At 47.2% G+C, this 129616-nt stretch overlaps 2 protein-coding genes across 5 annotated transcripts; both read right to left on the bottom strand.

Annotated features, from left to right (window-relative positions):
* Positions 1-592: 592 nt before the first annotated feature.
* On the bottom strand, positions 593-35406 carry GIPC3 (GIPC PDZ domain containing family member 3). The gene is made up of 6 exons (XM_069216901.1): positions 34951-35406; positions 17624-17809; positions 14084-14264; positions 5838-5950; positions 2665-2746; positions 593-1695 (listed from the first exon to the last, which is right to left on the bottom strand). The coding sequence occupies exons 1-6, from the start codon at positions 35242-35244 to the stop codon at positions 1547-1549; spliced, it is 1005 nt and encodes a 334-aa protein (XP_069073002.1). The 5' UTR covers positions 35245-35406; the 3' UTR covers positions 593-1546.
* Positions 35407-44765: 9359 nt separating this feature from the next.
* Positions 44766-82187, bottom strand: HMG20B (high mobility group 20B). 4 transcript variants are annotated; one of them, XM_069216721.1, is made up of 10 exons: positions 82058-82187; positions 75570-75632; positions 74651-74753; positions 69587-69790; positions 69032-69152; positions 61908-61960; positions 58606-58684; positions 57255-57470; positions 47396-47528; positions 44766-46497 (listed from the first exon to the last, which is right to left on the bottom strand). In XM_069216721.1, exons 2-10 carry the CDS (start codon positions 75605-75607, stop codon positions 46485-46487), a joined length of 960 nt encoding a protein of 319 aa, XP_069072822.1. In that variant the 5' UTR covers positions 75608-75632; positions 82058-82187; the 3' UTR covers positions 44766-46484. The 4 variants fall into 4 exon arrangements, with proteins under 4 accessions (XP_069072822.1, XP_069072820.1, XP_069072821.1 ...); XM_069216719.1 differs by having other exon boundaries at positions 61872-61960; XM_069216720.1 differs by having other exon boundaries at positions 69587-69798; positions 74650-74753.
* Positions 82188-129616: the final 47429 nt, after the last annotated feature.

Here is a 129616-nt window from a genome sequence, read left to right on the forward strand (position 1 = left end):
AGGAGGACGCCCAAGGATGGAGGGACCCATCCCAGGGAACCTACGGTAAGTTCAGGTAAGTATTTTTTTGTTTTTTTGTTTTTGTGGCATAGGGGGGCCTGATTTGTGCCCCCCTACATGACACTATGCCCAATGACCATGCCCAGGGGACAGAAGTCCCCTGGGCATGGCCATTGGGCAAGGGGGCATGACTCCTGTCTTTGCTAAGACAGGAGTCATTTAAATGGGGGTTGGGAGTAAAAAAAAATGGTGCAAATCGGGTTGAGGCGAAAATTTTGCCTCAGCCTGACTTGCCCCATTTTTTGACGCCCAAGCTCCATTTTCCCCTACGCTGGCGCTGCCTGGTGTAAGTCATTTTTTTTGACGCACACCAGGCAGCTCCGCCGGCTAACGTAATTCCATAAATAAGGCGCCCGCATGGCGCTTTGGAATGGCGTTAGCCGGCGTTAGATTTTTTGACGCACAACTGCGTTGGCGCAGTTGTGCGCCAAAAAGTATAAATACGGCCCTAAGTTGGGGCCCCTACTGGGCCTTGCAGTAGCTAATGTGCGCACACTGTAAGACTATGAATGACACGACAGGCAAGGCCAAGTAGGCAGATACCTGATGCAGATTTATTTCTGTTAATAGGAAACATTTAAGTAACTATTAAATCCATGTCCAAACACAGTCAGCAAGATCTACCCAGGGAAATGGTTGGTGTTTGTGCTATAGGTGTTATCTACCCTTAATAGTTGGCATAACACGCCTAAATCTTAAAATTTAAATTAAGAGAGGGAGCTATTAAAATACGAAAAGGGGGCCTAAGTTTAAAAAGAGCAGAGTGTTTGATTGTGGGATGGGGTCAAATGGCCACCATCAAACAAAAGCAACACGCTGAAGTGCTGGATTCTTCTGTGTAACCAATTGGGCATGACCAGCACCACAAACACCTGCAGAATTCTGTTTACTCTGTGATGTCTGAATCTCTTTACCAACTTCTGCATCATCAACGAACAACAGGAATTCTAGATTATCCCTTTATCTCAGGGCGTGTAAAACTCGCACCCGCAGCATTACATTGGATTTCAGACTGTACCCTCGTTTTATAATACCAGTTACTCTTTAAATCACCATCACCAACAATCTTCAAGAACAAGGATTCTGGGGTGTGGGTTCGTGTGGTTCTGTCCAGTTTTCCTTCCCCTGTTCTGCGCGCCCAACAGTTACAATCACAAATGCTTTGGATTTCATTCTGTTCATTTGATGAAGGAGCCTGATTCTCTTCACCCAAACTTCCTTCATCAACAATGCACAACAATCAAGATTCTTGAATGTCCCTTTCCTTGAGGACTTCTGATTGGGCAATGAGACCCACAGAGACATCATTCGGTTATGGCTCGGGGTCTTGGAGATAAGGCAGAGGTGGCTAGAGGGCGGGACGATGTTTAGGAGTGAGGGGGGTGGGTTCAATAGGATTTTGGGGACAGAACATGGTGGGGAACAGGATGGATGGTCGGCTCGACTATCTGAAAGTGGAAGCAGGAGGCCCCACTTCATCCATTTCTCATCGCCCGCTCTTTGCCTCACGAATCGCCCTCCAGACTTCAACCACAAACTCTTCAGGGAACGCAAACTCTCCAAAGATGGAGTCCAGACCTTGGACAAAGTCCTCGGGGCACTGCTTGTCCTTTGCTGTCTCCACCATAGTTGAGGCTGCAAGCAAATCAAAACAGTGGATAACATTAGATGACTGGGAAGACTTTTTGATTCCACAAATTCCTATTTGTACCTTGCTTCACATCTTCCAGGTCAATGTCTCTCTCTTTCTCTAGATCCAACTATCTTTTTTAATCTATCATCTCTGTATGTCCATTCCTCACTCTCCATGGCTGCCTGTCTCTATCAGTCTCTCTCTTATCCACCTCCTTCTCCCACACTCTCACAAGCTGACATTTGTATTTATCACATCATATTAATGATACACTTTACAGCTCACCAGATACACTCCACGCCTTCTATCCAATGTTTGCTTTCCATACAAGCTTTCCTTTCCATGCTTACAGCCCATCTAGCGCCTTCTTTGCAACCTATTGTATGCACGCCTACAGCCTGTCACATGCAACCTTACAGGCGACCTATCCTAGGCAAGTTTACAGCCGATCAAATGAAGCCTTAAAACCAATACACTGCCTATTTTACAACCTGTACTAGGCATGCTTGCAACCCATTATATGCAGCCTCACAATACATCCACTGCATACTCAACATCCTTACCTGTGCATGCTACAGCCCATCAGATGTTACAACTCACCCTGTGCATGTTTCCAGACTACCCAATGCATGAATCACAGCTGATGCCATATTTTTCACAACTCATCCAATACATGCTTTCTGGACCATCTATTACACAGGTTAATCTGGGCTTCACAGCTAAACAAATTCATGCTATCCATTCCATGTATTTATTAAAGCCCATCAAACACGTGCTTAGCAGCTCATTCAGTGTGTGCATCAGGTCCATTCAAGAGCTATACATGCTTCAGATCCCAGAACCTAGAGGACCTGTGCTTCACAGCCTGTGCAATGTTTGCTTCCCAGCTCAGGCTATACAAGGCCTTTGCTTGTCTCATGTTGTACCGCGGATGATGCTAGATCCCTGCCCACGCCCTCCATAGGCCTCACCCAGCTCCACGTCCCGAATGCCCATATAACTCTCCAGCAGATCATCCACCTTCTTCGAGGCTTCCTCCTCAAAGTCGCTGGGCTGCAAGGGAAAGTCATTGGGTTATGAATGAAATGAAATGGAAATGGAAGAAGCACTCCTTGCAATTAAATGACGGCTTTCGCTCTCCAGTCGGCCATTTTGGAACGGCAAAGTAAGAAGTATTTTCACAGAGGGAGTAATGAACTAATAAGTTTAACCAGAAAAAAATAAAAACACCCATAAGGATGGGAGGGCTGTGAGCCCCCACTGCCCACATCACCATCAGGGACCAGCTGCACTGTCTTGAATTATACAAGAACGATTATCTCTGATGTCCTTACAGCCTCCTTTACTTTCAGTCAGCAGAACAGTGCTTAGTTTGTGCTGGTGGGTTTAGGTGATGGACACAGAAGCTTATTTTTATGGACCGGGAATTATTGTTAATCATCAGACTTTGACAATGAGTAAGAGAGAGGGAAAGAAAAAAGGGAGATATAATGAGGAAGGAACGGAGACTTAAAGAGTGATAAAGCTTAAAAGCAGGAATGAAAAAAAACCAACAAGAGATAAAGAGATGGGAAGTGTAAGGGGTGGAAGAATGAGGCATGAGGTGGAATCAATAACAGGCAGCCTCGGTATTCATGAGATAAAGAGACAGGAAGTGTGAGGGGTGGAAAAAAGGCATGAGATGGAATCAAGACCAGGCAGCCTCGGTATTCATGAGATAAAGAGACAGGAAGTGTGGGGGGTGGAAAAAAGGCATGAGATGGAATCAAGACCAGGCAGCCTCAGTATTCATGAGATAAAGAGACAGGAAGTGTGGGGGGTGGAAGACAGAGGCATGAGATGGAATCAAGACCAGGCAGCCTCGGTATTCATGAGATAAAGAGACAGGAAGTGTGGGGGGTGGAAGAAATGTATGAGATGGAATCAAGACAAGGAAGCCTCAGTATTCATGAGATAAAGAGACAGGAAGTGCATGGGGTGGAAGAAAGGCATAAGATGGAATCAAGGCCAGGCAGCCTTGGTATACAACACCCCAAGCATTTGGTAAACCTGACTGCAGGATTCCAAGTAAAACTTTGTGATATTACACTTGTTTGTTTTTTACATTGTGCTGTAGATTTGTCTGAATATTAATAACAACGATTTAACTTGCTACTGCTGTGGCCAGAAAGGGAAATAAACGAAGACCCAGGTTGTGAAAAGAGAATAAAATTGATTCTGAGTCTTAAGAGGGAGGTTTTCAAACACAGCTGGTACAATCAGAATGGAAAACATCCTGAACCACGACACCGGAAGAACGTAGTCGTGAACAATGAAAGCAGAACAGCGCTTTCGTTAACCATGACTTAGTTCTTCTGTGCCTTAACCACGCATGTGCTGAACAACGCACATGCGTGGTTAAGGCATAGAAGAAGGGAGTCGGCTTCTGAGGAGGACGCAGTCAGGTAAATGGGTCTGGGGCTGTTTTAGGGGCAGGGGTGGGATTATTTTTAGTTTTTAGGGGCGGGGATCAGGGTAGTTTAGGCTTTAGGGGGTGGCAGTAGTTTTAGGGGCAGGGGTGGGGGGTTGGGGTATTTTTAGTTTTTAGGGGCTGGGTGTCAGGGTATTTTTAATTTTTAGGGGCAGGGTGGGAGGTCGGGCTATTTAAGTTTTAGAGGGGGGTTCGCGGTAGTCAAGTAAGTGGGGCTGGGGCCGTTTTGGGGCGGGGTGGGAGGGTTGGGATATTTTTTGTTTTTAGAGGCGGGTCGGACTAGTTTTAGGGGTGGGGGTCGGGGTAGTTTAGGTTTTAGGGGGGTGGGGGTCGCTGTAGTTTTAGGGGCGAGGTAGTTGACGTTTTAGGGGTTGTGGGGTATGGGCAGAATTGTTTTTAGGGGCAGGGAGGGGGTTTGGGGTGTGATTGTTTTAGGGGTGGGGGGGTCACATGCTAGACCACACATGCCATTCCACGCATGCCTTTACAACAAAAAATCATTGTTAAGGCATTTGTGGTAAAGGCACTCGTGGTAACAACGCCGTTGTTGTTCCGCCCGCGTTGTTTAGGCATGCATGATTCCAGCATTTGTTGTTCCGACTTATATTCAATCAGAATAAAAGAGGTGCAGTTTTTATTGCTCAGTTGGTCTAGATGTAGGTGAGTGTTCTGTTGAGCGCAATTCTATGTACATTTCAATAACATCTTGTTCTACACCCTGATAAGTCAAAATAATTATTTTTAAAATATCTGATGAATATGTGGAGCGGTCTTTCTTAAGAAACTGTGGCCCTCATTACAACCCTGGCGGTCAAAGACCGCCAGGGCTGTTCTGGAGTTTGTACCGCCAGCATGCTGGCGGTACAAACTCGGGCATTACGACCGTGGCGGAAGCGCTGCGGTCGCACCGCCGGGACCGGCGGTTTCCCACCACTTTTGTTCGCCCGATTTAATCCAGGGGATTACGAGTCCCCATCCCGCCAGCCTTTTCATGGCGGTATGAACTGCCATAAAAAAGGCTGGCGGAAAGGGGAGTCGCGGGGCCCCTGGGGGCCCACACCACTGGCATAGGCAGTGCAGGGGCCCCCTGCCACGGCCCCATGGAGCTTTTCACTGTCTGCATAGCAGACAGTGAAAAGCCCGATGGGTGCAACTGAACCCGCCGCACCGCCGCCGGCTCCATTTGGTGCCGGCTCCTGTGTTGCGTCCGAGATCCCCGCTGGGCCGGCGGGCGGAAACCATGTTTCCGCCCGCCGGCCCAGCGGGGATCTCCAAATAGACACTGTGATTGTGCGGCCGCATTGGCGGCTGCGCAGCGGTTTCAACTTGGCGGGCGGCGCTTGCCGCCCGCCATAGTTGAAATGAGGGGCTCTATTTCCTGGATCATTATAAACTATTTTGCTTCCAGGCCTCAGTGTATTAAAATGGCACGCTTACCAGAGAAAAGGCCACTGAATATGCTGCATAATTCATCATGTAATATGTAGCATAACTTGCCATTTCTCCCAGACAATTTGGTCTTTCATTGCTAAATAATTCCAGTATTGCTACCTGAAAATAAGTTATCTTCAAGCTGACATCTCTCTTTATCAATCAATCAACCAATAAGTATTTGTACAGTGCTACTATTCACCCGTGAGAGTATCCAGGCGCGAGGTCTAAAACATAACTTACCGCCTCCTCCACGGTGGCCGTGCCCTTCGTCCGCAGGCGCAGTGTTTCTCGGCCACTCACTACCTTCCCTTCACTTGGGCTCTTATTGGCTTTGCTCCTCTGACCAATCATGTCTACAACACAGACAGAGGAGGGGTTAGTAGTTGTGGTGGCGGTAAGCAGTACAAGAAAGTAGCCTTCCAGAATGTATCCTTTTAGCCCAACTTTCCTCAGAGTGATTAACGGGCATCTCCTTCCAAAAAAATATATATATAAACTGAGGCTAAATGGTGCATTTTACAGTATGTGTTTTTTTACAAATAAGTTCTGTAAAACAGACACTATTGAAAATTCGAGACAAGTCTGACTGTTCTCAGGGTTGTTGAGATTTGCTTACCAAAAAAGAAAAATGCAAAAAACGGTGTGCATTTTGCGGGACAGTTTCCCTGCAAGTTAGTAAAAAGGTCAAAGTTTTACAGGCAGGCCCAATAATCTCTGTGTGCAATCTGAAATTACCTCCCATCATTTTTCAAGGTGAAATGAGCATCTTCCTTCATTTCTATCTTCCACTTCTTTTCATCTGTACACCCTGCAACTTCTTGTGGATTCTAAGTTTCTTATTATGGCTGAAAAGCTATTTTTAGGATGTTGTAGATTTGTTAAAAGACAAGCTATATATATATATATATATATATATATATATATATATATATATATATATATATATTCTTGTTCGCTGTGATACAAGTGCATTGTATACGTCGTGACAGGAAACCACTTTTGATAAACTCCAAATCAGGCCCTCAGATCTTAGAGCCACCCCTGAGGTTACAGAGACTTTAGAAGTTCAGAGAGCAATCATCTCTCTCATTACACTATTGTTAAAGGCTCAGGCCTCAGACATCAGTAGTAATTGCAAAACCATAAAGAGATGTATCAATATGGATGATGAAATGAAACACCATGGCAGCAGGTATGCTCTAGCATCAAGGAAACAGTATCAGCAGTGAAGGCCTCCCACTCAGCAACACCAGACACATATCAATGCTTCTTATATGACTTAAAACCAGTTTACAGAGTTTGGCCCTTGCAGCTTTTCATTCTGGCTATTACTCCTTTTCTTCACACACCAACATGCCATTTTTTTAAAATACACATGTTTTGCTCTCAAATACCAGTTTTTCATTTGGCGTAAATAAGCTCAATTCTTCAACTCAAAAGATTGTCATTGTTTGTAAATAACTCTTTATCAACAAACATAATCTTACAGTTGTAGGTACATGACGGAGTTTGATCCTCTCATACATCAGTTTACCAGGTTGATCGCTCCCAGGAACCAATGATTCACATGAAGAGTCCACTACATGTGTGCAGTAATCCCGATCATACGCCGGGCATCGATACCATGCACCAGGGATATCCACCACAAGTTAGGACTGCTGCCTTTATGGTAAGCATGCTCATGTCTAGTCCAGGATTGCAACCACATGCCAAAGGTGGCCACATTGTGTCAGAGCGATCAGTTTGCCTGGGAAAGCCACTATTATGCCTGGTAAGGCTTCCATTATGATAAGAATACCCTTGACATGCCAAGGTCACCATTATAGCCATGAATGCAATTATTATGCAAAGGATAACCACCACTATGCCTCAGATGACCCCCATTTTGTCAAGGATAAGCACAATATGACGTGCAGGTCCAAAGGATGCCAGTGTGCAGCGACAGACACAGCTATGTCTGGGATAATCAAGCCTGTTCCTGTGATGGCTTCCATTACTGCAGCTTAACTCCGTGCAAGGAATCATGCCAAGTACAACCACCTTAGGCCATTACCAGACACGGCTACTACGGCCCAAGGATCACAATATGCCACAAATGTCCACCTTGTTCTAGGACTATCATTATTCCAGAGATGAGCATTATTCTAGCTGCGAGAAGCACCATGCAGATTTACAACAGTAAGACCATCAGGTTCCAGGAAAGCATCCTCAACAGACGAAGAGACACTCAGACGCTTACTTATGAATTCACACAAACGTGTTCAGATTCAACCAGGACACCCGGAGTCATGGAAACAATGCTAGGCAGAGGGTCAGTGCTATCCACCCTTCTCCACTCTCTCGCTCTCAAACACACACATCTGGGTGGAAATGAGGATGCCCCACTCTCACACATGCATGTGCACATGTGGAGCAGGAAGCAGGGACCTTGAGGGCTGGACTTTCCATGCCTCTCCTCTGGATTATTTGATAGCCTCCTTTAGACTAAAGTTTTTCGCCTCAGCGGACTGTACGCTGCATTCATTTCAGGTGCAATATACTGCCAGCATAGGGCAAGTTCCACCCTGGATGAGTCAAATGCTTGATTCTGCATGCTGAAAAGAAAAAGGTCTTCAATTTTGGCAGCCCTGCATGATGGACTGCTGACCGGTGGCCTGATATTTTAGGCCGTCTTCCTGCACCAGCTCAATGGGCATAAAAATTAAGGTGGACATTTTTGACACTTGGCTATTTTTTGGGATTCACGCAAACACCTTGAACTCTATTTGAGCATCATCAGAAGAGTCTTGCCATATCTGCCCTCTTCCTCCAGGACATCTTGTTTGCAGGTTCTGATAAACTCTAGACGACATTCCTGCAACTCTCTGGGTACCGGCTCCCTCGCTATCTGAATCAAAGACTTCAGCTGGTTCAAAATACGACTGCGGTTTGGTTTTGGGCTTGATTAGGTGGTCTTCCATTACTTCCAACAGCTTAAAACCTGGCTTTTTCATGTTAACTTTCTTATTAGGCCTTCTGGGATGTTTTTTTATGTCAGACGCTAGCGCCAAGACACCTTTGGGCATAAACGTGCTTTACAAGTTTTTTACTTACTTACTTTACTTATGACTCAGCTTCACTGGCTAATGTTCTCTAAGCACAACCTTTTATGGCTTTGTGTCTTTGTCACAAAGCTATTTTTGTCCCCATTCTAGCAATTACAATTCTGCATTTTTCTATCTATACAAACCAACGCGTGCTCTTGATTCTGGCTCTCTTTATTTCGTGTCTCCACCTTGATACAGAAAGGTCAGTCGTTCTTTTGCCGTGGAGGCAGCTAAAGCTTGGAGTGCTCTGGCACTTAAGGTTCATGCAGAAAATAACTTAATCAATTTCACGAGCAGTTGAAAACATATCTTGTTTAAATCTCTGTATAGGACCGTCCTTCCGCTTTCTGCTCCAGTCAGCACCAGGACACCCCTTTTTGGGGTCCGCGTGAGCACCACAAATCTCAAATGAATCAATCACTGGATGAGTTCCTCGGAAGATGGGTCATTTGATAGGTCGCATAGAGCAACGGCACTGGCTACTTTGTAAGAATAATTAAGACCATGGAAAAGCTGTTGGAAAGGTACCACTTGGGCTGAGTTGTAAGTGAGCCATGTATAGGGGAGGAGTTTATATGGACATGAGGATTGCATGAGTTGAGCTCTACACAAGCTCCACACAGGATGAGTTGATGCAGAAGCACAGTGGCCAAATATCTTACTTGAAAGCTCCCTTTCGTGCCTGGGCCTCACCATCACCATTTTAAATTAGTTCACCTCCAACCTCTCTGGCTGAAAAATCAGTGTCTATAGATGAAAACCTCCAGATCTCTACCGCTTCCTGTCTCTTTGGAGTGTCACATAGCTCTGTTCTCACTCCTTTGATACTGAGTCACTGGGATCCGTAGTCAATCAAAAAGACATTGCTATCCAGTAATACGCTGGCGACATCCAACTTGCCTGCTAACAACAATCTTAGGGCCTGATTTGGAGTTCCGCGGACGGGTTACTCTATCACAAACGTGAAGGATATCCCATCTGTCGTAATACGAGCTCCATAGGCTATAATGGGATGCTAATATGGCGGACGGGACACCCATCACATTTGTGATGCAGTAACCCCCTCTGCCAAACGCTAAATCAGGCCCTTATTGTTTGATAACATTCAGATCTGGATGTCTGCATTTTATTTGAAACCTAACCCAACAAAGGCTATGTTCATCCTCGTAAACGGAGGAACCTTCAAGTCCTTCAGCCAGAAAGGGCTCAGCAAGATCTAGTTAGATGGCTTTTCCCCACAACCTTCATACTCTGCTGAATCTTTAGGTTTTAATATTGACCCTTCTAGGCACTACATGGACCATGTTAAGAAAAAGCACGAACTGTATGGTTCATCTTACATTGTAAAACAGAATTAACTTCAGTCCACTGTCAGGGCGTTAAACTTATCAGAGGTTGACAACCCCAATGCACTGCTAACCGGTCTCCTGTCCGTCAGTGACACCAGTCAAAGCTGTCCTTTCACCAAGCATCTCTACTAATCACCAATCACAAAAGGTCAAATGCATTTACCCTACATTGTAAGGACTGTTTTAGATGCCTCTCCTCATCAGAATCTTCTTCCAAGTCTGTGACGTGATCACGGAGGGCATCAACCACAGTAACATAAATTACCACCTACAGAATCGCAAAACGTCAGGACGTAGCTTTCCCATTAGCATCATTTCCCTGAGCAGACCAGATATAACAACATACTCACAAAGAATATGCATGTGAACAGGCTTTCTCTGCATGTGGGGCGAGACCTTGGAACAATCCCCCTTCCAGCTTTGGCCTGTTCTGTCACGGGTGGTCTACAAGCCCACTTCTTCACAGTCTTAATCCCAACCTTGACGGTGTCCCACATCAGGCCACTCAGATACAGTGTTTGTGAACTCACCCTGGGGTGTAGCTGCCATTGGTGCAGCAGGTGCAGTGGCGCCTGGGCCCAGAGGGACCCATTAAACCCTGATATTTGCTGTATGTTACTACTACAACAGCAGTCAAAGGGGCTCTTGTGCTTGCTTGAACCAGGACCCATGGCATCCTTGCTACACCACTGAACCTGCCGTATTCGTGCTCACTTATGGTTCCCAATTCTCTTTGTAAACAAACTCACAGGTGTCTGTAGCCCTCACAAGTTCACAGTGTCGCACATCACCATGCTGACATTTGCAATAATGTTTCGCTTTATAAAAACCAAATGAAATAAAAGGAAAAGAAATATAAAAAGTATGATAATGTATGAGTTAAAAAAATGAGCATGCTGTTCGAAGGCTTCTCCAAGAAGCACGTCATGGGCCGTGGCATAATACAGCATTGTATTCATTCTCTGTTTATGGTGAAATGCAATGATACAGACGGTAGGGGTTAGAGCAAACTTTATGGTAGAAACGTGATCTAAAAATCTATGCTGTGCATATAAACCACGAAATTGCACTCCGACTTGTAGTCCTAATTTAACTGCAAAAATAACTGGACCAGAAAACCCAGAATGCAAAGGGAAAAAACAGAACTGATGAGCTACTCAAGAGTTGTCCCTCAAAACATTGGAGTTTTGCTAAACTCACCGTCACAGTATTTTAGTTTAGCATTCAGTATTTTCCATAGAACAATGCATGACGTGTTCCATACTGTGTTGCATTGTACGCTGTGGTTCTGGTACTCCATTTGGGAGGGTCCCCCCTCCTTCCTGGCTCTGCCCGTGCCAACAGCTGTGCCCGGGCCTCTGGGAGCTAGACCGGGGCCCGGGGCGTTGACACGTCTGTTTACCTGACGTCCCGAGCTCTGCCCATGTTTCCGAGAGAGTTACAGTGTTCCCCCGGGGGGCAGCGCAGTCACGTCAGGCTCGGAAGTGGAGTGCAAAGCAGAAATGCACAGTGCACGAGGCGTCATCAGCCCACGTGCGAAGAGAGGAAGGATGGAGGGGTCGAAGGGCATCGCTGACGATTGGAATGGCGTCCTATCCGAACTGTCCACACCATATCCAAGGACACCTAGGCATGTGATGCTTTATGGCACATTTATATAGGGTTACCAGATGACGCCATGCCACAGGGACACCAGTTATTAGGCCCTGAGCTTTCTTTTTCCACACTACTAAATATTACTTTCAGATGTGTTTATGTAATATGGGGTGAATAATGGTCTCAAACCAATTCTTTCCTACATAGAAAGCTGAGATATACATACAAACTCAGCTTTAAATATTTTAACATTGCTTTGCAGTGAAAGGTGCTTACACAAATCAATGTGTGTGTAGTAAGGTGCTTCTTTGTATCATCTCCTGGTACATGACGCCGCTGTGGTAGTGCAACACAAGGGGGTCCAGGATACATACAGCTAGTGCACAGGTCCCGCAGCCCCATATCCTGCAGCCCAGAGACGCGACTGGATAGAGAATAAAGATGTGTGGTGAGGGGACAAGGCCAAGCCTACAGCGGGAGAGGATGGAGCTCTGGAGATGGGGCATAGAGGTGTGTGGGGGGCTTTAATCCAGAATCCAGGGATCACGTACCGCTGGGAGGCGGGGCAGTGGTATTGAGGGGTGATGTGAGTGGTGGAAGCAGGAGCAGATCGCATGCCCATGTAGACTGGTGCTAGGAGGTCCTGCCCTCCAGGCCACCCCCGAAGTCAACCAAGGCCTATGAATATCTGTAAGATATGAAGGTCTATGGGGCTCCTCACCACATTCTGCAGGGGGCCTCATCAATTTATTATTACTTATACTCACTCTCTCATATTAGTAACCCTTTACCACCCACCCACTCTTCCACTCTGTCAATTACTCTCTACCTGATAGCCGACCACATTCTCCACCTTAGCCCCTCACAACTGCTCCAACCACGTCACATTCTCACCCATCCTACGTCTCCGGGACGTGAAAGACCCAAACTCAATACAACACATCATCACTTGTGCACACCCTCTAGGATTAATCAGCAAAGCCAGAGCTCACCTTCCCCACAATCCAGTTACAAAACCTACAGTCCATCTATCCCCAACACATGCAGCAGACACAAGAGGCCACTCCCTAAATTGTGCAAAATACCGAGGTGTCCTCCTTTCATTTCTGCATCCTCACGGCCCACATTCCAAGAATACAAACAGATGGAAGCCCCCGACATCCTGTAAGGACGGGGATGAACCCCCGGGAAACAAACTCTGTAATACAAACACCAAGTCTGCCAACTTCCTTCTCTACATAGGCAGGACCCAAGCCGTCTGTGACGCTCCACTGACACCAGTGCCAGCTGTCACCCCGACCTGGCATAGAAAATATAATGCACTACCACCAAAAAATCCCTCCTACTGATTGAATAGTGACAGCAGCAAGACAAGGGCCAGGCCTATGGCTCAAAAGCAAGTCGCCCGACACCTCATCCGCTCATCATGAAGCATTGAGACATCCAAAATAAATCAGTTTTCATCAAGCCACCCTCCCGCCCAGCATGACACTGAAGAAAATCAAAGGCCCTTATATTCTACCAACAACACAAGCTTGCCAATGGATGCACTTCTCAACCATCATTTCATGATATAATGGGATACAAGAATGGAATGTATCCAGAAATATTACAACGGTAAATGCAAAAACCACCCTTACTCACCGTACTCTATCAATCTCCCATTTAAAACCCAAGACCAAAAATGCATGTCCTTCAACGCAAGATCTAATTGCAAAATTAGACATTATGTTCCTGACCTCTTCGTGGACATGCAACTAGACTAGCTAATCATAATCAAAACCTGGCTACCTAATGATACAGCCCCATTGTGCACAAAGGAATACCACCCGGACGACCCCGATATTGCTCTGGACAGCTAGAGTATCACGATGTCACACTAGTGGCTGTTGTGACTTGTATGAATACTGATAACTTAACATACGTATTCCAGCAATATAGGGTTTACGCAGCTCTTCCAGTGGTCAATAATCTTCACATTCATTTTAAAAGCCAAGATTATCAACAAGAGAGGTAGATAGTCATCTTTTTCTCATTCATTTAGGTGAAATAATGCCCTAATAGCCAACCTTTTGGATTACAACTAGTGCATTGAGGTCATTGGATTTCACTACTACAGCTGGTGACAATATCAGCTTGCAGGTTACGCCCCAAATAAGATAGAGACTACTGAATGCTGTATTTTGCCAGAGACCCTGAATCACTAGGAACTCCATGGGCTGAAGGCTTGTAAGAACTTTGCACGTTGGCTCAGTGGAGCCTCCCAATTCCTGCTGTCCTCAGAGCCGAAGAATGAGGGTAAGTTCCTGTCCCTCCATACTCAACCTGTCCCCTTTTTTGTACAATATCATGTTTTGGTTTTACTTGTGTTTCGGATGACCATCACTTCAATGCTTCATGGGTTGGTTTGCCTGTATATAAGTTTCAAAGTATACATGCATCATTTATAACTCACCAAAGGCCCTCTTGGGTTGCACCAAGCGCAAGGTGAAGGTTTCAGACTTGGGCAGTTCTCTCAGCATCCTGGCCACCTCGTAGTGCCGGCAGCCCACGATGGTCTGGTCGTTTATGGCCTCAATGTTGTCTCCCACGCTCACGGTCGAGAGATGGTCAACGATGCTCCCCTCCTTGATTCTCTGGTGGGGGGGTGAAATAAGAGGCATCACTGACAGAGGGATACTCATAACCTTCAAAGCGCTAGCCGTAGCGCCGTAGCTGCAGAGCCAGGTGAATGATGGACAGCAAGGCATCAAGAACAGCAAGGAGTTAAACAGACAAGCGACACAAAATTCACCCAACACTACTATCTCAAAGCCCCAGCCTAAAATATAGCAATGGATAAGGAAACATGCTGAGGATCATCCCACGATGTCTGAGCTACAGATTGTAAGGATGGGAGTTTTTGTGACACAGAGGCACAACTCATTACGTTCTGTTTATCTAAAGTATCGTTATAACATTGGTCTATGATTTAAACTGTTTATGTAAATTGATACCGTTCCTCTGAAATCTAATGCTAACAATATTTGAAACTATCTTATTACATTCCTAAACTATACAACCACACTCCTAAACTCTACTACCACACTCCTAAACTATACAACCACACTCCTAAACTATACAACCACACTCCTAAACTATACTGCTGTACTCCAGAAGCACTCTGACAACCTTTTTAGACTGAGTTTGCACTACACGAGAATAACAAAATAATTCATTAAATACAAAATAAGGACCCCAAAGGATGGGTTACACAAAACCTCCTCCATTTCTAACTCTCATGCCATGGCCTCCAGAAAAAAGATAGAGCAAAAGACACTGAAACAAAGTTGGTAGGTGAAGAGAGTTACCTAGAAATTCCTTAGTTCTAATGTTAAATTCAGTATCCTTACCCAAGTAGCAAGAGAATGAGATGCTAAAAAAGGGAAGTCTTGTACATGGATGGGCCACAAAGGCCTCTACATGGCACCCATCATCGCAGTGTTCTGGACCAAGTGGAGGTAGATGAGGTGAAGACAAGGAGATGCACATACTGAGCTAAAACATCCAGAGGGCCACAGACTCTCAAGTAACTGCAGCCAAAGAAGAACAAGATGGGAGCAAGACTTGAAGCGCAGACATGAACATCCACCATGGCTACCAAACATAGGTGAAAACCTCAAGAGAAACTGCATGTCCCTTCATACTGTCCTGATCAAAGAGGGAGAGCAAGAGATAGAAAATATAGGGTGCTGGAAGAAAGAAGCATGAGCTGGAATCAAGATCATGCTGCCTCGGTATTCATGAGATAAAGAGACAGGAAGTGCAGGGCTGTGGAAGAAAGAGGCACGAGGTGGAGTCAAGACTAGACAGTGTCAGTGTTCATGAGATAAAAAGACATGAAGTGTAGTCTGGTGGAAGAAAGAGGCATGAGATGGAACCAGACCAGGCAGCCTTAGTATTCATGAGATAAAGTGACAGGAAGTGTATGGGGTGGAAGAAAGAGGCATGAGGTGGAGTCAAGACCAGGCACCCGTGGAATTCATGAGATAAAGAGACAGGAAGTGCAGGGTTGTGGACGAAAGAGGCATGAGGTGGAGTCAAGACCAGGCACCTGTGGAATTCATGAGATAAAGAGACAGGAAGTGCAGGGCTGTGGAAGAAAGAGGCATGAGATGGAACCAGACCAGGCAGCCTTAGTATTCATGAGCTAGTGAGGCAGAAAGTGTAGGGCAGTGGGAGAAAGCGGCATGAGGTGTAGTCAGGAGAAAGCAGCCTTGGTATTCATGAGATAAAGTGACAGGAAGTGTAGCGTGGTGAGAGAAAGGGGCATGAGTTGGGATTAAGAATAAGGTACCAACCTCAGCAAATTGCAGCAGTGGGCTACTGAGAAAAGCTTTCGCCACTTAATCACTACCCACCCTTAAAACCTAACCATCTTCCAAGAACCCCTAGCACAATTTGGGCAGACTTGATGGAAATACAAATGACAGCAAACAGTCTAAAAAGGACAACTAAAGCATGGCTCCACCAGTTCCAACACCCTCACCTCCTCATGTCCAGTGGCGCCATTTGTGAGGTGCTGGAGCCCCACTGTGAGTCTAGCTGTACAGGAAGGGAAGTTGGCACCAGCCCCATTGATATACCCATCTCTCCACCTACTTCGAAAGAGGCTTATCCTAGAGGGTCTCCTTCCCTCCCCAGCTTTACCATAACTTTCTCCAAAGTGCTTATCATTCAGCATCCCAGCCTTGTCTTTGTAGCCAAGTCCTCCATGATGCAGGAATGTAGGATGGCAGTGGCTGTCCACAGAACAGGGACGTAAGGGAGTGGATGTGGCCCTCCACACGACAGAACTGTAAGGAAATAGATGTGGCCCTTCCAGGACACAAATGTAAGGGAAGGGATAGAATCCTGCACAGGGCAGAAATGTAAGGGAATGGTTGTGTAACCATCGCAGCTTTAAAAATATATAGGAATGCATCAGAAGAGCAAGTAGCGGTTCACTGGACCATTGATTTTTCCTGCGAGGTCACTTGAACCGATTCCCAAAAAGAAAACTATCCAACATTTCCCCTTTCCAAATCGCTTACACCACCTTTGAGGAATCTGCAACTTTTCAATGGGTCATTGAAACATAGCATTCTGATCTGCAAATGAGTGAAGATACTCATTCCATCCCCTTCCTACTTGCAATTCGGAATGGGTTTAGTTCATAGCAAAGTAAGTAATTTAGCGGTTGCAAATCCCGTAATTTAAAGAACTGAAGAATTTGCAAACACAAGATAGCTTTGTACATCTGGCCCTAGGAGCTGGAAAGTAGGACTAGAGGGAAGGCAAATGTTCTGCTCCCAATGCTTAGAGCCACCCTGGACTTCCAGATCATGGGGATAGGCTGCAAATTTAGAAAAGGTGAGGAGATGGCTATGTTGCCCACAATAGAAGCACCGTAGGTAGGCACAAACCAGTGCTTAATTTGAGCCAGTGTTTTCAGGTGCTCGGCACCAGCAATTAGTTGTCAGCACCACCTCTAGTGACACTCCACCACATGGTGGCACTGTCGGTCTGATTTTGAGATAGGCACAACAACCATGTTCATTAAGTCAATACATAAAAATCAATAATATTTGAACTTAGGTAACCTGGAATTGTCTGAATTGTTATACTCGCAGAGTGCGATGGTTAGTAGTTGTGTTGGCACTGTCATTGGCAGCCCTGGCAGCGGCGATGGGTGGTACAGCCTGCAGTGGCCTTCCAAGAAGGGCCCTGATAAGCACTGTATAGCAGATAAAGGCACCCAGAATTAGGGAACCTAGCAGAGAGAAGCTAAAGAGAAAAGAGATGGGCCAGCCTTACTATACTTCCACAGCACCCGCTCGCAGGATGTGTCCTGCACTAGAGGTTGGTGCTCGTAGCCATGCGGGGGGGCCTGACGTTGGTGGCAGCGCTAGGGAGCAGGATAGGGGTCAGTAGCAAGAGCAGGATCAGCGCCCGAGAGGCCTCCACATGTCTCTACCTTGATGAAGGCGTACCCTGCCCCATTGTCTGTGATGGTCAACCCCAGCGCGTCCTCGGTCTTGGTAATTTCCACCTCCTTGGTCTCTCCTCGGACGTGGGCGAAGATGAAGTCCTCCAGCCCGATCTGGCCGCCCAGCAGCTTCTGCATGTCCACCTTGTGGGTATTCAGGGTGCAGAACAGGATCTGTGCAGAGGAGAGAGACAGGCTTGGTTCAGGTGGACACCTCGCTGGCACCAACCATCTACTAGTGTCTCAAGACAGAGCCCTGCACATCTCAGCACTGCCCTACAGCGCCTTCTGTGACCTCAGTACTGAAAGAATACAGCGCTTTACAAATATATGTTAACATAACACAACACAACATAACATGTCCACACGAAAATCAAACAGTGTGTCCCAACCAGTGGAGTAACACTAAGTATGGGGCCACATGCAGAAAGAGATAATGTACAGAAAGTTATAGGCCTTAGGCTGAAGGGGTGCCCCATGAAGAGTAAGGGAGCTGGTGGGACCAACGTTACGCCCCATAAAACAACGATCTGCAGCACTTTCTGCAATCCAAGTGCTGGAACATTGGGAAAGCAGACAATGCACCACAAGAGTTCTAGAAGCACCCCCTTCAGCCCAGTACTGGAACCCCAGTAGTATCCGAGATGCACTAAACACTTACCCATAGCATCCCCTGCAAACTCAATACAGGGACCACTGGTGTAGTGGGAAATGCACCCACGCCCACCAACAGCACTCATTGCAAAGGGGCACTGCATGGAAGTACCAGAGTATGTGACAGTGCATCAAGTCCTACCAACAGCACTCATTGCAAAGGGGTGCTGCATGAAAGTACCAGAGTATGTGACAGTGCATCAAGTCCTACCAACAGCACTCATTGCAAAGGGGTGCTGCATGAAGGTACCAGAGTATGTGACAGTGCACCAAATTCTACCAGCAGCACTCATTGCAAAGGGGCACTGCATGGAAGTACCAGAGTATGTGACAGTGCACCAAGCCCACCAACAGCACTCATTGCAAAGGGGCACTGCATGAAAGTACCAGAGTATGTGACAGTGCACCAAATTCTACCAGCAGCACTCATTGCAAAGGGGCACTGCATGGAAGTACCAGAGTATGTGACAGTGCACCAAGCCCACCAGCAGCACTCATTGCAAAGGGGCACTGCATGGAAGTACCAGAGTATGTGACAGTGCACCAAGTCCTACCAGCACCACTCATTGCAAAGGGGCACTGCATGGAAGTACAAGAGTATGTGACAGTGCATCAAGTCCTACCAACAGCACTCATTGCAAAGGGGCACTGCATGGAAGTACCAGAGTATGTGACAGTGCACCAAGTCCTACCAGCAGCCTCAGTGCAAAGAGGCGCTGCATGAAAGTACTAGAGTATGTGACAGTGCACCAAGTCCTACCAGCAGCACTCAGTGCAAACAGGTATTGTATGGAAGTTCCAGGGTATGTGTCAGTGCACCAAATCCTACCAGCAGCCTCAGTGCAGAGAGATACTGCGTGGATGTACCAGAGTATGTGTCAGTGCACCCAAGCCTACCAGCACCACTCATTGCAAAGAGGCATTGCATAGAAGTACCACAGTATGTGTCAATGCACCAAATCCTACCAACAGCACGCAGATGAATGTGGTACTGTGCGGAACTACCAGGGTGTGTGACAGTGCACCAAATTCTACCAGCAGCACTCACTATAAAGAGGCACTGCATGGAAGACCCCAAGTATGTGTCAGTGAACCAAATCCTCTCAGCAGTACCCACTATAAGGAGGTACTGCATGGAAATACCAGATTATAGGTCAGCGCACCAAACTCTACTAGCAGCCTCAGTGCCCAGAGGTTCTGTGTGAAAGTATTGGATTATGTGTCAGTGCATCAAATCTTACCAGCAGCACTCAGTGCAAAGAAGTAGCTGTATTTAAGTACCAGAGTATGTGTCAGTCAATCAAATCCAACCAGCAGCAATCAGTGCAAAGAGGTACTGTATGGAGAGTATGTGTCAGAGCATCAAATCCTACCAGCAGCGCCCACTATAAAGAGGTACTGCGCTGAAATACTTGAGTATGTAGCAGTGCACCAAATACTACCAGCAGCCTCAGTGCAACGAGGTACTGTGTGGAAGTACCAGAGTATGTGTCAGTGCACTAAATCCTACCAGCAGCCTCAGTGCAAAGAGGTAATGTGTGGAAGTACCAGCGTATGTGTCACTGCACCAAATCATACCAGCAGAATTCAGTGCAAAGATGCACTGTGTGGAGGTACCAGAGTATATGTTAGTTCACCAAATCCTACCAGCAGCACTCACTGCAAAGCGGTACAGTGTGGAAATACCAGAGTATGTGTCAGTGCACCAAATGCTACCAGCAGCACTCAGTGCAAAGAGGTACAGTATGAAAGTACCGGAGTATGTTATTGCACCAAATCCTACCAGCAGCACTCAGTGCAAAGAGGAACAGTATGGACGTACCGGAGTATGTGTCAGTGCACCAAATCCTACCATCAGCACTCAGTGCAAAGAGGAAGAGTATGGACGTACCGGAGTATGTGTCAGTGCACCAAATCCTACCAGCAGCACCCCCCACAGTCCAGTACTGTACCTGACATTGCACTAAATAAGCACAGCAATTACTGAAATCTCCTTTCAGTACGCCTAACAAAGCACCAAGTCCATGCCTACAGTGTCCCTTGCAATATTAATACTCAAACCTCATTCGGTATTTGGCAATTCGCTCCAGTTCTATCAGCAGCGCCCTCTGCACCCATTAGTGGAGCCATAAAAGAATATGGCAATGCACCCACTCCTGCCAGCTGCAGCCCAGCACAGGAAGGAAATACTGGTCCCTGCAAACTCAGTGCCAGAACCCGGGGTATCTGCCAATGCACCAGGGCCGTAACTATCACTATTAGAGCAGGTGCAGTGGCACCGGGTGCGGTGTAGTGAGGGACCCACTGAACCCCAACACTGTCTTTTACTACCAAACAAAGAGGGTCCATTGTTTTAGATTGTTTAGGGGCCCTGGAGAGGCTGCCATTGCAATGCACACAAACCTTAGCTGCAGTGCACCCTGAAATCCTTCACTGCAACCCCAAGAGTTTTTACAATGCACCCCTAGATTTCCTGCAGCACTCCCTGCAAACTCAGTGCTGCAACCCCAACAAGACGTGTCACTGAAACTGCCCGATCCTAACATGCAGGGCAGTCTGACAACGCACCCCAATCCATACTTTTAGTAACTCACTGCTGCAAACCTAAGAGTATCAGTCACTGACTGTGTTTTTCCTTACCTGCTGGTATAGCTGGGAACGCACTGCAGTGCACCCCAGTCTGTACCATCAGTAACTCAGGGCTGCAACCCTAAGGGTCTCTGTCACTGAATGCACCCATCCTTACCTGCAGGTCTATCAGATAATGCACCCCAGTCTGTACCATCAGTAACTCAGTGCTGCAACCCTAAGGGTCTCTGACACTGAATGCACCCTTCCTTACCTGCAGATCTATCAGATAATGCACCCCCAATGCACCCTAATCCGTACCTTCAGTAACTCAGTGCTGCAGCCCTAAGGGTCTCTGTCACTGAATGCACCCATCCTTACCTGCAGGTCTATCAGATAATGCACCCCCAATGCACCCTAATACGTACTTTCAGTAACTCAGTGCTGCAGCCCTAAGGGTATCAGTCACTGAATGCACCCATCCTTACCTGCAGGTCTATCAGATAATGCACCCCCAGTGCACCCTAATCCGTACTTTCAGTAACTCAGTGCTGCACCCCTAAGGGTATCAGTCACTGAATGCGCCTGAGTCTTACCGGCAGGTTCTGACAATGCACCACAATCCATACTATCATTAACTCAGTGCTGTTGCCCTAAGGGTCTCTGTCACTGAATGCACCCATCCTTGCCTGCAGGTCTTTCTGATCACGCACCCCAATCCGTACTTTCAGTAACTCAGTGTTGCACCCTTAAGAGTATCAATCACTGACTGCACCCATTCTTACCTGCAGGTCTATCTGATAATGCACCCCAATGCACCTCAATCCATACTATTAGTAACTCAGTGCTGCAACCCTAATACTCTCTGTCACTGAATGCACCCGTCCTAACCTGCATGTCTATCTGGCAGTGCACCGAAATCCACACCTTCAGTAACTCAGTGCCGCAACCCTAAGGTATCAGTCACTGAATGCACCCGATCTTTACCCTCAGGTCTATCTGGCAGTGCACCGAAATCCACACCTTCAGTAACTCAGTGCTGCAAACCTAAGGTATCAGTCACTGAATGCACATATCCTTACCTGCGGGTATATCTGACTATGCACCCCAGTGCACCCTACTCCATACCTTCAGTAACTCAGTACCGCTGTCCAATGGGTATCAGCCACTGAATACACCCAAGCCTTACCTGCATTCTATCTGACAATGCACAGCAGTGCACCCCAATCCTTACCTTTAGTAACTCAGTGCTGCAACCCTAAGGGTATCAGTCCCTGAATGCACCTGAGTCTTACCTGCAGGTATATCTGACAATGCACAGCAGTGCACCCCAATCAATACCCTCAGCAACTATGTTTTGCAACCCTAAGGGTATCAGTCACGGAATATACCCATCCTTACTTGCAGGAATATCGGACATTGCTCCCCAGTGCACCCCAATCCATACCTTTAGTAACTCAGTGCTGCAACCCTAAGGGTATCAGTCACTGAATGCACCCATCCTTACCTGCAGGTCTATCTGATAATGTACCCCAATGCCCCCAGTCCATGCCTTCAGTAACTCGGTGCTGCAACCCTAAGGGTATCAGTCACAGAATGCACCTGAGTCTTACCTGCAGGTATATCTGACAATGCACAGGAGTGCACCCCAATCCATACCCTCAGTAACTTACTGCTGCAACACTAAGGATATCAGTCACTGTAAGCACCCATCTTTTCCTGCAGGTCTATCTAACAATGCACCCCAAGCCATACCTTCAGTAACTCAGTGCTGCACCCCTAAGGGTATCCGTCACTAAATGCACCCATCCTTACCTGCAGGTATATCTGATAATGCGCCGCAATGCCCCCAATCCATCCTTCAGTAACTCAGTGATGCAACCCTAAGGGTATCAGTCACTGGATGCACCCACGTCTCACCTGCAGGAATATCTATCAATGCACAGCAGTGCACCCCAATCCATGCCCTCAGTAACTCAGTCCTGCAACCCTAAGGGCATCAGTCACTGAATGAACCCATCCTTACCTGCAGCGATATCTGACAATGCACCCCAATGCCCCCCAATCCATACCTTAGGTAACTCAGTGCTGCAGCTCTAAGTGAATCAGTTACTGAATGGACCAATCCTTACCTGCATGTCTATCTGACAATGCACCACAGTGCACCCCAATCCACACATTCAGTAATTCAGTGCTGCAACCCTAAGGGTATCAGTCACTGACTGCACCCGAGTCTTACCCGCAGGTATATCTGACAATGCACAGTAGTGCACTCCAATCCATACCCTCAGTAACTCACTCCTACAACCCTAAGGGTATCAGTCACTGCATGCACCCATCCTTACCTGCAGGGATATCTGAAAATGCACCCCAATGCCCCCCCCAATCCATACCATCAGTAACTCAGTGGTGCAACCCTAAGGGTATCAGTCACTGAATGCACCCATCCTTACCTGCAGGTATATCCGACATTGCACCCCGTGCACCCCATTCCATACCTTCAGTCACTTAGTGCTGCAGCTCAATGGATATCAGTCACTGAATGCACCAGAGTCTTACCTGCAGGTATAGCTGACAATGCACAGCAGTGCACCCCAAAACATACCCTCAGTAACTCAGTCCTACAACCCTAAAGGTATCAGTCACTATATGCACCTATCCTTACCTGCAGGGATATCTGAAAATGCACCAAATCCATACCTTCAGTAACTCAGTGCTGCAACCCTAAGGGTATCAGTCACTGAATGCACCCATGCTTACCTGCAGATATATCTGACACTGCATCCCGTGCACCCCATTTCATACCTTCCGTAACTTAGTGCGGCAGCTCAATGGATATCAGTCACTGAATGCACTGAGCCTTACCTGCAGGCATATCTGACAATGCACAGCAGTGTCCCCTAATCCATATCTTTAGTAACTCAGTGCTGCAACCCTAAGGCTATCAGTCACTGAATGCACTCAAGCCTTTCCTAGAGGTATATCTGACATTTAAGGGTAGGCAGTGAGCCCCGCTTGCGGAGTTAGAAGAATTTTTGGCACTCCGATTGGAGTGCGGAGTCAGGCCAAAAACTCCGCTAGCCCCGGCAGCGGAGCTCACCAGCGTGCACTGCAGCCCAGTTATGGGCCTTACAGTCCAAGTGCACACAGTCTGCACTTGTGCTGTGCGGCCCATAACTGGGCTGCAGTGCACACTCTGCCCAACTCGCCGTGGAGCTGCTGCAAGTTTCTGCTGAGGGGCTCCATAAGTGCCGGCTCCGGATCCAGGCCTCCCTCCTTTCACTATCCTCAGCAGCCCGGGAGCCGGGGGCAGAGGGAGTCAGAGAGCCAGGCTGCTGGCAACGGAGACCCTGGACCCACGTAAGTCCCTTGTTTCACTTTCTCTTCTATGTGCACACGGGGGCCTGCACTGGGCATGGACAATATTTGCATATGAGGGGGGTCTGTGCTTGGAAAAAAGTAAGTGTGTAGTCACAGCTCAACTTGAAAAGAACCTGTCTCCCCCGAGTGTCTGGAGAGGAAGTGGTGTTATGGGGTGCGGTGCTGAGGCCAGCAGGGAGAGCTGGAGACCGAGTGAGCATCAGCACCTGAGCGGTAGTCTGGCAGCCCCCGCCAGATGGAGATGTGTGTGGCCTGAGGGAGTGACTTAGAGCACAGTGGCAAGCAAGGCTCAGTACTTTGTGAAAATACCAGGCTGCTGGTTGTGAGCTGCATTGCTGCTGGTAGTGCTGGGCCCTAACGAAAGGGCAGTCTGAGGCTGTGCGTAAGTGCAGACAAAGTGACTACAAGGCTGGCGCAAGACAAGGGGTGTGCTTGGCCCTCCGCAGCAAGTTTGTGAAGGAGGGCAATTGGTGAAGGGAAGTGTGCAGGGGTGTGAGCAGCAGGCTCCAGGCTGGTGGGCTGTGTCAGCACACGAGGCCTGAAACGGCCTATGGCATACCATTACCACCCTGGCCACCCGACCCTACTTAGCGCTTCCGAGATCGGGAGCATTCAGGCCAGGGTGGTAGGGCAGGTGGCACTACGCCGCACCCTGAACTCTGCGGAATTCCACAGAATTGTTAGCCAACTCCGCAGAATTCCACGAAGTAGAATTCAGTGAGCTCTGCCCACCTCTACTGACAATGCACCCCGTGCCCCCAATTGATACCTTCAGTAACTCAGTGCTGCTACCCTAAGGGTATCAGTCACTGAATGCATCCATCCTTACCTGCAGGTATATCTGACAATGCACCCCACCTTGTACCTTCAGTAACTCAGTGCTCTCACTCTAAGTGTATCTGTCACCAAATGCACCGATCGTTACCTGCAGCGCACCCAGAAGTCCCTGCACTAGGACCCAAAGGGACATCTGACAATATACACAGCCCAATACTACCAGGAGCATCAGCTGTACTCCCCTTACTGGAGCCTCATCACTCTCTGACAGTGGACCCCATCCTCACCTGCAACTATTGCAAGTCCCAGTACTGGAACCTCAGAGTAACTCACAGTGTACCCCAGTACTTACCCAAACATTACATGCAAGACACAATGTTACCCCAGTACTGACGTCTAACAAGCATCTGAAGCCACAGCACAATCCTAACAAAGAGCACTGCACTGAACCTGTAGTTTACCAAACTGTGCAGAAGACACTTCACCCCCTGCACTCCCTTGCCATCAGGTCTGATGCCCACGAGTACATGATAAAGCGCCCTTAAACATACAACACGGTGTCAGGCCGGTACAGGACCATAGGATTACCTGACAATGCCACTGCCCGCTCACTAGACCATGCTACAGACATCCTGTGATGTACTCAGCCTGAACATTACAGGTATCACCTTGTGCCACTAGAAGAACCACAAACACTTTTCCTAAACCATCTCACTCAGTACTGCCTGGATTACGTAAGACACTTTTCACGGCAAAGCGGGTAATTACCCAGGGCCCCCACCTTCAAAAGGGGCCACTGGAAAAGTAATATATCTCGCTTTATCTCACCTCTGTTTATTTATTTTTTTATCTCAAACACATTTCTACCTCTGCCTCTCATCCCTTCTGTATCTAGTGTCATCTTTAGGATTTTTGAATAGTGGGCAGGACAAATTTCAGCATTGTGATGCAATTTCTGGAAGTTTAAGGCTAAACAAATATTTTGTGGCATCGTGCAGGCTCGAGTTAGCAGAAGATGTGTAATAAAATCCAATGACTTCCCTAACAGGTGGCCCAGAAATGACACTGTGGAAGTGGGGCAAAATCCACATGTCGTGGCCGTCTGTGGCCATTCGTCTGCGTCACTCGGACCCGCCAGTACAACTCCATGCCTTTGTGGAAGCTCCTGTCACCCCCTTTTCAGCCTGAGACAAACACAAGTGGCTTCACTTTGGACAGTAAGGTTTGGGGTTGCTCCCCATTGCCAGAGACAAGTTGCCCCAGCTGAAGAACCTCTAGATCCATGCCTCGCACTCTTCTGCGTCCAGGGGTGGCATGGCTGGAAGGCGCCACTGGACTCCAGGGATAAACACCAGTTATCTCTGGGAACCAGGAATGTGTGCCGGGCCCTATGGCTCTATCCATGACAGCCCTTCCCGCCAGGTTCAGAAATTCTTATTCTTACTTACTTATTCCTCAGCAACCTGAAACCATAACTTTCAAGGGTGAAAATTGGGAGTGTGCGAAATCCACATAAAATGCATTGAGTAATTATGTTAAATCATGGAGAAATCATGAGAAATTATGAGACCACACATAATTTCTCATGATTTCTCCATGATTCATTAGCGTAAAATGTGCTCATGCGTCAATTTTTGATTCAAGCACACATTTTGCATTGTGGGAAAAACACAACTGCCTCAAGCAAAGCCGATCGTATTCTAGTTGATTGCATCGTTCCTGCACAGCTACGCTATAAAGCTGCCATGAACAGAGGCGTAGTTATGCATTTAGAGCAATGCCATCATTGCAGGAATTTTGCGTAACAAGTGTCATGCGAAATTGACAAAAGTATGCAAAGTGTACCGGCGTAGATTACATTTCGCCTTGGCGTAGTGCAAATCTCAGCACGCTTGCATGGTGGGACATCGAGTGTTTAAAACATTGTTGAGCTTTGCACCATTTTTGGAAGAATTACCAGCTGCCCGTGTGGAAACCCATTATTAGGGCTATAGACTGCACGCATGTGCAGATCGTAATACCCAAGGTGCCCAGAAGATTAAATATACCTTCAAAGCTCAAGGTGCCCTGCTCCAGCAAGACTCCTGGACCCACGTATGAAACAAGATCCAATACCATGCCAGAACAGGGCAACGGGATTTTCTGAATGATTACCTTCTGGCCACATCCTCATTGGCACACGTCTAATAGCATCACATCGCCCCAGGTTATGATAAAAGACCAACTACCAACGGCGAACATGATGATGAGGTCAGTGGGGCAACTCATAGCTGCAGCTCAGAACAGTAAAGATCTCAGGCTGCAGTTAGTCTGCATTCCAATGTTTTAAGGACACAATATGGCATGGCATGCGTGACCAGGCATGCATGACTACTCTAATGGCCTTCCCATGGCTACTGCTACACTGATGTACACCCAGTGCAGGGGGCAGGCATCCATTCTTCTCCCATTGGTACCTGATGACATGCTGCTTCTTGGGACCATGGGAAGTGCTCAAATGGAGAGTTGGTGAAAACCTCACACAAAGCAAGGGAAGGATGGAATCGCCTCATAAGCCGAAACCGGAAGCAGACACTTTCCAAGTCAGTCGCAAAATTTACTTATCCCCAGCGGTGCCTCGTGCTTGCACATCTGCAGCCTTGCGATGAGGGTGCTGGTGATAAATCCACTGCATGGTGACGGATGAGTTTGCAGAAAATGTTGGTGCACCACTAAGGGCCTGATTCTAACTTTGGAGGACGGTGTTAAACCGTCCCAAAAGTGGCGGATATACCACCTACCATATTACGAGTTCCATAGGATATAATGGACTCGTAATACGGCAGGTGGTATATCCGCCACTTTTGGGACGGTTTAACACCGTCCTCCAAAGTTAGAATCAGGCCCTAAGTGTGTTAACTTTACTTCTGCTTGGAGCTTGTGAACGGAAGTCATCTTTTGCACACAAGGAACGCATGCATGTCTGCCTTTGTTTAGGGGGTGGTACTTTCCATTCTCTCGTTGCTGTGGGCACCATGGCTGGCTGGTCTCTTGCTTCCACATTTGATGGGCTGTGAGGCAGTGCCAATGATAACCCCGAAGGCATTGAGTTTGACTTCGAACTGGCATGATGCTGTGAAGCTTCTCTTGACTCTCTAGAACAGTGGTTCCCAACCTGTGGTCCATGGCCCCCTGGGGGTCCGCTAAGCCTTCTCAGGGGGTCCGCGAGAGCCTAGAAAGTTAAAACATATTAACAAATATTGACAAATTAGGTCCCAAGCTTCCAGTAATGACTCAGGCGGGGGTCCCCAGATTCTAAATATGATTCAGTGGGGGTCCCTGGGTTCCATTAATGTTAAAGTGGGGGTCCACAGAAATCAAAAGGATGGGAACCACTGATCTAGAACCTTTCAGGTTCCCATAAGCACTGCTTGGTTGACTCCAGCAATCGCTGTCTTTTCAAGGCGGATGATTCAATGTTCATCGTCAATTTTCTCATATCAGTGCTGCATGCTTGGGAGCCGGTGGCCATTGTGTTTGGTAATCACCTGACGCGTCTACACGGCTCACTTGATGGGCAATTGGCAAGTCATGCATCCTGCACTGGGTCACCCGTCCGGATCTGGCCCTCTCCCAGATATTGCTCCGGACGCAGAAGCCGTTGATGATCTGGCGCTGAGCCACGAAAGTGTTGCATATTTCTTCTGGTGTGGTGCCTCCATCCGGACTACAAGGGGTGTGGAAATTATGAGGCCAGATATAGAGGTAGGACTTTTCTGCTTGGACAGGAGCCAAAGATCACACAAAAAAATTGATCACGGTGCAAATCCTTCACTTGATTAGGCCGGGATTCCTGTCACCTTACTCTGCAATTATATAATAAGCAAAGTTTCTGTTGCAAAAATAAGGTAGGAACTTAAGAACTAGTCTACGTGTGATCATAGAGGGGTTTCTGAGGGCCACAGGCACACTTGTCAAGCTTCGGCGCTCCAGAGCCTGTCATCTTATCACCACAAATCCTACCTGTGGCTGAAATAACAGCCCATCGGGCTCCCTGGGGAGTCCCTGACCCTCCAGGCTGGACCTGGGTGCTAGATGTATGTTTGAACTTAGTCACTCCAATTCCTCGGTTTGTGAATCTCCAGAATCGGTTCACAAAGTGCACAATGGACGACAGGAGAGACAGAGGGGTCCACCAAGAGCCAAGACACATTTTTCATTCAAAAAACACATTTGGTCGCTTAAAACTACACAGGAAAATATTTGTTGCCATTATATGTTAACTTTCAGAAAAAAAGCACAATTGGAATTTGCACCAAACCAAGAAATGGGTTACATTTTACTAGGACCTACCTTCAAGCCCAGTTTAGGCTACTTCTGTCCAGATTTTAATGTGGTGGATGGAGGAAAAATCACTCCTGACATTGAATGGAAAGTATGTTTTCAAGACTCCACCTGTTTTGACTTTTACCACCCTCCATTTCCAATCTACATCAAACGTTAAAAGATTCATCTTGTTTTGGAAACATTTGAACAAATTTGTCAAATCGCACCAAACTTTTTAGCGAATTAAAAACTACTTAAATAGTGTGAAGAGCACCTTAGCCACTAGTGCCTGACCGCTATTTGTTGTTAGAAGAAATATTTAAAACAAGCATTGGCAATGCCAACAATCTGGCTTTGAAGAAATGTTGTATGCTGATGTAAAGTATTAGAAGCTTATAGCATGGAATGAATATGTATCTGTGTGGAAGCAAAGGACTGTAGAATAATATCGGTATAGTAAAGGTCGAATGATAGCTGCACTGTCAAGTCAGGCATAATAACCGATGTAGGTTAATAACTGACTTCCACCCATCTGTTCTGCTGCCAGAGAAATCACCAGACATTAGCTAAGACACTTTACTAATAAATGAATAGCTTTACAACATCATGTGTGTGTCTGAAAGTTCAAGCTCCGGAAGATGGATAAATAAATAAATACAAATATTATCACAGCTGTGTGGAGGGCAAGCACTTTTTTGCGGAAGCACACAACTCCTGCTCAATAACATGTATTTTGGAATCCTAACATGTGGCAGAGCCAAAGCCCCTCTCCTGGTTTCTCACATAAATGTTTGGCGACTGCTTCGCTCTCAAGCCGGACGCACAAAGTGTCTATAACGCATACCTTTTGTTGTATACTCACAAAAGGGCAAACTGTTCTTGGACTTTTGAAGATAAAGGGGGCGGGGCTGCTGGTCAGACTCCCTGTTGTTGATATTAATATCTCACCATGAGCTCCGATTCGTCAGATTTCCAGGGACAGCGGAAGTGACATCCCACGTCCCTGCCCAGCAATGACGTCATATGGTTGACCCTTCTGTACCTATCCTTACCCCCTCCTCCAGCCCACAGCTCCTTTTTGCTGCTGAAGACCTGGTGGGAAGTCAAGTAGAGGACTTTTAAGGCCATGTTTACCTCCTGTTCCTGCTGCGGCCTTTGTGGCCGGGGCAGCGAGGGCAGTGCAAGCCTGGAGGAGCGGGGACCACCCCTGCGACCCTCACTGGCCTGAACAGGTGACAGTTCACCAAGGTGCAGGGCCTCGGAGCACATGAAGTGCTGTGGGTTTTGTCTTATTGATGCAATGCGGCGGGGCTCAGTCATAAGGGAGTAAAGACTGACAGGTTTACTAATCCTCCGAGAGTGAATCTGTCCTCCATTCCCCCAGCATCTCTCAGGAAGGGAGAGCTCCCTAAGAATGCGCATGCGCAGGGGATAAGGAGGCACTGTGTGTTCAACAAAGGTTGTAAATGAGGCCTTCTTGGAGATGCGCTTCACCAACATGCACTGCTTTACTTGACACCCCGAAAGCTGCCATTATAATCATACTGGCTAGGACATTCATCCTTCCTAGGTCGATAGCCTATAATTAATGACATAGATAAAAGTGACACCCTTTATCAGAGTGCGTGAAAGCCTCGAGACAGCAGACCCCTTGTGAGCTGTGCATGCGAGGTGCAGCAGTGAGGCCTGGTCTGTATGCGGAGGCATCCGCGGCCTGGTGACAGGTGCGTGCAGAGAAGTGAGAGAGTTGCCTGGTGAGCTTTGGGCAGAGAAGCAGCATTTCCCTGGTAGAGCTGTGCGCGGAGAAACAGCAGTGCCCTGGTAGAGCTGTGCGCGGAGAAGCAGCATTGCCCTGGTGGAGCTGTGTGTGGAGAATCAGCAGTGCCCTGGTAGAGCTGTGCGCGGAGAAGCAGCATTGCCCTGGTGGAGCTGTGTGCGGAGAAGCAGCATTGCCATGGTGGAGCTGTGCACAGAGAAGCAGCATTGCCCTGATGGAGCTGTGTGTGGAGAAACAGCATTGCCCTGGTGGAGCTGTGTGCGGAGAATCAGCAGTGCCCTGGTGGAGCTGTGCGCGGAGAAGCAGCATTGCCCTGATGGAGCTGTGTGTGGAGAAACAGCATTGCCCTGGTGGAGCTGTGCACGGAGAACCAGCAGTGCCCTGGTGGAGCTGTGCGCGGAGAAGCAGCATTGCCCTGGTGGAGCTGTGCACGGAGAAGCAGCAGTGCCCTCGTGGAACTGTGTGCGGAAAAGCAGCATTTCCCTGGTGGAGCTGTGTACAGAGGAGCAGCATTCCCTGGTGGAGCTGTGTGCGCAGAGAAGCAGCATTGCCCTGGTGGAGCTGTGTACAAAAAAGCAGCATTTCCCTGGTGGAGCTGTGTGTGGAGAATCAGCAGTGCCCTGGTGGAGCTGTGTGCGGAGAATCAGCAGTGCCCTGGTGGAGCTGTGCGCGGAGAAGCAGCATTGCCCACCAGAAGCAGCATTGCCCTGGTGGAGCTTTGTGCGGAGAAGCAGCATTGCCATAGTGGAGCTGTGCACGGAGAAGCAGCATTGCCCTGGTGGAGCTGTGCACAGAGAAGTAGCATTGCCCTGGTGGAGCTGTGTGCGGAGCATCAGCAGTGCCTTGGTGGAGCTGTGCGCGGAGAATCAACAGTGGCCAAGTGGAGCTGTGTGCAGGGAACCAGCACCGGCCCGGTAGAGCTATGTGGAGAAGCAGCAGTGGCCTGGGGGAGCTGTGGTGGGCAAGCAGCAGTGGCCTGTTGGAGCTGTGTGTGGAGAAGCAGCTATGGTCTAGTGGAGCTGTATGTGGAGCATCAGCTGTGGCATGGTGAAGCTGTGTGTGGAGAACAAGCAGTGGCCTGGTGGAGCTGTGTGTGAAGAAGCAGCAGTGGCCCGGTGGAGCTGAGGGCAGAGTACCAGCACTGGCCCAATAGAGCTGTGTGGAAAAGTAGCAGTTGCCTGGTGGAGCTGTGGTGGGCAAGCAGCTGTGTCCCAGTGGAGCTGTGTGTGGACAAACAGCTGTGGCCTGGTGGAGCTGTGTGTGGACAAGCAGCTGTGGGCTGGTGGAGCTGTGTGCAGAGAACCAGCACTGGTCCAGCAGAGCTGTGTGGAGAAGCAGCTGTGGCCTGGCGGAGCTGTGTGTGGAGGATCAGCAGTGACCTGGTGGAGCTGTGTGTGGACAAGAGGTGTGGCCTGGTGGAGTTGTGTGTGGAGAATCAGTAGAAGTTCAGTGGAGCTTTGAGTGTAGAGCCAGCTGTAGCCTGGTGGAGCTGCGTGCAGAGATTCAGCACGGGCTCGGTAGAGATGTGTGGGAAAGCAGCTGTGGCCTGGTGGAGCTGTGCACAGAGAATCTTCAGTGGCCTTGTGGAGCTGTGTACAGAGAAGCAGCAGTGGCCCTGTGGAGCTGTGTACAGAGAAGCAGCAGTGGCCCTGTGGAGCTGTGTACAGAGAAGCAGCAGTGGCCTGGTGGAGCTGTGTGCAGAGAGCTTCAGTGGCCTTGTGGAGCTGTGTACAGAGAAGCAGCAGTGGCCCTGTGGAGCTGTGTACAGAGAAGCAGCAGTGGCCCTGTGGAGCTGTGTGCAGAGAAGCAGCAGTGGCCTGGAGAGTGTGGTCAGAGAAGCAGTGGCCCGGTGGAGCTGTGCACAGAGAAGCAGCAGTGGCCCAGTGGAGCTGTGTGCAGAGAAGCAGCAGTGGCCCTGTGGAGCTGTGTAAAGAGAAGCAGCAGTGACCAGGTGGAGCTGTGCGCAGAGAATCAGCAGTGGCCCGGTGGAGCTGTGTGCAGAGAAGCAGCAGTGGCCCGGTAGAGCTGTGTACAGAGAATCAGCAGTGGCCGCTGGCGGTGTGTACGGAGAAGCAGCAGTGGCCTGGTGGAGCTGTGTACAGAAAAGCAGCAGTGGCCTGGAGAGTGTGGTCAGAGAAGCAGTGGCCCGGTGGAGCTGTGCACAAAGAATCAGCAGTGGCCTGGTGGAGCTGTGTACGGAAAAGCAGCAGTGGCCTGGAGAGTGTGGTCAGAGAAGCAGTGGCCCGGTGGAGCTGTGCACAAAGAATCAGCAGTGGCCTGGTGGAGCTGTGTACGGAAAAGCAGCAGTGGCCTGGAGAGTGTGGTCAGAGAAGCAGTGGCCCGGTGGAGCTGTGCACAGAGAATCAGCAGTGACCTGGTCCCAGTGCTCATTTGCGCTCTTGTGACTCGGAAATAAATGCTCCGACTAACAGGGTCGCAGGTTCAACAGTGCCCCCCCCCCCCCCCCCCCACCCTGCACATCCAGTGCCTGCAGAGCCGACATGCTGCCCGCATAAGGGGGGATTCAAGGTCCTGACACTTCCCGCCACTGCACAGACATTCATTAGACCCCAGTGTTAGAGCTGTGCTCTGACGGGTGCAGGGTCCAGCTGGACACAGCATCTCCAGGCTCAGCAGCTCACCAGGGAAACACTTCATGCAGATGTGCCTGTCCCTACACCGGGGAGCCACGGATACAAAGTGAATGGCTGCTCGATATTTAATAAATTATTATAATATTTAAACAATTAATGCAGATGTGCCTGTCTCTATACCAGGGAGCCACGGATACAAAGTGAATGGCTGCTCGATATTTAATAAATTATTATAATATTTAAACAATTAATGCAGATGTGCCTGTCTCTATACCAGGGAGCCACGGATACAAAGTGAATGGCTGCTCGATATTTAATAAATTATTATAATATTTAAACAATTAATGCAGATGTGCCTGTCTCTATACCAGGGAGCCACGGATACAATGTGAATGTCTACTCGATATTTAATAAATGGTGCTAATTATTACCAAACCCAGCAGTATTCACCGAGAGGAAGGGCACATTTCATTGTAACCTGCAGTGATGCAAATATAGGCCTGAGATAAATGTATTCTTTGCAGGCTGCGAGGAGAACCACAACCAGTGCATTGACCCACTGAGCACCCTTGCTGGGGCACAGCCCGTCGGGTGCTTGTTCACATCAGTGCTCTGAACCCTCGAAGGTACCTTGTTATGGTGCAAACCTCTGGCGGACAGATGGAGCACAGATGTACGCAGCAGGTGTTTTAACCACCCGAGATAACTTACACGTTTTGTGCTTTAATCCACTTAGAGTTTACATGTTCAGTCCCGCTCCAGGTTCCTTAATCCATTAAAGTACCTTCAAACGCGGCCTTTCTGAGTAATGGAGTACGTCGGAAGAGAAGCAGTGCTGAGGCCTCTAATGCACATCACATTGTTCTCTTGCTCTGGGAGAGTCTGTGCTACATAAATACTACTATATAAAGCCTACAGTAAGTGGTATCGGAAGTACTTGGCATTTGAATCAGCATGGCGGCTAACAAATACACGTCAGACCGGCACAACACTTTCACGTTATGTCCTGAACTTCCTTTTCACAACTCACTCTTTTGCATTCTAACAAGTCCATTACACTACACGAAGACTACAGCGCCCAGAATGCACTACTGTGGTAAATAAAACCAAGGACTGGAAAGGAGCCGCCTCGTGACATGGAGCCATGCGGTCACCCTACCTCGAGCTGTCACTGACGCGTCCTGAAACGACCCAGTTGGCACAGTTCACTGTAGAGAAAACTCACTTTTTCACTCACTCACTCAGTGTCACTCACTCACCTCGGTGGGAGAGATGGAGAAGACCTCGGCTATTTTGGCATACAGCTCTTTGACATTGGTGAAGCCCTCGATCTTGCCGGTGGGGCTGCCGTGGGCCAGCTGGGTGTGGAAGACGAGGCGGGGGCGGACGCGGGGCTGGGCAGGTGGCGGGGTGGGCACCGCTGCTGCTTGCCCGGGGCCCGGGGCCTCGGTGGTCGTGGCCCCGGCCCTCGGTTCCTGGGCGGCCCCGTTCTCCATGGGCTTCGCCGGCGGCTCCTGTGCGCCTCTGTCCTTCCTGCCTGATCTGCGCAGCATCCTGTGCCTGTCCGGGCGGGGGCAGGACGTGGGCAGGACGTGGGAACGACGGTCCGGACGGGGCCCTGCTGAATTATAGATGCCGGCTCTCTCCCCGCCGGACTGGAGAGCAGTAACCGGAGCCTGGGCGAGGCGCACGGGACAGGTAACCCTAGCCTGGGGCTCAGGTGTACCTCGGTGTCAGCAGCGGCTCCGCTGCGCCCTGCCCAGTCCAGGTGTGGCACCTGCAGGCTGGCACGCCTGGTGGAGGTGGGCTCTCTGGGGACCACGGGCAGAGGGGGTGCTTGAGGTCGACGGGCAGAGGGGGGTGCTTGTGAAGTCACTGGGCCCATTCGCACCTCGCCTGGCCGGTGCGTCCTGGGTGGGCCTGGGAAGAATTCCAAATATACTGGCGTAATTCTGAGTTACTGATGCGGAATTACCGATAATTATGGGATTACTCCTGCTCGGATGAATAGGAGTAATTTGAGAGGAATGCTACAACGAGGCCACATTTACCTCTATAGTCGTCAACTGCTGCATTTAGCATTATTTCTTAGCCAAAAAAAAAACAAAAACAGCAAAGTGCCTTTTGTGCGTTAAGAAACAACGCTAAACGCAGAATTACTCATCGTCCGTAAATATGGGTAATTTTACGAATTTCGCATGATTAAGCAACTGGTTACATTCACCCTTAGTCATAGGCCCCAGTGAAAGGAAGGAAGTGGGACCCCTGGCTACTGCTTGGATTAGAAACAAATATAGCAATAATCTGGGCTCAATTGGCGCCTCTGGGCCCCGGTGTCACTGCACCTGCTCCTAAAGTTAGAGCAAATGGTGGCAACCATGCAAGCTCGGAGGGCCGCAGCTCGGAGGGCTGCTGCGGGTGCCTTTGGTCTGTTATTTTGTGGGCAGCAGTCTCCCAGAGCTCAGAGGGGCCATCTCCAGGCGGGGGGCAGCATTCTTGGCCGCTTAAGTTTGCAGAGCAGCCCCGTGGGCACCAGAAGCGCACGTAGGTCAGGTAAGGCGGCCCCGCGAAAACACACTCGGGTCTCGTTTCGCTGCAGATGAGCTGAGGGATGAAGAGAACCTCGTGTACTAGGGGAGACAAAGCATGGTGAGGGGTGACAGACACTGCTGGCCTCGAAGTGAGGCCAAGGCGGCGAGGGGGTTGAATACATCAGCCGAAGGCATCAACACCTGAACAGGTCTTATAGAAAGTGGGAGGCCAGGTGTTGGCGTATCCGACCTTTTCTTCAGTAAAACATTTCACAGGAGGCTTTCCATTATAAATTGACCATGAGCGCCACCTACTGATCGATCTCTGTCACTTTAGTTCTATCCCACAGACCGCTTTTAGCTTTATGTTGTCAAAAGACCTGTTGTGGACCACACCAAAACCTAGGGCCTGATTCACAAACGTAAACTTACACTTTTGTGGAAGTTTAATATTCTTTGCTATTCACAAAGTACAAGTTCATAGTTTATGACTGCAGTTTAGGGGAAGAAGCCTGCATAAAAAAAGATAGGTCAGGCCTATCTTCATGTGTGGAGTTTCTTTAATTTATTTGTAATGCGGGCGATATGTGGAAGTGCATTACAGACATTTTGCAGAGAAATATTTTTGCATTTCAACACCTTATAACATCATTTAAAAAAAAGATTATTTTAGGTTGAAACAGGGCCTCATATATGAGAAAAGTAAGGGGTCACAGAGATTATTTGCAATATTAGTGACCTGCTGCTATACTGCAATGTTGAAAACACACGTCACTACCCTTGAATACCCTAAACTACCCGAAAATACATTTAGAATTTGGACCAGTGTACCTGTGCACTTTCAGCGACCTGGCCAAAGAGGGCACAAAAGAACTGAAATTGGATCATAAATTAAAAGCTGTTCTGAACAAGGCCCCGCCACATCTGGCCCAGGGCCCCCAACGTCCATAAGATGTCTCTTGACTAATTCACCTGCTATTATGTTGCCTGCATTACCATTATTCTACCAGAATTACTTCTTTCTGGACCTCAATAAGAAAAAAAGAAAAAAAATTCTTACATCTTGAAAGAGCTCCAGGCCTGCAGATGGGGTGGAATGTGTTGGCTGTTCTGAGTGAAGTAAAGCTTGAGACAAACCACCAGCAATAAATGCAAGCATTTGCAATGCAACGGGTCTCGTATTTGCTTGAGTTAGAGCTATTAGCGTTGTAAATTCCTTACTGGACTTTCCTTGCCACATAAATTGAAAATGAAAAGTAAAACAGTTGACATAAGCGAGCCAATTCAAAGCGCCGTGAGTGCGAGGAGAGACACAAAAGGAAAACGTTTGCTCGCAGTCAAACGTATCGGCGAACGTTCAATTACCCATGTAACAGGATAGTTGGGCAAGGCAGTAACAAATATGCCCAAGGAGGGACAAACGTAAAGCATTTATCAATGACAACAAGGGATTTTTGAAAGGCAAGCCCATGAACGAGTGACAGTGATGGGCGTGTGGTGGACGTGGTTAAAAGCCCACAGATAGATTACAACAGACCAGAGCGCTTGCGCTCGACTTAACAGAAGCACTACACCTATTAACTTTGATATTTGTTAGACTTTTCATCCTTGGCGTGGTCTCCCTTAACTTTTTACCTCTGTTTCCCAGTTTGTTGATGTGTGCTGGGCTCTGTTTTTGCACTCTGGGCACTTTATCACTGCTAACCAGTGCTCAAGTGCTCCTATACAAAAATGTGTATGTAATTGGCTTATCCATGATTGGCATATTTGATTTACTAGTAAGTCCCTAGCAAAGTCCACTAGAGGTGCCCTGGGCCTGTAAATCAAATACTACTAGTGGGCCTGCAGCACTGGTTGTGCCACCCACATAAGTAGCTCTGTAATCATGTCTCAGACCTTCCACTGCAGTGTCTATGTTTGCAGTTTTAACTGTAAATTCGACTTGGCAAGTGTACCCACTCGCCAGGACTAAACCTTCCCTTTTCTTACATGTAAGACACCCCTAAGGTAGGCCCTAGGTAGCCAGAAGGGCAGGGTGCAGTGTATGGTTAAGGCAGGACATATAGTAAGGTGTTTTATATGTCCTGACAGTGAAATATTGCTAAATTCGTTTTTCACTGTTACAAGGCCTGTCCCTCTCATAGGTTAACATGAGGGTTACCTTTAAATCTGACAAAGTGTAGATTCCCTTTGGGAGCAGATAGGCATATGCAGTTTGGGGTCTATGAGCTCACAATTTAAAAATACATCTTTTAGTAAAGTTGATTTTAAGATAGTGTGTTTGAAAATGCCACTTTTAGAAAGTGAACATTTTCTTGCTTATACCATTTCTGTGACTCTGCCTGTTGGTGGATTCCCTGTCTGGGTCAGTTTGACAGTTGGGGTGGTTGCACCTCTTACTAGACAGTGACACAAAGGGAGCTGGGGTGTAGTCTGCATTTCCTGATGAGCCATCCGTGCTAGGAGGGAGGAGAGGAGTGGTCACTCACACCGAAAGGGCTGTGCCTGCCCTCACACAATGCAGTCTCCAACCCCCTGGTGAGTGTCTGGGGCCTGGCCTGGGCAAGGCAGAATTTCACAAACAAGAGAGACTTTGCTTTGACGTAGAACTACTTCAAAGGGGAAAATGGGTATAAGAAGGACACCCAAAACCAGGCTTTAGAACACTTCTGGAAACCAAGAGGAACCTCTGCCTGGAGAAGAGCTGAAGAGCTGAGGAAGAGGAGCTGCCCTGCCTGTGACTGCGCTTTATGGAGCCCTCCTGCAGTTGCTGCTTCTGCCTGTGCTAGAGTACAAAGACTGGACTTTGTGCTGCCTTCCTTTTTGTGACAAACTCTCCAAGGCTTAATTTAGAGCTTGCCTCCTGTTGTTTGAAGTCTCAGGGACAGGAAAGATTTCTCTCTGCCAGCACCTGGAGTCTCTGGAGAGACTCCTACTCTACCAAGTGGGGCCCATCCAGTTCCTGGGACCCTGAAAGGAGAAGCTGGCAGCCCAAGAGTGAGAAATCCAGACACAGACCGCCGTGCGGGTAAAAGATTGACTCGACTGTGATCTCAGGTTGAAAATTCTACGTGCCGCCAGCTTCGCGGCTGAAAATCGACACTCGCCTGCAACGCGACCGGAAGATCGATGCCCGGAGCAGGGGAAACTACGTGCAGCATCGCTGACGGAGGCTGGTGAGATCGCAACCTGCGCTGCGTGGTTTTCGGACTGTCGTGCAGCTGAATTTCTGACGCAAACACCACTGGGAGTTTAAAAACAACGCAAGACCTGCCCGGACTCGAGAGTGCTGTACGGATCGACGCATCGCTCTCCTGCGGAGAGAAGAAACGATGCACGCCGACCCAACTAAAGGAGAAACAACGCAAGATCTCGTTCGTGAGTAAAATCGACGCATCGCAAGCCCTTTTTGACGCACACTCGCCCGTGCGGGGTTATTTTTGAGGCACCAAAGGTGCATTTTCACGCTAACAAGCGTTAGCGTTGTGTTTAAAATTACATGAAGACTCTCTTTACATTTTTAGTGATAACTTGACTTGTGTATTGTTGATTTTTGTCGTTTTGTTTTTGTTTTGTTGAGATAAATATTTTCTATTTTTCTAAACCTGTGTTGTGTAATTTTGTAGTGTTTTCATTAAGTTACTCTGTGTGTTGGTACAAATACTTTACACCTAGCACTCTGAAGTTAAGCCTACTGCTCGTGCCAAGCTACCAAGGGAGTAAGCAGGGGTTAGCTGAGGGTGATTCTCTTTCACCCTGACTAGAGTGAGGGTCCTTGCTTGGACAGGGGGTAACCTGACTGCCAACTAAAGTCCCCATTTCTAACAATATTCATATTGTCTAATACTAAAAAAAAATGATAACGAAATTACCAGTTGTATTCCATACGAACTTAATTTTATTATCATTTTAAATAGGATTGGACTGGTTATGCTTACTAGCGGATAAGCATACAAAGAAAATAATTTATCCAAATCCTATAAAGTCCACCCTGGTAAAGCACCACTCCCCTGAAAAGAGACCGAACACTGCTGATTGTGCAGGCAAATTGCCTGTGATTACAAAGAGGTTAGAGCTTGGAAGACTTAGATCAGCCCTCAAAAGGCTTAGAGGTTATTGCTCTGAAACATTTATTTTCAGCAGTGAGATTGCTATCCAAGGGATGCCTTCATGCCTAACAAAGACTTAAAAGTTGACAAAAGACCTTTAAAAATGCTAGCAGCTATATTTTTTAGCGGGTAATCACATGTAATGAACAGGGTCTTGGGCAAAAGACCAAGATAAAAAAAAAACCTTAGAGATTGTCTCTCCTTCTGAATTAACCCCTTTGTCTAGAACTTTACTATATGTCTCTTTTACTTCGTAAGGAATTGAACGACACGCCCCTCAAGAGTGAACATCATCGCTCACTGACAATAAGACACCCCAATGCAGTGGCTGTAAAAGCGGACTTGTGCAGAGAATGTCCCTTCTTTATCGGTTAGCTCACCTGTCAACTGGCTAAGTGCAGTACTCCCTTGCCTCCTAGTCACGTCTTGTATATATATATTTATATAATATGAGTGATTACACTGAAACATCTGGGACTGTGTTGTGTTATACTTTAAACATGCGCGGTCTCAGTATCTGAATGTTCATTCGATACAGAGAAGCAATTTATCAAGAGCGAAGACATCAAATCGAGGAGAAAAGTGGCAAAGCAGATGTAGGCGAAATACTTGAATACAAAAGTGAGAAAAGTAGTAACTTTGAATTAATACAGTTGAATTTTGTATAGGGAAGAGTAAAGGTCAGAAATAAAGTATTAAAACTATTTAAAAAAAATCCAAAATCATAATTAATATATTTTATTAATCTGTTATACCTACTTGCCATTCCATTTCATGCAAAATAGAGGACTATTCCCACTCATCAGGAACACCTCACATTGCCCTTTATGCTACTTTTCTGCATCTGGAGAGTAACAATACTCATTTATTGTACTCCTATGTACAGGAATCCCCGTGATGACAAAACATCTAGGGATGCACAATTAGTATGATTTTATCACCCTTTCTGTGAAATTAAATATGTATTTTACATAATCACTATTTTTGTATTCTTCATAATGCCAATTCATGAAACCTTGAATCTATATAGTGTTGAATATATATCCCAATATAGTGTTTTTAACTTGTGGTCCGGTAATCCCTAGGGGTCTCAGAAGCCTTCTCAGGGAGTCCTTGACTGCTCAGAAAATTAAATATTATCAACATACTAAACACGTGTATATAAATTAAGAAGTAAAATGTAAAATTAAAATGTCCTGTAAATGTGAAGGAATCTGAAATTGGAGATTAAAAATTAAGCTAGTATTTTCAGATTGATTTTTGGAGCAGTGAAAACGCATCATACAGAATATAGTATGGCAGGCGGGTGACCGCAATTGAATTTAGAAATGCTCTCACCTTCCCATTAAAATTAACATTTATTTCGATTTTTTTTTATATTTGTCTGTGAATTAACTATTTCACCATTTGTGTATTTGTTTGATGAATGCTTGTTTTTGTATTTTTGTGTGTATTGTTTTGCGGTTCAAATCATAGAAAATGCTTACACGGACTCCCTGTCTGACAATAATAACGCTGTGAGTGTCTACAGATTTCAATAATGATTCAGTTGAGGTCCCCAGCTCCAGTAATGATTAAGTGGGGGTCCACGGAAGTCAAAAGGTTATGAACCGCTGTCCTAATACATTTCTTTTCATACTTTTACTTTCAGAGTTTTAAAACAACTTGGGGAGTCTGTGTCTCTTACTGGAGTTCTCAATAACTACAGGTGGAACTGTAAGGAACCGTGAAGTTTAAACATCACGCCCTCCTTTGAATCCGAGAGCCTGCCTGGTTAGAGTTGTGGGGCCACTAACAGCTGAGATCCAACCACTGCTGCAGGACAGGAGGAACCAGAACATATGCCCTGTACCAGCTTAAAAAAGGAATGCTCCAGTAAAGTGTTTAGACCTTCTCTTGAAGTCCTTCTTCCTTTTCTTGGTTAAGTCAAGGTGGCTGACCCATTGTCAACAGGGTTGTCCTCTCTCTTTCGGAGACTCTTTGCCGCAGCGCCCTATCAGCCACTGGCGGATTCTGTTGGAAGGGACAGGTTGTTCAGCGGTTTGACTGGGAGAGGTGCAATATCTAGGATGATTAGGCGGTCGCCTAATGAGAATATTGGATCCATTCAGCCCGGTTTCCAGCCTGACCGTTAACTGTGGAAATCTGTAATTTTCCAAGTACCTGGTAGTGACTACACAATGAACTGGCAGTCCTGCTTGCGACTGGAGAAAGAGAGACTGAGATATAAATATTTGGGGAGGTCTACCACCAGGCACCAGCAAGTTGGTTGGAATATTGCCATAGAGCTTCCAATGGCTGCGTTCAGAAGGGATTTATTAATGTGGGAAGCACTCCCAGGCGCTATCTTTGGGCAGGTCGCCCTCATTAAAATGAGAGTGCTCCCCAAGCTACTTTATAGGCTCCAAAGTATCACCATGAGGTCCCAACCAAGTTTCTCCGCATGGTTCAGGGTTGGATATGCTCTTTCCTATAGAGGTGACCATGATAAACAGAGACCAGTCAGTTTATGATGGAGGGACTGGAATGGCTGATTCCCTTTGGAAAATGGTCGATGTCAGTCACTGAGCAGCCTTGCGTGCCGTATCCATCAGTGACTTGTTTCTTACCCCCTAGAACTCCTTAATGATACAGGGGGTCTTACTAGCAGGGTTCCACGTGTTTTCTGGCTGCTGGCTCTTTTCACTATGGTGACACTCATGGGCATCCTAGGATTTGGGGTTTGTGTGTCACACCATGGTCTATATTGACCTAGTGTTTCTGCTCACCGAGAGGTATTGCTGAGCAGTAGAGATCCACTGTGGCGCCCACAGTATCGTATTGGTTGAAAGGAACGGGCAGCTGCACGATTATCAGAACACCTATCACCCAGGCTAGGCTGTCCGTGTAAGCATTCACAAAGGTAGGGCCCTTAATGGGAACAGTTTCAGATAAGTGTTTAAATCACACACCTCACTAACATGTTGTAATGTTATGTGACTTTGAATATTTTGTTGCCCAAATCCCACCGTGTTTCCCCTCTGGATCCATGCAACTGCTGTGACCGCGTTACATATATTACTTCTATGCTTTAAAAGGCCAATAAAAAGTTAATTTAAAAAAAAAGATTATTGGAAGATGGGACATTAGGCCAATGACTTATAAGCAGCCCTCTGTCAACCCAATAGATCTCTTTGGTGCAACGCCTTTAATAGATGGACCAGTGCAGTAAAGCCAGGCACGGGTCGCAAGAGATACCAAGGTGTTACAATGGGGATCCCCAAAAGCATGAAGCTGTAATCCAAATGGTTCGGGTGCGCGGACAGCCAATGGGATACCTCTCTCTCAGCGTAGGAGGCGACCCTCAAACCAGTACAGCCAGGCTTTGGCTACTCAGATGCAAACCTTGGTCATGGAACGCAACCCAGAGCAAAGGTACTGGTCACCTGCAGTACGGTCCTTTCTGACATTAACTGCAGCCAGTTTTTCTGATACTGTGTCTGAACTGCAGAGCAAAAGGACAAAACCGAGCAATTGCAAGAAATATAAACCTTTTGGGAAGGTGCAGGGCAAAAGAAGGCACCACAGAGAATCTGTCCTGCTATCTAGCAGGAACTGGTAATGGAAGGTCTGAAGATGAATTAGTGCAAGGTGGAGACCAGGGGGCTTGGAGGAAAGGTTACTTTGGTGTTCTAATGTAACCTTATAAATTCATATTATTTTGGAGAATATTTTTAAAACTCTGCTTGTGGCTGAAGGAATTTCTCAACTAGTTGTGGAGGGGACAGTATTGAATACCTGGAGTACCATCAACGCAGCAAAGCACAGGGAAAACATCACATAAATGGTAGGTTCGAGTTTAGCAGTCTCGTGATTGCCAAACTCGCAGTGGCGGTCGGACCGCCGCACTTCCTGGCAGTCCTACTGCCAGATTATGATTCTGGCGGTCGGACCGCCAGGGGACCGCCTCCTCCGCTGGGATCAGGGATCTAGACAGGTTGGTGGCGGCCGAAGTCATGGTCAGCTACAGTGGTGCCGAGTTCAGCACCGCCATGCTGATCACGACTTCCCTTTCCACCAGCATTTTCATGGTGGGGCCCCTCCCTGAAAAGGCTGGGGGAAAGGCAGTGCGGGGGCCCCCTGTCAGCACCCTTGAAATGCGCACTGCTATGCAGGCAGCACACACTCTGAGGGTGCTGTGTGCAATGGCATTGCCCTCGTCTCCCTAAGGGAGCTGAGGCCAATGCCACTGCACTGTTTCCACCAGACTGACCAGCGGAAACGTCATAATACGGCGACGGTGAGGCCACCAGCTTGGCGGCCGCCTCACCACTGCCGTATTGGACTTGTGGCGGGTCAACCGCACAGCTCCTAATCAGGCCCTTTGTCATTAACGTATGGGTTTATAATAAGGATGCTAAAATCAAACAACACAGAACAAACCAAACAGCTAGATGCTCAAGAAACAAAAGCAGCTTTATTTTTTAGTTTACATTTTATTATAGGATTTTGTTATTGGAAAGACCCATCCAAATTCATCAGTGGTAAGAATAAGCCAATACGGTCTTGTTTTATAAATGTACTATCTTGTAGTGGAAGATCACAGACCTTTCCATGGCACCCAGTGGGAGCAGGAGAGTAATAGGGTACAAAACACGACACGCAAGGACAGTGCACTATCATACCCTCTACATGCGGAAGAGATGCCGCAGAGGTGCACTCTGTCTTACTTTGGAAATGGAAACAGTTTAATTTTGCCCAGTGGTCCTTACAGCAAGCCCTAAAGTACCCAAAGAACACCTTTTTTTTTTTTTTTTAGAAAAAAAAAAACCTCACCAAAATTCATCAAAATACATAAAAAGAAATTGATCTGTACAAAGTTTTACAGATCTATCAGCAATGGTGCTCCTAAGGAGTGTGTAGTGTTATGTAAAAGGCCTACCTAGAGGGGTGAAGTTCAAGGTCCCCAGCAGCAGGATGCAATTCCAGTGAAACCATCATTCAATACTTTTATCTGCCAATCAGGGTAGAGGCCCTAAATTGAACCCAAGTTTGGATCCATCAAAGAGATGCAAACATCCTATGGGGCCGATCAGGGTAGGCATAGCACAAGTCCCATGTACAGAAAGCACTGGATGCTTCTCAAACAGCCATTCGGGACACCTGGACAAGACAACGTAATCCGAACAAGCTTTATCATTTAATATTTTATGCTTCACAGGCATATCACCACCTGGGCTGCCCAACATTGTACTTAGCTCTCTGTGCACTTACATGTTTGTAATGTCCATCAGGTCCAGGGGCTGATGAAGCCTTGCCTGTGGCACGTCTTCCTAGTGCCCTACAGAATGCCCTAAAGAATGCACTACGTTCTCTAGTTTTAGAGAAAAAACGAAATTCTCTATCTTGGAAGAATAACAATAACTTTACGAATAAGTCAAGGACGTCCGTCAGGTACCACCTGATCCTCTGATTATTATTTTCTTTTCAATTAAAGAAACTTCATCTTTCTGCATCTTTAAATCATCTCATTAAAAAAGGGGCAGGTTTTAGACTGTGTCTAAAAAGAATCACTGTCAAGGGGTTTTCTATTCATTTTACGTAGGTAGGGTGAGAGGAAAAGAGGTCATTTGTACAAAACCTGCAGCCTCTGTGGACTTTTGAGAACCAACCTGGGTGGAAATGAAGGCGAAGTGGTATTGTAGAGGCAAATGGAAGAAAACACCTGGCAGACCTGCATCAAAATGCCAGCTAAATATCTCCTAACAGGAGGTGTTTATGTCAGTGCACTTACATAAAAGTTCAAATGAGCAGCATATCTGTAACCCAAGGCGACGCGTACGGACCCCAGTGAAACCGCAGTCCTCCACCGCTCCATATAGGCAGTCTAGGACCAATACATATAAATGGATCCGCGCAGAGTGAAGATTTTCAGGAGAGAGTTCCCGGGTAATTGGCTCAGAGACAGGGATGGGGAGATCAGACGTCAGTCATTCCATAAACATAGAAGCTCAGCTTCCTTCGTCCACTCAGACAGGACGCAGCGGAACATTGAGCTGTGCAGGCTTTCCAGAGCCATCCCACACTGGGCTCCTGCCCCGAACAACAATGTGCAAATCTTGGTGCTCCAACAACGCAGGATCCCAAATTTCCAGATCTCAAAAGAGGTCCACTTCAAAGGTACTCGCTGAAAGCAGAAAAGGAGAAGGTAGGTTTAGCTGTGAAACAGAAGGCAAACATCAGCTCCTTGGTGGCGCTGGGTCACCCTACGAGAAAGGAGGCCCGGAAAGTGACACTGCAGAGGGGGTGCCACAGCAGGGCTGGCACTGGTGTGGGATATCCTGGCGGGGCGTGAGGGGGAGGAGCTCAGGCCAGGAGAGCAGGGGAGATGGGCTGGGAGAGGTATGCTGAGGCACATGGGGGGCTGTAATGAGCTGGGAAGGCTGCAAAGGCTAAAGGAAGTAACCGGCTGGCACAGGAAGGACTACAGGGAGGAGCTGGCAGGTGCACTGTGCCTATGTGACCAAGCACGGTGTGGGCCACAATGAGAAGAATAAGGAGGCGCTGGGTGGGCCATGCTGAAGAGACCCACAGGAAGAGGACTGATGCTCCCTGGCTGACCAGTGCTGAGATGTGTGCAGACACAGAGAGGTGAATGAGGTACATGGGAAGGAAGTGGGTAGGGTGTAGAGAGATTTGCAGCTATAATGAGAGAATGACTGGTAAAGAAAGGGTGAAACGGAGAAAGCAGTATGCAGAGGGTGGGCGATGAAGAACAAGAACAATGGGCTGGCAGGGGGTGAGCTATCCGGCGAGGGACGGAAAGTTACAGACTGAGCTAGAATGAGGAACTAGAATGAGGTGCAGGTCGTGGGATAAGAGTAGGAGAGAAGTCAAAGTGTGAGATGGGTCAGAGTGAGATGGGATGCCACGGAATGTGCTCGTCTTCTGCTACACCACAATTCCCACCCCTCCAAGTTCTGTGACTCTGCCCTCTTTTATTCCTCTCCCTCCCTCACCTTCTAGTCTCTTCTTCATTAGTCCCTCACCTCTCCTGCCATGTTGCGCCCTCTCCATCTCCTCACCTGTCTATTCGACTCAGAACCTCCTTGACTTGCATCACAAGCCTCTCGTGCTGGGCGGGGTTGCTCTCGATGACGCTGTGCAGTTTGGCCATGTAGACATCCAGGTTCCCTTGCGTTGGGGTCTCCCCGGAGCCTGGAAGAGGTAGGGCACGAGGGTTAGAAGCAGAAGAGTATGTAAAGCCAGCAGCACTCAGAGCAAGAGGTCTCAACAGAGTAAAACGATCACAAAACTCCTCCCTGGAAGCCCCCTGTAATCTATTGTGTTTTTCCAAAAACCTCCACAATAGAATGCAATTATTGCAAATATCAGCGCTATTATTTTTGCCTGCAACACAGGTTCTGGTCAGTAGTCCACATAATCACCAACACTGCCCCTGATACAATCACAGCAAATATTGTTAGTGGTGCACGCCTCAGTGACACTTCCAACAGCATCACCATGAACGCCACCACTGTCAATATTGCAACTAACACCGCTACAACCCTTCTTGCATTGATGATTGCCCATACAGTCGCCACATTTACCAATGCCGCCTCACTCCACCATCACTGCCAGTGCCACTACACCCGCCTTCAATGCCAGTGCCCCTGCACCCACCATCACTGCCAATGGCACTATACCTACCATCACTGGCAGTGCCACTGCACGCACATCACTACCAGTGCCACTACACCCACCATCCCTGCCAATGCCATACACCCGCCATCCCTGCCACTACACTAGCAATCACCGCCAATGCCTCTACACCCACCAGTGCCAACGCCACGACACCCATCATCACTGCCAGTGCCACCACACCCACCATTACCACCAATGCCGCTACACCCACCATCACTGCCAGTGCCACTACACCTGCCATCACTGCCAATGCCACTATGAGGAAGGAAGAGAGTGCTTGTATCAATGACACTGTGGCGCAGTGTCCGGACAGCGTCACCGACGGTCAGGTGCTACCCAGCAACACCGTTTGATTTCAGTTTGTGAGTATATATGTGTATATTATGTATATAATATATGTGTGTGTGTGTGTGTATATATATATATATTTTTTTTATTTTATTATTCTACGCTGTAGGAAAGTGCAACTATTGGCATGGTTACCCCCCCCCCCCCCCCCACACACACACACACACACACACACTTTTTGCCTAGTGTCGATGCCAACTGATTGAAAGTGTGCTGGCTTCCTGCTAACCAGGCCCCAGCACCAGTGTTCTTTCCCAAAATCTGTACCTTTGTTTCCACAATTGGCACAACCCTTGACTACAGTTAAGTCCCAAGGGCCCTGTGGCCAGTGAAGGCCGTCAAGAGCTGCAGCATGTATTATGCCACCCTAGAGGACCCCTAACCAAGCACAGGTACACTGCCTATGCAGCCTATGTGTGCTGGTGGGGAGAAAAAGGCAAAGTCTACATGACACTCCTCTCAGGGTGCCATCCCCACAAACCACTGCATTTGGCATAGGTAAGACACCCCTCTAGCAGGCTCTACAGCCCTAAGGCAGGGTGCACTATACCACAGGTGAGGGCATAGCTGAATGAGCAATATGCCCCTACAGTGTGTAAGTCCATTCTTAGACACTGTAAGTGCAGTGTAGCTATATTGAGTTTGTCATTACGAACTCCTCAGCTCCATAATGGCTTTACCGAATACTGGGAACTTTGTTATCAAATGTCTCAGCACAATAAACCCACACTGATGCCAGTGTGGGATTTATTGAAAAATGCACACAGAGGGCATCTTAGAGATGCCCCCTGTAAGTTAGTCAAACTGCTAGTGTAGGACTGACTGGTCTGTGCCAGCCTGCCACTTTCAGAAAAGTTTCTGACTGCATGGAGTGAGAGCTTTTGTGCACTCTATGGTCAGAAACTAAACCTGTCCTGGGTGGAGGTGCTTCACACCTCCCCCTACAGGAACTGTAACACCTGGCTGTGTGCCTCAAAGGCTCAAGCCTCGGATTACAGTGCCCCAGGGCACTCAAGCTAGTGAAGCTGCCCACCCCCGGACAAAGCCTCACTTTTGGTGGCGATTCCGGCAGGAAAATAAGGAGGAGTGACCACCCCTAAGGTGTCCAGAGCCGAGACGACCCCCTCCCTGCAGAATCCTCCATCTTGGTTTGGAAGACAGGGACCAATAGGATTACCCCCCACCCCCCCCCCCACCAAAGGGAGACACCATTAGGGACAGTTGCCATTGGCTACTGCCCTCTGACCCCTAAATCTAGGATTAAAGGATCTCCCTGAACCCAGCTCACCAGATTCCTGGCGACCTGACACGATGAAGAAGGACTGCATAGCTGAACCCCCCCGCAGAGAAGGAAGACGACAACTGATTTAGCCCCAGCCCTACCAGCCTGTTTCCTGCTTCAAAGAACCTGCAAAAGAACAGCGAGGCATCCAGAGCAACCTATGCCAAGCTCCAGAGGACTGCCCTGCACTCGAAAGGACAAAGAACTCCAGTGAACAGCGGCCCTGTCCAAGAAGAAACAACAACCAACGACCCCAGCACCACTGCGAATGTGTGAGTCCTGACCACTCTGCACCCGACACCCACAGCCCGTGTCCAGGTGGCCCAACCAGCTAGAGAGGATCCCCAGGCAATTCAGAGGAAGTGGGCACCCTGTGTTGACCTCTCTACCCCTCCACAACGTCTGCAGAGGGAATCCTGAAGAAACCCCCTGACCGCGAAAGCTCCAGACGAAGATATCTGATGCCTAAAGACCCACTGCACCCGACACCCCAAGGCTTTGGAGAACCCGACCTCCGATGCAGCTACATTCAGCAGGCAGTCCTCCTCCCTGTCCAGCCTGTAGTTTGCCCAAGACGACCCCCTGAACCTCGCTTGCAGCATCTGAGTGACCCCCAGGGTCCCCTCATAGAGAACCATAGGGAACCGGACGCCTTGTTTGTACCCTGCACGCGGCCGCCCCAGTGCCACTAAGGGTGCACGTTTGGTGCCTACTTGTGGCCCCTGTGCTCCTCTAAACCCCCCTGGTCTGCCCTCCGAAGACGCGGGTACTTACCTGCCTACAGATCTGAAACCGAGTGCCCCTCTGTATCCATAGGATTCCACGTTAAATTTACTTCACTTTTGACCTCTGCACTCGGCCGGACCCGTGTTGCTGGTTTTTTGGTTGTTTGGGGTTAACTTGAACCCCAACCTGTGGACTTCCTAACCCCCGGAGACTGGAACTGTAAGTCAAGTACTTACCTGTAAATGGAACTTACATTTGTAGCTGTTTTAGAAAATTGCACTGTGTCCATTTTTAAAACAGATTATTGCCAATATTTAAAATCTGTATAACTTATCAATTTCAAAACAAAGTACTGTTGATACATGTGTGAAATACGAATCTAGTGAAGTACTTATCTGCAACCTGAATCTTGTGCTTCTAGAAATAAATTAAGAACATTTATTTTTGCTATATAAAAACCATTGGTCTGGAGTTGAGTCATTGAGTGTGTGCTTCTTCTACTGTCTGTGTGTGTACAACAAATGCTTTGCAATACCCTCTGATAAGCCTAACTGCTTGACCATACTACCACAAAAGAGAGCATTAGTATTATCTACTTTAGCCTTGTAGGAAAGTACCATCTTGATGGCATGTTACCCCCATATTTCACTGTATATATGTTGTTTTAGTTGTATGTGTCACTGGGACCCTGCCAGCCAGGGCCCCAGTGCTCATAAGTTTGCCCTGTATGTGTTCCCTGTGTGATGCCTAACTGTCTCACTGAGGCTCTGCTAACCAGAACCTCAGTGGTTATGCTCTCTCTTTACTTTCTAAATTGTCACCAACAGGCTAGTGACCAATTTCACCAATTCACATTGGCATACTGGAACACCCTTATAATTCCCTAGTATATGGTACTGAGGTACCCAGGGTATTGGGGTTCTAGGAGATCCCTATGGGCTGCAGCATTTCTTTTGCCACCCATAGGGAACTCTGACAATTCTTACACAGGCCTGCCACTGCAGCCTGAGTGAAATAACGTCCACGTTAATTCACAGCCATTTACCACTACACTTAAGTAACTTATAAGTCGCCTATATGTCTAACCTTTACCTGGTAAAGGTTGGGTGCTAAGTTACTTAGTGTGTGGGCACCCTGGCACTAGCCAAGGTGCCCCCACATCGTTCAGGGCAAATTACCCGGACTTTGTGAGTGCGGGGAGACCATTACACGCGTGCACTATACATAGGTCACTACCTATGTATAGCGTCACAATGGTAACTCCGAACATGGCCATGTAACATGTCTAAGATCATGGAATGGTCACCCCAATGCCATTCTGGCATTGGAGAGACAATTCCATGATCCCCTGAGTCTCTAGCACAGACCCGGGTACTGCCAAACTGCCTTTCCCGGGGTTTCACTGCAGCTGCTGCCAACCCCTCAGACAGGTTTCTGCCCTCCTGGGGTCCAGCCAGGCTTGGCCCAGGAAGGCAGAACAAAGGACTTCCTCAGAGAGAGGGTGTTACACCCTCTCCCTTTGGAAAAAGGTGTCAGGGCTGGGGAGGAGTAGCCTCCCCAGCCTCTGGAAATGCTTTGATGGGCACAGATGGTGCCCATCTCTGCATAAGCCAGTCTACACCGGTTCAGGGATCCCCCAGCCCTGCTCTGGCGCGAAACTAGACAAAGCAAAGGGGAGTGACCACTCCCCTGACCTGCACCTCCCAGGGGAGGTGCCCAGAGCTCCTCCAGTGTGCTCCAGACCTCTGCCATCTTGGAAACAGAGGTGCTGCTGGCACACTGGACTGCTCTGAGTGGCCAGTGCCAGCAGGTGACGTCAGAGACTTTTTCTGATAGGCTCTTACCTGTGTTGCTAGCCTATCCTCCTTCCTAGGTAGCCAAACCTCCTTTTCTGGCTATTTAGGGTCTCTGCTTTGGGGAATTCTTTAGATAACGAACGCAAGAGCTCATCAGAGTTCCTCTGCATCTCTCTCTTCACCTTCTGCCAAGGAATCGACCGCTGACTGCTCAGGAAGCCTGCAAAACTGCAACAAAGTAGCAAAGACGACTACTGCAACCTTGTATCGCTGATCCCCTTGGTACCCACTACAAGGCAGGCCAGCCTCCTACACGCCTCTGTTAAGCCTCTGGGTAATCCCTGGACTCTATGCACACTATATCTCATTTTGATATAGTATATACAGAGCCAGCTTCCTACATACGCTTAACATGTTCATAGGTCATTGCGTAGGAAAGTACCCTCTTTCTTGGCATGGTTACACCCTTTTTCCCATAAGGAACAGGGTCAAGACTGATTTGCATATGGCTGGGTCCAAACTGGGGTGGCATGGTGAACAAAAGAACGATGGATTAAACCCAGATCTACGACTGGGGGTGAGTGTTTGACAATGTTCAGCATTCCGTCCATCACTTGTTGTTTTTGCTTTGTCGCCCTAGGTGGGAAGGGTATGCCCAGACGTGGGTCCCGTGCTTCCCATGCCACTGGATTCAAGCTAGCCTGGCTGATGAGGGGTGAAACCCCGAAACCGGTCCCAGGATGTTTGTTTCCGGTCCAGTGAGGACCTGGCTTGGCAGTTCGGTCTGGACTGTTCCCATGAGGAACAGGGTCAAGACTGATTTGCATATGGCTGGGTCCAAACTGGGGTGGCATGGTGAGCAAAAGAACAATGGATTAAACCCAGATCTACGACTGGGGTGAGTGTTTGACAATGTTCAGCATTCCGTCCATCACTTGTTGTTTTTGCTACACCCTTTTTCTGCCTGTTGTCTGTGTGTTTGACTGTGTTCACGGGGATCCTGCTAACCAGGACCCCAGTGATTATGCTCTCCACCTTCTAACTTGGTAACTTGCACCATTTTCACCCCACATTTGGCATACTGGCGCCCCTATGTAAGTCCCTAGTATATGGTAACCAAGGCATTGGGGTACCAGGAGATCCCCAAGGGCTGCAGCATGTATTATGCCACCCCTGGGGAGCCAATGCAAGGTGTATCTGCAGGCCTGCCATTGCAGCATGCGTGAAAGGGTGCATGCACCCTTTTCACTACAGGTCACTACACCAGGTCACTGTAAGTCACCCCTATGGCAGGCACTACTAGCCCAGAAGGCAGGGTGCACGTATCTGTGTGTGAGGGCATCCCTGTACTTGCAGAGGTGCCCCCACGAGCTCCAGTTCCATTTTCCTGGACTTCCTGAGTGGGGAGACGCCATTTTATGCGTGGTGTACTGGACAGAGGTCACCACCTATGTCCAGCTACATAATGGCAACTCTGAACCTAGGCATGTTTGGTACCAAACATGCCGGAATCATACCCCAATACTGTTGCCAGTATTGAAAGTATAATTCTATGCACTCTGAGTGCTCCTTGGAGGACCTCCATCATTGCTTATACCAGCCTTCTGGGGTTTTTCAGGCAGCCCAAGCGGCTGCCACCCCTCTGACAGGTTTTGGCCCTCCTGCTGCTTGACCATCTCAAGCCCAGGAAGGCAGAACAAAGGATTTCCTTTGGGAGAGGGGGTAACACCCTCGCCCTTTGGAAATAGATGTTACATGGATTGAGAGGGGTAGGCTTCCCAAGCCACAGGTATGCTTTGAAGGGCACATTTGGTGCCCTCTGTGCATAAACCAGTCTACACCGATTCAGGGACCTCCAGTCCATGCTCTGGCGCGAAACTGGACAATAGAAAGGGGAGTGACTACTCCCCTGTCCATCACCACCCCAGGGGTGGTGCCCAGAGCTTCTCCAGAGGGTCCCTGGGTTCTGCCATCTTGAATGCAAGGTTGGCAGGGATCTCTGGGAGCATCTGAGTGGCCAGGACAGGCAGGTGACAGCAGACCACCCCTCCCGATAGGTGGTCACCTGGCTAGGTGACTAATTCCCCTTTCAGGGCTATTTAGGGTCTCTCTCTTGGGTGGGTCCTCAGATTCAGCTGGCAAGATTCCAGCAGGACTCTTCTGCAACCTTACTTTGACTTCTAGCCACTGGAACCGCGACTGGACCCTCCAGGAACCGACAATCTGCATCCAAGACGAAGACTGCTTGCAATATTGTTTCCACTGCTCCTATCAGCTCCTGCAACATTTCTCCAGCTGTGCATCCTCTGTGGGCAGCAAGTCTTCAGTCTGCACGAGAAAGAAGAAGGACTCTCTCTTGAAGTGAAGGAGCCACTCCCCTGCAATCGCTGGCACCAACTGTAATGACGACCGGCTGCGTGGATCTCCTCTCATTCTGAGCTGCGTGGATCCTGCATCACAGGTGGTGGTCCGGAGTAGTCCTCTTGAGCCTCTCTGCCAGCTGTCCTACTTTGGTGGAGGTAAGCCCTTGCCTTCCCACACTGGACAGTACCCCCCAGGACTGCGCCTCTTGCAGCTACCAAGGCTTGTTTGCATCTCCTCCAAGGGATCCTCAGGTTCTGTGGAGCCCCAGCCCTCCTTCCGGCGATGCACATCCCTCTGCTTGCTTCTCTTGCAGCATGGGACCCTTCTTCAGTCATGCTGCTCGGGCTTCGCTGCGACTCCTGGTTGCTCATCCAGTGGGTTTCCTCTGGGGGCTGCCTCTTCTTCTTCTGATTCTCTGCCTTGCTGAGGATCCCCCTAGAACTCCCATCCCGTGGTTTGAGTCTTCCTGGATTTTGCTGGTCCCCGGCAGCTCCACTTTTGCTTCACTGTGACTTCTGCCTTTGAGGCTTGTTGGTGGCTTTTTCACACCACTGACAGACTGCAATCATCCATCCGGCGTGGGACGTCGACTGAACCCTCCAGGAACTCTTCACCTGCTCCAGGGCTGCATTCCTGACCATATTCGTCCTACTGTCGACCAACCCCTGCATCCACAGCTGGGTAGGTAGTAGCTCCTACTCCTCCAGGGTTCTTCTGTGACTTCTGGACTTAGTCCCCTTCTTTCACAGGTCTTCCTCTTCAGGAATCCACCGCTGGTTTCTTGTAGTCTTGTCTGGGTGTTGCATTTTCTACATTTTCATCCTTTTGGGTGGTTTGGTGAAAATCGAGTAACTTACTCCTTTCTTCCGGGCCGCTGGGGGCCACTGTGGTACTTACCTTTGGGGTTTCCTAATACTCCCGGCTCCCCTCCACACATTCCACTTACCTAGGTGGGGGTCTTCTGTTCGCATTCCATTTTTTGTAGTATATGGTTTGGGCTCCACCTAGGGTCACTATTGTCTATTTGCATTTGCACTGTTTTCTATCACTTTTCATGCCTATTTCTGATAACTAGTGTACATATATGGTGTGTTTACTTACCTCCTATTTAGGGTTGCCCACCTAGTGTTTTGGTACCCTCCAACAGAAGGTTATTTACTTTTGTAACTGAGTGTTTTCTTTCATGTGTGGATGCTTAAGAGCCTCTGTTTTTTATTTTATCCATTGCAGTAGGTAAATATTATCTTAACTATTTATCTACAAGAATGTCACTATTGAAATAGAGAAAAGATAAAATAATGTTATAAAAGTACACAAATAAATCAACTTCAAATACTGCAACTCCTAAAAGTATGTTTATACAATGTGACTTAAACCTCAATATATTATATCCCTTACACATATATTCCCTTACTATGTAATCATGTATCTATATATTTATTACTTTGGTCCTAGTGTACAAGAGGAAAAAAATTACTCTCTCAAAAGCTTTACTCTGCCTCACCATCACCTTATACCTCTATTAATCTGTCATGTACCTCCGCTCTCTGACTCATCCCAAACCCATTCTACTACTAGGATCTAAAAAATAACCCTTCCTACACTCCTCCCTCCTCTACCCCTCCTGGCTCACCCCAAATCTCAGTTTACTACTATGATCTACTAAACAACCCAACTAAATTCTCCCTCCTTTAACTCATCCCAAACCCCATTTTACTAGTGTGATCTCCCCAATCCCTTTCTACAGACTCTTCCCTTCTCCATCTCTCCTTCACTCTTCCCAGACCTCATCTTGCTCATATGATCTCCCAATTAACACTTCTTGATTCTTCCATCCGTTATACTTCCATTATTCTACTCAATCCAACTTTAAATCATACCTCCCTGTATTAATACTGTACTCACATTCCACTATACTAATCAGCCACTAATCCTTTTGGATTCCAGAGTAGCGTGCTACTCGCCGAAAAGCGATTAGACGCCTCGTCAGGGGTAATAAGCTCTATATAAATGCAATTACGATTACACCCTCCTTCACCACGAATGCCACGATACCTGCCATCGCCACTCCAGATGTAGGCCTTATAATGACTGTTTCTAAAATAACCAACACAATCACTAACATTAACGAATACTACCCCGGATCTCTCCAGTCACTATCAGTTAAGTGTTAGTTCTGCCACTTTGCTGGTAGTAGCACTATATTTTCTGACCCAATGGAACCATGTATTTGATAGGCTTTCAATCACAAAAGGAAAAAGAGAAAATTAATTAGAGACAAACTATTCATAGAAAAAGGTTAGTACTACTTACACATTTGATACTAAAACTCAGACACCACTGCTTACTCAGACAATACTACCACACACCTACAAGTCGGCAACCAACAATGTCTGCTGCAACCAATGGAATCCCTCCACCATCAAAGTGGCAAGTGATGGAATCCAGTCGAGGAGGACTGAGCTCCCACAGCCTCAGTGGTGGAGTCGGATAAGCTTTGATGAAAGCTGGCAGTAAGGTGGGAAGGCCGAGCACTGAAGAGGTACATGTTTGGGATTGGAATCAATTGCAACAGCTGGGCAGGCCCATGGCCCGTAATCAGTGGTACTGACGCAGCACATAGTCAGTCAGCCATGGGCAAATCAGCGTGGGAAGGAACATGGTCTGCACCAACATCGCCTGGGACGGGCAAGGGAGGCGAGACATAATTAGTGCTGAATTCACCTGGGATGGGCAGCGCCCCGAAGCTCCCGATCAGTGCCTGCCGCACAGCCTGCAGCCGCTGTTGAAGCTCCATCGTCTGCTTCTCCTCCAGCATCAGGTCATGCTCCAGCCGCTCCCGGGCTGTGTTCATGTTCTCGGTGTGCTTCTGCAGGATGGCGTTCTGCTCCTCAAACTCAGTGTTTATCTTGCGCAGACGCCTCAGTTCCGCTTCACGAACTGCAACAGAAACCAAAATTCAGGACCTGTGGTATGTTGTGATGGCCGACACACACTAGTGACATACATGGGAGGGTGGCATGTTTCTGGCATCACTGAGACACCAAACACATTTTCAATGGGTTACAGTTCTATAGAATACCACATCCTTCGAATTCTCGCAGTATTTTACTCCAGGTGCGAAATAGATGTTGTTCTCTTTATTTAATAGGAGAATATTACAAATTCAGAAAGACACTATTTTTCCTGCTTTTTTTCATTCTTTTTGGGGACTGTGCAGGTTCTAAGCCTGATTTTCTGAAACTTAGTTACAGAAAGCCCTACTGCAGAACGTCTACACCAGAGTAAGCAAAAGCTATAAAGCTGGTTTCCCTGGTGTACTGCAGTCCTATGCAATTTTCTGAGCATTTTCTGGTGCCAAACAACTCCACTAGCTTGCACTTATGTTGCACGTTTGAGGTGCAAATCTCCAAATGCCATTGGGGATTCTGCAAAACAAATATCTTTTAATCTACACGTGATTAGATACTGTAATTAGAAAACTTGTTTAAATTTGTTCAGTAGGTGGCAGATTTTTTTCAACAGCTAGGCTCAACACAAATCATTTTTCATAAATAACTGGTTTTGAGCCCACATCTAAAGTAAACGGTCTCTTGGCACCTACGCAATAGGAATCACAATTGTTTACCTGTATGGAAATCATATATTGATCTCAAAAGCAAAACAGGCCGAGGTAGGTTGGTGGTACTTCAAAATGTAGCCTACAGAATAATACAGTGCCTGCAGAGGACTGCCACTGAGCAATGCTGAAGTCAAAAAATAGGGGTTTTATTTTGCATGTCAACACCATGTAGGTGTCTGCCATCTCCATCACTACCCCAATGTAGTAAAAAAACACAGGTACATCAGCAGCATTTGTAGTATATATCATCACACTTCTTAAAATCATATGGCCTCGACCTTCGTTCGAAACCTGATTTCCCCTTGGCCATATCTGGTTACTGCCTTCCAAATGCTAGCATGTGCTACATGGGGATAAAGCTGGTCGCAGAGCAGACCCGAAGAAGATATTCTCTAGGAAAAGAGAGTACATGTGTTAAATTCTGCTTAGGATTCACATTTTGAATTGCAACACCTTTGTTTTGATCCAGGAACTCCTCTGTGAAAATAGGCACATCAAATGCAGGAAAACCATCGCTTAGCGAGTCACTGCCCTGAGAAAAGGAGAGAATTGCAAATACTGGTTACAGTCTGTGAGGTGGAGATGAAAAGATGAAGAGAGGAGGATATAAAATGCACGAACAAGAGAATCTGAATGGAAACACCAGAGGAAGAGTGAATAAGCGAGAGAAGAGAACAGGACACCACTCTCAAGTCTAAGCGCCATGACCACACAGGCTGTGTAGACTGAAGAAGGGTTCGCAAAATATGAGCAACCAATGGGCAATGACCCCAGTCCGATTACAAAATCATGCTGACTACAACGTGGCTCTGGTCTTGGAGTTAGGTGGTTAAAACAGAATGGTACTAGAAAAAAACACTGCATCTCTCCTTAGAACATACTGAACTCTGTTGACTGGCCCTGAGCTACAGCAAGCAAAAAACGTTTTAGTGAAAAGCTGAAAGAAAGAGAACTGGGCATTTAAAGCTTAAAATATGATGCTCTGAGAGAAGACAGTCTCAAGATACTGGGACTCAGGAAAGATGAGCAACACCTGAGCCACTGACGCAGGCAAACGTTCAAACTCCAAATTAGAGCAAGAGATGCGCAGGGGCCTCGATTCTGTATGTCTAGAGATGAAGTCTTGCATGTCTGTGGAGCTGCTGAGGGTCGATACCCTTCCAGGTCGGAGACAGGTACCACTATCAATATTCCTTCACAGGACAGGACACTGTCGCCTTGTTGTGACAGAAGCGGTGCTTGTGAAGGTGTCAGGGATATGCTATCAATGTTCCTTCACAGGACAGGACACTGTCGCCTTGTCGTGACGGAAGCGGTGCTTGTAAAGGTGTCAGGGATATGCTATCAATGTTCCTTCACAAGTGTCAGGGATATGCTATCAATGTTCCATCACAGGACAGGACACTGTTGCCTTGTTGTGACGGAAGCGGTGCTTGTAAAGGTGTTGAGGATATATCAATGTTCCATCACAGGACAGGACACTGTTGCCTTGTTGTGACAGAAGCGGTGCTTGTGAAGGTGTCAGAGATATGCTATCAATGTTCCTTCACAGGACAGGACACTGTTGCCTTGTCGTGACGGAAGATGTGCTTGTAAAAGTGTCGGGGATATATCAATGTTCCTTCACAGGACAGGACACTGTTGCCTTGTCGTGACGGAAGCGGTGCTTGTAAAAGTGTCGGGGATATATCAATGTTACTTCACAGGAAAGGACACTGTTGCCTTGTTGTGACAGAAGTGGTGGTTGTGAAGGTGTCAGGGATATGCTATCAATGTTCCTTCACAGGACAGGACACTGTCGCCTTGTCGTGACGTAAGTGGTGCCTGTAAAGGGGTCAGGGATATGCTATCAATGTTCCTTCACAGGACAGGACACTATCCCCTTGTCGTGGCAGAGGCGGTGCTTGTAAAGGTGTCAGGGATATGCCTCTTGCAGGTGAAAATCTACTACGTGAAAGCGGACTGGACAAGTGATTTCTGTGAGTGTTTTGCGAGGACCCAACAAACGCCGCAGATCTACTGAGCTGGACTTTGTCTCTGCACCTTCAGGGAGAAGTGGGGGGCGGCAAGGTGTACCCTGCGGGGAGGGCTTTAGATGGGGTGGGCCCACTGCAGTATATAGAACAGGAATCAAAGGCTGGAAGGAAAAGAACTAGGCTATTTCGAGCCACGTGCATTCTGCTTCCTTAGGGGGGTGGGGTCACTGCAGTCGGCGCAGAAGAGCTGCTGGTACACAGAGCCACCAGATCAGTAGGAATGGGAGACCACGACTACAGAGCCATAAACCCCAAAGAATGAGAACTGCACTTGTAAGGGACGTTGCTTCCAAGGTCAGGGGTGTAGGTATATGTCACCTAGTACAGAGGTCACTTAACTATCAGCAACAACAGGCTGGCTCAGCCATTCAGTAGGCTGATTAATACTACAGAGGGGTCCACAACCTTAAGGTGCAGGAACTTTTTCAGACCCTAATACATGAGGGAGAGAGCCACCTAGACATTGCATGAGAAGAAGGGGTCACACTAATCCTAAATGTAGTTCTAGAACAGCAGTATGGAGAAACTGACCATAACTAGGACCAGGAGTGATCAAGAGATGCAGGATTTGCTGAAAAGATTAAAAAAGCCAGTCTATATGCCTGGCTCTCAGGAAAACCATGTTATTCCAGGCTGTAAATAAGATAAGGATTGTTTCTAGACTAGTACAAAAGTTAGAGCTTGCCTCTGCTGTGTCTCCCTTGGTGTGTGCAAACACAAAAACAGAGTAGTTCAAGGCACTGGCAAATAGAGAAAGAAAAGGTTTTTTCTAATGCTATGGAGAATCAGCAATTTTTTTTTATATATTTACTGTTCCAAGAAAAAAATGAATGTGATATGAAGTACTAGCAAGGAGGTGGGACAGCAGCGATTGGAGGGAGGCAGCTAAAAAGTAAATGCTTCTGTGCGGGGGTCAGGGAAGGGGAAGCAGTGAGAAGTTTGTGTTTGGTGGTTTTAAACCAATAAATACCAGACAAAGAGGAGCAGGCAAGTAATAGATGAGCTGGGCGTGGAAGCAGTACGGAAAGCACAGGAAGGATTTGAGGGTGGAAGTAACACACGAGGGAGTGTGTGAGAAAACATATCCACATGCATGGAGTGCTCAAATGAAACAAAACAGCAGTTTCCTGCATGCAACCAGTGGAAGGATACAGATTATCCAGTTAAAATGATGGTAAAGGAGCTATGCTCCAGGAGCAGGACAAACACAAGAAAAGGAAGGAAACTGAGTGAAAAGGCAGCAAGCAAATGAGAATGACAGAAAATAAAACCAAGGGTATGCAATGGACAGTCCCAGAGACTACTGTAATATTTGGTAGGGTCAACAAGAGGTCTTTTGACAACCATATTGTGTCTGTAGGCGTAGGCGAGACCTAAAAAGGGTTTACAGAAGTACAGTGAGGCAGATGCATAGAGCACAGATAGGAAGCCCAGAAGTGGTAAAGTTAAAAGGAGAGGCACAGAAAGAGACAGCACAAATAAGCCTCGGACAGGAAACAGGCCACAAAAGGAAAGCGAACAGTATACAAAAAGAACACATTATAAGAAGGCAGAAGGGAGCAAGCGTAAGCTAAAAGAATGGAAAGAAATGGTCAGCTGTACAAAGACATGGGAAAACGATGGGAAAAGACAGAAGAAGCACTGCGGCGGTCAGGCTGCTTTCTTCAACCAGCAGACACTCGCACTGCACCACTGCGGCCTGGGGTACTTCACACTCACTGCATGTGGGTGTCCATTGAGCAGGGTGCTCCCCGATTCCATTCCTGTTTCCTCTGCATGACACAAGAAGTTTCACATTAGAAGGCAGGTTCTACTGCTCGCAAATCTTAAATAAGTCATTTATCAGGCCAAATCACAGCAGTATGCGTGTATTTGGTAGCCGTGGAAAAATATTCCATGACTGCATCATTCATATGGCTTCCATGAACCCATCACCCTACTTTATCTGCTCATTACCTCAAGCACTACAACATGACAGTTTGCCTTTGATTAAACAATGCAACATTTACAAGGTTTCTAAAATTCACATGCAAAGTCATCCTTAGGGGCGGGTAGTACGACCATCTACTTGTACCACAGTTACTTCTTTAATTTGGTGTGAGTAATTGAACCTAGAACAAGATTAAAGGCATCCTAAACAGGACAATAAGATGAGATCTCTTCTCTAGCCTTATTTAACGGAGTCACAACAGCCAATCATCTTTGCATACATATTATAACTATTCAGGTGCACTCTCTATGTGAATCTGCAGAACTACATGCCATGAACAGATGTAAACTGGGTAAGTAACATTTTCCGTTCAATTACATGTGTAGCTGCAGAAACACATGCTTTGCATAGACTGAAAAGCAGTCCCTCCTAAAATAAGCAATGGCTAGCCCATAGGAGTTGGAATAGTTTGAAATAGTGTTTTAAGCACTGCTTGAACAACATTTGCTTGTTGGCGAGATAGCACATCCACACAGTAGTGATTAGTAAATGTGTGTAGCCATGTGGCTGCTTTACATATGTCTGTCATTGGTATATTTCCTAAGAATGGCATTGAAGCGCCTTTCTTTCTAGTAGAATGTGCTTTAGGAGTTACTAATAGTTGCCTTTTAGCTTTGAGATAGCAAGTTTGAATACACTTTACTATCCATCTGGCCAATCCTTGTTTTGAAATAGGATTACCCTTATGAAGCTGTTGAAAAGCCACAAAGTGTTGTTTAGTTTTTCTGAAATCCTTTGTTCTAGCTACATAATACATGAGAGCTCTTTTGAGATCCTTAGTGTGGAGAGCTCTTTCAGCAACTGAATCTGGCTGTGGAAAGAAGACTGGCAATTCTACTAACTGACTGATGTGAAATGGTGAAACCACTTTGGGTAGAAATTTCGGATTTGTCCTAAGTGCTATTTTGTGTTTGTAAATTTGGAAGAAAGTCTCCTCTAAAGCGAATGCTTGAATTTCACCAACTCTCCTTAAAGAAGTAACTGCTACTAGGAAAGCACCTTTTCATGAGAGAAACTGAAGAGTGCAAGAATGCATGGGTTCAAATGGCGGGCCCATAAGCCTTGTGAGCACAGCGTTAAGATTCCATGCAGGAGCTGGGGTAATTGTAGGAGGAATAACTCTTTAAAGACCTTCCATAAAAGATTTTATGACAAGAATTCTAAACAGAGAAGTATGCTGTCTGTTTTGGAAGAAGGCTGCTATTACTGATAAATGAATATTAATAGATGAATATGCAAGATTTGCTTTTTATATGTAAAGCAAATAGCATACGATATCCTGTACTGATGTTTTAAATGGATTAATGTTTTGGGGTTGACAGCAACATACAAAGTGTTTCCATTTAGCCGCATAACACTACTGCCTGGTTGTAGGTTTACGTGCTTGTTGTAGAATGTCCATATATTCTGATAGAAGCTGTAGGTTTCCAAACTATGACCTCAGGCGCCAAATCGCCAGGTTGAGGATACTGGGATTGGGATGCCTGATCTGACCCTTGTTTTGAGTCAATAGGTCTGGTCTGTTTGGGAGCTTGTGATGTGGTACTACTGACAGATCCAATAGCGTTGTGTACCAGTGTTGACGTGCCCATGTGGGAGCTATGAGTATCATAGTGAGGGAAGTGTAATGGATTTTGCTTACCAGAAATGGAATTAGTGGGAGAGAGGGAAAAAGGGTAAGCAAATATCCCTGACCAATTGATCCATAGGGCATTGCCCTTGGATCGAGGGTGTGGGTTCCTGGATGTGAAGTTTGGGCAACTTGAGTTTTCGCTTGCTGCGAAAAGGTCTATGTTTGGTGTTCCCCACGTGTGAAACTACTGTTGAATTACTTGTCGATGAATCTCCCATTTGTGTGTTTGTTGTTGCGTCCTGCTTAAGAGGTCCACTAGTTGGTTGTGTATCCCTCGGATATACTCTGCTAATAGGTGAATTTGATTGTGAATTGCCCACTCCCAGATTGCCTGTGCTAGAAGGGACAACTGGGATGAGTGTGTTCCCCCGTTTCTGCACATAATACACTGCTGTCATGTTGTCTGCTCTTATTGACACTGTCTTGTGTGTGATTTGTGGCTGGAATGCTTTCAGTGCTAAGAACACTGCCAGCAATTCCAAGTGGTTTATGTGGTAAGTCTGCTGGATTGAGTCCCATTCTCTCTGTATCGTGACATTGTTGAGATGGGCTCCCAAACCGGTCACTGATGCATCTGTGGTAATTGTGGTCTGTGGCACAGGGTCCTGAAATGGCCGCCCTTTTGTTAAGTTGCTGTAATTCCACCATTGCAGAGAGTTGTAAGTGTGGCGGTCCAACAACACTAGATCGTGAAGTTGACCCTGTGCCTGAGACCATTGTTGTGAAAGGCACTGTTGTAGGGGTCTCATGTTAAGACGTGCAATGGGCACTATGAATATGCAGGATGCCATCATTCCCAATAGTTTCATAATAAATCTTACTGTGTAAGTTTGATTGTATATGAGAATGTGGAACGCTTGAATTCTTTGTGGGTTTGGGTAAGCTAATGCTGACTGAGTGTTCTGAACTGCTCCCAGATATGGTTGTACATGCACTGGCTGAAGGTGAGACTTTTGGTAATTGACTGTGAACCCTAGACTGTATAGGGTATCTATTGTGTATTGTGTGTGTTGTTGACAAATTTGAATGGTGCTGGCTTTTATGAACCAGTCGTCCTGATAGGGGAAGACATGTATATACTGTCTTCTGAGATATGCTGCAACGACTGCTAAGCATTTGGTAAATGCCCTTGGTGCTGTTGTTACTCCAAAGGGTAGCACTTTGAATTGGTAGTGCTTGCCTGCTATGACAAACCTTAATGATTTGCGACATGCTGGATGTATGGTAATATGGAAGTAAGCATCTTTTAGATCTAATTCTGTTATGCAATCTTGTTTTTGTAACAAAGATATGACATCCTGAAGGGTGACCATGTGGAAATGCTCTGAGATAATGTAGTGATTGAGGCCTGAGATCAAGGATTGATGAGAGAGTGCCATCCTTTTTTGTCATGAGGAAGTATAGAGAAGTTACGCATTGTCCCTGTTGAGTGATAGGTACTACCTTTATTGCATCTTTGAGTAGAAGTGATTGTACCTCGTTTTAGTAGAACAAGGTGTACCAGAGACAGCCTGTGTGAGCGAGGGGGAATATTTTGTGGAGTCGAGATGAGTTCTAGGCAATAACCATAGTGGATAATTGACAGTACCCATTGATATGATGTAATTTTGTGCCATTGATGGTAGAAATGTTGTAGTCTTCCTCCTACAGGAGATGTGTGCTGTGTGGGGATGCAGAGAAAGCCACTGCTTTGATTAGGTGGAGGCACCTCTTGTGGCAGTGGATTTGCCCCTACTTCTAAAGTTGTGTCTTTTATAGGATCCTCTGGAAGACCCCCTAGATTAATACTGTTGTCTCTGCTTTTGTTGGGATGTAGAGGCCTCTGATGTTTGGGGTTTAAAACAGCCTCCGAACTGGGGCTTGTGAAAGTACCCCTAAAAGATGTTGAGTTTCGCTGTATCCGAGTCCTTTTTTTAATTTTTCTATGGAGGGATCCACCTCTGGTCCAAATAGCTGCTGTTTGTTGAACAGCATATTAAGGACTCCTTGCTGTATCTCAGGTTTGAATCCTGAGGACTGCAACCAAGCATGCCTCCCGATCATATCACTAGTATTTGTACCCCTAGCTGAGGTGTCTGCTGCATTTAGGGCGGGTCTATTTGATTGTTGGCAATAGCTTGTCCTTCTGCCACTACATGCTGTGCCCTTTTTTGGTGTTCCGGAGGGAGATACTGGAGGGACTCGTGCATCTCGTCCCAATGGGCCCTGTCGTACTGGCTAAAAGAGGTTGTGAGTTGGCAATTTTCCACTGATTTGCAGGTTGAGTTGCCAATCTTTTGCCTGCTGCATCAAATTTGCGGCTTTCTTTGTCGGGGGGTGGGGAGCATCCCCTGTGGACTGTTTGCCCTCATTCCAGCTGCACTGACAACAATAGAATCAGGAGGCAATTGTGTTATGAAGAGTGGATTCGATGGTGCAGCTTTTAATTTTTTGTCCACCCTGGGTGAGCCTTTGCTGTTTCTTTAAAAATATCATCAGCATGTTTTAGCATGCCTGGTATCATTGGCAAACATTGGTACTGTTTATGCGTACAGGATAGGGTGTTGAATAGAAAGTCATCCTCTATGGGTTCCGAGTGCATCTGCACCTGATTTTAGGCTGTGGTGTCTGCTGATGGAAATGGCCTAGTGGGATATAGCTCAGGGTCATTAGATGTGATAGGGTCAGAATCATATGCATCCCATGGGTCTACATTCTAAGTATTGTTGCCCAAATACTCCCCATGTGAAGAAACAGGAGACTGCTTAGAATACTGTGCAGGTGAAGGTGGTGGAGTATGAGGTGGTGTAGAAGTGGGAAGCCGAGGAGAATGCGGTGGAGAAGACTGTTGTACTGTCTTTGGTTTCTCCTTGTGCTTAAATATTTTTGCAGGTGAAGACCCAGGTTCCAAACGTTCTCGGAAAGACAGCTTCCTTTTTGTGGTTGAAGGAGGAGAGGCAATAATTTTCCCAATGTCTTTTTGAATCTGTATTTTTCTTTTGTTTAGGGTCGATTACTTCAAGTATGGGCCTAATGCCTGCTGATTTCTCTGTAGATGGAACATATATGCTTCCAATAGTTGTGTGTCCCCCGAACGCGTGATGACTGTCTGCTTTAATCGGCCCAGAAAAAGTGGACTCTGAAGCAGATGGGAGTTTTTTCGGCTCTCAATAGGAGCTTGGCTTCTTCCGCTCCGAGGTGGTATGTAAACGTTTCGGTTCCGAAGCAGAAGCCTCCACCTTGCGACTCGGTCCCGAACAGGCGTTCGGTCAAACGCATTTTGGCCTTCTTCAACGGCAAACCCGAAGGCCAGTCATCAAGATGTAAATTTCGGGCCCGACCATGGCTGGTAAGCAGTGGGGGACCCCAAACCATTTCTGTCAACTTTTTGGGATGTTTTTGGTGATGGGAAGGGGCTGGCGTACTCACATTTTGCGCTGCAGAAATAACTTGGTTGTCCCCATCTCAGTCACGTTCGGAATCAGAGTCTGCGATGGAAACCGCAGCCTGCGCCTGTTCCTCACCGAAAATGTTGGGCATTTGTTCGGTCGAATTCAATGCAATCTCCAGCCGACATACTCTCCTGCCCCAGAGTCTTCTTGGAGCGGAAGGATCGCCACGCCTCGCAGGTCTCTTCTTTGTGGTTCGGAGAGAGGCAAAGGTCACACACCGAGTGCTGGTCTGTGTAGGGGAACTTAACGTGGCACCAAGAGCCGAATAGAAACGGAGTCCGACCCATGAGCCTGTGACAGAGTAGGCCCGTGAAGGTCCGAGAAGGGAGCGGGCGCCCGAAAAGGGCTGTTATTCGATTTAGATGCTACAATCGGTTCAAGTATAGTATAGTTCGAGAACAATACTGACGTTTAAAGGAAAGATAGTATTGAGATCTAACGGAGCAAGTGGGAACACGTCTGAACCCGACAGCGGAAAGAAAACAAACAATCTAACAAAGGACTTGATGCGCATGCGCGCTATCACGAGAGAAGGAGTTACTCGATCTCGTGACTTGAAAAAGCTTTTTTGGAGAAAAACAACTTGTAACACTCCGAGCCCAACACTAGATGTCGGACTTATGCAAAGCATGTGTATCTGCAGCTACACATGCCATTGAACACATATATATATATATTTTGATCGAACAAGTGTTCCTCCACAGCATCATCCCAGTAGTTACTCCCCAGAGAGAGCTGCAGAAAGAACCAGCAGCACCACCAAGTTCAGAACTTCTTTATTTTCTCAGATCAATCCATAAACTGCAGGGTGCAAGGAAAAATTGTGACGTGTTTCAGCCAGAGCCTTCGACTGGCCAGACTCTCACAGTTCTAGTGTATTTAAACAGTGGAGTTCAACCCACCACATATTAAAACCGCTAACCTCACAATCATTCGGTCACCACCTCATCTTTAATCAATTGCCATTATATATATATATATATATATATATATATATATATATATATATATATATATATATATATATATATATATATATATTACCTGCTGGTAAAAAAGTTGTTTCCCATGTTAATTCACATAGGACCTTTGTTCAGCCCGAACCACTAGACGGAATTATACCAAATTTAGCAGAAAGCAAGCTTTCCGTACACAGATTGTGCTCTCGCTTATTTGATGTAAATCCTTTCAGTAGTTTTTGAGAAATTAAAGGGAAAATAAATTTGAATATCTGTTTGCGCGACGACTTCACGAATAATGACAAGCTCGTTCAGGGAAATACAGAGCTCTGTTTGGATGCCAACACTTCAACCAGGAAGTGTTAGTAGCCATCTTGGGAATCAGCTTCAGCCGAGTCCAAAAAAAAAAAAAACACACAAAAAAAGGAAAAGGGGCCAGGATAGAGACACCCTGACCCCAGAGCAAAAAAGACAAAAAAAACAAAACACATTTTAAAGCGAATTTGTGAAGTCTATCGGGACTGGATCATTCAAAGCCAGTCTAGGAGATTTACATAGGTGGTATAACCTGACCTAGAGCCAGTGCCTGGAGTAGCCTGGGCTAACATCACTCTTTTTGAGGGTTTGTGGGTGGCTGCTTTGAGCTCTTACCTGACTCCATAAAATCACCAACCCAATAAAACACATATATTAACTCGTACATATTTGCACTTTTCTCAACAACAACATTCACTTTCCTAACAATGTTTTATGTCCAGACTCTCTGAACTAGAGTCATTCATACCCAAAAATGCATCTTAGAACTCCAGAAATAAAAAAAATGTTCAGACCTTTCTTAATCTTCTTTTCCTGGATCTTCTCTGAGCACATCTTGAAGGCCTCAGACTGCTGGTACTCGCGTAGTTCCTTCATATACTGCTGCTTCTCCCGCTCAGCCTCATCCAGGTACCTCTGAAAACAAAAGTGCTGTTGGTGGCTTTGAACTAAAGATAATACTCCAAAGAACTGAACACAGAATATTGGTCATTCAATTAACCACCAATGCTCAAACCAAGCAAAAAACATTGAAGGCATTGTGCAGTATAATAATTCTATATTATCTTGGAGTCCTATGGTCTGATGACCAGTGGTGTAATGGTTACTCATTAGAGACACATTCTTTTCGCTTTCATATTCTAGGATCATCCGTTCCTACATTCTACAATTCCTTCATATTATATGGAGAGCCCAAGTTTCCATTCACATGATATGCAGGCAGGGATGAATGCAACTCTAGTCAGTGTACATGCAGAAACTATGAGATCCCTACCCACTATCCCAGGGGGGACCCATCGTAAGGACAATTCTGTGCTCTCAGTTAAACACCAATAGGGATCCTGCTTTACCTGCTTGTCTGGTGGCTGCAGACGACTCCACTCAGCCCCTAGCATCTTGGTGATCTCCGGGAAGGGCAGGTCAGGGTGCTGCATGCGGATCTGCTCACGGCGCTCATTTAGGAAGCGCACATAACCAGTTACTGGTGCCTTGGGGCCATTGGGCAGGATCTTCTTCCTCTTCTTGCCTTTAGGCCATCCTCTCTTCTTCACCGGCTTCACTCCCCAAAGGGAACAATGACAACAGCACATCAAATACGTGCAATAATCAGTTACAAGTTATATATCAGCCGCCTGTCCACAGCGAAGTTCAGATGTTCAACAGGCTTCTGTGATTCTGCAGGAGCAGATTCAACAGATTTCATAATTTTCTGCAACCCCCACTTAATAAAGGTACCTGTCAACTTCAGAACAGTGGACAAAGGACTGTTTTGCGTCAGGTGGAGATGTTTTGATATTCAAAGCCTTTGAAAAGAATTGTAGAATTTTATGAGGGGCATTGAAGACAAATAAATGGATAACAAGAAATAAAATGATAAATATTTGAACTGGACACTCACAAAGAGAGTAAGTTTAAAGGTCCATGGGAATAATCACAACTGCTTACATAACACTTGGGAGAGTAAAGTTGCCATTTATGACACTGTAAATAACATCTGTTTAACTATACAACTCCACTGTACTCACTTTATTTCATTTTTATTAGTATGAAAGTTTCAATCATCACTACCAAGATGGCAACCAATCTCGGCAGAGGGTTCTTTACTAACTACGCTTTATCCACTTACACGCAAATTTAAATTAGTATTTTCAATAATTCTTGCCACCCAATGAAAAAAGGAACAAAACTTCTTAGTCAAGCGCAAATTCTTCAATTAATGATTGAGATCTGGGGGATCAATTTCCAAATGTGCAATATGCGGTGGTGAATCAGTCAAGGGCTGAGATGCCTTGCAGGAAGGAACTACCACCACAGGAAAAGTACCTCTGAAATGAATTTACTGCACATAAGGTGTGCAGTCTGGTGGAAAATGATTTACAGAACGCAGGTCGTTATAGGGATGCAAAATACCTCAAGAGTTTACTGTACCGCTACGCAGAGCGCTGTACCATGGGTTTCCCAGCGCTAACAATTTAAAGCACCAGAAGATAAACAAGCTATTCCCAGAGTGACACAATGTCAGGTCAAGTGCCAGAGCCAGAACTGGAATCCAGTTCTCAAAGTTCAAACGTCAACAAATGAACCACTAGCCTCGATATTTTCATAAAAAATGGTGCTGTGTATTTCCCATTGCCAAAAATGAGAGAAGAGCACATGGTTCGGACTGCACTGGGGTGCAATATTTTTTTTTTTAATTACGTATCTCTTGCTTCAAAAGGTTGGGCAATACATATGTTATTCCAGCAAGTTTTTCTTGTCTGAGTTTTTATTTTTAAATCCATTTCAGTGGGATACCGAGGCAACTAAGGGGGTCAGGTAGCTTGGCCACCACCAGAAACTAAGGGGTGGGGGCTGCCTTTTTAAAGTATTTCTGCCACTGGCACATCTGTGCAATCATGCACATGAAAAGCATGTAAAAGGTTGAGCTGAGCAACATGAAAATCTCCTGCACATCAAATTAAATGTGAACCGTGAAAACTGTGCTCCAGTTTCGGATAGCCACATAAGGTAACAGCACTCATGTCTTGAACCCCTCTGTTGGAGACAGTCTAGTGCAGTGGTTCTTAACCTGCGGCCCAAGGACCCATGGGGGTCCGCAAGGCCTACTCAGTGTATCTGTTTTACAAAATTAAATATTACATTGAATCCACTAAAATTAAGAAAATATATACAAATAAGGAAGCAGAATTGAAAATTTGAACACTTTTCTCTATTTGATTGTGAATTACATAAACAATTTCAGTACTTGAGCATTAGTTTGGTTTATACTGGTTTGTATTTTTGTGTATAGTTTTGGCGATACAAATCATTGAAACTGCTTAGCCTGGGTGTCCCCGGCTTCCAACAGTGACACACTCAGTATCCAATAATGATTCATAAGGGGTCCACAGAAGCCAAGAGGTTAAGAACCACTGGTCTAGTGAACCATTACACAATATATAAAAAATAGGATATGACAGTATAAAGAGTATGCAGTTCCTGGGAAGAGAGAGAAGAGGGAACGAGGATCTGTGCCGGCAATAGCCCGAGTCATCAGATTAGAGTCTGATTGCTCAGGAGCAAGAGCCCTCAAAAGGGTGCCATGCTTTGTCATCGGGCAGCTCCTTTGCCGGAGTTCTTTCATATTATACAGATGTGAAGCGTGATGTGCAACGTACAGGGTTCTGATGCGAGTAGACGGATGGAAAGTGAAGTTACAAATAACTAAGGGATCCCTAATCTTCTTTAATATGCAGGTGCCCTTGTTATCATTAAAAACTATGGGGGTCATTATGACCTCGGCGGTCCTTTTGCAAGACCGCCGAGGGACCGCCGTGCGGAAGACCGCCTGTGCAGGTGGTTTGCCGCTCTGCGTATTATGACTGTTGGCTGCTCTCCGTCGTTATTCCGACGGAGAGCCGCCAACAGCCATACTTGCGGGCGGCGGGGAAGTGGAGGTTGCTCCACCTCCACGCCAACAGAACACCGCCCAGCGAATCACGTCCTGTGATTCGCCGTGGCGGTGTTCTGTTGGCGGTGTGGTGTCGGCGGAGCTGCCCCCATGGCCCCGTCCCCTCCCGGAGGATCGACGGACCAGGTAAGTCGATCGTCCGTTAGGGGAGGAGGGTGGGGGGTGTTGTGTGTTATGTGCGTGCTTGGGGGTGTGCGTGTGTGTACGTAGAGGGGGTGTGTGAGTGCGTGTATGCTTGCGGGGGTGTTGTGTGTATGGGAATGAGTGCATGTATGGCTGTGGGTATGTCTGTATGGATGTGTGCGTGTATGTTTGAATGTGGGTGTGCGTGTCTGACTGTGTGTGTGGATGTAGGCATGTATGTCGGGGTGTGTGCGTGTGTGTGTTGGTGGTGCCTGCATGCGTGTCGGGTGTGTGTGAGAAATGTTATGTTGGGGGTTGGGGTGGGGAGGGGGGCCCTGCCACCTTTGGGGGGGTGGCAGGGGTGGTGGGGGGTGTAGGGGAGGGAGTCGGGTGGGGGTGGGGGAGACCCCTATCAGTGCCAGGGAAGGAATTTCCTGGCACTGATAGTGCTTACCGCCATGGATTTCATGGCGGTTGAAACCGCTGGAAATCCACAGCGGTAAGCCGGGTCCAAATACCGCCGGCGGTATACTGACGGCCGCCAGGCTGGAGACCCAGGTCTCCAGCCCGGCGGTCGTCTCCGCCCTGGCGGGCGGGACGGAGAACCGGCGGTTGACCATGGCGGTAACCGCCATGGTCATAATACACCAAGGTTAGACAGCAAGGCTGTTGGCGGTCTTACCGCCGGTTCTACGCCATCCGCCAGGGTTGTAATGACCCCCTATGTGTAATAGCGTGCTAGCCAATGAGTGGATGAAATGTTCCAGACTGGCTCAAGTGGTAATGAGTGAAAAGAAGGTCGACATGTTTCTTGCTTGTTTAACATCACAAATGATCATGGCAATTCATCATGACCAGAATCCTAACTTAGTTGTAGTTTACAGTCATCAAATAGAGTGGTATGTAATTGTAACTGTGCCCAAACAGCCTTTATGTAAGTATGTAGTACACCTTCACAGTTTAAAACCAACCATATTATGTGGGAGACATCGCCCCAACGTTAGTGGTAGGGAAACGCACACAGACGTAAGAGAAAAGGTGAGGAGGAGGGCAAAGTGCCAAAGACCTACCACGCCCACAGCCACCACGGAGGTGAACTATTGGGTCACGAACTTCAGTACTCTTAGACAGAAACACACAAGCTTATTCATATACTTATTCAGGCATTAGGACTAGAGTTGATCAGTATTCCAAGAAGCCTGTGGGACTCCGGCAGACACAGTTGTACCCAATTAATTTGATGTTAAAGGCAATGAGTGTAGTGTCATTAAACAGAGGTTTGTGTTGTTTTCATTTTGTCTGTGTTTTTATTTTTCATTGCTTTACTTTTCAGGTTAATGTTGGTGTTTTGTCCGTTGTTGCTTTATTTTTATGTTTTATTATTTTTTCGTGTTATTTTATTTTTTTTGCCTTAGCTTTACTGTGAATATACTTTTCGGATACCATTTGGTATGCTTTTGAACAGTAGCACAGGCCCCACCCCTAATGTGATGCATGCTGCGCCACACTTGTGCCCCTACTCTTTCGAGCTTTTGCGGTCCCTATTACCGAAGTAACACACACCTGCTGGTGTGAGGTAGAACCACCATGGAGATAGGAATCTTGACAATAAGTGGGCATTTCTCTGACAATGTGGTGACAGTGGGTCGTCTGGTGCACCGGCAGCTCAGCGGTCTGGCTGAACAAGACTAAATCAAGCCCACCACTAGACATCTGCACAGCACCTCTACAAAGAATAACTGTGCTATTCCATTCAGGCAAGACAAGGCTAAAAATGCTAAATGACACACCTTCTTCAGACCTGCCTCTTCCAACACTAAAACGATGAATAAAAATTACTATAAATGACTGCCATGAGGGATAACTTGAAGAAAACGGACAACCCTGATGTGCAAATACCTCAAGTGGTGCAGAAATAAATTGTGGCATGGTAGAGGATCTTGGACTAAATCAAAGACTCTGGGGATGCAGTTGAAAGAATATACAGTGTAGCAAGTGAAGTGCTTTATTAGCACAGTACTGAAGCCTCTATGCATCTTAAGCACTCCCAGGTTTGTAATGCCTGCTTAACCCATTTTACAGATCACCAGTGGGTTTTAATATGCAAATAATGTATTGACTTCATGCCATTTTCACCTGCTGCTATAAAGTGTGGATAAAATGAAATGCCAGCCAATGAGAGTTTATGTCTACGCGTACAGAAGTACACAGAGTCTTAAATATCAGGAAAAGGAGTGTTTCTAGTCATCTAAGGGCTCCCAGCAGGATTAGGTGGTCTTGTACAAAGAGGAGGTAAACATTTGCCCTCCCTGTTTCCCAAAACAAACATGGCTGCGCTCACCTCTTCAGGCGGTTTCTCAGGAACAGCTTTAGCCACATCACACTTCTCCTGTTTAATGGCCACGAGGAAGCCTCCAGTCGAACCAGACCTGCCAACAGGGTTTCTAAAATCACAGAAAATAATGAAAGGGGAGAGCAAAACACACAAATCCAAAGAAGATTAGGAGGAGGCTATTGTGGATGCTTTGACACTGAAAACTCAATGCACCTGCTTACTACCTTCTAGGGGCAGCTCTTTCGCTAAGGCGGAGGAGTGTTGCCCCACTGGATTGTGGGGAAAGGAAAAATAAAAGGATAATAACTGTACGTTATCATCATTTTATTTTTCCTGGGAGAACGGGTGGGGCTGGGCCGGAGGAGGGCTGGATGAAGGGTTTGTTCAGCATAAAGTGTGCATGTCTGTTTGGCCGGCCATGTTGGGACGGCCAAACAGACATGCTCACTTTGCATGTTCTCTACCCGGCTGTATTGCACAGCCGAGTGGAGAACATGCCTAGGCTCCCACTCCCAGTCTGAGCGGCAAAGCAGGCCGCTCAGACCAATCATGACGTTGCTGGCATGCTGGATACAGCAACATCGTGATTGGCTGGGAACCTGTGGTCACCCCGGAACAGGAAGAGGACAACGACAGAGGGGAGATGACTGCATCTCCCCCAAAAGTAAGCCTCTTTTCCCACACCTCCTGTCCCGCACCCCCACCCGCATTCAGTGACAGCCGCCGCTGCTACCTCCACCATCCTCAGCCTCATTTACATATACAGGGGCCATGTCCTCCACACATGAAGGCAAACAGATACAAAGTGCCTACGCCATTCAGAAAAGCAGTGAGGGAAACACAAAGCTCTACATGCAGCTAACAGCCCATTGCACGTTATTAAAGAAGTCAATGCCACACAACTGGGAGATGGAGCTGTACTTACAAAAGCCCCGCGGCCAGCTGCTTCACGCCCTGAGACATCACCAGTAGATTCTGATTCTCTGTTCTACAAGGGAAACAAAATAAAGTGACAAAGTGTCTAAATGTATTTTTGATGTCTTACGGTGGTGCTCTTAGCACTCACGTCTCACCACTCTAACCACATAACCCACAAGTGGAAAAGAATGTGGCACCGCAGCCACTACCATGACAGTAAAAGCTTTTCTTTGTTTCTAAATTCCGTGTTGCGCTTGAGGGTTCTCTTTGGATGAACAATATTCTGTATGTGCATGTGTGTGCAAGATAGCGTGTCTCTGCCTACCTGCCTGTCTGTGTCTGACAGTCCATCTGACTGTGTCAGTCAGTGTGGTGTGTAGGAGCTGGACGGTGTAAGTCAGCCTGTACCACTCTCTTTACATGACAGTTATCAGCCAGTGTGTCAGCATGTGTATCAGTCTGTCTGACCAAATTAGTCTGTGCTAGTGTGTGTGTGTGTGTGTCCGCAGGTCTGTATCAGTCTGTGTGCTTTGATGTCTCTGGTAGTCAAGGGTGTGCATCAGCCTGTGCATGATTGCCAGCCAGTCTGTATCTGCCTGGTAGTCTGTCTGGGGCAGCGTGTCTGTGCACAAGCCTGTTTGTCAGTCTTCCTGTGTCAGTCTGTCTTTCAGTGTTTTCGGCAGTGTACTTGCCGGTGTCTGTCTGTATGACTGCGTGTGTCAATCCTTCCATTTGTGATAGCATGTTGTCTTGGTGTGGCAATCAGTCTCTTATTCAGTTTTCCAGACTATCTGTGTGCTTCAATGGGTGTGTCTATAAGCGTGTATGTGTCAGTCTGTCAGCTTTGGAGTCTGCGTTTGTGTGCATCTGTCTGTTTCTCTGTTTATGTGTGTCTGCATGGGAGACAGATCACAGACAGAGAATAGAAGGGGGAATCTTCGACCTCAAGAGAACCATTGCTTGTACCCCGGATTCCCTGCACTATCCAGGTGACAGGCTGGCATTAGAGTTCAAGCTGAGAGGATCATGTTTATCTATGTTAAACACAGGGATGCTTGCTTCTGAGAAAGGGAACAACAGAGAGTGAAGATTAATGTATGTTCGAGGTCATGTACAATAGTACATCATCGTTCCTACTGTGCATGGGACTGCTTGAAAAATGATACACAACAGGAGTCCGAGTCCTCAAAAGTAAAATGTGAATGATCTGCAGTACAAATGTGCATGCCCACAACTTATTTCCATCTGTGGCAAGGGTCCTCAATGACTGCTGCACTGAAAATTGTTCTATGTATATTAAAACGGGGAAATGTTGGCAAGGGGAAAGTCTAGAGACAAGCAAGCAGACATACAGACTCAAGGTCTACTGTCAACTGGGTGAGGGGCAACGAAAAACTACACCTTTCCTGAGTCAGGTCCAAACAGAGGTATTTTTGGGAGTCTAGAAAGGATTAGGATCAATCCTTAACCTCAAAAAGATGTGTGTTCGGTCCCCTTGCTTGGGAACAATGCAAAATCTTACACTTACCACCTCTACCCAGAAACCAGTTGTCCACGGGAGACGGACGGTGCTCCTTTCCTAGTAAACAAGCTCTGCGTCTTTCCAAATTCAGTGGAAATTACTTTGGTACATCACATAACAAGGCGTGGAGCCTGCAAATAGCCAATGCAAGCTCACTAACGAGACACACTGCAAAGCTAAGTAGCTTCGACTTTAATAGTGAAAATACCATCAAATCTCTTCTTTGAGGGATTAGTGAGTTACAGACATTCACAACACTAAACAGGAAAGTGTCAGTCTCTTAGAAACCGTACAGAGCAAAACTGAGCTGATGTATAGAACCTGCAATAATTTAACGAGCCATGAGTGCCACCAACCTGCTACTGGTGTTTCCTGCTCAGTATACTGGATATCACTTTGAAGGGAAATTGCTGTATGTAAAAGAGGTTTCATTTACTTTGTTTACCCATTATAGGATGAGCAAATTTAGCTTCCTGGAGTTAGGCTTCCACTGCAAATAATTCCCTGGTAGGGTTTTATCTCCACACTATGACAATGAGACGGACAGTCATGCGAATCCATTTTGGGACAGGAAGTGCAGAGAGAGGGTTTCCTTCCTATGTTCTCGGAACACAATAGATGCTGTTCCCTCTTTGTGCTGACCTTGTGCCTAGATGAAGGTATATAACTGAATGATACAAAGAGTTGTTCATCTCCCTGCTATATTTCTAAACTGACACTTTAAACAAGATGATTCTAACCCACTCCCAACTGTGATTTCATAAGCCAATGACGGGTCCAAACTCTGATTTGTCTGAAAAAAGTATTATTTTTACAGATGACTCTATAGGCATCAACTAATGAAACGTTTCCTGCATTGCTGATTATGAAATGTGCTCTACAAGGGCATGTTACTTGATACTGAACAAGCTGCAAATTTAAAATATTAAAAAATCTGCTGAAAGCATGCTGCTTAAACAAAAACAAACAAACAAAGTAACAAAAGACACAAGCGTTCCACTGCAATGGGTCTTGCGTCTGCTCGAGTTAGAGCTGTTAACGTTGTAAATTCCTAACTGGACTTTTCTTGCCACTTAAATTGAAATCGAAAAGTAAAACAGTTGACATAAGTGAGCTGATTCAAAGCACCATGGCCGCCATGAGCTTGAGCGCAAAGGAGAGACACAAAAAGAAAAGAAGTTTGCTTGCAGCCAAACGTATCAGCAAACGTGCAATTATCCATGTAACAGGGTTGATGTCAAAGGCGGTAACAAAACCGCCCCAAGGAGAGACAAACGTAAAGCATTTACCAATGATAACAAAGGATTTTTGAAAGGCAAGTCCACGAACAAGTGAAAGTGATGGGCGTGCGACAGGCGTGGGTAAGAGCCCACAGATAGATTACAACAGGTCAGAGCACTTGTGCACTCGACTTAAAAAGGAAAAGAGCCTTAATAGGCACCTGTTGAAGTGAATAAAATGAAGGTACTTTTCACTCTTCATAAGATGTTGAGAAGTCCAAGAGATTGACTAGAATCTAACTGCGGAGGTTGAGAACTCTTTAATACCAAGCAGTCCTCTTTGCCTCTTGTAAATCAGATCAGGAGGCACGTTTCACCATCTACAACCGACATGGCGGGAGGGGATGAAGACGGCGCAGTAGCCCCACCTCTACTGCGGCTGGACCCAGGGCCAGTTGAGATGAGATTTGTGCTTCCTACTAGCACACTCCGATTAGACAATGTGATGCATTTTTACCCATACTGTCAATCCTTTCTTTAACAGAATCAACAACAAGAGCAGGAGTCACATGAACAAAGCAGGCTAACATAAAGCTGGGGATGCTACTATGTGAGAATCTTATTCAACTCACTTAATACCCCTAAAGCGGGCGTGCTGAACGTTGTACCCGGATGGCCAGATCTATGCCACACCTGAAGAGTAACTGCAGACTATGGAAATAGTTTGCCTTGAGGTTCAATGTTATCTGCAATTTATTAAACGCACAAGTTTCCCTGCTAGAAAAGAATGCTTTTAAAATCTTTCCCAAATGTGAGGAGATCTGAACAACCATGTCTCTATTTACTGATGAAAACTTCGATCCCTGTTCTGTCCTTGTGTGTTTATGTTGTCTCAAGAGCACTGGCTCACAAAAAATAGTTCTAGGACAGATCATTTATCTGCATCCTTTCTTTCAGATATTCAGAGGTAAATCTGTAAAGACTTTGTGGGATCAGAAGAACAGTTTAGTGGGTTACCACACAAGAAAAAAATAACTGCTGCAAATGGTGTATATCCCAGGCCCATTTGCCTGAACCAAATCAAAAAGTAATGTTTATTTAGAGGCATTTCCAAATGGATACTCTGCGACTAAGAACAGAGGTGGTTTGTGAGAATCATCATGTATCAGTATTGGACCATCCATGAGTTACTGACATTCAGGAGTGGAGCCAAATGTTACTTGCACAAACTACACAGATACAGAAGCCCATGCACCTACAAGCACAAGAAATTGCCTGCAAACCCCCAGGACCTCTAATCCTGCACAGACTTCCCAAAAATAGGCAAAATATGCTGCAATATGGTGTGCAGATTCGAGTAAAACAAGTTATGGCTCACTCTGACCAGGAAAACTGGAATGGTGCTATAACCCAGTATACACTCAAAATGAAAGCAAAGGTGCCCTAGTCTGCACTTCCACCAGAGAGACAATCACCTATGATGTAAAGAGAATCCCGAATTGTAGGTGAGGAAATGATCCAGTACGATTACCAAATAATGAATTTTAGTAATTAGTAATTTTAGTAATTGCAAACCATGATGTACAAATGTGTGTTTCAAACATTGTGTGAGTCCCAGTGGATTTCAAATAGACCTACATCATGAATATTAATGAGGTAGGTCACGATTTGCGACCTATTGGGAATCGCTAAAAATCACACAAGTATGGTGGTCTGCTGGGGTCAGAAGACCACCAACGTCTGTGATTGCTTTTAAATAAGCGATGCAATGGGATGTGTTTTATAAAAGAAAAATTAAAACATTTCTTTTCATTTTTTTTTATAGTAGGCAGTGGTCCGTGGGACCACTGTCTGCTCTTAAAAAAATGTTTTCACAAACATTAATTTATGATTGCGTTACCACCAATCTAAAGTTGGTGGTAAAATGCAAATGTTTTGCAACTGCATTTTTGTTGCAAAACATTCGCACATACCACTGCGGTTCGTTATTAGGAAGGGACACCCTAAACACACACCCTTTCTAATACTGAATCGCAAAGCCAATTTGCGATTCTGTAACAGGTTACCAAATCACAAATAGGGCTTTATGCATGCCAAAATGCATTTTTCTGGTCACAAAAGGCCTAATTCTGTGAATCAGGCAGTTTGCAAGCAGAAAAATCCTTTGTACATCTGGCTTCAAATTCCTTAAGCACAAAAACTTTTTTCACCTTTATCATATTATAGTGCCACACCCTAAATAATTCTAAAGCACAACATGATACGGACAGTGGCTTTACGGCCTATTAAAAAAATCCACATTGCAGAAAAAAAACATGTATGTTCTCAAGGTTTCCATGAACTCAATTGAAAAACAAATGAGAACATTAATAGATATTGCTCACTATTACAAAATTTACAAGGAACCTGCAAATCAAATATACTGCACATGTGTGCTTAAGAGAGTGAAGACAGGAACTAGTTCACTAAAGTTTTCAAATTATAAAATTTATGAGATGGGAGACTTGCGCCAAACTGAAGTGAAAATGCTTAGAGCGACTTCAATAAAACTGTGACCCTAAGCTTTAGAATGCAACCGCTGACAATCAACTCTACCATGAAACATGCTGCAAATGGTTCTTTCGAATACAGATCTGTCTTGGAGATGGCCACATCTAAAGTGGTATGCAGTGAGCCTTAGACTTCAGACAGCTGATGCTTGCTTAAAACATGAGTTGATGTTTGGAATCCTAGAAATATTCCTTAACAGTACAGTGGTCAGCGTGACCCATCATGTGGCCCCTCTAATCCCTAAAAACCAAGGCCACTGGAATTATGTGATTCTGCAGCTATGGCCTATTTGACCCCAATTATGGATTTTCCACATCATTCATCAACAGCTTCATATTCTGCAGATTTTCACACAAAAAATGTTTCTAGTTTAACCGGATCACAAATTACAAAACAGTGATGTGTTTGTGCATAGTGGAAGGCCCTTTGCAAAGGTTACTTGGTCATCCTTCATTCATTTCTCTATTTGTTTATTAAACTGGTACGAATGAGGCAATTTTGTTTGCCCCAGGCAATACTACAATTTTTTTTAAAGTACAAAATATGTGAGTTATAATATAAAAATGTGCTGCTTTGTGCCACCTAATTATTACGTAATTTCCTAAACCAGCCACATAATTTGCCTCATTTTGCTAAATGTCATCCATACCACATAATTCAGTGCTTCCCTGCCAGATAATTCTAGTGGTTCTCCCTATGATCACGTGCTTTACCCAGAGTGAAATCCCCACAAACCAGATTGGCTTATCTATTCTTGCCTTGTTCTCACACCAGTAAAAAGCAAAGAAGGACAAAAAAGTTCCTCACTTGTTCTAACTTTTGGACGATTATTTTATTTCTCACTTTGAAAAAAAACGCAAGCTGGAAGGGAGTATTCAGTCTGCTAAAATGTGGAGTGACTTCCACAATTTCCAGGCATGGAAGATGAGGTCATTTCGCTCAAAAAAGTAATCCTAAATTATAGAGACAGTATTAATTAATACGTTTATTTCACTAGTGGAGAGAGGACTATCACATTTCAAATATCTTAGCTACGAGTGAACGGTTTATTATCATTATGGACCCTTAAGCCCCCTGAGATATCAACTGTCTGAGGGACAACACCGAGACACCCCCATACTGCACGGAAGAAGGGGAGAAAAAGGCAAATAGCATACATGCTCACCTGCGGAATGGGGAGATGCTCCAGAGTTTGAGCCTTACCTTCCCAACAGAAAATCTCAAAAACTCCGATTGCTTCGTATTTGACACCGAACCTCAACAACTTTATTATGCGAAGGCGAAGGGAGGTAATAAAGAGCTGGGATTAGGATGATTGACCGGCGAAGGGGCGGGGCGAGGAGGGTCTTTGTGACCGGACTTCCCAGCGAGCCTTCTGATTGGTTAAGAACATCAGACCCCCGCCTCCTGCTCTAAAGAAACCGCTACTGCTGGTAGACCGGAAGGGGGCGTCTGGCTGCAACGGAAGAGAGCCCTCTGCCCGCTGCTATTCCGGAAGTATCCTCCAGGTGCTCCGGAAGAAGTAGCTCGGTGCGTTAGCCGCTGTTATTTATCAAATGGTGCTGTCTTCTCAGTCTCCTGCGCTGTGGTGCTCTTGCTTATGGAAACCAAATTATTGAACACTATACCGGGCATGCTATGATGCATAGTAGGGCGACAATTTTAATGTAACTGTGGGGCACGGAATGATTTTACTGACATCACTCCCGCTAGGGTTTTCTTGGGAACAAATTGGCCTTTGTTTAAGATTTGCTATTCTGGAACAGTCAAGAGGTGGATGGTGAAAAACAATTTGAGTACAATTGTCAGAATTATTTTGTAGCAAATCCATTATCACTGTTTGCCTTAATAATCATCCGATTTAGGCAGCTCTGAAATACGTTTTAAACTTAAGAACTATTTAGAAGTACCAGCAACATGTCACGACCTTGGCATCTTGTCAAAATCAGCAACAGTCCAGTATCCCAAATCCTACTACCAACCAGAAACATAAACATAAAAGTAAAACACCTTTAAGCCCATGAAAGACTTCTTGTACAACCTAATGCGTGAACTCCTCTCTCACCATGCTAACTCCATGTCAGATGGCTACACCCTTCTTAACAGCTTCAACATTTTGCTGGAAAACTGCCAGTGGCAACTCACTAAGGTGGGACGGCGCACTGGGGGGGAGGGGAGTTTGCAGGGTAAAAAAATAAATAAAAAAAGGAAAATAAACTTCTTTGCCACTGCGCACTGCTCCTCTGCTTTGTCACTGGCTGCAAACAGGCACAGGCTCCCAGCCTGCCCTGCGCCAATCCTGACGCTGCTCAGAGCAGCTTTGGGATTGGCTAGGAGGGCCCAGCCAGGACGCTCCCGGGCAGACTGGGAGCCTGTGCAGGCTCTCTCCAGCCCAGCAACTGTATTGCTGGGCTGGAGAGAGCCCAGTGCGCATGTATGTTTGGCCGGTCCAAGACAGCCAGCCAAACATACATGCGCAGTGAGGGGGCGTTCTGTGCATGCCCCCTCACTACTCATCACCCGGAGGCCCCACCCCCTTTACTGAAAATAAACAATAATAAACAAAGTTTATTATAGTTTTTCATTAAAAGGTTTTCAGCTACTGCTGCTGGGGCGGAAGGGGGTGGGGGGCACTCCTCCACCCAAATGGAGGAGCCGCCCCTGCAAACTACATGACTATCCATGCACCAACAAAAAAAACAAATGCAAGCCAAAACCTTCCACACCTCGCTGAACACAAACACAGCTGCCTCTGGACAGCACACAGATATATCATTACATCAGCCAAATCACAGTACTACAACATCATTAATGAAGCTAAAAATAGAAGCAGAACATCCTTCCAGTCAATCAAGCACAGCATCACTCCCCCACTTCATCCTCCTATCCCACGAGAAGATCTGACAACATATCAACAACACCAAGCCAACTTCTTCTCTTACACCCATCCATTCTCACAGAATCCCACGATGAAAGATGAATCAGTTGGTACTGAAGGATATCCATGAAATGAATTTAGTGATATGACATCACAACTGCTAAATGGCTGTCTGGCGTAGGAAAGAACGTGCACCAGGGCTTGTACCAGCTGTTCCAACCTGTGGTTTAAAATTTTCCCCCTAATGTGTCCACTAGCATTTCTGGCTGGGTAGTTTTGCATGAAGATTGAGTTGTAAAGCCCACCTGGAATGCCTCATTTAGCATAAAGCAATGAAATAGAATGCTTCCCAGAATACATTTCCAGTGGTTCTGACTAAGCTTTTCACCCATCCATTTTTTTGTACCAATAATCCAGACACCCGATACAGCGTACATGAAAAGCCACTGACTACAGCTGTAGGATCCTCATGTTTGCTGATTTCCTTCTGCTCGCCGTCCCCAACAAAGACAACCATTTCATGCTTTTCCTGTAGAGGGCCACATCAGATAATAGGTTGGTTTCAAATCTCAAACAGTGTACGGTGGGAGACCCAGGAATACCATGCATGTCCAGTGAAGGCGGCACCATGTTTCAAAACTCTGGCAGACACTGTAGCTTTAATGAAGAGCTGATTTGACAGTGGGGCATCTCAACATTGCGAGAGAGACTCCTTGACGATGATGGCAGTGAGTCCCTCGATATTGAGTACTTTCATGATGTGAAGAGTAGTTTGCTACTAATTGCAGATGACTATAGAGGCCGATCACGTCAGCAAGAGGAAGTAGATGGAAAGGCAGAGGAACAGCAGGTTTGGCAGACAAGTGCAGTAAATGACTCTTGGTCTGGAGCTGTCATGAAAACAAATGCATACAACAACACACTCCAAAGCAAAAAGAGACAGGGATGAGAAGGCCAATATTTTCTTCTTTTGACAACCCTAAGGATTGTGTGAGCCCCTACAAACTTTACATAGACCCCATCTGTTTCAGAAGATGATTCCTTGTAGTCTTAGTCCGTCTTAGCCATATAAATCCAATATTTGTGATGGTGGACTCCTTAATTCAACAAACACGTGATGCATCAACTGTTGGTGACTTGTTTGTTTTCCACAACCAGGAATAGGCATGAAATGTCCACATAGTGTTTTACTGGCCAGTTCAAGTTTTATAACACCCACCATATTTTAAAACGTAGACTGACCTGAAATAAAACAAGGGGTCTACATATTTCTGACAGCTTACAGAGTCTCTGTTTTGTAAGTGTGCTATAGGAACGCTCTTTTAGGGCTGACCTTTCTTTTGCTCACTGTTTATAGAGATCTAATCACTTTCCATCTTAGTTTGGCTGAAATGTGGCAGAAAAGCATCACTTTGTCACACAGAGTCCATAGTCTCAGGTTCCAGAAACAGGGAGGGCACTTAGCCAGGAAAGCAACACTGGTGTGTTTATATTTTAGGACTCTCCACCATCCATGAATGCATGATTTTGGAAATCTGGCTTGGGATGATGAGCCTACGACACCTGCAACATCTGAACCTGATTAGGCTTCAACGTAACAGATTCTATTCTTCAGATATTCTGACATTGTAACAGGAGTTAACATTTTGTTGGGACCCACACAACAACTTCACCACTTTCCCACTTTCAATTACTTTTCCAAGCAAACCAAGATAGTATATTGACAGCTCATCCTATCCGAAGCCAGGTTGAGAACAACAAAGAACACCTGTGGCTGGAGGGCAGTGCTCTTCCAAATGTCCTACAAGACACCAGACTGGGACCGATGACTGCATTCTTCATGCAGCAGCTCAACTCATCAGGGGCTTGAAGAAGATCAAACATCATCCCAACTCTGAGGAATCTACACTGGGTCCCCTGTATCTCGCATCATCTTTAGGAGCCACTGCATCACCTACATGGTCACCAGAAACAACACCCTGACACAAGTGTCTGTTGGGACTGGAGGTCGAGTGCAGTTCTCTGGAGAGCCGGCTTCCTTGCTCTATGTTGATTTACTGGCAAGTCACTGGAAAGCTGCTGTAGGTTTTCATGCTTTCGACCTCAGTGAACATAAGAATCATATGTCCACTGAGGGTCTCTCTGTTTATATGTATTGATACCCTAGAGCTTGGCTCTGAGGTCTAGGTGCCTCTCTCTTTTACAAAGGGTGGCCACTACCCTCTTTACACAGGCTTTAATAGTCTGACAGCATTATTCAATACGCAGTGGTACCTCTACCCTGTAGGGAGGGGTTGCATACCAGATCCCTCCTGGTAACTCCAATCCATTCTCCCTTACCTGGGTTCTTTCTATCTCTATTATGTCTAGGATGTGTGTTTTGAGAGGCAGAGGATTCAAGTGGTGAGGATGTTAAGCCATTCTGTTTAATGTGAGCTGAACTGGTATCTATTCTGGAAAGTCCATCTCCGCTGTGCCCCTCTCTATTCCTTGTACAAGGTTGGTGGGTTAGGGTAGGCATTGTTTATTATCTCTGCTTAACTCAGATTCCCTGTGCTGGGAGGAATCCCTCCCTTTCTGCTGGTTGATGGCCAGGGCTTAGAGGTCTGGAGTTAAATAAAATTCCTGTCTAGCGGATAGAGTGGACAGGTATTAAGAGAGTTGGAAGGAGGGCAGCAGCCCTTCTTCACACACTGATCATGCAGTGAACTTGTAGGAAATATACCCCATGATTGGCGGGCTCCCCGGACTCAAAAGTAGCAGGTTGCCTGGTTAGATCGCCGTATCAATCTGGGAATGATAAAAGTCTGGCCTCATCAGAGTTGTTCATTCAAACCTGGTCTCCTTTCTTGATTTGGCATCCCACCAGGGTTGTCAAGGAAGCCAAGATCCAGGATCGGCATCCAGGAGGTCTGGATTGCTATTATCCCAGACCAGGGAATAGAGTTTTGACTTGAGAATGTGTCTCTGTGTTGGATTACTTGTGAAAAGTTGCCAGCCTGACAGATGGAGATGGGCTTCAGCCATCAGGCGGCAGCCCAGCAGAGAACAAGCTATCTGTGAGGTTTGTGGAAGTGGTTGGTGAGTTGAGGCACAAGGAGACTACAGACAGTTGCTCAAGATAAGGAAACTTATTGAGGAAGACCAGGGGTGAGCCATGCTGTCATTGAAGTTGAGACTGCTTCGCCCGACCCCTCCCCTATGCTATACTGGTCTGTCGGTGCTTCCATTTACCATCTATAGCTGATGAAAGAGCGCCCTGCTGACAGACTTACCAGTTCCTGCCCTATAGCTTGCATAGTCTCCAGCTTTGTCCTTTGGTAGTCCTTCAATTGTGTCAAGTAGCACCATCCTCATGGGTGTCCTCTATTAGGAACACTAGACTGCAACCAGTGGGCTCTGTTGTTGAGGCACCCACCCCTTTTTGTCTTATATGGGGGTATAAGGGTGAACTGGCACCCTGGCCAGCCAATACCTTCCCACAGTTAACTCAATGGCTACTGGGCTACTGTGACTCCAGTAACTCTGCCAAGACACCAGACGCCACCAGTGTTTTCAGGAAAGGGTAGCCACTTATGTTGCTTTAGGGGGGTTAGGCCACTGGGAGGACCAGGAACATTTAAGTTCATATCAATTGCTGAAACCACATGAAGTATTGGTACATTGTCCTGCCTCAGAAGAGTAACCCTGTGTAACATGGTAAGTATAATGTACTGTGTTGTTATAGTGCTTAGAGTGTAGGTGATAAAATACTGTTTGGGGTCTGAAATCTGATGAAGAAGGTTGTAGAGACTTCTGGTTTTCATTGTTTATTTTAGTTTGATGTGTAGTATATTTTTCTTGTGTATATTAAAGCACATTTGAAGCACTGACTGGACAGTGCTCTTATTAGCTAGTATTACACTGTAAACTGCATTCTGCATTCTGAATGTTTAACCCAAAACTTTTCTCCCTCAGTAAGCCTTGGACTGCCCTGTCTTGCTGTCAAGTGCTGGAGAGGGGGTCTTGGTTATCCAGTTTGGCGTCCAGTAGTACTGTAGCCCCAGGACTCCACCAGAATGAATAACTCTAACTGATGCAACTGAAGGCCGGTAACCTCTGACTGCCCTGGTACTTCAGGAAACCAGTCGTCACAGTTGCCAAGAAACTAACCGCATCAGGTGGGCTGCACTACATTAGCAGCCAAGAGATTGTCAGACTGTAGAAGGAAAATGTGCAAGCAGGAAAAAGAATAGAAAGAAAGTAGGTTTTCTCCATCTACGCACCTAGGATCTTAGGGGTGGGGGGATACATTTCGCAACGCAAGATTACATGTCATAGAGTATTCCCAGGGCTCTCTTTCCACATTTCTTTTACTTTTACCAAGCAACTGTCCCCCAGAGATGTGCAAACAGCTGAAAAAATCGTCATGCTGCCACATGCCGAAGTACTACATCTGAAACAACCTATTTTTTATTAAAGAATGGGCATGCTTTGTGCATACTCTGTCACTACTTCTGTGTACTCATATTAAGCTTTCCCTGGTGCATGGTATGTTGCTTATACCTTTAGTGAACGTCCCTTTTCTTGTGGTGCCAGAGAAGGCTGTAGATCAGTGTTATATGTCATAATATTGATAACATAAATGTCTGAAATAAATATTATGGCTTACATACAATGTACCAAAATGTTGTTCTATTAAGTATTAACTTTGTACTATTAACTCCAATGGTGTGATATTTTTATAAACAATATGTAGGACACAATGGCCCTCATTACAACCTCGGCGGTCTTTTAAAAAGACCGCCAAGGCTGCAGGAGCCAGAATACCCCCAGTGCCGGCAGTATTCCTGGCTCCCTATTATGACTTTTCCGCTGGGCCAGCGGACGGTAACAGTGTTAGCGTCCGCTGGCCCAGCGGAAAAGTCACATCAACATTGCTGCCAGCTCGTAATAGAGCCGGCGGCAATGCTGATGTGCAGCGGGTGCAGTGAAATGCGCAACGGGGCTATGCATGGGGGCCCCTGCACTGCCCATGCCAAGTGCATGGGCAGTTCAGGGCCCCCCAGGGGCACCCCAAGTCCCCCGTACCACCAGCCTTTCCATGGCGGTGTTTACCGCCATGGCCAGGCTGGCGGTCGGGGACTCATAATCCCCAGGGCAGCGGTGCAAGCACCGCTGCCCTGGGGATGACCGCCAGTCGGAAGCCTGGCGGTATGTTGGAGGGGCGGCGGTATGGCCGTGGCTATTGCGCCACAGTCATAATAGCGGGCGGAACACCACCAGCCTGTTGGCAGTGTTACTGCCAGCTTACCACCGGCTGCCAGGTTCATAAGGAGGCCCAATATGTTTTGTCAGACAGAATTTAGATACCGGGCAGGGAAGCCATGGGGGCTCAACAAGTTGGACACTGGATCCAGGTTGGGCACATACCTGTAACCTAATTCCTTGACGTAAAGCCTGTGAAGAAAGCAGATGCTTAGGTTTCTCCTCTTCACCACTCATAACCTGAATTATAATAGCTTTGCTGTAAGTCTCCTGCAGTGAGCCACATAAGCAAGTGGACATGATGCTTGGAATTCACCCATTCAGGTGCAGTGCTTGCCATTCTAGCCCATATACACCAGTGTCAACCTGACAGCCTCAACAGCAAGTGTCACACTGTAAGGGTCTCCCCTCCATGCCAGGCTGTACCTCACAGAGACAGGGGACCCAACTGAACAGTCATCAAGCAACAAGGAGAATGGGCGAGCAACACCTTTTAACAAAATAGTAGCATTCTAGTGAGCAGCAATGGTATGAAAAGATTTTGAACAAACAGCCCCTTGAGGGTGTAATGCATTAAAGCGCACAACAGCTCTGGTGTGGTAGTGGGGCACCTGGCTTGGGGTACATCAGCCAAACTCCAAATTACAGATGTGAGGGGTAGCCCTTGAGGCAGAGATGCAGATGCTAAACAAACGCCTGGAACCTTGCCACATCCCTGCACTTAAGAAGGTAAGTAAACAAGCATTTGCAATACAATGGGTCTCACATTTGCTCGAGTTAGAACTACTAGCATTGTAAATCCCTAACTGGGCTTTTCTTAAATTGAAAATGTAAAGTAAAACACTTTACATAAGAAAGCCAATTCAAAGCACCACGGCCACCGTGAGCGCGAAGGAGAGACAGACACAAAAGGAAAAAGACGTTGGCTTGCAGTCAAACATATCTGCAAAATGCAATTATCCATTTAACATGGTCGGTCCCCAATGCGGTAACAAAACTCCCCCAAGGCGGAACAAACGTAAAGCATTTACCAAATGTGATGGGCGTAAGGTGGCCATGCTTAAAAGTCCACATAGATACCAACACGTTGGAAAAGCAGCACTTGTGTGCTGCTATGCTCGATCTAAAGAGGAGGTAGATATGCATAGCTTCAAACACATTATCAGACGAGAAACCCAGGCCGAGACTACAGGCTTTACTGCTTGAAGTTTGGTGCCAGGTGAGGTAAATCCACCTGAAAAAAGAGCGACACCACAGCTTTGGCTTTTCCTGCATGTCTTCCCGTTACAATATGCAAACTTGGAATATTGTTATTTTTAGTGCACATACCTAAAGGACTTTTTTATAGCTAAATCTATGCATGGCATTTGTAAGCCACATTTGACTTGGGGCACTGGCTCGACATCCTGTAATTCTGGTCAAATCACTTAATCTCTCTGTGGATTAAAAATACATTTTAAAAAACGAATCTGACCCTATGTAATGTAATCTGGTGCTCATGTAAAGTGCCCCAAAGCTCTTGGGAACAAGTGCAGAGTTCGAGGAGCTCTCCTCTAAGCGCCCTCCACCAAAGACAATCAGCTATGTCAATGTTGCTTATGTACCACATTATTTTGCAGTCTGGATAGCCATTGTTTATTTTTTTACTGTTTTTGTATTCTGCTAATTCGATGTGCTGGGCCTCCACTCTACTTGGAAGCCTCATGCTCAGCCCACGCATGAGCTACAAGTGAGTTTAAAAGCAGATCTAAAATCTTCAAAGGGTTATGTAAACTTGCACTTGAGTGCACGATTCAGTTTACTGGCCTCTTAAATTCTTCAGAAGTAGTGCACTTGACAGAGATTACCAGCATTCGCAGCCTGCTTGTCATCTGTAATAACGTGATCTATTCTGGAGCTTTCCAGTTACAAATCATTGTTTTAGAATGTGTTTGTCCATGAAATGAACCAAGACTACAACTCCCAGAATGCATTACTTTGTGAAAGGCAAGCCCAGGCCTGGTAAACGGTGGCCCCCAATGACCACTGAGTTTTCTGGTAACCTCATTGTTACTGTTTCTGTAGGTAGGCACTACACAGCGCCCTGAAGCTCTGTAGTGACCAGAAGCAGACCATGCCAAGACAGTGAAGAGTAGCACTAGAACAGACACATTCTTATGAGGGAGTCACAATGAAGAGTGCCTGCTGACTCAACAGAGCTCAGATGTCCTACAATGGCCCCAGCCCTCCCCTCACCCCCTGGGTACACTTCAGTTATGTCAGCTGACTGTGACCTAACTTTACACTCAGTGACACGCTCCGCTGCCAGTGACGCTGTTCCACTCCTCTGAGTTTTGTAGAACTGCCGAAGTCACAAGACCGGTTCTTCCTCTGATATGCGGTATGTTTTTGTCTTATATTGTTTTTCATTTTCTTTCCAGGCAGCGAACCAGGGCCTCAGGGGAGCCTGGGGCAGTGCCATATCCACCAGAAGCCATCTCGTGACTCTAGAGGCCAGAGGTGGGTGGAGTTCACCAGACAATATTTTACAGACTGTCTCAGAAATCCAGCTTAAGTTCCTGCAAGAAGTAGAGCATTGTTGTTGTACACCTGACAAGGTGCTGAATGCATCTGTGGACAAGTAACACCCTACTTCACAAAGGAGTGGTGCAAACCATCACATTAGATGAACCTTTTGTGTGGCTCGAGGGAGGAAAGAGGCCACTTACTGTAGAAGGCTCACCTCCAACATGAGGTACAGAGACCAATATGGAGTGTAGAGTCCAGTTTACACTGGGATGTGATGGTAAGGGTGCATAGAAGCATGATCTTGTGGCAGTACCTTGTTCAAACCAATTTTTAAATATTTATGTTTCACAGATTTACAATTTAACAGACAGGGCGATAAAACTATTTGCCCAAAACTAAATATTAACATTTTTCTCAAATGATGATGTCAAGATTAGGGTCCAGGTTACCAGACTTCAAGGTCAGGCATTAGACCACATCTGCTCTTATGTGTATTCCGTTAAGCAGAATTTATCTAAGGTCCTCCCTGAAGACATTATACAAGACCCCTAAAGCAGATCTTATCTAAGATATGAAGCAGAGATTATGCAACACACCACATGCAAGCATTACGCAAGACATCCTATGCAAAGAAAATTAAATTCATCACACCATATTACCTAATGCCTCACTAGCAGATCTTACGCAGTACTCTTCAAACAGGCTTTATGTAAGACCAGACAAGCACCTCTCATACAAGATACCATAAGAGGTTACATAGCAACCCCAAGAAGGCTTCACCTAAAACCCCACAAGGAGAACTTGTATAGGGACCCAACAAGTCCCACAGAAGATCCTCAAAACAGAGCTTGCACAACCCGCCATAATATAGAGAAATCAGTGCTTATACCAAATTGAAAAGCAAACAGTACACAAAACCGCCACAAGCGGCTTAGCTAAAAGACTAAAAGAAAGACTTTGTGAAAAACTATTGCATGTTGAGCTCTAGGCTGGTAGATAAAATAATGTTATTTTAATTCCTTTATACATTGTAGATGGTAATAACAAGCCCCACCACGAGCCGGCATATCTTTCTCACTCGGACAGCTATGATGTCATCTTAATGCAGACCTCAAGCAATGCGCAAACACTGCAACATAAAACCAGACAAGTACATTCAGGTAGGGGCTCAATTTCCTGGCTAAGGGTCAATCTAGGTATGCGATCCGCTTGCATTAAATCACTCTTCGCATGCAGGAGGTTCCTCTAGTTGCCGGTGAATCTGCGAAGAGAAAGAAATTGATTTGTACAGGTGAATCCATCCAGAAGGTATGAGCCAATCGCTGTAAGTGTATCTAGACAAATAGTGGGATCTACTGGTTCATAGTGAATCTAGTCAGGGGTTGGGCCACTAGCAGTAAGTGAAAATGAGAAAAGTGTGGGATCCACCGACTTCAAGCTAGTCAGCGGCTTTATTTCTTACCACATCCCAAGCGGTGTAGACCATTCTCTGCTGTGCTTCTGACCTTAGGTGCTCTAATGAAGTTTTATGTCTGAATCTCTCCTTGAATCTGAACAGAATGAGCTCTTGTGTGGGGTTCACCTTACATTATGGGGGTCATTCTAACCCTGGCGGTCCAAGACTGCCAGGGCTAAAATGACGGGGGCACCGCCAACAGGCTGGCGGTGCCCCGCTGGGCATTCTGACCGCGGCGGTTTGACCGCGGTCAGAAGTGGAAAACCGGCGGTCTCCCGCCGGTTTTCCGCTGCCCATTTGAATCCTCCATGGCGGCGCAGCTCGCTGCGCCGCCATGGGGATTCTGACAGCCCATACCGCCATTCTGTTCCTGGCGGTTCGCCCGCCAGGAACAGGATGGCAGTATGGGTTGTCGTGGGGCCCCTGGGGGCCCCTGCAGTGCCCATGCCAATGGCATGGGCACTGCAGGGGCCCCCGTAAGAGGGCCCCACAAAGAATTTCACTGTCTGCATTGCAGACAGTGAAATTCGCGACGGGTGCCACTGCACCCGTCGCACCTTCCCACTCCGCCGGCTCCATTCGGAGCCGGCGTCCTCGTGGGAAGGTAGTTTTGCACTGGGCTGGCGGGCGGCCTTTTGGCGGTCGCCTGCCAGCCCAGTGCAAAACCCAGAATACCCTCAGCGGTCTTCTAACCGCAGAGCGGTATTTTGGAGGGGGAAGTCTGGCGGGCGGCCTCCGCCGCCTGCCAGACTTAGAATCACCCCCTATGTCTGTTATGTAATATTATGTGTTACGGATGTCCTGCTGCATTACCATCATAGAAGTGTTAATCAATATACACATAATAAAATTGGGACATGGATGCTCGGAGTACAGAATATGAGAAATTGGTGAAAGTTTTACGTTTTTATCAAGTGGATGATTGAGATAAAAATGTGTGAATGCCCTTAAATGAAAATAGGAGGTATTTTTCTTGGAATTTAATATACCGTGTTTGCACAACAAAAAAAGTGACGGCTAAATACCTGTTTAACAAAAATAAATATTATATTTACGTGTGTACCTGCAAGCAAGGCCGAATGGTGATCTAATCAGAACTGGGTAGGGATTCCCAATAAAATCGTATGCAGAAATAGGGAAGAGCTGGTTATTGAAAGTGGGAGCATTGGGAGATGTTACTCTATTGGGGGTAATCAGCAGAATGGAAACATGTTTTGTAGTTCTCTGAGCCCTACCCATCCTCCCAGCTACTTCTCTGTCAACAGTTGGTCATTGGTTAAGTACTCTTTCACCATCATCCTTACTGCTGACCTCATTACTTCCTGCGTACTATTTTGTGCACGATTTTAGGTTTGGGCGTATAATGGTCTATGATGTGTCTTCCCAGTTCGTTCCTAATAGCCAGACCAACCTCCGAGAAAGTATTCTAAAGAACCAATACCACCTATAGCTAGGAATACAAAATTGTCGATTTTAATATCTAATAATATTACCAACATACACATTTTCGGCAATGTAAGTTGCATATATGTTTTCAACAGTGTCCCCTGCACCAGTCCAGTTAGTAAAGTTAAGCCGTAAAGATGTTTAAATCTTGACTGAAAGCTAAAATTATGAAACTGCTAACATGAGCAAATGGCTGTCAGATTTCAAGACCGTGACAAAATATAGTGTTTTTTAGGTTTTGCGCTCAAACAATGTGAAGCTCTTCTAGCCCTGATTATAAATAGGTTTATGTCAAACAGCAGCTTACAGAGGACCACCTTACTCGGTGAAACCATGTAAGGATTTCCCAATTAAGTTTTTAATGTGCTTTCTAAAAAAAATACAAAAAAACAAGATTGTCCTCCTTCACAAAGAGGCTGCTTCCAGTACACAGCATTGCGTTCCACTGCAGGTTGCCTTCCAATTTGCAAAATGAAAGATTCATTCATGAATGAATGGTTACCCCTGCAGTAGTCTTGGTTCGAGCCGTGGCCGAGGAAACGGTGTTGTCATAATGAAAATTACAATGGAGACTTTGGAGGTTTGCAGAAAAAAATGATTTTTCTGCATGTAAATCCCTTAATAAGCGCAAAACCAGCTCTTGTGCAGCCATGCCTAACTTGCACAACTACAAAGCTTTGAGAAATGGGTCCATCCCATTTTGACTCAGACCTTTATGATTTCAACAAATTGTAAAATCTAAATGTCCAGTCTTCGATACATTTTTTAAACTTATTTTTATTGGCATTGTAATAGAAAATCACAGTACATATATTGTCAACTTACAGAACAAATGATCTACATTTCACAGCTTCCTTATGCCTGTGTCAATGTGTTCCTACCAATCCCTGAATCCTGGTGAAAAGAACTGAAATGAAGCATGTATGCCCTGGTTTCCTCATCTTGCCTCAGTACTTTTCAAGAGTACAAGCTGGACTTGCCTAATGACCGTCCTTCTATTTCGAAAAATCTGGGCCATGGCACTCTGTACGGATTTAAAGCCGCCAGTAGAGTGGTCTATCCCACATGTGTGTGTCCTACATGTAGATGTCTCGTGGCTGTGCACTCGGGATGGCCTAAACTATAGCCTACTATTTCCCAGGGGAGCTGAAGTTGTACCACTAAGTCATAGAGTTCGAAGTCAGGAACCCAGAGTCCTCATTCCAGGGGTGGGCGGCGTAGGGTGGCTCGCGAGACCCTCTGAGGGCCTTCATCCCAGATAAGCTCCCACAGGAGAGAATCCAGTTGCTGACATAATTACACCAGAACTCTCACACACAGATTTGTGAAATAATTAAGCAGACGTGGAAGCTGAACCATCTTTGAGAGTGCTATACGTGCCATTATGGGCAGCTTTAGGGAGTGCCAGAAGGGTACACAAGATTTCAGGGATGGCATTGCCTAGCCCAGATTGCCTTCCCATAAGTCGGCAGGATCATGATAAACATGAATACCAAGATATTTGAAGGTGTGGGGTGTCTAAAGGATGTCCCCTACCCACAGGTCGTGGAGCCACGCACAGCACGGGGAAAATACATGTCTTGGCTCCATTTACCCACAATCCGGAGAAAGCCCCATACACTTTGAAGAGCCATAGGGCAAAGCCAATATCTTCTTACCCATTTTGCAGGTAAATCAGCAGGCTGTCTGCATAAAGGGAGATCATTTATTCGTATCCCTCCACCATGAGTCTCCTACCCCTGCAGTCCATCCATACATACTCTTCCATGGCTCAGTAGCCAGGGTAAAGAGCAGTGAGGACAGCAGGCAACCCTGTCTCATACCTTGAAAGAGGTCGTAAAATTCCAAGATGGTGCTTCCCGTTTTCACCTTGGCCGTGGGCATAGAGTACAGTAAGTACACCCAGTTAGCCCTTCACGCACCCAGCCCCATACAGATCATGGCTGTCTCCAGGAAGTCCCATTGCACTGTATCAAATGCCTTGTCTACTGACATGATCATGAACCGGGGACAGTCCGTCCAATCCTGGTTATGAATGATGTTATACATCTGCCAGAGATTGTAGGAGGTATTACGAACAGGGATAAACCCATTCTGGTCAGGGTGTATCAGGTCCTGCATGCACAGCTCCAGCCGAGAGGACGATACCTTACTCAAGACCTTATGGTCAGTATTGAGCATTGAGAGAGGTCCGAAGTCTGCTGTGCCAGCCTCAGGCAATTTATTTTAGGGTAAGGGTACAACTAGGGCCTCTCTGGTCGAGTACGGGATGTGTCCCAGATGAAGCGCTTCCACATACAGGGCCTCCTATTTCAAAGCCAACACTGCGACGTATGCCATGTAAAACTCCAGAGCATTGATACTCAAAGTACGGCCCGGGGCCGCATGCGGCCCCTCTGACCTTTACATGTGGCCCCCAGGTCAAAAGCAGCACTGGGCTACCATTTTCTTGAATCAGCATTAACATTAACGAAGAAGTTAAATAAAGAAACAAGCCTTTATGTAAAGGTTAACTGAAGTTAAAGAAAAGAATTAACTAGGTTATCCTGCACTGTTTAACTTCCGAAACACCTTTATTTTTAAAGGCCTCTTGCATCAAAAATGTAAAAATATGATAAAATCTATTTAAAATTCAGAAAGTGTATTTCATTAACATATATTCCGTTTCACCTTCGTACATCACGTTATCAGAGCCTTGATAACTATTTTCTTTTAAGCAATAGTTTTCAAACATGAATTTACATTCATTTTTTCCCCACCCTAACAACAGTGTCACTAGTGAGCTAAGATGCAAGTCACTTGTTAAGTGCAGTCCTTGGGCTGGGCTCCTCTTATACACGAACAACATTATAGCTTATTAAATCGAACACAGGAGAAGGTTTTGCACATCTTGAAGTTATGTATGTCAGCATCATTTTATATGTGATAATAATGAAGGGGAAAAAAAGGGAAAGTGGAACAAAACAATTGCCCAGGATCACACAATTTGGTAAAGTGGGGAAACTGGGATTAATTCCAGGTGTTCTGGTTTCACTTGTGCAGTTCAGCAGCTGTATATGCTTTGCTTCCAGTACACCCACCTTACTGGCACCACCCCGTGCAACTTTCTCCTCCTGAGTGCCACGCTGCTAGCATTAATGCCGCCCTCGGTCACATCATAGATGAAACATTTTGGCCCCAGGGAAAATGTTTGTGAGTACCCATGCTCCAGAGGAAGCCCATCCAGTCCAGGCGACTTGCCAGTAGCCATGTTCTTTATGGCAGTTTTTATGTCTATGACAGTGATCGGTCCCACCAGTGTCTCAGCCTCCGCCACCGAGAGACTCTGGAGGACTATGCGGTCCATGTACACATCAGGACATAGATCGCTGCAGGTCCTCCTCCAGAGGCCCATAGAGGAAGAAATAATAGTCCTGAAAAGCTGAATTTATATCTGTGGGGGAATAGAGCGTAGCACCCCCTTCCCCCAGGGGATGGTGGTTCCTGTGCAGGGGGATGCTGGATGTGCCAGAAGCCACTTAGACACCAGGGATAGTGTGTGTGTGTGTGTTAGTGGATGGGGGGAGGCCTTGGGCAAGGGTCGCCCCCCACTTTGGGGGCACATGTACCCAGGCCATTTCTGCACCCCTTGGAGACAGATCAGCCTATTATTTTTAGGCTGATCTGCCCCCAAGGGGGGCAGAAACCACTAGAACGCCAGGGATTTTTTAAATTTGTTTATTTTTGTGGGGGGGGGGTCCCCTTGGTCACGGGGCGCCCCCCCCAAGGGGGGCATTGACCTGTTGGCCATTTCTGCACCCCCTGGGGGCAGATGGGCCTATTTTTTTAGGCCCACCTGCCCCCAAGGGGGGCAGAAGCCACTTAGGCACCAGGAATAGTGTTGTGTGTGTTTTTTTGTTTTTGTTTGTTTGAGGGCTGTCCCCTTTGGCAAGGGTCGTTCTCCATGGGGACACACTACTAAAGGTATTTTCTGGCTTCCTTGGGCAGACAGGCCTATTTTTTTAGTAGGCCCATCTGCCCCATGGCAGAATCCCCTTAGGCACCAATTTCTAAATGTTTGATGGTGGGGTGTTTGTCAACTGAAGAAGTCTTTGCATTTGTGCTAAAAAACATTTTTCCTCCTTTTTGTTCTAGTTCAAAGCTTTTGCTTTATTTGCTGTGGCTCCTCGCGGTTTTGGTGGTGGTTGACCTGCAGTTTGCACAGTTGCATGTTTTAGGTAAGTAAAAACAATTTACTCCAAAGGAGTATTGTTGCCATGCATGAATGACATGTTTGTAGGGGGTGTACTAAATGCAGGATTGTGTGTGAAATTGTCCTTAGGTTTGTGCACAATGATATTTGTTTTGTCTTATTTCTAATTTGCCTTTCTTTCTTTATTTTTAGTGGGATATCATTGGTGATTGCTGTGTAGTTGCTGGTGAATCAAGCTTTTTCAGGCAAGTGAGCGGTATAGTTTTTGAGTTTATAACTCTTACTAACAAAGCTACACTTTGTTACTTGTCTTACACAGTGCTGGTTGTTGGTGGTGAATTTGTCCAGTTAATTTTAGCAGGAGAGATCATGGCTAGCCTCAGGATGACCGCTCAGCAGGTGGTTGGTATGCTTTTTGAGTCACAGTCTGATCATGACTATGAGACGGACTCTGCATCTGAGGCAGAGGAGGAAGTCAGAGATTTCTGCAGTGATGTTTCTGTTGGAGGGGAATCTTCTGATGATGATGCCACACTCAGTGCAGATGAAGGGCCTGTTTTAGAGGAGGACATTGATGTGCCAATAGTGCAGCAACCTGGGGCTGAAAGGTTTCCCGTTATAAGACCTGATGTCTGGGTTGCCCCAAACATGGAGCAGCCAGAGTTGTCTGCCTTTACTGGTCTCCCGGGGTGTAACGCTAATACAGAGAACTTTTTGCCTATCAATTTCTTTGAGTTATTCATGGATGATATGTTTTTGGAAGAGATTGTTGAGCAGACTAATTTGTATGCGGAGCAGCATTTGAGGGACAACGCTGCTAGACTTAGGCCACACTCTAGAGCTGCCCAGTGGATTCCCACAAATTTGGAGGAGATAAAAAAGTTTTGGGGTTTGACTTTTTTGATGGGGTTGATAAGGAAGCCGTCACTGGCTTCTTATTGGTCTACTTGTCCCTTGATGGCAACAGCTATATTTCCAGCGACCATGAGTCGTAATCGGTATTTGCTTCTTCTTAGGATGCTGCATTTTGTTGACAATGCATTAGCCTTGCCACGAGATCACCCAGATTCTGACCGTCTTTTTAAGATTAGGCCTGTCCTTGATCATTTTGTAGATCGGTTTTCGGAGGTCTATGTTCCAGGCAAAGAGTTAAGTGTGAACGAGTCTTTGGTCCTCTTCAAGGGTCGTTTGGTTTTTAGGCAGTACATTCCTAGCAAAAGGGCACGATATGGAATTAAATTGTATATGCTGTCTGAAAGTAGGACAGGATATGTGTATAGTTTCCGTGTGTACACTGGTAGGGCTTCCAATATTGACCCCCCTGGTTGTCCTCCCACTTTTGGAGTTACTGAGAAAATTGTGTGGGATCTTGGTAGACGACTGTTCAACAAAGGTCACCATTTGTATGTAGATAACTTCTACACTGGTGTGCAGTTGTTCAAGGAATTGTTTAGAGTGGACACAGTTGCTTGTGGCACAATCCGTTCTAACCGGAAAGGCTATCCAAGGGAGCTTGTCTGTAAAAAAACTTGAGAGGGGACAGTGCTGTGCCTTGCGGAACGAGGAGCTGCTAGCTTTGAAATTTTCAGACAAGAGGGATGTCTACATGCTAAGTACCATCCATGATGAGAGTACTTCCCCTGTGACTGTTTGGGGCCAGGTTGCTGAAGTGCGCAAACCTGTGTGCATTTTAGATTATAATAAGCACATGGGAGGTGTAGATAGAGTTGACCAGAGGTTGGAACCTTATACTGCTATTCGTAAGTCTTATGTTTGGTATAAGAAGTTAACACTTCACCTCTTCCACTTAGCAACCTTCAATGCTTTTATTGTGTTTAGGGATAGGTCTCCAGAGTCAAAGATGACATTTGTGAAATTTCAGGAGTCAGTGATAGAGAGCCTTATTGTGGTGGAACAGGCCAGAGTTCCTAGAGAAGCAGTGGTGGAGGATGTGGCTAGATTGAAAGATCGCCACTTTGCTGAGTACATTCCTCCCACACCCAAAAAAGACTTTCCAGCTAAGAAATGTAGAGTGTGTTTTCGAAGAGGTATCCGGAGGGAGACTCAAATGTACTGCCCAGATTGTCCTTCAAAGCCTGGGCTGTGTGTCGGTGGTTGTTTTAAGAATTACCACACCCAGAAGAATTTCTGGGAACAACCATGAGTGTAAACTCATGTCTGTTTTGTATTTTCATGTGTTTAGTTTCATGGTTAGCATTTCTGTCATGTTCTTAGTTAGAGCTTTTGTGTTTGTAGTGTTGTAATTCTTTCTACTTAGTTAGGGGTTCCTCTGTTTAAAAAAAATAAAAAATGATGCCATTGTGTGTGGAGTGGGGCTTGGCTGAGAGTGTACATATTGACTTGCTGTTGGCTACTGCAACACACTGCCAGCCAAACACCAGTCCACACACTCCCATCAGCTGGTGTGATTGTTGTATCAGGCATGTGGGCGTATGTAAGTGATGGGCCCTTGAGTGGCGCTGTCTGTCGATGTGAGTGTTGTAATGTGCTGGGCCTGTGGCTGGCAGTTTGAATGGCCTTGTGTGTGTCATGTATGAAAGTTGTGTGAATGGACTGTAAAGCGGTTGGTGCCTTGTCGCGGCTTTACAGCTCACGAGCTGTGAGTCATTGGTTCAGTTTTTTGCCTTTCAGTTATTAACAGTGCATTTCATTTTTGTGAAAGCTCTTGTTAGTAAAATTTGATCCACTGAATCATCACTCACCCTCGTGCCAAATCCAACCAGTATGTGTGGTAAAAATGACAAAACCTGCTCCGCTGTAATCAGGCGTCGCAGCACACCCGTGACACGCTAGGTGCCTCAGGTGGGACCCCGATGATGAAGCATGCCACCAACTTGGTTGGTGGGTGAGGGGTCTTTTTCACATAACCTAAGTGTGTTTCTTTTCAAAATGTTAGTGTTTGGCACATCACGGACGTATGTGGACACATCAAAACAATATATTACAAAACTACCTGTGTTTGGGGGGGAGAGGGCACCTATGTTTTTGGTCCTGTGTGCGGCCTTCATCTAGGGAAACCTACCAAACCCAGACATTTTTTAAAACTAGACACCCCAAGGTGTCCAGGGAGGTGTGGCTTGCGTGGATCCCCCAACATTTTCTTACCCAGACTCCTCTGTAAACCTCAAGATTTGCTTAAAAAAAGCATATTTTCCTGACTTTTCTTCGTAGGATCACCACTCCAGCACAAAATTCCTACTCCCCAGTGTTCCCCTCAGTCTCCCAAGTAAAACGACACCTCACTTATGTGGGTCCCCAAAGCAGAGTCAGTCTAAAGATGTATAAAAGAATATGTCCTTATAAACTCGCTGTGCTATCCCCTCTATCTCTACAAGTTTTGGGCCTTATTCTGTTGCAGGCACCTGGCCCACCCACACAAGTGAGGTATCATTTTTATCAGGAGAATTGGGGGAACGCTGGGTGGAAGGAAATTTGTGGCTCCACTCAGATTCCAGAACTTTCTGTCACCGAAATGTGTGGAAAATGCGTTTTTTTTAGCCAAAATTTGAGGTTTGCAAAGGATTCTGGGTAACAGAACCTGGTCAGAGCCCCGTAAGTCACCCCATATTGGATTCCCCTAGGTCTCTAGTTTTAAAAATAAATGCACAGGTTTGGTAGGTTTCCCTAGGTGGCGGCTGAGCTAGAGGCCAAAATCTACAGGTGGCACTGTTTTCAATGAAAAAATGTGATGTGTCCACGTTGTGTTTTGGGGCGTCTCCTGTCGCGGGCGCTAGGCCTACCCACACAAGTGAGGTATCATTTTTATCGGGAGACGTGGGGGAACGCTGGGTGGAAGGAAATTTGTGGCTCCTCTCAGATTCCAGAACTTTCTGCCACAGAAATGTGAGGAACATGTGTTTTTTTAGCCAAATTTTGAGGTTTGCAAAGGATTCTGGGTAACAGAACCTGGTCCGAGCCACACAAGTCACCCCATCTTGGATTCCCCTAGGTCTATAGTTTTCGGAAATGCACAGGTTTGGTAGGTTTCCCTAGGTGGCGGCTGAGCTACAGTCCAAAATCTACAGGAAGGCACTTTGCAAAAAACACCTCTGTTTTCTTTCAAAAATTTGGATGTGTCCACGTTGCGCTTTGGGGCGTTTCCTGCCGCGAGCGCTAGGCCTACCCACACAAGTGAGATATCATTATTATCGGGAGACGTGGGGGAACGCTGGGTGGAAGGAAATTTGTGGCTCCTCTCAGATTCCAGAACTTTCTGCCACAGAAATGTGAGGAACATGTGTTTTTTTTAGCCACATTTTGAGGTTTGCAAAGGATTCTGGGTAACAGAACCTGGTCCGAGCCACACAAGTCACCCCATCTTGGATTCCCCTAGGTCTCTAGTTTTCAGAAATGCACAGGATTGGTAGGTTTCCCTAGGTGGCGGCTGAGCTACAGGCCAAAATCTACAGGTAGGCACTTTGCAAAAAACACCTCTGTTTTCTTTCAAAAATTTGGATGTGTCCACGTTGCGCTTTGGGGCGTTTCCTGTCGCGGGCGCTAGGCCTACCCACACAAGTGAGGTATCATTTTTATCGGGAGACGTGGGGGAACGCTGGGTGGAAGGAAATTTGTGGCTCCTCTCAGATTCCAGAACTTTCTGCCACAGAAATGTGAGGAACATGTGTTTTTTTAGCCAAATTTTGAGGTTTGCAAAGGATTCTGGGTAACGGAACCTGGTCCGAGCCACACAAGTCACCCCATCATGGATTCCCCTAGGTTTCTAGTTTTCAGAAATGCACAGGTTTGTTAGGTTTCCCTAGGTGGCGGCTGAGCTACAGGCCAAAATCTACAGGTAGGCACTTTGCAAAAAACACCTCTGTTTTCTTTCAAAAATTTGGATGTGTCCACGTTGCGCTTTGGGGCGTTTCCTGTCGCGGGCGCTAGGCCTACCCACACAAGTGAGGTATGATTTTTATCGGGAGATGTGGGGGAACGCTGGGTGGAAGGAAATTTGTGGCTCCTCTCAGATTCCAGAACTTTCTGCCACAGAAATGTGAGGAACATGTGTTTTTTTTGCCAAATTTTGAGGTTTGCAAAGGATTCTGGGTAACAGAACCTGGTCCGAGCCACACAAGTCACCCCATGTTGGATTCCCCTAGGTCTCTAGTTTTCAGAAATGCACAGGTTTGGTAGGTTTCCCTAGGTGGCGGCTGAGCTACAGGCCAAAATCTACAGGTAGACACTTTGCAAAAAACACCTCTGTTTTCTTTAAAAAATTTGGATGTGTCCACGTTGCGCTTTGGGGCGTTTCCTGTCGCGGGCGCTAGGCCTACCCACACAAGTGAGGTATCATTTTTATCGGGAGACATGGGGGAACGCTGGGTGGAAGGAAATTTGTGGCTCCTCTCAGATTCCAGAACTTTCTGCCACAGAAATGTGAGGAACATGTGTTTTTTTAGCCAAATTTTGAGGTTTGCAAAGGATTCTGGGTAACAGAACCTGGTCCGAGCCACACAAGTCACCCCATCTTGGATTCCCCTAGGTCTCTAGTTTTCAGAAATGCACAGGTTTGGTAGGTTTCCCTAGGTGGCGGCTGAGCTACAGGCCAAAATCTACAGGTAGGCACTTTGCAAAAAACACCTCTGTTTTCTTTAAAAAATTTGGATGTGTCCATGTTGCGCTTTGGGGAGTTTCCTGTCGCGGGCGCTAGGCCTACCCACACAAGTGAGGTATCATTTTTATCGGGAGATATGGGGGAACGCTGGGTGGAAGGAAATTTGTGGCTCCTCTCAGATTCCAGAACTTTCTGCCACAGAAATGTGAAGAACATGTGTTTGTTTTGCCAAATTTTGAGGTTTGCAAAGGATTCTGGGTAACAGAACCTGGTCCGAGCCACACAAGTCACCCCATCTTGGATTCCCCTAGGTCTCTAGTTTTCAGAAATGCACAGGTTTGGTAGGTTTCCCTAGGTGGCGGCTGAGCTACAGGCCAAAATCTACAGGTAGGCACTTTGCAAAAAACACCTCTGTTTTCTTTCAAAAAGTTGGATGTGTCCACGTTGCGCTTTGGGGCGTTTGCTGTCGCGGGCGCTAGGCCTACCCACACAAGTGAGGTATAATTTTTATCGGGAGACGTGGGGGAACGCTGGGTGGAAGGAAATTTGTGGCTCCTCTCAGATTCCAGAACTTTCTGCCACAGAAATGTGAGGAACATGTGTTTTTTTAGCCAAACTTAGAGGTTTGCAAAGGATTCTGGGTAACAGAACCTGGTCCGAGCCACACAAGTCACCCCATCTTGGATTCCCCTAGGTCTCTAGTTTTCAGAAATGCACAGGTTTGGTAGGTTTCCCTAGGTGGCGGCTGAGCTACAGGCCAAAATCTACAGGTAGGCACTTTGCAAAAAACACCTCTGTTTTCTTTAAAAAATTTGGATGTGTCCACGTTGCGCTTTGGGGCGTTTCCTGTCGCGGGCGCTAGGCCTACCCACACAAGTGAGGTATCATTTTTATCGGGAGACATGGGGGAACGCTGGGTGGAAGGAAATTTGTGGCTCTACTCAGATTCCAGAACTTTCTGTCACCAAAATGTGTGGAAAATGCATTTTTTTTAGCCAAAATTTGAGGTTTGCAAAGGATTCTGGGTAACAGAACCTGGTCAGAGCCCCGTAAGTCACCCCATATTGGATTCCCCTAGGTCTCTAGTTTTAAAAATAAATGCACAGGTTTGGTAGGTTTCCCTAGGTGGCGGCTGAGCTAGAGGCCAAAATCTACAGGTGGCACTGTTTTCAATGAAAAAATGTGATGTGTCCACGTTGTGTTTTGGGGCGTCTCCTGTCGCGGGCGCTAGGCCTACCCACACAAGTGAGGTATCATTTTTATCGGGAGATGTGGGGGAACGCTGGGTGGAAGGAAATTTGTGGCTCCTCTCAGATTCCAGAACTTTCTGCCACAGAAATGTGAGGAACATGTGTTTTTTTAGCCAAATTTTGAGGTTTGCAAAGGATTCTGGGTAACAGAACCTGGTCCGAGCCACACAAGTCACCCCATCTTGGATTCCCCTAGGTCTATAGTTTTCGGAAATGCACAGGTTTGGTAGGTTTCCCTAGGTGGCGGCTGAGCTACAGTCCAAAATCTACAGGAAGGCACTTTGCAAAAAACACCTCTGTTTTCTTTCAAAAATTTGGATGTGTCCACGTTGCGCTTTGGGGCGTTTCCTGCCGCGAGCGCTAGGCCTACCCACACAAGTGAGATATCATTATTATCGGGAGACGTGGGGGAACGCTGGGTGGAAGGAAATTTGTGGCTCCTCTCAGATTCCAGAACTTTCTGCCACAGAAATGTGAGGAACATGTGTTTTTTTTAGCCAAATTTTGAGGTTTGCAAAGGATTCTGGGTAACAGAACCTGGTCCGAGCCACACAAGTCACCCCATCTTGGATTCCCCTAGGTCTCTAGTTTTCAGAAATGCACAGGTTTGGTAGGTTTCCCTAGGTGGCGGCTGAGCTACAGGCCAAAATCTACAGGTAGGCACTTTGCAAAAAACACCTCTGTTTTCTTTAAAAAATTTGGATGTGTCCACGTTGCGCTTTGGGGAGTTTCCTGTCGCGGGCGCTAGGCCTACCCACACAAGTGAGGTATCATTTTTATCGGGAGATATGGGGGAACGCTGGGTGGAAGGAAATTTGTGGCTCCTCTCAGATTCCAGAACTTTCTGCCACAGAAATGTGAAGAACATGTGTTTGTTTTGCCAAATTTTGAGGTTTGCAAAGGATTCTGGGTAACAGAACCTGGTCCGAGCCACACAAGTCACCCCATCTTGGATTCCCCTAGGTCTCTAGTTTTCAGAAATGCACAGGTTTGGTAGGTTTCCCTAGGTGGCGGCTGAGCTACAGGCCAAAATCTACAGGTAGGCACTTTGCAAAAAACACCTCTGTTTTCTTTCAAAAAGTTGGATGTGTCCACGTTGCGCTTTGGGGCGTTTGCTGTCGCGGGCGCTAGGCCTACCCACACAAGTGAGGTATAATTTTTATCGGGAGACGTGGGGGAACGCTGGGTGGAAGGAAATTTGTGGCTCCTCTCAGATTCCAGAACTTTCTGCCACAGAAATGTGAGGAACATGTGTTTTTTTAGCCAAACTTAGAGGTTTGCAAAGGATTCTGGGTAACAGAACCTGGTCCGAGCCACACAAGTCACCCCATCTTGGATTCCCCTAGGTCTCTAGTTTTCAGAAATGCACAGGTTTGGTAGGTTTCCCTAGGTGGCGGCTGAGCTACAGGCCAAAATCTACAGGTAGGCACTTTGCAAAAAACACCTCTGTTTTCTTTCAAAAATTTCGATGTGTCCACGTTGCGCTTTGGGGCATTTCCTGTCGCGGGCGCTAGGCCTACCCACACAAGTGAGGTATCATTTTTATCGGGAGACGTGGGGGAACGCTGGGTGGAAGGAAATTTGTGGCTCCTCTCAGATTCCAGAACTTTCTGCCACAGAAATGTGAGGAACCTGTGTTTTTTTAGCCAAATTTTGAGGTTTGCAAAGGATTCTGGGTAACAGAACCTGGTCCGAGCCACACAAGTCACCCAATCTTGGATTCCCCTAGGTCTCTAGTTTTCAGAAATGCACAGGTTTGGTAGGTTTCCCTAGGTGCCGGCTGAGCTAGAGGCCAAAATCTACAGGTAGGCACTTTGCTAAAAACAGCTCTGTTTTCTGTGATGTGTCCACGTTGTGTTTTGGGGCATATTCTGTCGCGGGCGCTAGGCCTACCCACACAAGTGAGGTATCATTTTTATCGGGAGACTTGGGGGAACATAGAATAGCAAAACAAGTGTTATTGCCCCTTGTCTTTCTCTACATTTTTCCCTTCCAAATGTAAGACAGTGTGTAAAAAAGACGTCTATTTGAGAAATGCCCTGTAATTCACATGCTAGTATGGGCACCCCGGAATTCAGAGATGTGCAAATAACCACTGCTTCTCAACACCTTATCTTGTGCCCATTTTGGAAATACAAAGGTTTTCTTGATAGCTATTTTTTACTCTTTTTATTTCAGCAAATGAATTGCTGTATACCCGGCATAGAATGAAAACCCACTGCAGGGTGCAGGTCATTTATTGGCTCTGGGTACCTAGAGTTCTTGATGAACCTACAAGCCCTATATATCCCCGCAACCAGAAGAGTCCAGCAGACGTAAGGGTATATTGCTTTCGAAAATCTGACATTGCAGGAAAAATTTACAGAGTAAAACGTAGAGAAAAATTGATGTTTTTTTCACCTCAATTTCAATATTTTTCTTTTTCAGTTGTTATTTTCTGTAGGAAACCCTTGTAGGATCTACACAAATTACCCCTTGCTGAATTCAGAATTTTGTCTACTTTTCAGAAATGTTGCGGTTTCTAGGATCCAGCGTTGATTTCATGCCCATTTCTGTCACTGACTGTAAGGAGGCTGAAAGCACCAAAAATCGTAAAAATGGGGTATGTCCCAGTAAAATGCCAAAATTGTGTTGAAAAATTGGGTTTTCTGATTCAAGTCTGCCTGTTCCTGAAAGCTGGGAAGCTGGTGATTTTAGCAACGCAAACCCTTTGTTGATGCCCTTTTCAGGGAAAAAACCACAATCCTTCTTCTGCAGCCCCTTTTTCCCATTTTTTTGAAAAAAACGACATTTTCAATGTATTTTGGCTAATTTCTTGGCCTCCTTCTGGAGAACCCACAAAGTCTGGGTACCTCTAGAATCCCTAGGATGTTGGAAAAAAAGGACGCAAATTTGGCGTGGGTAGCTTATGTGAACAAAAAGTTATTAGGGCCTAAGCGCGAACTGCTCCAAATAGCCAAAAAAAGGCTCGGCACAGGAGGGGGAAAAGGCCTGGCAGCGAAGGGGTTAAATGGTCACCACCACTTTTTGCTCACTGATACCAATGTTGTTGATTGTTAGTGCACTAGGCCCATGCTTACCAGGCCCCAGTGCCAGTGCTCTTTCCCTAAACAAGACAAATGCTAAATTGTAACCCAATTGGTAAGGACTTTAGCACACCTGTAAGTACCTAATAAATGGTACCCTAGTACCCAGGGCATGGGTACTAAAGAAGGTCCCTAAGCGCTGCACCATGTATTATGCCACCCTAACGGACCCACACACAAACTGCATGCAGACTGCCATTGCAAGTTGCGTGAAATGGTGCAAACCATGCCAAAAATATGACTTTGCACACTAACACTGCATGTATTATATGTAAATCGCCCCTACAGCAGGTCTTAGAGCCCTATGGTAGGGTGCATTATATTACATATGAGGGCACAAATGCATGAGCAGATGTACCCCTATAATGCCTGGTCCCATTGCCAGGCATTGGAAGTGTTGAGGAAGCCATTTTGAGAACATGTACCGGGCTCATTATGAGTTACCCAGCTATGTGATGGCTTCACTGAAGATACTGATGTTTGGTATCAAACACACTGACTCTATAAATCTGTACTGATGCCAGTATGGGATTTATTCTGACGTGCACCCAGAGGACAAGCTAGGCGTGCCCCCTGAAATCAAGCCAGCCCTGTAGTGTGCTGTCTGACTGGTGTAGTCCAGCCTGCCACCACAGATGAGTTTCTGCCCCCCTACAAGGGAGGGCGCAGGCTCTCCTCAGAGGCCAGAAACAATGCCTGTTTGTAAGATATTATTACCTCCCCCAGCGGGATGGGCAGTAATTTAGCATATCTGGACCAGAGGCCTTTTGATATGCAACACTGGCTTCCCCAAGCCCTGGGAAATTCCACCACTTGCCCTAAGGCCCCTGTGGCAACGGAAGAGGTGGGAAATTAGGTATGCAGAGAGAGTGTCACACTCAAAGGCTAGGCTCAGCCCTAAGGCGGCCACCTGAAGTGGACAGTTGAGGAAGGCTTTAACCATCTTGTTTTTTGTGAAACTAGGAATTCTGGGTCAGAGTAATGCCCACTTCCCAGAGGGCTAAATTTAGTATTTAGGGGTCCCCCGACACCAGGTATTCAGATTCATCTACCTGGGAACAGAAGAACAACAAAGAAGACCAGTCATTGGGACAACTGAGGACTTACACAGCACTTAATGCCAAACCCTCCCTGCTACTGGTACCTCGACAATTGCACCGACCTGACTCATCTAAAACCAGTGCATCTTCCCAAATCTTGGAGAACTATGCAGCTCTTTGTCAACGAGCTAGCATCTCCCTTGGGGTGGAGGAGCCTACCAAGGAAGCATCATACCAGGAGGAGGTTTTGGTGGCTGTAGAAGGTCAGTCCTGTCTCTCTGGCGAGTTTCAAGACGCTGGACCCCCCAGGAGCCCTCCTGCACCAACACCCTGGGGACCAAATCACTTCCGGTCACCACCGCTGCCAAAACTGACCTGCATGACATGTGACTTGAGGACTGACACAGCCACATGGAAAGTGGCCCTGCTGTTGTGTTTTCCTTCCCCTCTGCAGGTAAAAGCCATAAAGGTTGAGAGCTTCCAACGCAAGTGACCAGCTGAACAAACACCTCTGCACCCTAGCCCCACAGCCTGGGTTCACACCAGCCAACTATGCTTCCTGGCCCCAATGACCCTCATGAGCCAAGCCCCCCTTGGACTTCTGCCGGACTTGCCCCCACGTTCCCTCTTGCAGTCTGTGTTCACAGGTGCCCACTGTTTCCTATGGTCTAGCGTTTGAGGGTACCAACCCAACCAGTACCTCTGTATCTGTAAATGCCAGGGCAGGTAAACCCAAACTGCAGGTGGTTCTTTGGACGCTGGCCACCCTAGCACCTTATGTTCCAAAGGGCACCCCCAACCTTTGTCTACAAGTACCATTATGCAGTAAATGTATTTTTTCCCATAGGAAACCATTACCGTGTTTGAGGTGCATGCCTCAATAACTCTTATTTGTGTATTTTTTATGTTTTCTTAAAAAAACGATAACTCTGAAAGTACTTACCTGATTTTGATGATCTTGGGCTCTAAAATTATATAAAAATTTGTTATTTTTATAAACTGGTTTCACAGATTTCTTTTTTGAGTGCGTATTCCATTTATTGAATCTGGGAGTGCAACAAATGCTTAACACTACCCTCTAATAAGCCTAACCTGATGGACCACACTAACAGAACTAGAGCAGTTGGAATTATTAAAGAAAGCCCTGCATAATCAAACAGGGGTTGTCTGGACTTTTTGCATAGTGTACCCTTACATTGGCCCACTGCATAAAAAGCTCGCTTCATACAGGCACGGGCTATATAATTCCTATGGTTGTGGCATCGTAGATGCTCTTGTGCCGGGTTGTACTACTACATAGCTTCAAGTACTTGAGGGAGAGAATCCTGATCTGGTCCCGGCACGTTGTCCAACTCATAAAGAGTGACATTGACTCGCATTAGCTCCAAATCAAGCTTGTGGTGGATTCCCACCATTTGGCTCAAGTAGTGCCTCTGCACCACTGCCTTGAAAACCTCCCTTTCTACCAGACCGCTCAAGGCAATTCCAGAATGCTCAGTGAAAATTTTGGACTATGCAATCAAGCAATGTGTCCTGGAACCCCACATCTGTTAGGCCCAACGAGTGTAACCCCAGCTTAGAATCTTAGGGCGCTCATCCACCGGCTAGAAGGATAAGAGGATTGGGCTATGATCTGATAACATGCAACCTAGGTATTCAGTGTGTAACACAAAGTGGCACAGCCCCCTGGAGTAGATATAGTGATCCAGTCTGGTATGTACTTTGTATATAGTGGAGTAAAATGAGTAGTCCCTATTCAAGGCGTGCTGTGTGCGCCACGCATCATCCATGTCCCAGTGCGCCATCCAATCCCTCATGGCCTCTGCCGTCCTGTGGGCCAGTGCCCCAGGCAGCAGCAGGGTTATTCTGTCCAGTGTGATGTCTAGTACACAATTAATATCAACCCCAAGAAGCAGAGTCCCTTCTACTGTGTGGCCTAACTGCGTTGAAAGGGAGCTCAGGAAAGGGGTGTGGTCCTGGTTTGGTTCATACACATTCCCCAGTACCACCACTGTACCACACAGCCGACTCTCAACCAGAATGTATCTACCCTCTATCTCAACTTTGACTGCCATGGTCTCATAGGGGCCCCCGCCATTACTCAAATGAGCGCCCATCGCACAAACACTGAGTATGTTGTGATGTGTATCTGCCCTCACCAGAGGCGCTGTAACCTGTCAGCCTCTACTCTTGTGAGGTGCGCCCCTTGCTGCATAGCTATAGGCAGCTCCTGCCTCTTAAGGTACATGTGGCTATTGTGGCGTTTGGCCACCGCTTCCATGTCTCATGTCATAAGTTTAAACATACTGTTAGAAATGGGGTCTCTAGATGGCAGTTGGTTTGCACCCTGTCCAAGTAGGGACCCTCATTCTAGTCAGGATAAGGGAGATACCTGCTCAGATAACCCCTGCTCACCCCCTTGGTAGCTTGGCACGAGCAGTCGGGCTTATCTCAGAAGCAATGTGTAAAGCATTTGCACATAACACACAGTAATACGTGAAACCACTAAAAAAGGACACCACACACCAGTTTTAGAAAAATAGCCAATATTTATCTATATAAAACAAGACCAAATACGATTAAAAAAATCCAACATACAGTAATAAAAATATGAATGCTGCAAGAAGTACTTAACAATACAGTTCCTTGAAGTCGATAACTCCACCTGGGGCTATCACGGCGTTGTGAACAACAAGACCAAAAGTTCAGGCTGGCCTCGGCGTCGCGGGCCAGCTGTGGTGTCGGGAAGACCCACAAACAGTACCTTGGATTCACAGGGCGTTGTGATCCTCACGGTGAGCTCCGGAGAGCAGCGTCGCTGGCATCGGTTCCGGGGTCGGTGCCGGAGTCGTCGGGCCCTTGAAGTCACACACCTTGGGGATCGAACTCCAGGCTGATGAAATCAGGTGCGCTGGCGGGGATGGTGTCGGAACTGCAGTGCGAAGCGGGACAATGCGATGTGTGGTGCCCACAGGTCATGGTGCAGGCAGCGGCTCAGTGACGGCGTCCAGTGGCGTCGGTCATACCAGGGCTGCGGTGTGAAGTGGGGCGGTGCAATGTGCGGTGTCCACAGGTCACGGTGCAGGCAGCGTCGTCGTCGTTGCGGAAGCGTTGTCGTCTGTAGGCCCAAGCCAGCGGTGCGGGACAGGACGGTGCTTCGTGACCCTTTCAAGCAGTGTCCACAGGCCACGGTGCAGGCAAGGATACCTGGTGACAACACTGGAGCCGATGAAGTCGTCTGATGACGGCGTCGGTGAGTCCAGGGTCGCGGGGCAATGCGACTCCATGCGGCATCAGCAGCTCGCGGTGCAGGCCAGTGGCGTCGTTGGCGGCGTCGCAGTGGTTTCTCCTCTTGGACAGCACAAAACACACATTTCCCAGTGCTGCAGGTTGAGGAAACTGAAGTCTTTGGTGTTCCTGAGACTTCCAACAGGAGGCAAGCTCTACTCCAAGCCCTTGGAGAATTTTCTCAAGCAGGACACACAGCAAAGTTCACCCTTTGCACCCTTTTCAGGCAGAAGCAGCAACTGCAGGCAAGTCCAGCAAAGCAACACAGCAAAGGGACAGTACTCCTCCTTCAGCTCTTCTCCTGGGCAGAGGTTCCTCTTGATTCCAGAAAGATTCTAAAAGTCTGGGGTTTTGGGTCTGCTTCTTATACCCAGTTCTGCCTTTGAAGTTTGCAAACTTCAAAGCAAAGTCTCAAGTGTTTGCAAGATCCTTCCTTGTCCAGGCCAGGCCCCAGACACTCACCAGGGGGTCGGAGACGGCATTGTGTGAGGGCAGGCACAGTCCTTTCAAGTGTGAGTGACCACTCCTCCCCTCCAGCACAGATGGCTAATCAAGATATGCAGGCTACACCCCAGCCCCCTTTGTGTCTCTGTCTAGAGGAGAGGTGTGAACAGCCCAACTGTCAAACTGACCCAGACAGGGAATCCACAAACAGGCAGAGTCACAGAATGGATTAAGCAAGAAAATGCCTACTTTCTAAAAGTGGCATTTTCAAACGCACAATCTTAAAATCAACTTTACTAAAAGATGTATTTTTAAATTGTGAGCTCGGAGACCCCAAACTCCACATGTCCATCTGTCCCAAAGGGAATCTACACTTTAATCAGATTTAAAGGTAGCCCCCATGTTAACCTATGAGAGGGACAGGCCTTGCAACAGTGAAAAACGAATTTAGCAATATTTCACTCTCAGGACATATAAAACACATTACTATATGTCCTACCTTAACCATACACTGCACCCTGCCCTTGGGGCTACCTAGGGCCTACCTCAGGGGTGCCTTACATGTAAGAAAAGGGAAGGTTTAGGCCTGGCAAGTGGGTACACTTGCCAAGTCGAAGTTACAGTCAAAACTGCACACACAGACACTGGAGTGGCAGGTCTGAGACATGATTACAGAGCTACTCATGTGGGTGGCACAACTAGTGCTGCAGGCCCACTAGTAGCATTTGATTTACAGGCCCTGGGCATCTCTAGTACACTTTACTATCGACTTACTAATAAATATGCCAATCATGGATATATCAATCAACAGTACAATTTCTATAGGGAGCAGTTGCACTTTAGCACTGATTAGCAGTGGTAAAGTGCGCAGAGACAATAAACCAGCAAAAACAGACCTGAAAAAATAGGAGGAAGAAGGCAAAAAGTTTGGGGATAACCCTGCAAAAAGGGCCATTTCCAACACATACGTAGTAAGGGTGTAATGGTGGCTGTCGTATCAGGGTCCCCTCCTACATCCCTCCCCACTCATATCCTCCCCCCAGAGGCTGAAAAACATACAAAAGAAACATGTGCCCAACTCCCTGGCCCTAGAGCAGCTCAGCAATGGCTGACCACCCAAATAGTAACAATCAACAATATTGTCATAGCATTCCTCCTCCATTCCAACCCAGTGGGATCAGAGGTGAGGGTAGACTCACAGTGCAATCAAGTTCTCCGCCTCTGTCTTACAGCACCAGCCTCCATGTCAGCTTCAGCACTCCCTGTGGAGGCACCAGCCTCCAGGTTGACTTCAGCACACCCAGCAGGGGCTCTGGGGAAAGCACAAGGAAGATCTGATCCCACCCACCACTTCACAAAGCCCCCGCAGCTCTCCTGGCTTCCAGCCAGCTCCACTGTGTCCACTATAGTATCTTACCAGCCATCTGGGGAGTGATGTCTGGGGGAAGGTCCAGAACTGGCTCCGACCCCTCAGTGTCAGAGCCCCCGGTTCATTGTCCTGAGACATATTCCCCTCTGTATACATGGGAGTGGCCTCTGTGATATCCGCTGCTGCCTTGTCTCTGTCTGTTTGTGTTCTGGTGGGTTTTGTCAGTGCACTGCAGTGTGTGGTCCCCCGGGAATGGCACCTCTTCCTCCGCCTCTCCCATTGGTCCATCAGGGCCACCTGCGGCATCCTCTTCTCTCCTGCATGATACGCATCTATCCAGGACCACAGTTCCTCTGGGTCCTGGCAGGATTGGGAGATGCTATCATCCATAATTTTCAGTTTTGCTGGAAATAGGAGTGAGTAGAGGAGGCCCTCCCTTTTCAGTGCCTTCTTATCCTCTATAAAGAAGGCCCCAGCACCAGGGACCAGGACCAGACACAAAAAGTTGACCCCAAGTTCGCTGAACTTCGTAGTGTTGTTAAAGTGCAGATAGAACCTCCAGAGGCTGAGTTATCGACCCAGGAAGGAATGGCATGTGACCAAGATATTGGGCGACCGGTAGTCCAGTGGCGACTGGACTTCTGCCAGCACTGAGAGAACTACAAGGGACATTGTCCCTGTGACCAGGACCACCTCAACCCCTTCATGGACGAGGAGTAGTCGCACCAGGACCCATGTCAACCGCATCAGCATTCTTTGAGCATCTTCAGCATACTTAATCACTTGTGTCAGGACCACTTCAATAGGGAAGCCCTCAAAAAATAAAAATATGACTGAATACTGCTTCACCTGCTGGGGTAACTGTTTCTGAGGACCTTGCTGGTTTCCCAGACTGGTTCCCTACTGGAGTTGGTTATCTTAAGTGACTTCTTTCCAACTAACCCAAACGTTTTTAAGTGTCGAATTTACTGAATGTGCCAATGCTTGTTTGAGGTTGAGTGAAATAACTCAATTTATTATACTTTATACATTCTATATCTCTGGAACCCTCATGTGAATCTTTTTCGCTGTGGTGTCTTAAAGTACAGTCTATTTTTTGATCGAGCTTAGACAGCGCGCATGCGCTGTCTTCGACATGTTGTAATCTACTTTCGTGGGCTTTCACCACGCCCATCTCATGCCCATCACTTTCATTTGTTTCTTGGCCTGCCTTTCAAAATTCCCTTGATTTCATAGGTAAATGCTTTACGTTTACCCCGCCTTGAGGCTGCTTTGTTCCCACCTTGGACACTGACCCTTTTACATGGATTATTGCACGATCGGCCAGATACCTTAGTCTGGTGCACTACATTTTTATTTTTTCGTTTGCCTCTCCGCTTTGCGCTACTTGCAGGTTTAGCAATTAAAAAATATACAAACTGGCACATGTTAAACAGAAAAAAACTGAAATCCTCAACGCGGCTCTCCTGGCACAGCTGGAGAGTCGATAATACAATATTCATTGCACTCTGTAAACTCGTCCCATAATGGTTTGCGGAGCATTTATTTTACGATCCTTTTTGGCCCATAACTCAGCGTTTGGGGGTCCTTGGACAATGGGACCACCACCAAACCATTCAGCACAACACGCTCTTTCTGTCTAGGCCATCTCTGGGTCCCCACAGTAGGTTGGGCGGGACCCCAAAATAGTAACCGCTCTCACCATTGACTGTCTTTCTAAGCTCTCATGGCTGGAACTTTTGTTTTACAGCTTTAGTGTTTTTGAGGGCCTTGTTTATAATATTATTGCAATTGGCCTGCTAGGCCTGAAATGTGTAAGGCACTACACCCTCTAAGGGGTTAGATATAAGGTTACACTGCATTACTTTCTGACATCCTCTTTTCATGTGGTTATGATCACTAGGGGCATGCTTCTTCCAAATGCTGTTTTTATTGTGGTGTCCTCTAGGGGCTGTTCTGAGCATTATAGTTAAGATGCTTCAATATTGCCCCATAATGCTATGTGGGGCATTCCTGTTGCAAAACATTTTTGCCAATAACTCACCATGTGGTGGTCCTAGGATAATAGGACCAACATCAAAACATTCAGCATGATGCAGTCTTTCTGTCTAGGTCATCTCTGGGTCACCTCACTAGGTTGGGGGACCCCAAAATAATAATATAATAAATAATAGCAATGTTTGCCTTTTTTGCTGCACACGGAAGAAGAGAATGGAAGTACTTTAGTCATTTGCAGGGCTACTGGAATTATGTGGCAGAGAGGACCAAATTATGTGGCAGGGTTGACCAATTTATGTGGCAAGAAAAGTCCAGTTATGCATTTACACCACCAATAGCTCTAACTCAAGCAAATGTGAGACCTACTGCATTGCAAATGCTTGCTATAAATTGGTGTTTGATTTCTTTGGTGTCTTGTCTGTTTCTACTTCAACTATTTAGGTGCTGTTTTTGCTGCTCAGGGCCCTAAAGGGATTGGTAAGTGTATTACACTGTGAGGTCACACAACCACACCATAAAATACACTCCATTTCCTCACATTGAACAATCAAAATTCTGGCATAATTAAATTAAAATATATAGTTCCTCACTGTGAGAAGAAAGCTGGCCTAAATGGATCCTATTCATAAACAGTGTCTCTGCAGATGCAGCATTAGTGAATATACAAAGACTTGACACAAACACTGCATTACTATTTTTTGTGTTAGAAATGGGGTCTCTAGTTGGCAGTCGGTTTGCACCCTGTCCAAGTAGGGACCCTCACTCTAGCCAGGATAAGGGAGATACCCGCTCAGATAACCCCTGCTCACCCCCTTGGTAGCTTGGCACGAGCAGTCAGGCTTATCTCAGAAGCAATGTGTAAAGCATTTGCACATAACACACAGTAATAAGTGAAAATACTACAAAAGGACACCACACCAGTTTTAGAAAAATAGCCAATATTTATCTATATAAAGCAAGACCAAATACAATAAAAATCCAACATACAGTAAGAAAAATATTAATTCTGCAAGATTTACTTAAAACTACAGTTCCTTGAAGTCGATAGCTCCACCTGGAGCTATAATGGTGTAGCGATCAACAAAACCAACAGTTCAGCCCGGCCGCGGTGTTGCGGGCCAGCTACGGTGTCGGGAAGACCCGCAAACAGTACCTTGGATTTGCAGGGCATCATGATCCTCGCGGTGACCTCAGGAGAGCGGCATCGCTGGCGTTGGTTCCGGAGTCGGTGCAGGAGTCGTCAGGCCCTTGAAGTCATGCACCTCGGGGAGCGAACTCTGGGCTGATGAAATCAGGTGCGCTGGTGTGGATGGAGTCGGGGCTGCGGTGCGAAGCGGGACGATGCAACGTGCAGTGCCCACAGGTCATAGTGCAGGCAGCGGCTCGGTGACGGCGTCCAGCGGCGTCGGTGAGACCAGGGCTGCGGTTTGAAGCGGGCGGTGCAATGTGCAGTGTCCACAGATCACGGTGTAGGCAGCGGCGGCGTCGTTGCGGAAGCACTGTCATCGGCAGGCCCAAGCCAGCGGTGCGGGACGGGCCGATGCTTCGTGACCCTCACGAGCGGTGCAGGCAAGGATGCCTGGTGACGACACTGGAGCCGATGGTGCTGGCGTCTGTGGACTGGGGCTGCGGCGCGGGATGGGACAGTGCTTTGCGCTCCTCACGAGCGGTGTCCACAGGCCACGGTGCAGGCAGCGTGCCGGTGTAAGTGACCACTCCTCCCCTCCCTCCTAGCACAGATGGCTCATCAGGAAATGCAGGCTACACCCCAGCTCCCTTTGTGTCACTGTCTAGTGTGAGGTGGAACCAGCCCAACTGTCAAACTGACCCAGACAGGGAATCTACAAACAAGCAGAGTCACAGAAATTGTATAAGCAAGAAAATGCCCACTTTCTAAAAGTGGCATTTTCAAACACATAGAGGGTCATTCTGACCCTGGCGGGCGGCGGATGCCGCCCGCCTGGCGGGAACCGCCAAATGGCCGCTCTGCGGTCAGAAGACCGCGGAGGCCATTCTGACTTTCCCGCTGGGCCGGCGGGCGCCCGCCAAGGGAGCGCCCGCCGGCCCAGCGGGAAAGGCCCTGCAACTATGAAGCCGGCTCAGAATGGAGCCGGCGGAGTTGCAGGGGTGCGACGGGTGCAGTTGCACCCGTCGCGATTTTCATTGTCTGCAATGCAGACAGTGAAAATCTTTATGGGGCCCTGTTAGGGGGCCCCTGCACTGCCCATGCCAGTGGCATGGACAGTGCAGGGGCCCCCACAACACCTGTTCCCGCCATCCTGTTCCTGGCGGTAAAAACCGCCAGGAACAGGATGGCGGGAAGGGGGTCGGAATCTCCATCGCCGCCATGGAGATTCAGCCCATGCAGGGGAAATCCGTTGGGAAACCGCCGGATTCCCTTTTCTGACCGCGGCTTTAACGCCGCGTCAGAATGGGCTGGGAAGCACCGCCAGCCTGTTGGCGGTGCTTCCGTGGTCGTCGACCCTGGCGGTCGATGACCGACAGGGTCAGAATGACCCCCATAATCTTAAAACCAACTTCACTAAAAGGTGTATTTTTAAATTGTGAGCTCAGAGACCCCAAACTCCACATGTCATCCGCTCCTAAAGGGAATCTACACTTTAATCAGATTTAAAGGTAGCCCCCATGTTAACCTATGAGAAACGACAGGCCTTGCAACAGTGAAAAACGAATTTAGCAATATTTCACTGTCAGGACATTTAAAACACATTACTATATGTCCTACCTTAACCATACACTGCACCCTGCCCTTGGGGCTACCTAGAGCCTACCTTAGGGGTGCCTTACATGTAATAAAAGGGAAGGTTGAGGCCTGGCAAGTGGGTGCACTTGCCAAGTCGAATTGACAGTTTAAAACTGCACACTCAGACACTGCAATGGCAGGTATGAGTCATGTTTACAGGGCTACTAATGTGGGTGGCACATTCAGTGCTGCAGGCCCACTAGTAGCATTTGATTCACAGGCCCTGGGCACCTCTAGGGCACGTTACTAGGGACTTATTGGTAAATCAAATATGCCAATTATGGATAAACCAATCCACAGTACAATTTATATGGGTAGCACTTGCACTTTAGCACTGATTAGCAGTGGTAAAGTGCGCAGAGACAATAAACCAGCAAAAACAGAGTCCAAAACCAGGAGGTCAGAAGGCAAAAAGACAGGGGAGACACGCCAAAAAGCTGCCAGGTCTAACACATGTCCCCTCCAGCTGAGAGTAGGGGGAACTACCCAACCCCTGGGGAGTCCTCCTCACTAAGGCGGAAGAACCTGGACAGACCATCAGCGTTGGCGTGTTCTGTGCCAGGGCAGTGTTCCACCGTAAAGTCCATCCCCTGTAGGGAAATGGACCACCTCAACAGCTTTGGGTTCTTACCCCTCATCTGCATTAACCATCTGAGGGGCCTGGGTCAGTCTGAATCCAGAAGTGAGACCCAAACAAGTAGGGTCTTAGCTTCTTCACTGCCCAGACCTCAACAAAAGCTTCCCTTTCAATTGCACTCCACCTCTGTTCCCTGGGGAGTAGTCTCCTGCTAAGGAAGACTACAGGCTGGTCTAGGCCTTCTTCATTTAGCTGTGAAAGTACTGCTCCCCCACCATGCTCAGAAGCATCTGTCTGTACCACAAACTCCTTGGAGAAGTCAGGGGCCAGTAGCACGGGCGCCGTGCACATGGCTTCCTTCAGGGTGTCAAACACAGTCTGGCACGCCTCAATCCAGATCACCTGTCTAGGCTGCTTCCTCGAAGTCAGCTCTGTCAAGGGGGCAACAATGGTTCCATATCCCTTGACAAACCTCCTGTAGTACCCGATGAGGCCTAAGAAGTCTCTCACCTCTTTCTGGGTCTTGGGGGGTGCCCAAGCCCGAATGGCATCAATTTTGGGTTGTAGGGGTGCCACCCGGCCACTCCCTACCTGGTGTCCTAAGTACACCACCGACCCCTGCCCTATCTGGCACTTACTTGCCTATAGTGAGGCCTGCGGCTTGGAGTGCCTTCACCACTTCCCAGAGGTGGTGCAGGAGGTCCTCCTAACTGGAGCTGAAAACAGCAATGTCGTCAAGGTAAGCGGCACTGAAGTTTTCAAGCCCCGCCAGGACCTGATTGACCAACCTCTGGAAGGTGGTAGGGGTGTTCTTCAACCCGAAGGGCATGACACAGAACTGGAAGTGCCCCTCTGGTGTTGAGAACGCTGACCTCTCCTTGGCCCCATCAGTTAAGGCAATCTGCCAGTACCCAGATGTTAAATCAAACGTGCTGAGGAACTTGGCTGCCCCAAACGATCTATGAGCTCATAAGCTCTGGGGATGGGGTGGGCGTCTGTTTTGGTGACGGTATTGAGCCCCCGGTAGTCCACACAGAACCGAAGTTCTGGTGCGGCACCAGGTGCAGCAGGCTTGGGTACCAGAAACACTGGACTGGACCAAGGGCTGCTGGAGTGCTCAATCACCCCTAGAGCCATCATCTTGGAAACCTCCTCCTTGATGCTGGCCTTCACACTGTCAGCCAACCTGTAAACCTTGTTTTTCACAGGCAGGCTGTCCCCAGTGTCCACATCATGCATGCATAGATGGATGACCCCTGGAGTGAGTGAGAACAGAGTGGCAAAGTGTTCCAGTAACTGGCGACACACACTCTGCTGTTCTAGAGCCAGAGAAGGGGAGAGGACCACGCCTTCTACTGACCCATCCTGCTCCTTGCTAGACAGGAGGTCAGGGAGAGGTTCACTCTCCTCTTCTGTCCCCTCATCTGTAGCCAGAAGCATGGTTAACTCGGACCTTGCAAAGTGAGGTTTGAGGCGGTTCACATGTAAAACCCTCAAGGAGTTCCTAGGAGTCTGCAAGTCCACCAAGTAGGTGACGTCATTCTTGAGCTCCTTCACCTCAAATGGCCCTGACCACCTGTCTTGAAGAGCACAAGGCCCTAACGGGGGCCATAACCCACACTTTTTGGCCAAGCTGAAACTCAACCAGAGTGGTTTTCTGGTCGTACCAGCGTTTCATGACCTCCTGGCTTGCCTCAAGGTTCTCTTGTGCGAGCTTCTTGAAGCAGGCGGTCTGTTTTCGGAAGGCCAGCATGTAACTAAATACATCCTGGGGTGGCTTCCTAGGAGCTTGCTCACAGCCCTCTTTCACCAGACTCAGAGGTCCTCTGACCGGGTGCCCAAACAATAGTTCAAAGGGGCTAAAGCCAACCCCCTTCTGTGGTTCTTCCCGGTAGGCAAAGAGAAGGCATGGTAATAGGACGTCCCACTTACGCCTCATGGAGTCTGACAGACCCCCAATCATGCCTTTCGGGGTTCGGTTGAATCTCTTAACCAACCCATTAATTTGGGGGTGGTAAGGGGTGGTGAATTTGTAGTTCACTCCACATTCCTTCCACATGGCTTTTATGTACATGGACATAAAGTTGGTACCCCGGTCATATACCACCTCCTTGGGGAAACCCACTGGGGTAAAGATCCCCATCAGTGCCTCAGAGGGATAGCTTCCGGCATGGTCCACCAAGACCAAGATGAACCTGCTGCCTAGGGCTGTCTTGGGGTCCAGAAGCCCCACTATGTCAATGCCTACCTGCTCAAAAGGGGTGCTCACGACAGGAAAGGGTTGGAGGGGGGCCTTACAATTCCCTCCACTTTTGCCACTTGCTTGGCAAGTCTGACAGGATCTGCAAAATGCATCAGAATGTTTTCTCATCTGGGACCAATGAAAGTGGGTGACAAGCCTGTAAAAGGTCTTGCCTTGCCCCAAATGTCCTGCCAGAGGCACATCATGAGCCAAACCCAGTAGGAAGGCTCTGAAGCGCTGGGGTACCACCAGCACACAGGCTGCCCCAGGCTCAGCAACCTTAGGCTCGCTGTACAGGAGATCTCGACCCAGTATATGAGGTGATCCTTGGGCTCAGCACCAGCTGCCTGGTCTTCGGCCTGCTGCCTAAGACCCATGAGAGTATGGCACACCTTTTGCTCTGTGCAGAACTCCTCCCTGGTGGGACCCCCCCTCTTGCTGCCAATGGGTCAGCTCAGGTAGGTCTCCCAGTTCAGCCACTTGTTCCCCTGTAGGTGCCGGGGCTTCCCCCTCGAGGTCAGCCTCCTTCTGGGGTGGGTTTCCCATACCCCTTGCCCTTTCTCCTTGACACCATCAGCCCTCACGCCCTCACCTCCACAGACTACATCCTCCTCTGTGACTTTAACTTTCACCTGGAAAACCCCCACGACCACAACTCCTCATCCCTTCTAGGTAACCTCACGAACCTCGGACTCAAACAACTGGTCACAGCACCCACCTACTCAGCAGGACACGCACTAGACGCAATCTTCAACTCGAGCAACCACATAACCTACACTCACACCACCGAACTCCACTGGACTGACCACCACTGCGTCCACGTCTCCTTCTCCAAACCCCCCACACACCACCACCAACGCACCACACCCTACCGCATGTGGGACAAGATCCCCAAAGAAATACCTGAACTCCCAACTCGCGCAGAACCCCCCCAACACCAACTACCCCAACATTGCTGCCCATAACCTCACACAATGGATCACAACCTGCGCAGACTCACTCACCCCCCTCAGAAGAAACATCACCACCCGCAACATCAAGAAAGCCCCCTGGTTCACCACTGAACTCCAAACCTCCAAACATGAATGCCGCAAAACGGAGAAAGCTTGGCGACAGGAACCCTCAACCACCAACTTCTCTACCCTCAAACACCATTCGCAAACAACACCAACTCATACACACCACCAAAAGAACATACTACAAGGAACGCATAGACAGTAACTCTCACAACAGCAAGGAACTCTTTACCATCATCAAAGAGCTCTCCAAACCCAAAGCCAGCAACATCGACCCCATGCACACACAACTCCTCTGCGACTCCCTCTCCAACCATTTCCACAGCAAAATCTTAGACATACACAACAGTTTTACACCACATGCACCCGCCACACACCACCGACTCGATCAGCAAAGACCCAACACCCCCCACCAACCTACTACTCACCTGGGCCCCTACCAATGACGAAGAAACTGAAAAAATGATGAATTCCATCCACTCAGGCTCCCCCTTGGACCCCTGTCCCCACTGCATTTACAACAAAGCCAGCTCAACCATCGCTCCCAAGCTTCGCAACATAATCAACAGCTCTTTCGAGGCCGCCACCTTCCCAGACTCCTGGAAGCACACAGAAATCACTGCACTCCTGAAAAAGACCAAAGCAGACCCTGATGACCTCACCAACTACCGCCCAATTTCACTCCTCCCCTTCCCCGCCAAGGTCGCTGAGAAACTAGTGAACACCCGCCTGTCTCACTTCCTAGAGGAAAGCAACACACTCGACGCCTCCCAGTCTGGGTTCTGCAAGAACCACGGCACTGAGGCCGCCCTCATCACATGTATTGACGACATCAAAACCAGAGTCGACAAGGGCGAGACCATCGCACTCATCCGCCTGGATCTCTCCGGTGCCTTCGACACTGTCTGCAATCAAACACTCCGCACACGCCTCCACAACGCAGGTATTCGACACAAGGCCCTAGACTGGCTGACCTCCTTCCTCACTGAAAGAACCCAGAAAGTCTGCCTCCCTCCCTTCCACTCCACAGCCACCAAAATCATATGCGGAGTCCCCCAAGGGTCCTCCCTCAGCCCTTCCCTTTTCAACATTTACATGACCCCGCTTGCCAACATCCTCCGACCACACGGAATCACCATCATATCCTACGCAGAGGACACCCAGCTCATCATCTCCCTCACCCGAAACCCTACCACCGCCACGTTGGACTCCTTGACACCACCACATGGATGACAGCTAACCACCTCAAGCTCAACTCCAACAAAACAAAGTCATCTTTTTCGGGCCTAAAAAATCCATATGGGACGACTCCTGGTGGCCCACCTCCCTAGGCCCCCCACCAACACCCTCAAACCACGCATGTAACCTCGCCATCATCCTTGACTCCTCCCTCTCCATGACCCAGCAAATCAACGCCATCACCTCCTCCTGCTTCAACACACTCCGCATACTGCGAAAAACCTTCAAATGGATTCCCATAGAGACCAGAAAGACCGTCATCCATGCACTCATCAGCAGCAGGCTAGACTACAGTAACGCCCTCTACGCCAGCACCACACTCAAACTCAAACGCAAACTCCAGAGGATCCACAACGCAGCCACCCGCCTCATCATGGACAACATCTCCCCACACCTCAGATCCCTTCACTGGCTTCCGATCGACAAGAGGATCACCTTCAAAATCCTCATCCACGCACACAAATCCCTCCAAAACACAGGACCAACCTACCTCAACAAAAGAGTGAACTTTCACACTCCTACTCGCCACCTCCGCTCCGCCGACCTCGCTCTCGCAACAGTCCCCCACATCCAACGCGCCACCACCGGAGGCAGATCCTTCTCCTACCTCGCCAGCAAGGCCTGGAAGTCCCTCCCCATCAACCTCCACAAGACTCAGAACTTCCTGCTATTCAGAAAGAAACTCAAGACGTGGCTGTTCGAACAGTAATCCACCCCCCCTCCACCAGCGCCTTGAGACCCTCACAGGTGAGTACTGCGCTCTATAAATCTTTTTGATTGACTGATTGATTGATTTCTTGTGGCAGTCACCTGGGCCACTGTTTCAGGCTCCAGGTCTGTCTGATCACCCTGATTGGCTGCCATGGACAGAGTGGTCACGCATGCCCACTCTGGCAACCCCAACAGCCCCAAGTGCGACCTGAGCTCCACCTCCTTCCAGGCGGAAGTCTCCAAGTCGTTGCCCAGCAGACATTCAACTGGCATGGTGGGACTCACAGCTACCCTCAAGGAACCTGAGACCCCTCCCCACTCAAAGGGAACCTGCGCCACCTTACATTGGCGCTCTGAGCTGTCCACTGCAACTAGTCAGTGGAATACACCAGGGACTATGTGCTCTTCAGACACAAGGTGACACCGGACCGTGGTCACACTGGCTCCAGTATCTCTGAAAGCCTCTACCCTCTGCCCCTTGATGGTCACCCACTGCCTGTATTTTTTAGTGTTATCAGGCATTAGGTTTCTCTGGACCATCTCAAAGTCCCCTAGTGAGACAAGGGTCATTTCCGTGGGATCCCCACACACCCCTGGGACCACCTCCTCCACAAGCGCTACACTGGCCAACCCCTTGGTCTGCCCACCGCTGGGTGGTGATGTCCACTTGGGACACTTGGGATCTCCCTTCATGTGACCCTCTTGGTCACAAGCAAAGCACTTACGGCGCCCTGCCTCTGCAGGCTTTCCTGCAGAGGCCCATGGTTTCTTATCTCCTGGGGGGGGGGGGGATTTCTTACCCGGGTTACTAGATTGGGACCCTTTGGAAGACTCCTTTTGTTTACTCTTGCCCCCCCCCCATTCTGCTGCTGGGAATCCTGCCCACATTTGGCAGAATCTCCCCCATATACCTTTTTGTGGACTCTGGTACTCACCCAGCGGTCCGTCTCCATAGCAAGCTTCCTGGGGTCAGCCAGCCTGCTATCAGTCAAGTGCTGGCGCAGCTCTGCAAAACACAGACTAGACAAGTGCTCCCACGCAATTAAATTGTACAGCCCCTGAAAATCTGTCACATTACTGCCCTTCACCCAACCATCCAGTGCTCTGAAAAACGAATCTACACACTCTAACCAGGTCTGGGACTCAGTTTTCTTACTCTGCCTAAACTGATACCTGTACTTGTCAGGAGTGAGACCATACCGAGTGAGAAGGGCCTCCTTCATGTCAGCATAGGGGAGGTTGTACCCCTTACCCAAAGCTAGCAAAGTGTCCCTCCCCTCCTCTGTGAAGTGGTTCCACAATCCTGCTCCCCAATTCTTCTCAGGTACTCCATTCATGTGGATGGACGCCTCATATCCCTGAAACCACCTCTGTATGTCATCTCCCTTCTTGTACTCTCTCCCTACGTTTTTAGGAATGTGCACAATTCTGACTGCACTGAGGAATTGCTGCCACCATCCTGGCTGGACCTGCTCCTCACATCCAGCTCTACTTTAGGCTCATGGTCCAAAAGCATCTTTGTTTCCTCCATGGCTCGCTGCTCCCTCTGAGCCTCCATTTTTAATCTCTCTAATTCAGTCTGGTGCCTCCTGGCTTCTCTTCTGTCCTCCAGCTCCTCAGGAGTCAATCCTTTTGATCTACCACTGCTGCTAGGCACAGTGGGGCACCTCCCCCCCCGCCCGGAAGCTCCTGCACCCTCAGTACATCTTCCCTAGAATTTGTGTCAGTAGACTGTCCATTTGGATCCTCAGACTGCCCACTGGCAGTTCTGGCTGCTACCCAGGCCCTCAGCGCCTTCTGTAGCTCCTCCTTTTTGGTGAGGCCTCTGATCTGAACTTTGAGGTTTGTACAAACTGCCTTCAGTTCCTTCATGGAATAGGTTTCCAACCTATCCTCCTCAAAAACCAAATCCTGGGATCCAACTGAAGATGCTCTTGAGTAAGACATGATGTCGTTGGGGTTCACTTGAACTCAAGATCAAAAATAGGTCAAAGAGAAAAAAATCAAAAACAAAAAAATGTATGTGGCACGTAATGGTCTGGATATGATAGCAGTGTACACCAATCACAGTAAGTCAAGTGCAAATGCAAGTCCTATCCTCACCGCTGACAACCAATGTTAGAAATGGGGTCTCTACTTGGCAGTCGGTTTGCACCCTGTCCAAGTAGGGACCCTCACTCTAGTCAGGATAAGGGAGATACCCGCTCAGATAACCCCTGCTCACCCCCTTGGTAGCTTGGCACGAGCAGTCAGGCTTATCTCAGAAGCAATGTGTAAAACATTTGCACATAACACACAGTAATAAGTGAAAATACTACAAAAGGACACCACACCAGTTTTAGAAAAATAGCCAATATTTATCTATATAAAACAAGACCAAATACGATAAAAATCCAACATACAGTAAGAAAAATATGAATTCTGCAAAATGTACTTAAAACTACAGTTCTTTGAAGTCGACAGCTCCACCTGGGGCTATAAGGGCGTCATGATCAACAAAACCAACAGTTCAGGCCGGCCGCGGCGTTGCGGGCCAGCTACGGTGTCGGGAAGACCTGCAAACAGTACCTTGGATTTGCAGGGCGGTGTGATCCTCACGGTGAGCTCCGGAGAGCGGTGTCGCTGGCGTCGGTTCCGGAGTCTGTGCAGGAATCGTCAGGCCCTTGAAGTCACACACCTCGGGGATCGAACTCCAGGCTGATGAAATCAGGTGCGCTGGCGTGGATGGCGTTGGGGCTGCGGTGCGAAGCGCAACAATGCGACGTGCGGTGCCCACAGGTCACAGTGCAGGCAGCGGCCCGGTGACGGCATCCAGCGGCGTTGGTGAGACCAGGGCTGCGGTGTGAAGCGGGGCAGTGCAATGTGCGGTGTCCACAGGTCACGGTGCAGGCAGCGGAGTTGTCATTGCAAAAGTGCTGTCGTCGGTAGCCCTAAGCCGGCGGTGCTGGACGGGATGGTGCTTCGTGACCCTCACAAGCGATGTCCACAGGCCACGGTGCAGGCAAGGATGCCTGGTGACGACACTGGAGCCGATGGTGCTGGTGTCAGTGGACCGGGGCTGTGGCGCAGGACGGGACGGTGCTTTGTGCTCCTCTCAAGAGGTGTCCACAGGCCACGGCGCAGGCAGCGGCGCCGGTATCAGCAGGAGCGACGTCGACGGGGATTCCCAGGCTGCGGTGTGAGCAGGTGACGCCGGAGTGCGGGGCCCACAGGTCGCGGTGCGAGCAGCAGCTCGGTGAAGTCGGCCGATGAAAGCGTTGGTGAGACCAGGGTCGCGTTGCGAAGCGGGGCAATGCGACTCCGTGCGGCGTCGGCAGGTCACGGTGCAGGCCAGCGGCGTTGTTGGCACTGTCGCAGTGGTTTCTCCTCTTGAACAACACAAAACGCACAATTCCCAGTGCTGCAGGTCGAGGATGCTTAAGTCTTTGGTGTCCCTGAGACTTCCAACAGGAGGCAAGCTCTACTCCAAGCCCTTGGAGAATTTTCTCAAGCAGGACACCCAGCAAAGTTCACCCTTTGCACTCTTTTCAGGCTGAAGCAGCAACTGCAGGCAAGTCCAGCAAAGCAACACAGCAAAGGGACAGTACTCCTCCTTCAGCTCTTCTCCTGGGCAAAGGTTCCTCTTGATTCCTGAAAGATTCTAAAGTCTGTGGTTTTAGGTGCCCTTCTTATACCCAATTTCTCCTTTGAAGTAGGCCTACTTCAAAGTAAAGTCTCTTTTGAATGTGAAATCCTGTCTTGCCCAGGCCAGGCCCCAGACACTCACCGGGGGTCGGAGACTGCATTGTGTGAGGACAGGCACAGCCCTTTCAGGTGTAAGTGACCACTCCTCTGCTCCCTCCAAGCACAGATGGCTCATCAGGAAATGCAGGCTACACCCCAGCTCCCTTTGTGTCACTGTCTAGTGTGAGGTGCAAACAGCCCAGCTGTCAAACTAACCCAGACAGCATTTAGTATAATCATAAAGGTGCCATAAACAGAGCCTTCCAAGAATCAAAACCCTGACTCAAAATGGGTAATGGCGCAATGCGAGAAGCTACCATCACACCTCTAATTTAATGACAGTAACACCATAATTTGTCAACTTACTACAAGGCACTGAATGTGACAAGTGGACTTACTGTCCGGACAAGTAGATTTCTGAAATATCTTGACCAAAACACACTTCAGTAAAGGCACACATCAGTAGCCCTGTTTTCCAAGGTAGCCCTGTTTGTACTCCCTCTCTCAGTGTACACAACCTGTGACTCAGAGATCACAAGACCGCACGTGATGAAACCTGGGAAAAGTGCAGCTGGCCGCCGTTCAGCAGGAAATGAGGGAATTTTTATGTAAAGAGACACACCCATACACTGCCATCCCGGGACCTTAAACCATTCCAGCGCTCTGTTCTACCTCTGAGAGGAGGCATAAAAGTACAGCAATGCATGCTTTTA

Source organism: Pleurodeles waltl, chromosome 12 (genome assembly GCF_031143425.1).
Source record: "Pleurodeles waltl isolate 20211129_DDA chromosome 12, aPleWal1.hap1.20221129, whole genome shotgun sequence".
Taxonomy (NCBI): Eukaryota; Metazoa; Chordata; class Amphibia; order Caudata; family Salamandridae; genus Pleurodeles; species Pleurodeles waltl.

Coding starts and splice junctions, on each gene's coding strand:
- GIPC3 (XM_069216901.1), bottom strand. CDS start 35,244: ATGCTGCGCAGATCAGGCAGGAAGGACAGAGGCGCACAGGAGCCGCCG. Junction 14,265..17,623: donor CAGGGTACGCCTTCATCAAG/GTAGAGACATGT, acceptor CCCCCCCACCAG/AGAATCAAGGAGGGGAGCAT. Junction 5,951..14,083: donor GCAACCCAAGAGGGCCTTTG/GTGAGTTATAAA, acceptor TCTGTGTTGTAG/ACATGATTGGTCAGAGGAGC.
- HMG20B (XM_069216718.1), bottom strand. CDS start 75,607: ATGTCTCAGGGCGTGAAGCAGCTGGCCGCGGGGCTTTT. Junction 74,754..75,569: donor CAGCTGGCCGCGGGGCTTTT/GTAAGTACAGCT, acceptor CTGTGATTTTAG/AAACCCTGTTGGCAGGTCTG. Junction 57,471..58,605: donor GTTCCTGGATCAAAACAAAG/GTGTTGCAATTC, acceptor TTTCTGTTGCAG/TTCGTGAAGCGGAACTGAGG.